This window comes from Anabrus simplex, chromosome 1, assembly GCF_040414725.1.
Source record: "Anabrus simplex isolate iqAnaSimp1 chromosome 1, ASM4041472v1, whole genome shotgun sequence".
NCBI lineage: Eukaryota > Metazoa > Arthropoda > Insecta > Orthoptera > Tettigoniidae > Anabrus > Anabrus simplex.
In genome coordinates this window covers 158,002,274-158,110,454 of record NC_090265.1, presented here as the reverse complement: position 1 = coordinate 158,110,454, position 108,181 = coordinate 158,002,274, and the positions used below count along the sequence as shown (strand labels likewise).

The 108,181-nt window shown below is 39.0% G+C and overlaps 1 protein-coding gene across 2 annotated transcripts; it reads left to right on the top strand.

Moving 5' to 3' along the window:
* Positions 1-34,751: 34,751 nt before the first annotated feature.
* Positions 34,752-102,722, top strand: LOC136863338 (uncharacterized). 2 transcript variants are annotated; one of them, XM_067139728.2, is made up of 2 exons: positions 34,752-34,829; positions 100,920-102,722. In XM_067139728.2, exon 2 carries the CDS (start codon positions 100,940-100,942, stop codon positions 102,164-102,166), a length of 1,227 nt encoding a protein of 408 aa, XP_066995829.2. In that variant the 5' UTR covers positions 34,752-34,829; positions 100,920-100,939; the 3' UTR covers positions 102,167-102,722. The 2 variants fall into 2 exon arrangements, 1 of the variants encoding a protein (XP_066995829.2); XR_011019043.1 differs by lacking the exon at positions 100,920-102,722 and adding an exon at positions 52,641-52,774 and having other exon boundaries at positions 34,754-34,829.
* The last annotated feature ends 5,459 nt before the right edge of the window (positions 102,723-108,181 follow it).

The window sequence follows — 108,181 nt, the reverse complement described above, 5'->3', positions numbered from 1 at the left end:
AGCAACCAGGTGGGCGGAAATGCAGAGACCTTGAAGAGTCAGCACAACACAGAGAAGGAGGAAGCAAGTAATGTGCCACAACTGGTGAGGAGTGCAGTGAAAATTGTGAATGAAGGTAACAGTAGACAGGGTAAGGTTGCATCCTCTCCGAGTAAAAGGAACACAGAAAATAAAATGAAAAAAAGGCAGGCGCTAAATAAGGAAAGATCATTAAGTTTGAAAGATTTATGGGGAAAGAAAAAAGGCGCAGGTATGGAGAAGGGGAAGGAAGACGGGAGAAAAGAGGATGAGGAGGAATCTGGAGAGGACGCACAGGGAAGAGTGACAAGGAGTAGAGGTGGAAGTGGAGGAGCACAGATGCAGAGAGTGGGTGGGAATAAATAACTAGATGTGGCGATAGGGTTGTGGAATACTGAGGGGTTGATGGGGAAGATAGGGAATAAAGAATTGGAGAAAATAGTAAAGGAGTATGAGATTATTGCCCTAGTAGAGACGTGGTTAGGGAAAGGGATAGAAATTGAATGGAATGGGTATAGAGTAGTCAACGTGATAAATAAAAAAAAGGGGGAGAATGGGAAGAAACCCGGGCGGGATAACAGTTTTAATAAAAAATGAGATAGTAGAGAGAGTAGAGAGAATACAGAACGAGGTAGAAGAGGTGGTGTGGTTGAGAATTAAAATGGGAAATGATGCGAAGGAGGCAACTTGCCTGGCTCTATTATACAACCATCCTAAAGACTCAACTTATGAGAATAAAACATTTTTTTTAAACTGATTGAAGAAATAAACAAAATTAAAGGATTGTATGTGGAAGATGGAATGATATTGTTAGGGGATTGGAATGCAAGAGTGAGTAATAGGGTACCTGATTATGGGAGAGAGGATAATGAAGTGAGAGAGTACAGAAGAAATAGTAAAGACAAAGATATAAATAGATATGGTGTAAGGCTATTAGAGTTATGTGCTATAGAAAAATTATATATTTTAAATGGATGGATGAAGGGAGATAGTAATGGGGAACTGACATTCATCACATCGAAGGGTGGGAGTGTAGTAGATATAGGAGTAAGCACGGAAATAGCTCTAAAGAAAATAATAAGTTTTGAGGTGAGTCTGATGGAGTGAAGAGAAGGGTAGGAAAAAGAGACAGATATAAGGAGAGTTGGAAGTACATTTGGAATGATACTACGATTGAGAGATTGAGAACAGAGTTAAAAGTGAATGAAGAAAGTATAAGGGTTGAAAGTGAAAGGATGTTGGAAGGAGGGGATGTGGATGAAGTTTTAAAACTAATAGAACGCCCAGTATGTAAGGTGGGTAAGAAAGTGAGGATAAGAGAAGAGAAAGACAGGAACATAGGCACGGGGTGGTTTGATGAAGAGTGTAAGAGGAAACGAGAGGTTGTAATGTCAGCTCTAGCGGACTTTAAGAAAGGAGGGGAACAAGGGAAAAGAGAGGAATATTGTAAATTAAGAAGAGATTACAAGAAGTTACTAAATGAGAAAAAATGTTGGAAAGAGGCGGAAGCTGAGAGAATGAACAGATATTGTAAAGAGAAAAGATTTGATAGGGTTTGGGAAACTATAAATAAGATAAAGAGAACTAGATCGACAGGGGGAGGAACAATGATAGCAGAAAATGAGTGGATAGGATGTTTTGCAGAGCTTTTGCGTGGGAGGGGAGAAGGACAGGGGGTATGGGAAAGACTTATATTGTAAAAGAAGTACAAATAGGAGTACAGTTACTAGATGAGGAGATAACAAGTCAGGAAATAGTCAGGGTGTTAAGTAAAATAAAAACCAAAACAGCGGGTGGGGCAAATGGTATTACTAACAGGATATGGAAGGAAGTAGGAGCAAATGAAGTAATGCTGAAAGTGATGGTGAAATTTTTTAACAAGATATGGGAAACGAATAAATTCCCTAGCGAGTGGAGAAAAGGAGTACTTTGTCCTATATACAAGAATAAAGGAAGTCGAAGTGATCCAAACAACTATAGAGGAATAACACTTCTGGACTCGCTCTCGAAGGTATATACAGGAATTCTAGCTAATAGGATTATAAATTGGGCAGAGAAATATGGAAGGATTTCGGACTATCAAAATGGGTTTCGGAAAGAGAAAGATACTGTGGATAATGTATGGATTCTGGATACTTTAATTACGAAGTATGTGAAAATAGCAGGAAGGAGATTATATGTAGCAGCAATAGATTTAGAGAAAGCCTTCGATGCAGTGAATAGGGAGGCGTTATTTACTAGATTAAGCGAGGTTGGGTTATCGAAGAAAATGAGACTGGCAATGGAAGGAATATATGAGAAAGTATTGGTGATGATTAAACTACAAGGGGGTGGGTTGAGTAAGTTTATGGAATCGAAGAGGGGTGTGAGGCAGGGTTGTAAGCTGTCACCGATATTATTTCTATTGTTTATAAATAATATATTAGATAGACATGGAGGCGAGAGATGGCAATGCCCTTGGATTGGGAAGAGGGAGATACCGGGGCTGCTATTTGCAGACGATTTATTGATCTTGGCATTAACAACAAAGGGATTGCAAGAAGGGCTAAATGAGGTAATGGAATAAACTAGAACATGGGCGCTCAAAATAAATGTACGGAAGACGCAGATAATGATATGTAGGAAGTAGTGATGGGACATTCGATTGATTTTACTGAATCGATTCATTTGATTCCGTTCACGTTACTAAATCGATACAGTGATCCGATTCATGGCTCATTAGTCACCGCTCCTACTTCATCTGTGTAGTATGTGCTGGTAAGACAGCAGCAACAGCATTCAGTGCTCGCAGCTGTCATCTGGTCTTCATACTATGAACTCCTTTCTTAGAAAAAATGCTAGTTACTCTAATACATCGAAGGTTTCCGGCGACGAAGGGTGGGAAAGGATAGGATTAGGAAGGTAGCAGCCATGGCCTGAATTAAGGTACAGTCCCAGCATTTCCTGGTGTGAAAATGGGGAAACTACGGAAAACCATCTTAACGGCTGCCGACGGTGGGATTCGAACCCACCATCCCCCGAATGCAAGCGCATATCCACGCGACATTAACCGCACGACAACTCGCTCAGACATTTTTGAAAATATGTATTTTTCTATCAGCTGAGGATTTTTTTAAATCGTCATATTTTGTATAGGCTACCCGAGATGTACAGTAGCCCGCTGGTTTTCTGATTCAACATACTGTTATTGCGTCTGTCCACATATGCTTGAAGTCATGTGCAACGATATGACATATGAACTGAGGGAATACTGAGCCGTTCTTCCCAATATAAAACAGATACTTTTGAGTGGTCATGAGCATGACTCATAGTCATAGAGCAGGCTAGAGTCGAGTTTAATTGTCAAAAGTCAACTAAGTTATAATACTAAGATTCATTAAACTAATAAATAGTATAACCTAATAGCCTACCTACTTACTAGCTACTTCAGAATTATGTTGTGACTACCCTTTTAACACTGCAAATAAATCCATCTATTATTTAAACCTCCCTGTAAGAGGAGGACAGTAAATGCAAATGGGTATTATTTTCAAATGAGCTGAGCTCGAGAGTCCATTATAGCATACGATTCTTTCAGTGTAGCATGTCTCGCTGCAGTGAGCCGATAAGGAGCCGTGCGTATCTTGTGTCTCACTGAGCTGGCTCGTTCACGATTCTTTCGGTGTGCTATGGCTCACTGTATGTCTCGCTGCAGCGGAAGCACGGCTCTCCGCGTGTCCAGTGAGCCGATAAGGAGCCGTGTGTATCATGTGTCTCACTGAGCCGCGCTCGTTCACGATTCTTTCGATGTGCCATGATTCACTGTCTCGCTGCAGCGGAAGCTCGGCTCTCCGCGTGTCCAGTGAGCCGATAAGGAGCCGTGTGTATCATGAGTCTCACTGGGTCGCGCTCGTTCACGATTCTTTCGATGTGCCATGATTCACTGTCTCGCTGCAGCGGAAGCTCGGCTCCCCGTCAATGTCCAGTGAGTGCGCCACTCAGCACTGTCCGCTGGGAGTAAGCTGAATCGTGTGCCGTGAGCTCGCCTTTCCTGTGAATCGATTCACTCGGACACTTGAATGAATCGATACACTGCTTCGAATCATACATTCAGTAGCCAACACTAGTAGGAAGAGGAAACCCAAAAGAGAAAAGAAATTCTGGACAGTCGAGCAGCAAGAAATCAGACCAGAAAAAATGGAGTTTTTAGGAGTTATAATTAGTAGTAACGGTTCGTGGGAAAATCAGTGCAGAATAGCCAAATATGAAGGGAGGGGAGCACTGGTAGTAGTGGGGATATTAGAAAATAAATTCCCGGATATAAAGTACAAAATACAGAGATTGGTGTTCCAATCAATGGTTAAAGGAAAAATGTTATATGGGATAGAAATATGGGGATTGGAGGAAAGTAGAAAAGAACTAAATCAAGTGGTGGCAAAATTTAGTAAGATTATTATGGGGGTCCCAAACTGTACTGCAAATGTGGGGGCTAGATTAGTATGTAAAGAATCGATAGACATTACTATAGCCAAGAGGGTGATGAAGTATTGGATGAGATTGGAAGAAGAGAAAGGAGGGAATTTACTTCAAGAGACGTATAGGTTCCAGAAAAATATGGAGAACAACAGGTATTGGTTGAATAAGTGCAAAAATAAATTACGAAAACTAGGGTTAGGAGATATAGGATATGAGAGATGGAGTGAGAAGAAAGAATGGGTATGGAGAAGGGTTATAAGGAGAGTTGCCGATATAGAGAGACAGAGTTTAATAATGGAATGTAGAGAAAGAGCCTCACTATCAGTATTAAACAAATTGTTAGAAACCATGAACCCGAAAATCGAAGTTGAGGACAGGAAGGGCAAAAGAGGTCTATACTTGTGGATTTTTGGAATTCCAAGAAATAGAGGGTGGATAGGTAGAGAAAATGCGGGTAGATGTATTCTGTGTGGAGAAAGTGGTCGGACCTACATATATTTATCGAATGTAGGGAGTCAGAGGAGTTGAAAAAGAAAGTCTTGAGTGGTAGGCTTGCTTACTCCTATGACCGGAGTATCGTATTGAAACCCTGTCCGTAAATATTTTTGTGCTAGCTGCATTGCTGTTGAAATTCGGGTCTATGGCATTATTTGTCAAAGAGTTATTTATTATGTGATTCTTAGTCACATGTTACTATAATTTTCTCTACTTACGTGAATGAACTTCTGTTGGTATGAAAGTTTGATATGCCGCAGTCTGTTGTGTATGTCAAGCGAGAGCCCGGTCCTGTATAGTGCTGCATACTGGTGCCATCTGTGTAAACTAGCTCCCCTCTAGCCCCTCTCATCCACCGGGCCACTCAGCGCACGAGAACATTGAGACTGTGGTCACGCTTGATTCGGCATCGTGAACTCGTTCATTAGTGTTTTTGTGGGCGATAATGGAGGAAGGACGTGATACATATCTGCTCCACGGAATGGCTTGTGTGTTTCCCATGGAACCCGGATGAAGTTATTTGGTTTGAGGGGCTTCCGCTCTCAAAGATTTTTAATGTTTTATAAAAAAAATTACCATCCTCTTTTGGAATTTCTTCATGTGATTTGAGTGCCTTGTGACGACTGCTTATATTGTAAGTAAGGATATGCTAATCAAACATTTACGCTTTCTACAAGACGCTACAAATTTAATTGTTTTCTAGGCTACTTGGTTATTAATTTTACGTGTTTGAACTGAAAGTTTCAAAACATGAATTGCGTGTGCTGGATACGTCGGTTTGAAATTGCAGCAACTAATTTCCATTTTTAATCTGGGGTGTTAAAACCTTTATCGGGTGGTAAAAGAAGAATTATGTAAAGCCCATTGTAATAAAAGAAAATGACTTGCGTTTACTGTAAACCTAAATAACTTATTTCTATTCTTTGATATTATAATTTTACTACACGATTTTTGGTAAAGGCTTCTTGCCCTACTAAGTATGTATTAAAGCAGTTTTGGCAGGGTTACTAACCAAGCGATTTACTACAAGGGCTTAGAAATTACGGTCTTGTCCTACTATTATTTTACCTTCATTTTCTTCTTCTAAAATTGTTTTTAATTTTCGTGGTCTTTCTACTCCTTGATGTTCTTTTGTTCTTTAAAATGTAAATGTCTATTGTTGTTTGGTGGCCCATGATTGGCCCTTTCTTAATGAGTTTGGGATGTGTTCGTTGCCACACAAATCCAGATGTTGATGTGGAGAATGGATAATTGTTACAGTATGTTTATGGAAATGAATTTGATTTTTGGTGGTTGTAATACACCTTTGATTCTCGTAATTATTATTTGGCGTGATATTTCTCACTTCTCATGAATAATTTTTACCTTCCCTGTCACCTTCATTTAACTGCATTCAAAACTTTATCTTGGAAACGTGATTCACACTTTCTTCCCTCCCTTCAGGGAAGTCCTTTCAATGATATTTACCCCCCAAAAGGTATTGAAGAAAGTCGAACTTTATGTTATATTCATCAGAAGTTTGAAAAAGGTATGTAACTGAAAGATGAAAATTTCAAGGTGTTTGAAGTTAATAGAATAAGGTATCTCAGATCTGAAAAGATAATTTTGAATTGTAGGAAAGTTTGTAACCTTATATGTATTCTTTATTAAATTTTTGACGGCCGATCGCATTTCAACTCCATTTACTGTTTCGTCCCTTCCAACGAGGATGCCCCTTTCTTTAATAGCTGTAATTAATTTAGTTTACTTAATTAAAACCCTCTTTGATTCCTAATGAAAGGATGTTGGTTTTCTTGATTAATGGTAAAAAATTCTATGCAGTGACAAGGATTTTATTTTATCCACCCTTCTGGAGTCACCTGGTTTATTTATGGTGAGTACCGGTACTTGGTTTCTTTTCCTTGTTGTTATTATTGGACTCATGCTTCCACGTCTCTGATATGTACTACCTATTTTCTGTATGGTCAGAGCAATTGTGCTTGCACTTGATGTGATTGTGAGATTTAATTACGTTGGGTGTACAGTGACTGTTAGCAGAGCTGTGGTTTATTCAGTTGTTTTCCCGGTGCTCGGAGCTAACTGTATGTTACATCCGCCTCCCTTTCTTTAAACCTGTTCCCTGTTCTGTTAATGCTAAGTACCCGAAGGTTGATTGGATTTCCCCTTCGAAAACCTGGTCGTTGTGTGATTTTGAATTGTTTAGGGATTAAAAGAGAGGAATCAATTGTAAAAAATATCCCTGTGAGAGATACGCATTTATTTGGGTTAATATTTTAATTTACTGTTTTATGCACTACAACTATATCGCGGGCAGTGCTGTTCCCGTATCAACTGAGAAATTACGGAGTTAGTCTACGAACTAACTATCCCGGGTATCAAACCTGCTGGTACGGTCGCGGAGTGCGCTGCTTTACTGTCCTTCCACTTCCAGATTCCTATTAATCTTGATTTGGTCAAACCTAACAAATTTGGTTAATCTTTCTATTTTATTACCGACGCCTTAACAAGTTTAGAAATAATGAGGGGAGAGTTCACGGAACAACCTCCCACAAAAGGGAAAATTAACAGGCGTAAGTCTAGAGTTTGGCATTATCTAGGTTGCGTGCAAGATTTAATAACTATGAGTCTCGAACCTAGTTTTATTTCAGAATGTACGAAACTGTTAGCCAATGCTTCTAGAATTTCTGCGGAACTAGACATAATGTTGGCCAATCAATACTGATCTGCATTTAGGGCAGTCGCTCAGGTGGCAGATTCCCTATCTGTTGCTTTCCTAGCCCTTTCCGAAATGATTTCAAAGAAATTGGAAATTTATTGAACATCTCCCTTGGTAAGTTATTCCAATCCCTAACTCCCCTTCCTATAAATTAATATTTGCCCCAGTTTGTCCTCTTGAATTCCAACTTTATCTTCATATTGTGATCTTTCCTACTTTTATAGACGCCATTCAAACCTATTCGTCTACTAATGCCATTCCACGCCATCTCTCCGCTGACAGCTCGGAACATACCACTTAGTCGAGCAGCTCTTCTTCTTTCTCTCAATTCTTCCCAACCCAAACATTGCAACATTTTTGTAACGCTACTCTTTTGTCGGAAATCACCCAGAACAAATCGAGCTGCTTTTCTTTATGGATTTTTTCCAGTTCTTGAATCAGGTAATCCTGGTGAGGGTCCCATACACTGGAACCATACTCTAGTTGGGGTCTTACCAGAGACTTATATGCACTCTCCTTTACATCCTTACTACAATCCCTAAACACCCTCATAACTATGTGCAGAGATCGGTACCCTTTATTTACAATCCCATTTATGTGATTACCCCAGTGAAGAACTTTCCTTATATTAACACCTAGATACTTACAATGATCCCCAAAAGGAACTTTCACCCCATCAACGCAGTAATTAAAACTGAGAGGACTTTTCCTATTTGTGAAACTCACAACCTGACTTTTAACCCCGTTTATCAACATACCATTTCCTGCTGTCCATCTCACAATATTTTCGAGGCCACGTTGCAGTTGCTCACAATTTTGTAACTTATTTATCACTCTATAGAGAATAACATCATCCGCAAAAAGCCTTACCTCCGATTCCACTCCTTTACTCATATCATTTATATATATATAAGAAAACATAAGGTCCGATAACACTGCCCTGAGGAACTCCCCTCTCAACTATTACAGGGTCAGACAAAGCTTCACCTACTCTAACTCTCTGAGATCTATTTTCTAGAAATATAGCAACCCATTCAGTCACTCTTTTGTCTAGTCCAATTGCACTCATTTTTGCCAGTAGTCTCCCATGATCCACCCTATCAAATGCTTTAGACATGGCAATCGCGATACAGTGCATTTGACCTCCAGAATCCAAGATATCTGCTATATCTTGCTGGAATCCTACAAGTTGAGCTTCAGTGGAATAACCTTTCCTAAAACCGAATTGCCTTCTATCGAACCAGTTATTAATTTCACAAACATGTCTAATATAATGAGAAAGAATGCCTTCCCAAAGCTTACATACAATGCATGTCAAACTTACTGGCCTGTAATTTTCAGCTTTATGTCTATCACCCTTTCCTTTATACACAGGGGCTACTATAGCAACTCTCCATTCATCTGGTATAGCTCCTTCGGCCAAACAATAATCAAATAAGTACTTCAGATATGGTACTATATCCCAACCCATTGTCTTTAGTATATCCCCAGAAATCTGATCAATTCCAGCCGCTTTTCTAGTTTTCAACTTTTGCATCTTATTGTAAATGTCATTGTTATCATATGTAAATTTTATTACTTCTTTGGCCTTAGTCTCTTCCTCTATCTCGACATTATCCTTGTAACCAACAATCTTTACATACTGCTGACTGAATACTTCTGCCTTTTGAAGATCCTCACATACACACTCCCCTTGTTCATTAATTATTCCTGGAATGTCCTTCTTGGAACCTGTTTCTGCCTTAAAATACCTATACATACCCTTCCATTTTTCACTAAAATTTGTATGACTGCCAATTATGCTTGCCATCATGTTATCCTTAGCTGCCTTCTTTGCTAGATTCAATTTTCTAGTAAGTTCCTTCAATTTCTCCTTACTTCCACAGCCATTTCTAACTCTATTTCTTTCCAGTCTGCACCTCCTTCTTAGTCTCTTTATTTCTCTATTATAATAAGGTGGGTCTTTACCATTCCTTACCACCCTCAAAGGTACAAACCTGTTTTTGCATTCCTCAACAATTTCTTTAAACCCATCCCAGAGTCTGTTTACATTTTTATTTACCGTTTTCCACCGATCATAGTTACTTTTTAGAAACTGCCTCATACCTGCTTTATCAGCCATATGGTACTGCCTAACAGTCCTACTTTTAAGACCTTCCTTTCTATCACATTTATTTTTAACTACCACAAAAACAGCTTCATGGTCACTAATACCATCTATTACTTCAGTTTCCCTATAGAGCTCATCTGGTTTTATCAGCACCACATCCAAAATATTTTTCCCTCTGGTTGGTTCCATCACTTTCTGAATCAGCTGTCCTTCCCATATTAACTTATTTGCCATTTGTTGGTCATGCTTCCTGTCGTTCGCATTTCCTTCCCAATTGACATCTGGCAAATTCAGATCTCCCGCTACAATCACATTTCTTTCCATGTCGTTTCCCACATAGCTGACTATCCTATCAAATAATTCCGAATCCGCGTCAGTGCTACCCTTTCCCGATCTGTACACTCCAAATATATCAAGTTGTCTATTATCTTTAGAAATGAGCCTTACACCTAGAATTTCATGTGTCTCATCTTTAACTTTTTCGTAGCTTACAAATTCTTCTTTCACCAGAATGAAAACTCCCCCTCCCACCTTACCTATCCTATCTCTACGATACACACTCCAGTGCCGTGAGAAAATTTCTGCATCCATTATATCATTTCTCAGCCATGATTCAACTCCTATTACAATATCTGGTAAATATATATCTATTAAATTACTTAATTCTACTCCTTTCTTTACAATACTTCTACAGTTCAACACTAACAATTTTATGTCATCCCTACTTGATTTCCAGTTCCCTGTTCCCTTATCACCGCTCCCTAGGCCATCCCGTTTTCCTGAATGTACCTCCCTATTACCCTTCCAAACAAATTTCCTAACTTATACGTACCACTGCGGTTTAAATGAAGGCCATCCGAGCGCAGATCCCTATCTCCTACCCACCCATTAGGATCTAGAAAATTCACTCCCAGTTTCCCACATACCCACTCCATAGTCTCATTTAAATCCCCAATCACCCTCCAGTCAGTATCCCTCCTACACAGTATTCCACTAATAACAATCTCCGCTTTCTTAAACTTCACCCGTGCTGCATTTACCAGATCCCACACATCTCCAACTATGTTGGTACTTATATCAGCTTGCCTTACGTTGTTGGTACCAACGTGAAACACTACCACCTTCTCCTTCCCCTCCTCCCTCTCTTCTACTTTCCTCAACATCTGCCTCAACCTAATTCCTGGATAACATTCTACCCTGGTTCTCTTTCCTCCACACACTTTCCCCACGTGTCTAACGATGGAATCCCCCATGACCAGAGCCTCAACCCTATCCACCTCATTTGATCCCCTCCCCTCCTGGTCAGCCCTATCTTTCCTGATAGCTGCAGAAGCTACTTCCTCCTCCCTTTTCTCCTTCCCATGACCCTGTTCCACCTGTCTTTTCCTATCCTCTACTCTACATTTCCCTTTCCTACCTTTTCCCTTCCTCCTACTTCCACGCATCTCAGCAACAGTTCCCTGTCCCTCATCTTCCCTCTGTTGTTCTACCTGGAGTGACTCGTACCGATTTCGCACAGACACCTGTCCTGAATTCTGATCCTGAATAGAGCCCTTAGCCTGCAATCTCCTTCCCCTTAGAACATTAGACTACCTGTCTTCTACAACTCCTCCCTTTCCTTCCCCTCCCTCTTGTACACCTTCTGTAACCTGTACATTGTTTGAGGGAGTCCTATCTTCCTTCCCGTCTTCTGTGAGAATCCTAATTATCTCCCTCAAACTTTCCAACTCATCCCTCATACCCCTCAATGCCTCACCACACCCACAATAAGTACACTGGCGCTCCTTAGCCATTCTTTACGGGGAGAAATTTTTAAATTAAAAAATAAAATAACTTATTTGCAAAAAAATAAATGAACGGAGGGATATATTGTCTGGGATAGTACACAACAATAAGGTAATTAATATACGACTACACTACAATACTACTTAGTCGTGCTCTATTATTATTATTATTATTATTATTATTATTATTATTATTATTATTATTTATCCTACAACCCCTAACAGGATAAAAGCTGCTGTTAATTATTGAATATCGAAAGTAATACACAAGAACTACACAATTCCAAAATGCAATTAAGCCTATCCTAATTTCAACAATATTTTAGTAAGAGTTTCTACGGATACCTCTACCACACCAGTACTACACAAATATTTTACAATAATAAAATAAGCACACTAAATTCTAATAGGATATTACTCGTATACTACTGTACAGTACACTACAGTAATTTTTAGACTACTTTCAGACGTATCCTAATTACGATACCGGTACCGTACCGTATGTCACTACTAAGCACAACAGAAATGAAATTTGCAAGAACTTCTGTACTCAAAGTTTACCAACGAAGCTAAATGCTTAGACAAATTATTATTAGTATTACGGTCTAATAGATATACACGAAAGATAACACACGAATATAGCACGCAAGATACGGCACTATCTAAATGTACTGTATCTATACTACAATGTATCTACACTACACTACACTGCGTTTGGTTAAATGCTTAGGTATAAAAAGGATTGCCGTACACGAAGAAAAACGCGAATATAACTGGCAAGATACTATCTAATATATTATACCTTATCTTCACTACAATTCTACTGAAATGTGGTTATGTGATTATTACAGCTGGTGGATTACTATTATTTTCCCTACTCCACGGGACGGAGAAAAAAAAAGTGTCCTTAATTAGGCCTACTGAAAAATACGAGGTTGTCTACAATAATTTTTCAAATATTTCTATCAAAACTACTACTACTACTACTACTACTACTCCAGGGACTTGAACTGCAATTACTGGGATATATGAACTTTATTATTATTAGCTAACCGCTCATAAATACTGAAAGATCGAGGGAGCGAAATATAAATTACGGATACTAACTACCTACTCAGAAGTACAAATGAATGGAGTACAAGGTCAGCTGATTTTTATTTATATTTACTTGATTACACTACAGCCTTTGTTCACGACTGTAGCCAACAATGCAATATTTGAATATGAGGAGCAACAATAATCAATAACAATACGACTGTTAACTATTACCGTGTAATCTCTTTAACTTCTTTTTTAAATGGAAGTTTACAGGCGTATCGTGTTTTTTAATGTAGCAAATTATTACCTTCGCGATAGTTTGAACGTATATCTATACGAAATACCGGAGAAGTTGCTGCAGAAGTTACGGTACTATTCCTTATGATAATCTGCCTTTGTAAGTACAACCAACGAATCTACAGATATTTACAAATAATTTTAAAGTTAATATTGTTACCTAAAGTATTACCTAAACCTAAATTCGAAACAAGGTGCACCTAGCTAGCCTACTTAACCTAGAAAACGTAATTTACTGAAGACCAACTGAATTACTTGTTACAAAATTTAAATAATTATTACTACTCCCAATTTCTACCAACAAGCACTAAACACCACTATATAAACAGCACTAAATGAATCAGATATACACAAAATTAAGCTATTTCAATAGGTGTTCAGTACTTTATCACTACAATAATGCAAGAGCTCTCTCAAAAGCCAACCGTTCTCAAGCGCATCCAACAATGACCACCCGCATCCAACAATGACCATGGCCAATAAGGATATGGAGATCCTGTCGATTGCTGAAAGAGGAAACTGCTCTTTTCCAACCTCTAGTAATTCTACAAATCATGTTGATTCCTCTCCCAATTATCAGGGCTCATGCTGTGCAGCTTCTCCGGTTTTAGAGATCCTGTTATCCCGATAGAATTTTACTCCTTCTCATAAGTCATTAAACGAGCTTTTCAACGGAGTTAAAAACTTCTCAGTGAACTCGATTGAAGAACGTACTCGGTTTTTGCGGTTCCTAGTTGAAATGACAGAATCAGGTAGTGTATACTCCATCGATAACTTGGGTATCTTCCGTGCTCTTTTCTCCCATTCTGAAGGAATCTTAAAACGTGAAATTTCAGAAGCTATTTCTAAGAATTTAAAGATTACGGAATTTCATGAGCTTGTACTGTCGAAATTTATCCCTTCATTGGCCCTACGAAGTTTAATTCCTCAATACTGCTTTGGGACTCAGCACCTAAATGAAGATATCTTAAACTATATCTTAGTCCTCAGACTTTATTGCGAAGTATTTCGAATTTCCATGCCAGAAAAAGAAATTGTAGCACGCATTCTGAAAGGAATATCTCCCTCCTACCGATCTTACGTTTCCTTGATGCAGAGTCGTATTAACTTTGTAGAATTAAGGCTGCTCGTACTTTTGCTGAGAACGTGAAGCATGGAGACGGGTCCACACCTATCTACCAGCCCCCTCCTATTAACCCTATGCGTCCTGTTTCTTCTCAATCGGGGAATGGTGTAAATATAAAAAAATATTTCAACTGTGGGTCACGAGACCATCTTCAAAATGTTTGTCCATCAGTAAAGCGTAGTACTGGCCCTTGCTGTTATTTGTGTGCGTCGAGGCAGCATCTTAAGAATAAATGCCACTTCCTACCACAATACACTCAAAGACTAAGCAATAATAGCAAAACATGTGAGTTTCTTGACCCTGAATTTTCTGAGAATTTTGAAAGTGTAATTTTCCCACGGGAATGTAATATAACTTCAGCTCTGGTTGTGTCCAATGGTACCTTCGTGAATGCAGAGGTGATTCACGAACCGATTTTTGCTTTAATTGACTCCGGTAGTGTTATAACCTTGATTTCAATGTTTGGTAACTCCTAAGCTATCTTGTAATATGATTTTAGGCACTGACCTCTTGTCAAGGACCGGATTAGTTTTGGATCTGCAAGCGAGAAAATTCACCTTTAAATTTTTCCCAAATTCAAAATTTAATTTTATTGATATTCCGTTGAGTGCCTGTAACGTTTCTTGTGTGGGTGGCTAGATACCGGAAGAAATTAGTGAAATTGATCAATTGGACTTTAATAATTTGAGTAATGAGGAGACTAATTAAGTCCGTGCTCTCTGTAATCAATTCTCTGAAGTGTTCACCAGTAAGTTAGGTCTAACTGATGTTTTAGAGTATGAAACTGAGTTGTCCGACAACCAACCCGTTGGATCTCCGCCTTACCGCCTTTTACCTCCCCCGCTTGCTTCAGCTCAAAAAAATAATTGATCAAATGTTGTAAGACAGAGTCACCAGACCTTCCACCTTTCCTTATGCCTCCCCTGTCTTTCTCATACCTAAACCCTGTGGAGGGTTCAGAGCAGTCGTAGATTACGTGCTCTGAATTGGAAAATCATTTTGCAATCCATCCCTTTATTCGACTTGCACACTTGTTTTTGGTGGTTCACGGGAGTGAAGTTCTTTACAGTAGTGGGCCTCAAGCAGGCCTACTATCAGGTGCTGTTGTCTAAGTCATCTATTACCCTTACAGCCTTCAGCACGGACTGGAACCTATATGAATTTTTAAGGTTGCCTTTTGGTCTATCGTGTGGTGCTGCTGTTCTTACCAGGTTGTTAAATTCCATCATTTCTGTGGACAATGGTAGGGAAGTTTTGGAACGTTTGAAGAAAGCTAGCCTTACTGTAAAATTACCAAAATTTGCATTCGTTAAACCATGTCTTTTCTCTGGCATAATGTTTCGTCCGATGGGGCCTCAGTAGACCATTCTAGTACCCAGGCCATCAGAGACCACCAACCCTCTAGGGACGTTAAGGGGATATAGAATCGGACTTTTGTTCAAATTTTCAAAAACATGTTTATTAACAATATTCCTTGAAGCCTCCTCTTTAAAGCTGTATATTGAACGTTGCTCTATCACAATTCTAACTATGTTAAATTATATATTTCTCAGAAGTGGCGTGGCATCTTTTTGTTCGCCATCTGTCATGGATGGCTGTCTTTCAAAATTTTATGTATGTTGACAATGCGTATGGCTTTTTGAATAATATTCCACTAGCCCTTGGCACTTTAACTACAAGCTGAAAAATGATACTTTTCAAAACACAAGTTAGATGTGATGCATGTACACAAACAGTAAGTTCAAAGAATAATAAGTACAGACAAGCAAGCATCGAATGCATACTGGCTAACAGGGAAACTTACAATATCTCTCTCACTACTACCAATGTGTCTCACACTGCATACATGTCACATTGGAAAGCGAAATGTTCAAAAACATACATACTATACTATCAACCACCACAGACACCGCAATAGTGGTTATTTCACTCCATATAGGGTTGGCGTCAGGAAGGACATCCGGTCATAAAACAAGGTCAAATCCACATGTGATAATGTTGACAACTACGTAGCTAAAACAGCAAGACAGACAATTAGGGGTGCCAAAAGAAGACTGCAAAATGCCTTTAGCTGTGGTGAAGATGGTGCAAACTATGGAGCAGGAATGTTTTAACTTTAAACCCAATTTCCTGAAAATTTACTTTTTTTGCATTCAGGGAACATTTTCTCAGTTTCTGCTCAACCAAAATTAGGAAAACTTTCAGGATATGTTTACTTAAATGTTTTACATACATGCAAATAATTTTATATAGATGTGTAGTTTCTTCAAAAAGTTATTGGTCATAATATATTGGAAAACGGTGATGAAAAAATTCTTAGGCAAGAAAAAATTCTATTTCCCTCAATATTCCTGTTTAAAACATATTATCGTTTCAGTATACATAGAATAGCTGTTTCCATACAGAGTAAAAATTTGGGTTATGTGCCTAACATGGTTCCCAAGAAAATGTTCCTATAAATTAACATAGTGAAGAGAGGCGTTTCCACATCCCCTTAAAAGTGTTGCCGCTTCATCGGTATGGTGGTTTTTCAGAAAATTTATCCCCAACTTCGCTCAAATATCGGCTCCTCTTAACTACCTTAGACGTAAAGGCGTCAAATTCTCCTGGGGTCGTCCCCAGCAAGAAGATTTTGAATCTTTGAAACTTGCTCTAATGATTGTCCCTTTATTGGCGATTCCAGATTTTAATAAGCGTTTCATCTTGCTAACAGATGCCTCAGGTAAAGCTTTAGGCGGTGTGCTCCTACAAGAGTATGAGGCTGGGCGTTGGGCTGTGGCCTATGTGTCAAAGATTCTCACCATTCTAGAAAGTAAATACCCTCTTTACGAGTTGGAATGTCTTGCTGTACTGTTTGCTCTTGAGAAGTTTAGGACCTTCATTTAACATGTAGATTTCGACCTCGAAACTGATAATCAAGCTCTCTCGTGGGTATTAAATCGGCTCAAAAAATTGGTAGGATCTCTAGATGAGCATCTCGAATTTCGTCTTTTAGTTTCAACGTTAGACATATCAGGGTTTCGCAAAATGTCATCGCTAACAGTTTGAGTAGAATGTTTGATGGTGATTATGGTGCTGACGTGAAATCTAATGTCAAATAACTTGTCGAAGTTAATGTTGTTGGCGTTAATGCCATACTTTCGGATCTTCCTTTATTGTACCACGAATTTGGGGATCATTGTGACCCAGAATTGAATGGGATCATTGACAAAATTAACCATGGAACCAAAGTAAAAACTTACTCTCTATCTAAGTGTGTTCTTTGTCGTAATGTTCGGAAAGACAATCATTTCAAAATTGTTTTCCCTAAGATCCCCGTGCCGGTCATATTTAAGTATTACTACTGTTCTCTTATGTATGGTCATTTGGGCACATCAAAACCAGGCAGAAAATCAGACAGATCTTCATCTGGAAGAAGATGGCCAGCGATATCATAACTCTGGTTAAATCTTGTAAATCTTGTGCAATTAGTAAACCTAACCTGAAAAACTTGTTGAATTGTTGTCATTTCGCAAGCCTCTCGCCCAATGGAAAGGCTATTCATTGACTACGTGGGCCATCTTGCTAGATCTTCTTTGGGAAACACTCTTAGTTTTGTTTGTATCGATGCGTTCTCTCGGTTTTTCTGAATCTCTTCCACTAGATCTACAAACTCTCGAACTTCTATCAACTGTTTGAATTCTATTTTTGCATCCCAAGTTTCTAGTTTCTGACAATGCCAGTGCCCTCATTAGCCATTCGTTTAAGAGGCATCTGTTGGAATTATGCATCTCGCACGTTTCAACCACTCCGTACTATCCAAACCCATCTGGCGTCGAGAGAGTGAATAGAAATCTGAAGTCTGGCGTGATAGCGTATCATCATAATAATCAGTCTAAGTGGGACTCTTGCCTACCCTCGTTAGCCCATGTATTCAACTCTGCTTCTCTTGAATCACATGGTATGACACCTATGTCACTCATGTTTTGTTATACCCCATATTTTCCAATATCCAACTTGCTTTGTATTAATGATTCTCGCCCGATCTGTCTAAACCTAATGATGTTCAAAAAATTTGGATTGAAGCATAAAGAATTTGTCCGTATCGCATGAGAAGGTCAGAAATAGGTAAACAAAGGTAGAAAACCGACTAGGTTGAAAGTTGGAGATCAAGTCTTTGCCAAGTGTTACCCCATCAGTAAGGCAATAAGTTTTCAGCTAAGTTTGCTCCTAGATGTCAAGGCTGTATTGCAGTTTCTGTCTCCAGTATCTGTGATGGTGAGTGATCCCGTCGCTAAGAGAATTAGGCGAGTTCATCTATCCCAGATTAAACTTGGTTAATGTGTAGTATACCACTATATTTTTCAAATGATGCAACTTTGTAAACCGTGTCCATGTTGGTTTGGACCTGTGGGCGGGAACTACTTTCAGTGAGCGAATTTGATTTGTTTCTCATTATATTGTTTAATGTAAGTATTCCTGTTGAGTATGAATTTCTTTTAGTACGTGTTACCGTGATGGTTGGACTTAGGTTTTGGAACATCGTGTAGTATTTTCTGTCTTGGAGTTTCTGTATCGGTTCCCGGATTTATGATTATTTTCGGTTCGAGCATTGTCTTCAGTTGTGTGCCAATAAATTACCATGCGGCTGGTTCCTTCGCTGATAATTTTTGCTGTGTCGATCTGGCATGTACACCTTAAGAATTCCTTAACCTGGTTTCTGGCATTTATATCCCATGTCAGTTTCGACATGACAGTGCTGTAGCACTGATGTTTTGGGTATTGCTAGACTGCCTACCACTATTTACTAACTGAGACCATTGTCTTTTAAATTTTGATGGTTCTATGTGGTTGGTGTGTGTTCTTTTACTTGCCCTGTGAGTGTCTATTTATTTGCAGTTACCAGCCTATTGGTTGATTAGTATTGTTTCCATACCAGTACTATTTCTTCTAAAATTATTTAAACTAATTGAGTATTACTGAAGTAGGACATGATTTAAATATGGCCGTTATGTTTTGGTAACCTTTGGCCAACTGCTATTTTTGAAGATTTGAAGCTTATTAATACTATAAAAATACTTTCTATCACGGTTTCATTTTTTACTCATTGAAGTGACATTTGTTTAAGGTGTCGTGCCTTATATCACCGTCTATATGATCATTTCTTGTGTTCTATAATCTATCATTGGTAATATGACACTCTTTCTGCTGTACGATTGCATGTCTGTGCTGGTTGTGTGGCAGTTGAGTGCACATTGCATAAACGACTTACCGTTTTAAAATTGTTTTCTTAATTAGTGCAGGCTTGTGAGTTGCTAGGCAGTAGTTGAGATATATATTCTATGTCAACTTCATTGGGCGGTTATTCGTTATTGTAGAGCACTGTCGATCGGTGTTGGAGTCGGTAGCCTCTTTGCCTCGTGCATGGACCTTACCTCTTTACTGTGTTCACTTTTCTCAGTGTTGATTGCATGTGCTTCTCTATTTCTAATATGCCTGGTACACTCTTCTTAATTATACCTTTCACCTGGTTGTGGAATGTCCATCTTGAGAGTGGTCTATCACTAGTCTTTCCTGCCTTGTAAATTTTCTGACGTGGAATCAATTAACCTAACCTATCTTTCTTGAAATTTTAATCTTGTTATCCACTTCAGGTATATATTGTTAATGGTGTTGTCCCTTATAACATTCATCGGTCTCATGTGGTATTTAATACTGTGCTCTTCTGTTAATTATTAGTTTTCCGGGATATTCGTTTCTAAATTGATAACCTATTCTTGTATTGTTATGCTTTATTTGAGTTGTGGGTTGCATGTGGTGAGAGGAGAGTCCTACCTTATGTACTTGTTGAGGTGTTGCATTGTATAAGAAGGATCGTTAACCTGAGGTGTGCATCTCCTTTTAAACAGTGGAGGTATGGTTCTGCTCCTATATTTGATGTTTTTACGGTAGCGTGGGTTTGTTTTGCGGTTGTTTTGTGGAGGCGTAATGGCTGCTTGGCATGTAGTTGAGGTTGGTGTGAACCTTTTGTCCTTTATGGGTTGACACGTGACTCTTGGGGTCATTATGGTTATTCTTGTTGTTGTATTGTATTCATTACGTGGTCGTGGCAATTTAGTAGATGTGTGTATTGCCTTTCAATCAACCAATACTGATCTGCATTTAGGGCAGTCGCCCAGGTGGCAGATTTCCTATCTGTTCTTTTCCTAGCCTTTTCGTAAATGATTTCAAAGAAACTGGAAATTTATAAACATCTCCCTTGGTAATATTTCCAATCCCATCCTATAAATGTACATTTACCCCAGTTTGTCCTCTTGTATTCCAACTTTATCTTCATATTGTGATCTTTCCTACCTTTAAAGATACCGCTCAATCTTGTTCGTCTACTAATGCCATTCCACGCCATCTCTCCACTGACAGCTTCAAACATACCACTTAATCGAGCAGCTCGTCTTCTCTCTCTCAGTTCTTCCCAGCCAAACTTTGCAATATCATTTAATGCTACTCTTTTGTCGGAAATCACTCAGAACAAATCAAGCTGCTTTTCTTTGGATTTTTCCAGTTCTTGAAGCAAGAAATCCTGGTGAGGGTCCTATACTCTGGAACCATACTCTTGTTGGGGTCTTGCCAGAGACTTGTATGCCCTCTCCTTTGCATCCTTACTACAACCCCTAAACACCCTCGTAACCATATGCTGAGATCTGTACCCTTTATTTACAATCCCGTTTATGTAATTAACCCAATGAAGATCTTTCCTTATATTAACACCTGGATGCTTACAATGATCCCCAAAAGGAACTTTCACCCCATCAACGCAGTAATTAAACCTGAGAGGAATTTTCCTATTTGTGAAACTCACAACCTGATCTTTAACCCCGTTTATCAACATACCATTGCCTGCTGTCCATCGCACAACATTATCGAGGTCACGTTGCAGTTGCTCACAATCTTGTAACTTATTTATTACTCTACACAGAATGACATCATCCGTAAAATCCCTTGACTCTGATTCCACTTGTTTACTCATATCATTTATATATATACAAGAAACATAAAGGTCCAATAATACTGCTTTGAGGAATTCCCCTCTTAATTATTACAGGGACAGATAAAGCTTCACCTACTCTAATTCTCTGAGATCTATTTTCTAGAAATATAGCAACCCATTCAGTCACTCTCTTGTCTAGTCCAATTGCACTCATTTTTGCCAGTAGTCTCCCATGATTAACCCTATCAAATGCTTTAGACATGTCAATCGCGATACAGCCCATTTGACCTCCTGCATCCAAAATATCTGCTATATTTTGCTGGAATCCTACAAGTTGAGCTTCAGTGGAATAACTTTTCCTAAATCCAAACGGCCTTCTATCGAATCAGTTATTAATTTCGCAAACATGTCTAATAAATTCAGAAAGAATGCCTTCCCAAAGCTTACATGCAACGCATGTCAAACTTACTGCCCTGTAATTTTCAGCTTTATGTCTATCTTCCTTTCTTTTATACACAGGGGCTACTAGAGCAACTCTCAATTCATTTGGTATAACTTGGAACCCAACAATAATCAAATAAGTACTTCAGATATGGTACTATATCCCAACCCATTGTCTTTAGTATATCCCCAGAAATCATATCATTTCCAGCCACTTTTCTAGTTTTCAACTTTTGTATCTTATATTGTAGTAAATATTATTGTTAAGATATGTAAATTTTAATACTTGTTTAGCATTAGTCTCCTCCTCTATCTGGACATTATCCTTGTAACCAACTATCTTTACATACTGCTGACTGAATACGTATACATCTGCCTTTTGATGATCCTCACATACACACTCCCCTTGTTCTTTAATTATTCCTGGAATGTCCTTCATGGAACCTGTTTCTGCCTTTCCCCATAACTTTTTCGTAGCTTACAAATTCTTCTTTCACCAGAATGAATACTCCCCCTCCTACCCTTCCATTTTTCACTAATATTTGTATGATTGCCTATTATGCTTGCCGTCATTTTATCCTTAGCTGCCTTCTTTGCTAAATTCAATTTCCTAGTAAGTCTCTTCAATTTCTCCTCACTTCCACAGCCATTTCTAACTATATTTCTTTCCAATCTGCACCTCCTTCTTAGTCTCTTTATCTCTCTATTATAATAAGGTGGGTCTTTACCATTCGTTGCCACCTTTAAAGGTACAAACCTGTTTTCACATTCCTCAACAATTGCTTTAAACCCATCCCAGAGTCTGTTTACATTTTTATTTACCGTTTTCCACCGATCATAGTTACTTTTCAAAAACTCCCTCATGCCTGTTTTATCAGCCATATGGTACTGCCTAATCGTCCTACTTTTAATACCTACCTTCCTTTCTTTCACATTTATTTTTAACTACCACGAAAAAAGCTTCGTGATCACTAATACCATCTATTACTTCGGTTTCTCTATAGAGCTCATCTGGTTTTACCGGCACCATATCCAGAATATTCTTACCTCTAGTTGTTTCCATCTCTTTCTGAAGCAGCTGTCCTTCCCATATTAATTTTTTTGCCATTTTTGGTCATGCTTCCTGTCATTCGCATTACCTTCCCAATTGACATTTGGTAAATTGAGATCGCCCGCTACAATCACATTCCTTTTCTTATCGTTTCCCACATAGTTGATTATCTTGTCAAATAATTCTGAATCAGCGTCTGCGCTACCCTTTCTCGGTCTGTACACTCCAAAGACATCATTTTTCCTATTATCTTTAGAGATGATCCTTACATCTAGAATTTCATGTTTGTCGTCTTTAACTTTTTCGTAGCTTACAAATTCTTCTTTTACCAGAATGAATACTCCCCCTCCTACCATTCCTATCTTATCTCTACGATACACGCTCCAGTTCCGTGAGAAAATTTCTGCATCCATTATATCATTTCTCGGCTATGATTCAACTCCTATTATATATCTGGTGAGTATATATCTATTAAATTACTTAATTCGATTCCTTTCTTTACAATACTTCTACAGTTGAGCACTAACATTTTTGTCATCCCTGCTTGTTTTCCATTTCGCTGTTCCCTTATCATCGCTCCCTAGGCCACCCCGTTTCCCTGCATGTACCTTCCTATAACCCTTCTCAACAAATTTCCTAACTTATATGTACCACTGCGATTTAAGTGAAGGCCATCTAGGCGCAGATCCCTATCTCCTACCCACTCATTAGTATCTAGAAATCTCACTCCAAGTTTCCTATATATCCACTCCATATTCTCATTTAAATCCCCAATCACCTTCCAGTCAGTATCCCTCCTACACAGTATTCCACTGATAATAATCTCCGCTTCCTTGAACTTCACCCATGCTACATTTACCAGGTCCCACACATCCCCAACTATGTTGGTACTTATACCTGCTTGTCTTACATTGTTAGCACCAACGTGAAGCATTACCACATTCTCCTTCCCCTCCTCCTTCTCTTCTACTTTCCTCAACATTTGCCTTAACCTAATTCCTGGATATCACTGTACCCTGGTGCCCTTTCCTCCACACACTTTCCCGACATGTCTAACAATGGAATCCCCCATGACCAGAGCCTCAACCCTACCCACCTCATTTAATTCCCTTCCCTCCTGGTCAGTCCTATCTTTCCTGACGGCTGCAGAAGCTACTTCCTCCTCCCTTTTCTCCATCGGGAGAGATGCGTGGATCTAGAAAAAATATAAGTTTCGTCAGAACAAGCACAGACGAATTAAAATGCATTCGTGGCGAATCTGGTGTGGCAGTGACAGACAAACTGAAACGTGTTCTTGACAAGAACTCCGTTTTTAATATTTTGTGCTCCATCTCTCGGATTTTGACTCGTGAAGATTTCAGCATTATTGGCATTGAAGAAGAACTTATATCCTGTGATTTAGTGCCCTTCATGCATGTTCCGATAGCATCCGTAGACGTTAAAGGAGCATTTCAAAGTACAAAAACGTGCTGGTCGACAATCGTCGTTCTTTTTCCTGTGAGAATCTACGAATGGCTATAGTCCTTTACTGTAACGCGGTGTGAGGTAAGCCTGTATAGCCTGTCATATTTTTTAAGTGCACTTTTTCTTATTACCTCTAATCCGATAAATAATTACAGTACCTAACGGCGAAATTTTCTCTTTTTTGTTCTTCAGATGTTGCAGCCTTAAAGTTCCACATGCCGCGAAGTAATATTTTCCGTGAAGAAAAGAACACATAACTTGGAATGCCAAACAGTAGACTGAAGTTGTAAACGGTATTTGCGTGCAAATAATAATTTATATTATGTGCCCATTAAAATTATTTCGTCATACAGTGACATAGACTGCATTTTTGTGTGATGAAATTATGCCAGTTTCATAAAAAATCGTCCTTTTTTTAAGTTTTCGGGTAATTTTATTGGATATTTGCAGTCATTTGATAGGTCATTTTTAAAACATTTCTATGTCGTCAAAATCCGGGCCCTGATGACCAAATTAACGCAAGAAATGGAATACGCATATACAAATATATGGAAGATATTTTGAAATGACAAAACTGAAAAGGAACTTAGTAATAATACACACAATAGTTTTCACTTACTATTATGATATCGAGGCTGTCAATCGACTGAAATCTACCTATAAATAATAAAAATAATTCATAACCCTAGCAATATGATTAAAATAATCAAGTATAAATAAAATATTTAATCGCCTAACGCTTGGGGGTCAATTGTAATCTAATTCAAAATATATGAATGAATAACTGAATAAATTACTAAAGCAAATTAAATTAATAAAAGAATAATATTTCGAAATTTCCGTAATATGAGCGCCAGAGTTCACCAGAATGGGTACTTGGAATTTTGATAGAACATGATAATTCCCTTTCTCCCAGGACGTGTACATAAAGCTGCGTACAGGTACATTTGCTTCAGGTCTTATCTAACCTTCTGAAAACGGCTAAATATGTAGAAATTGTACCTAGGTTCATCAATAACTCCACTAATTCTAAAATAACTAACTATATTCTAAATAACATCCGTGCATGAGTACCTCATCAACACACCAAAATGTACATAAAATACACTCCCAAAATACCGCTGGATGATTCCATATTTACAACAACAACAACAACAGAAAGAGTGGGATACCAAGAAGCAAGGACCAAGCTACCATTTGCAGTCAGTCTGTTGAAAACATGAAATGGCGTATGGCTTTTAGTGCCGGGAGTGTCCGAGAACATGTTCAGTTCGCCATGTGCAGGTATTTCGATTTGATACCCGTAGGCAACCTGGATATAATTTCGTGTGGCTATTTCTAGCCTATTGCAGCCCTTGTAAGGCAGACCCTCCGATGAGGGTGGGCGGCATCTGCCATGTGTAGGTGACTGCGTGTTATTGTGGTGGAGGATAGTGTTATGTGTGGTGTGTGAGTTGCAGGGATGTTGGGGACAGCACAAACACCCAGTCACCGGGCCATTGGAATTAAGTAATGAAGGTTAAAATCCCCGACCCGGCCGGGAATCGAACCCGGGACCTTTTTACCGAAGTTGGACGTCGTGATGATGAAGACGACACATACACCCAGCCCCTGTGCCGGAGAAATTAACCAATGATTGTTAAATTTCCCGACCCTGCCGGGAATCGAACACGGGACCCCGGTGACCAAAGGCCAGCACGCCAACCATTTAGCCACGGAGCCGGACGGTTAGTCCGTTGAAAGTTCATTACAAAGCATATACAGTGTGATTCAGCAGCCCTTTCCAATATCGTTTGCTGCAACCCAACTAGCCTGCACATGGTTATAGGGGTGCTATTCCCCTGCAGGCGTACGGTATGGTACTATTGTTCAGTGAGCACATTTCGCTCACGATTCTGAACCCTTGCGAAATGTTATATCATCCGTTCGCAAATCATGGCGCCTTGAACTCATGTAGCAACTTTCTTTTACCATGTACCTATGTTAATGTGTCGTGCCTCGTGACCAGGTGTAACGAAGAGGGAAATCAATTCGTAAGACTAGATAACAGTGCTGTAATTAATATCTTAAACACCGAACCGGATGGCGTATGTACACTGCTCTCATCGTACTACCAGGATATTATCAGAAGTGTAGCGTAGCGGATATGGTAAAGCGTGTGCCTAGCAACCGACGAAATGTGCTAGCGGTGGTTCGAATCCTGCATCGTTAAAGTTTTTTTTTTTTTTTTGCATCGGTATGATGTTTGAATACGTAAACACAGGCCCACCTTTGCCACATTCAAACTGTAGGATGACGCTGTTTTTCATCTTGTGCCCTGCGCATACTCCGATGGTTAGAGCCTTAATGTACTGTAATCTCTGCTGTCATTTGGCATGTTTTCCACAGAGGAATACGTTGACATAATCCTAATTTATGGGGAAGCAAGACAAAACGCGTGCGAAACACTACGTCTGTACCAGGAACTGTATCCCGACAGGAGACACCCGGCTGCTACGACATTCCGCCGTGTTGAAAGACGACTAAGGGCAACAGGCGTGATTTTCAACCTGCCACCAGTCCGCGATAGGCCCGTTACATCACGTGAAACAGAAGAGGCCGTTCTGGAGGCAGCTCGTAATAATCCAAACATCAGTACAAGAGCGGCTGCACGACAGGCGAACACCAGCCAGCTGTCCATCTGGCTAATACTGCATGAACATAAATTTCACCCTTACCATCTTGAGCTACACCAATGGCTGTATGGGTGGTATTTCGAAGCTCGAATGGAGTTTTGCCGTTGGCTATTAGGCAGGCTGGAGAATGATGCAGCATTGGTATCGCATATCTTGTTCTCGGACGAATTGTGCTTCAACAATAATGGGAACGTCAATCGCCACAACATGCACTCTTGGAGTCCGAACAATCCTCACTGGGTGCGATAGGCGGCCCATCAAGTACGATGGGGAGAGAATGTTGGCGTGAAATCTTGGGGGATCGCCTAATTGGATCTTATTTCTTTGAGTGCCATTGGACGGGCCCACGCTACCTGCACTTTCTGCGTCATGAACTCCCACTGCTGCTGGAGGATGTGCCCTTGCACGATCGTTTGACGATGTGGTTGCAACTGGATGGAGTTCCACAACATTCGACTTTGCCCGTTCGTAACCATCTGAGCGAGGAACTGCCAGGGAAATGGATGGGACGGGGAGGCCCTGTTTCTTGGCCCTCCAGATCACCGGATTTAACGCCGTTAGACTTCTTCCTGTGGGGACATTTGAAGAACGTCGTTTACACTCAAACACTGGAAAACCCCGACCAGCCCCATCACGGATGCCTACCGTGCTTCAGTGCACAAGACGATATATTGGACAACGGGCCCGAATTCGCATAAACCAAAACGGTCAATACATCGAGCATTTGCTGCGATAAAACATTGTCTGGGCAGTTGTGTTCTTATTATTTCCGGTTGTATGTGTCCGGCCTGCGAACTAAGCGGCCTTTCTTAGGGCCACAAACACATTCATTCACACACAATTTGCATGAAAGAGGGTATTGAACTTACATTGCGTGCGGTACGTATTAAACAAATATTTCAAAAATGTGCGATATTCGCCCTGGACTCGAACCTCCCAGCTGACATGCAAGCCCGCTACCGCCACGCCTTTACCACCTACACTGCAGTTCCGTAGGTTTATTGTGGTCACAATATCAATTTAGTGTTCCGCCGGCATGTCAGGTTCATATGATCTAGAAGGCACACGCATGTCTTCCAGTGTTTAATACAAGTAAAATATTACGGCGTCCTATCATGGTGAGGTGGTAAATACCAGGACATCCGGTTGCGTTGTCTGAGCATACCGGCATGATGGAATGCATATCAAATCAAATCAAATCAAAATCTCTTTATTTGCAAATGAGGTGTCTACCTCGGTGGCAAATGGTACACTAAAATACATTATTGTCAAGCACTAAATTTTAAATTAACAGGAGACGAAGAAAATTTTCCTAGAATACAATATTATACGATTTACGCTAATAATTTTTTCTATTAAACACACACATCATCCTTAATAAATTTATATTGTTTACAAAATTCTACTTATAATATCTTACAAACATAGTCAACTCATATACAGTACGGTATGTAAAATTACTTCTAATAATACTATACAACTGGTATAAGATTAAAATTAACACTGAATTTATTTACATATTTATATTTTACCCATTTTGGAACCTAAGTAGCATAACGACCTGCTGCGTCTTAACCAGAGCCCCTTTTGCCACCACTTTTCAGAGTTCCTGAAGGGCCTTCACAGCTACCGTAGCGGTCCCAGGGCCCTCGAAGTCCCCACTGTACTTCACCCCTACAGGCAGTCCCCTACTTGGGCTGTCCAAACTCCTTAGACCAGGGGATGGAATTAATTTAATCACACACATTTATTATTTACAATATCCTGCACTGGTCGAATGCCCTCTAACATTTAATTTATTATCTCTGTTGTTGTTTATTCTCTTCTTGAATATCTGTACAGATTTTGGAAAAGGATCAAACACTACCCCTGGTAAACTGTTCCACTCCTTCACGCCCTTCCCAATGAAAGAAAATTTACCCCAATCGCTTCTGCTAAAATTCCTTCTAATTTTGTACTTGTGGTCAGTTCTACCAATATAATTATTTTCCAACCGAAGCCTCTCACGGATATCTCCCCATGCTTCTTCTCCTGTATAGGCTCTATATAATCCTATAAGTCTAGTTTTCTCTCTTCTCTTTCTTACTTAGAGTCCCACCCAAGTTCCTTTAACATTTCTGATACACTACTCTTTCTCCTGAAATCCCCTGTTACAAATCTTGCTGCTTTCCTCTGCACACCATCTAGTTCTTTTATTAGGTATTCTTGGTGAGGATCCCAAACACTGTTTGCATATTCCAATAATGGACGAACCATACTTAAGTAACTTTTTTCTTTTAATTCTTTGTTGCATCCTTCAAGTAGTCTCATTATGACATGTAACGATCTGTATGCTTTCCCAACAATGTCATCAACATGACCCTTCCAGTGCAAATTACTTTCAAATCTCACACCTAAGTATTTGCATTTGCCATCTTTTGGGATAACTACCTCATCCAAAGTATATTCAAATTCAGTTTAAAAGCTCCTGTTTGTAAATGTTGTAACAGTTGATTTGCCTCCATTAATCTTCATATTATTTTCTTCAACCCATTCTTGGATACTGTCAAGGTCCCTTTGTAATTCTGAACAATCCTCAATGTTATTTATTTCCCTATAAACAATTATGTCATCTGCATACAATCTTATTTTCGATGTTATATTGTTCCCTAAATCATTTGCGTATATTAAGAAAAGTAACTGACCGATTATACTACCCTGTGCAATTCCCTTCCAGACTTTCTCTTCCTGTGATATATTATTTCCTACTTTGACTTTCTGAACCCTTGAATTTAGAAATGTTCTTATCCAACGTATAACCCTTACATCCAATCCTATTCCCTCCAATTTCTTTAATAATATTCCATGTTCCACTCTATCAAAGGCTTTGGAAAGATCTATGGCTATGCATAGAAATATGGGTTGCATACAACTACATTGGAACGGGCGGCTGAATCAGGCTTTTTATGTGAATGAATATCCTTCACTGTACATATGTATCAACACAATTTACATATGCTCATCAGTGGCACTTGTTTTATCGCATTGAAACTGTACCTGTCCGCCTCTGTGGTGTAGTGGTTAGTGTGATTAGCTGCCATCCCCGGAGCCCCGGTTCGATTCCCGGCTCTGCCACGAAAATTTGAAAAGTGGTACTGTACCGTTCCCGTCTAAAACAATATTCTACCGGCGCCTTCGGAGAGCTGCGTGTTCGGTTCGTAAAAATATGATCAGGGCAAAAATAAATTAAATATCTGAGGATAAATTATACCATGGGTATGTGAACGGGAAACAGTAACATAATTCCGAAATAAAATCCAAAATAGGGGGGTAAGATAGATTTATTATCTAAGAAAACATTATTGAAACTCGAAAATAAACAAATTAACATGAAAACGATTCGAAACATGGCTCAAATTAATGCCAGAAATTCCAATATGTACCGTGCACATAATTAGCACAAAATTTTACATGTCACAAAAAGACGGGCAATGTCCCTTTTTAAAATACAATATTTACAAAATAAAAACAACAACCTGGGGAAGAAATACACACTTCGCATCGAGTCAACGCAGCTAAGTTCATCTTATCGAATCCTGACGGATATCGTTCAATTTACGGATATAGGACATACCGCGACAGAATAAAATTATGCTAAATCCGATCCATAATTAAAAATTATATTTACAGCACTTATTAACAAATCAATGTTCCAGGGTTCCTAACTTATAGCTACACTGAGTTTATTAACAGACCGCTCTGTTACAAATTGGATGGCTTGAAAGCCTACTTCCCAGTAAAATGAGCTCCGGACTCATATTTACGAACAAGTCTTTATCAACGATGACAACGACATGATCAGCAATAAATACATGTAACACAATGCAATATAAAATAAACACTCCAAAGAAACCTGTAAAATTCATGCAAATAAAATAAACAAAACATCTGTGTATCCGTTATCTGAAATACAAGCAATAAGATGCTAAACTCCTTCATATTAAAAAGAACACGGAACTCCTGGCTCAGCTGTCCATGTGTTGGTCTTTCACTTAGCACGCTATATTATAAATCAAGTGACACTTCTAATGCTCCAGCTATGAAACATCCTGCCTCGCAAGAAAAGATACTAACTAATTGGATTGGTAATTCCTGCCTGAGAGTTTCTAGTATATCTGGGAACATAAATTAACGCTGCCATTCACTTCTCTGTTCATTAAACTAACACAAGGCCTCGAACTCAACTTAAGGCATCACAATACACATTCATATGACCTTAAGTACCTATTCCAATTTAACACGGCTATTATACGACATACGACACATCTGAACTAACACTTCGGAGTCCATGAGTTCGACTCTCATAGTATTAATAAACACTCAAGGCAAATCAAACCTCTCTCTCATCATGTAGCTGCACCATTATATTTCCCCTTTATTATATACCAGGCACCCACGTCCTGTATTAACACACATTGTAATCTCAGTATCAAGTTAATCTTGCCTTTTTCTCGTAAATTTATAACACTATACCAATTAGCTAGTTCTCTTTGCCGATCTAAAAGATACCAGTTCAACGGTGCACTTTCACGCTGGTCACAACTGCCATCCACTTCTGTAAACATGCTACATGCTTAAAAAATTTTCCCTACTGAAATGTATTCCTAAACAAGCTTTAGGCTGTGCAGCCTTCTTAATAAAAGAGTCTACATCTTATTACAAAAAAAATGAAATACACAGTTACCTCTTGACATACATATATCCTCATCTACACCTAATCATTTCCCTCTTTCCCATCTTATAAAAATGAAATAAAATAATATAAAAACATCAGGGTTCAAACATGCATCTTCCCTGAAACATGACATTAAACTATAAAAAGAAAAGATAGCTCAGCCACAAAAAGGACTGACATTTACAGTTAAACTACAATAGGATAGAATTAGCTTAATTTCTTCTATCTAAGCATGCCTACATTTTTTAAGATGAACTTATCTAGTGTTGTCTCAGCTTCTTCATGGTTCGGGGCCGCTGTTTCTGCAAAAATTACGCCATTATAGCAACAAACTGCATGGCGTTACCAAATACACTGCAGGTCCTTTCTTCTTCCATCATCTTTGAAATATGTTGCTTTGCACACACCATTAAATTATACCGAAACGATAACGACAATTCGCACACGTTCTTCGCGTTACCGGACGCGTACCGATCACAATATTTGCACTATATAAATGTAAATTACATATATGAGTTTGGAAATATCGATAGTAACTATCGTCTTAGTTATAGTCAATCCCGTGCCACAACCGCACTCTGGCATACTGCATCATCATACGTGATCTTATCTATATAGCAAAAGTAATTGCTTTGTTCCTGTACAATACACTTTCGTAATTTCATTATATCACTTGCATTTAGGTAATATATACTCATCAAATAACGTTTCAGCTTTCACAAAAATATGTATAGTTGTTTGATTAAAAATCGTCACTGTAAAAGTTACTTTCACATAACACTGGCTTCCCATATCCAGAAACTGCTGCGTTCACCAGACTTCCGGTATTAGTAATATCATCGGGGATTTCACTGATGTGATGACGCCATGGCTCAGCCGCTTGCTCGGCAAAACGCTGAATCAATAGAAATATATTAATTACATAATTAGTTCAGAATTAAGTACTGTAACTGTCTACAGGTAGTTTTTAAGGTCTTGCTTGCTTCTATTTCATATCAAAAACGTGGAGTATGACTTTATAACAGATTGCCTAATAAAATCAAGAGTAGTACAGCACTGTAAAACTCGAAGTTGGTAGGATTGGCTTCATTTGTTCTGTATATTCCTAACATTCCGCAACTTCGTTTCCAGGGCTGTGATTGGTCTCTTTTGAATCGTCCGATCTCAAACACTCTCGTAAATTCCCCGATTGAATCGTACGGAATACCCGTGCTGCTCGCTGTCACTATGAAGATAAGAAGTTGTTTCTGAAGCCACGCGCTGCCAAGATCTTGCATTACGCAACTTCTATATTGCAGCATGACTCCTTCTTGTATTAAACCATATTACCTAGTTACTATTTGGGGCATATATGATATGACACAGTACGAGGGCTGGAACGGGGTCCACTCAGCCTCGGGAGGACAACTGAGTAAAGGTGGGTTCGATTACCACCTCAGCCATCCTGGAAATGGTTTTCCGTGGTTTCCCACTTCTCCTCCAGGCAAATGCCGGGATGGTACCTAACTTAAGGCCACGGCCGCTTCCTTCCCTCTTCCTTGTCTATCCCTTCCAACCTTCCCATCCCCCACCTAGGCCCCTGTTCAGCATAGCAGGTGAGGCCGCCTGGCGAGGTACTGGTCATCTTCCCCAGTTGTATCCCCCGACCCAATGTCTCACGCTCCAGGACACTGCCCTTGAGTCGGTAGAGGTGGCATCCCTCGCTGAGTCCGAGGGAGAAACCAACCCTGGAGGGTAAACAGATTAAGAAAGAAACTGTACCTTATAATTATGTAGTTACTGATTCTGACACAAGTAAATGAAAGAAATACCAGGACTCAGCTAGGGACCCCATGGTCACCAACCTACGGTCACAAGTTACAGTAAGTGTTCCTCGGGTCCCTTTCAATCGCATATTACGACAGGCAGGGATACAGTGGTCCGCCTCTGTGGTGTAGTGGTTAGCATGATTAGCTGCCACACCCAGAAGTCCAGGTTCAATTCCCGGTTCTGCCACGAAATTTGAAAAGTGGCACGAGGGCTGGAACGGTGTCCACTCAGCCTCGGGAGGTCAACTGAGTAGAGGTAGGTTCGAATCCCACCTCAGCCATCCTGGAAGTTGTTTTCCGTGGTTTCTCACTTCTCCTCCAGGCAAATGCAGGGATGGTGCCTAACTTAAGGCCACGGCCGCTTCCTTCCCTCTTCCTTTGCTGTCCCATCCAATCTTCCCATCCCTCCACAAGGCCCCTGCTCAGCATAGCAGGTGAAGCCGCCTGGGCGAGGTACTGGTCGTCCTCCCCAGTTGTATCCTCCGTCCCCAATCCAGGACACTGCCCTTGAGGCGGTAGAGGTGGGAACCCTCGCTGAGTCCGAGGGAAAAACCGACCCTGGAGGGTAAACAGATTATGAATAATAATAATATTAAGAAGAAGGGATACCGTGGGTGGTATTCTACCACCCGCTTCCCCACCCAAAGAAGGTAATCATTTAAAGAACAGATAAACAACTGATAGGGAATCTGCCACCTTGGCGAGTGCGACTGCCCTAAATGCAGATCAGTGGTGATTGATTGATTGATTGATTGATTGATTGATTGATTGATTCATTGATTGATAGATAAATAAATAAATCCTATAACTACAAATCCCGGAATACGCAGCTCTAAAGATCCTACTTTTTCACAAATCATTACAAACACTACAATGATGTATTTTGCTCAAGAAGATGATGATTAAACCCACTCAACTCAACGTGTGTGTCAAAGCAGTATTGGCCTCAGTGTGATAGGCCCCGTGTGAAGTATCTGTCTGGTGAGAATTGAGTTCGAGTTACTTCACTGGTAAGGCTACGACGGTTAGTAATTCAATCAATCAATCAATCAATCAATCAATCAATCAATCAATCAATCAATCAATCAATCAATCAATCAATCAATCAATCAATCAATCAATCAATCCATCCATCAATCAATCAATCAATCAATCTATCTATCTATCTATCTATCTATCTATCTATCTATCTATCTATCTATCTATCTATCAATCAATATTGATCTGCATTTAGGGCAATCGCCCTGGTGACAGATTCCCTATCTGTTCTTTTCTGAGCCTTTTCTTAAATGATTGCAAGAAATTGGAAATTTATTGAACACCCTTGGTAAGTTATTCCAGTCCCCAGCTCCCCTTCTTATAGCCTCTAGAAGAAAATGAACACCACAAAGAAAAATATTTAACTGAACGCTGCATTGGACGTTGACCAACGTTATGTCACGATTGCGCAACGCACCAGCACACAATCGTCGAGTAGCTATGATTTCCAGCCATGCTGTAACACAGGAGGGGAGATGGTGGGGAAATAACGACTTGACTGCATCACGGTACCTATAAGTACTTTCAACTCAACGTGTGTGTCAAAGCAGTGTGGCCTCAGTGTGATAGGCCCCGTGTGAAGTATCTGGTGAGAATTGAGTTCGAGTTACTTCACTGGTAAGGGTACGAAGGTTAGTAATTCAATCAATCGATCGATCAATCAATCAATCAATCAATCAATCAATCAATCAATCAATCAATCAATCAATCAATCAATCAATCAATCAATCAATCAATCAATCAATCAATCAATCAATCAATCAATCAATCAATCACTATTGATCTGCATTTAGGGCAATCGCCCTGGTGGCAGATTCCCTATCTGTTCTTTTCCGAGCCTTTTCTTAAATGATTGCAAGAAATTGGAAATTTATTGAACACCCTTGGTAAGTTATTCCAATCCCCAACACCCCTTCCTATAAACGAATATTTGCCCCATTTGTCCTCTTGACTTCCAACTTTATCTTCATATTGTTATCTTTCCTACCTTTATAAACGCCATTCAAACTTATTCGTCTACTAATGTCATTCCACGCCATCTCTCCGCTGACAGCTCTGAACATACCACTTAGTCGAGCAACTTTTCTTCTTTCTCTCAATTCTTCCCAACCCAAACTGCAACATTTTTGTAACGCTACTCTTTTGTCGGAAATCACCCAGAACAAATCGAGTTGCTTTTCTTTGGATTTTTTCCAGTTCTTGAATCAGATAATCCTGATGGGGGTCCCATAACTGGAACCATACTCTAGTTGGGGTCTTACCAGAGACGTATATGGACTCTCCTTTACATCCTTACTACAACCCCTAAACACCCTCATAACCATGTGCAGAGATCTGCACCCTTTATTTACAATCCCATTTATGTGATTACCCCAATGAAGATCTTTCATTATATTAAGACCTAGGTACTTACATTGATCCCCAAAAGGAACTTTCACCCCATCAACGCAGTAATTAAATCTGAGAGGACTTTTCCTATTTGCGAAACTTACAACCTGACTTTTAACCCGTTTATCATCATGCCATTGCCTGCTGTCCATCTCACAACATTATCGAGGTCATTTTGCAGTTGCTCACAATCTTGTAACTTATTTATACTCTGTACAGAATGACATCATGTGCAAACAGCCTTATCTCTGATCCCACTTCTTTACATATGTCATTGATATATATATAAGAAAACATAAAGGTCCAATGATTCTGACTTGAGGAATTTCCCTCTTAATTATTACAGGGACAGATAAAGCTTCGCCTACTCTAATTTTTTCTTAATCTGCTTACCCTCCTCCAGGGTTGGCATTTCCTACGGACTCAGCGAGGGATCCCACCTCTACCGCCTCAAGGGCAGTGTCCTGGAGCGTGATACATTGGGTCGGGGATACAACTGGGGAGGATGACCAGTACCTCGCCTAGGCGGCCTCACCTGCTATGCTGAACAGGGGCCTTGCGGAAGGATGGGAGGATTGGAAGGGATAGACAAGGAAGAGGGGAGGAAGCGGCCGTGGCCTTAAGTTAGGTACTATCCCGGCATTTGCCTGGAGGAGAAGTGGGAAACCATGGAAAACCACTTCCAGGATGGCTGAGGTGGGAATGGAATCCACCTCCACTCAGTTGACCTCCCGAGGCTGAGTGGACCCCGTTCCAGCTCTCGTACCACTTTTCAAATTTTGTGGCAGAGCCGGGAATTGAACCGGGCCTCCGGGGGTGGCAGCTAATCACACTAACCACTACACCACAGAGGCGGACTACTCTAATTCTCTGAGTTCTATTTTATAGAAACATAGCCACCCATTCAGTCACTCTTTTCTTCAAGTCCAATAATACTAATTTTTGCCAGTATTCTCCCATGATCTACCCTATAAAATGCCTTAGACAGGTAAATCGCGATAGAGTCCAATTGACCTCCTGAATACAGGATATCTGCTATACCTTGCTGGAATCCTACAATTTGAGCTTCAGTGGAATAACCTTTCCTAAACCCAAACTGCCTTCTATCAAACCAGTTATTAATTTCGCAAACATGTCTAATATAATCAGAAAGAATGCTTTGCCAAAGCTTACATGTAATGCATGTCAAACTGACTGGCCTGTAATTTTCAGCTTTATATCTATCACCCTTTCCTTTATACACAGGGTCTACTATAGCAACTCTCCATTCATTTGGTATAGCTCCTTCATGCAAACAATAATCAAATAAGTACTTCAGATATGGTACTATATCCCAACCCATTGTCTTTAATATATCTAAAACTGAAACCTGGCAGGTTATCAGTTAGCGGCTGTTATGGTATTATACATACAATTTAAACCCATAGGTATACATTATTTTTAGTTAGAGTTTACTAAACGTTGTACCCATTTTTGACTTTTGTTTTTTGTACAATTGCAGAAAATATACCTTCATAATCTCTTCAGCAGCAAAGCCACCTAACGAAAAAGAACACACGCACTTCAGCTAATAACAGTCAATCGGTGTAATGCTAGTCTATTGGTGAACAGTTTTAGGGGCTTAGGACATTGTAGGTCATCGCTCCCGTGCACTCGACTCTGTTGATTGAATAATAATAATAATAATAATAATAATAATAATAATAATAATAATAATAATAATCATAATAATAATAATAATAATAATAATAATAATGCGTTTACTTTCCGCAAACCACTTTTACGGTTTTCGGAGACACCGAAATTTTGTCCCACATGAAACATACATGCCGGTAAACACGAGGCTGACGTAGGCCTACAGCAGTTGACCACCTTCAAATACCATAAGACTGAGCAGGGCTTAACCCGTCAACCTGAGAGCTCAGAAGACCAGCACTCTACTACCTGAGCTGCTCAGCTCATCTGTGTCGATAGATGTCTGAAGCAGGTGTTCCTGTAGTGAATACAGTATCGTGTGTGTGTGTGTGTGTGTGTGTGCTTTGGCGTACGCAAAACTTTGTCAAGGGGGAAGGGTCATTTTGAAGACTGGTAATCAAATGCAATTTACTGGTATTTTAATTATATTCTTTTGTTACCACCAACACCAGCAGCAGCAGCAGCAGCAGCAGCACTCTTCTTCTTCCTCTTCTTCTACAGCTTTTCCCACATCTGTGGGGTTGCGGGTGCGAACTGTGTCGCACATGTGGATTTGGCCCTGTTTTACGGCCGGATGCCCTTCTTGACGACAACCTTATATGGAGGAATGTAATCACTATTGCGTGTTTCTGGGGTGATTGGTGGTGGGGAGAGTTGTCGGAATTTGAAGAGGAAAGTGTTGAGACAAACACAAACGCCCAGTCCTCGGCTCAAAAGAATTAATCAGACGCGAATACAATCCCCGACTCGGCCGAGAATTGAACTCGGTATCCTCTGAACCGAAAGCCTCAACGCTGACCATTCATCCAAGGAGTCGGACCTGAAACACGTCAAGGAATATATTAAAATAATTAATAAAAGAATGAGACTCACTCAGGACAACTTAAAATGTTGAATACAGGCTCTACAAAGGTTTCTATAGTCTTTAGACTTTAGTCTAATATTGTGTTGAATTCAGGTGTTTACGACACATTCTGGTACTTAATGAAGTCTACATACATTCACATAATAATAATAATAATAATAATAATAATAATAATAATAATAATAATAATAATAATAATAATAATAATAATAATAATAATAATAATAATAATAATAATAATACACTTTTGACCATTAAATAGTTCGAGCTTAAAATAGACATGTTTAATAATGTAACTTTCTTATTTCTTTCTTTCTTAATCTGTTTACCCTCGAGGGCTAGTTTTCCCTCGGACTCAGCGAGGAATCCCACCTCTACCGCCTCAAGGGCAGTCTAAGAATGTAACTATTATATGAAAACAGCACATTCGTGAAAAAGACATTAAAAATAATTTTGTTAATGGAACATCTCGTACAGGCTAAGATATGTTCAAATGATCATACCGGTATTAATGTCATCTCCTCTTTCACACAACACAGTATAACACAACCTTGAAACTCATCATATCGTAGGCTATATTTTCTTTAATACAGATTATCCATTATCTTTATTGATAAGAGTAATATGAGCAATATGTGCAAAGAAATGGAATCGGAGATAAGGCTTTTTGTGTATGATGTTATTCTATACTAGCGAATGTACCCGTGCTTCGCTACGGTATTCTACATTGTATTCGAATATCGAAGTAAATAGTGTACATGCAGTAAATAAGATTGTTTTAAAATTGCATGTCTCTTAGCGTTATCCGAGAAAGAGCATGGGGAGGTCCCCGTACGTTGTTTCCAATGTAAAGTGTTTGTTACGGATTTGTGATATAACGGCAGGCTCACTTGCCTACTGGCATTCACAATCGAGTTGGGAAGTTTACATTATAATTGCAGGCCCCGTTGCCTACTACGCGCACAGAATCGATTTGGGGAATTTTCGTTAAAATGGCAGCCCCCTTTCCTACTTCCAGACAGATTACAGTTGAGGAGTTTCTATTATAATGGTAGGCAATTACCCTACTATCACTCGAAATTGAGTTGTGCAGTTATCATTATAATGCCAGGCCCTTTTTACTACTGCCAGCCAGCTTACTGCCAGTCACACCAAGTTGGTGAGTTTCCATCAAAATAGCAGGCCACTATGCCTAATGCCAGTCACATTTTAGATGAGGACATTTCTTTATAATGACGGGCACCCTTGCCTACTGCCAAACACAATCGGGTAGGGGAGTTTTAAACAAAACTGCATGCTCACTTGCCTTCTGCAAGTCAAATCAAGAAGGGAACTATTCATTACAATTGTAGGCCTTCCTTACTAATGACAGTTACACAGGAGTTGGAGAAGGAACCCTTTCCTACTGCCAGTCGAAGTCGGTGTGGGGAGTACTGATTACAATATCAGACCCACCCTTTCTCGATCGCTAAAAAATCGACATCAGTGAATATATATAGATCGACATACGAAAGTATATGCGTGTTTACAATATTGAAGACCTTCATTTACAGATTAACTGCTACTAAACGTACGACATATCGACAAAGGATTATACCATAAGACACGCCGGATTTAGTGGCCTAAATGGCTGGTCCTATGATATGACATCTATTCTTGGGTCAGATTGAGGTAGAAACGTGGAACAGGGTAAAGGTTTTGTAAGATTATCTCACATTACATTACTTTTCGGATAATTATGTGACAGCTACATACATAGCATTTGGCTCACATATGCCTACTGGGTGGGCCAATTTTCGTGAAGAATATGATGATTCTGTATTTCATATAAGTAATTGAAAGTATGAATTATGCATGTGAAAATTCCAAATTGACTTAACATCGATTAATAGAGAAAAATCATACGTAAAAGGGATACAGATACGGCAAAAAGTCATAAGACCAAGGTTGTAGATCATACCAAATTGAACGGAGATTGTGCAATCCGTTATGTGATAGGAATTTCCGAAGGTCTGCACCATCATTAAAATTGCCTGCATATTTCGATATTCTTCGGGGATAAAAAGTAAAAAATTTAATGATCTAGGATGTTTTCCGTTCGTTACAGGCTAAAACGTATAATTTTGTCAAAATTCAATTATCTTCTTTTTCTTCTGGGAGATTATGCCGCAATCTGGATTTTGGGCGAGGCGGAAAAATTAGGACTTTCAGGAAACTAAACTAAAAATTATGGAGATGGTCATTATTACCCCTTAAACGGAAAGCTGTACGAAAATTTCGCCAAAATAGTCGGTGTAGAGGCACACAGTCGTTACGATTTGATTTATATAGATAAGGAATCTGCTCCATGTAAAACACCTTTTGGGCTCTGTCCGCTGGACTTAGCCTGCAAAAGTGACCATTCATGATATCTCCCTTATTAATCCTCCTGACGAAAAAATGCACATGAAAAAAAGGTTTAGAGGTGGAATTCCATCACGTTTGGTCGATTTCCAGTCAGGTTGGTCTTGTTCTGTATATATTGTGGAATAGTAAAATCACCATTTGTGTTCCCTATAAACCGCCAGTCCATTCCGGAACATGAAATGTTATTTACGTTTAAAACCTACCTTTGGACAGGTGGATGCAAAATATCAATTTTGGTTCGAATGTCTTCAGTAGTTTTCAAGTTGTAAGGAATACGCTTTACACGAGTTAAGTTTTTGTAGTCGTTTTTGGATTTACTACAATGGTCACAAGTTCGACCGTCGGTTCGCAGTACTGACTGGTAGAAGAAGAAGTCACAAATTTTATCAATATTTTATTCTCAAGTCGAATATGACCTGGTGGTCTACACACTAAGACTTAATCTAAAGTTGTGAGCTCCGATACATTGTGGAGTCTGCTTTTATACTATGATATCCCTTACTTATCATTAAGGGGAAAACAACAAGTATGATACAATATCACATGAGCGGATGTTGGTCAGCAGTGCCGCTGGTGATAGGAGACAAACAGTCAATAAGAGGAAGTTGCCTCAAGCGATTAGTTGGCGGCAGCTTCCTTTGGAAACATGATAACAATGAGTAACTATTTACAATCTTAGAATTGGGACAAACACATTATCACATTGGTTGGCGACAGCCTTCTTAGGGACTTGGGACATGTTAGGACAGGATAACATTAATCAGCTATTTACAGTCTTAAAGGTCGGAACAAACACATTCCTTGTGCCTTGTGACACACTAATACTAATTATTTACTTCCGCTTAAAATTGATATCTGGTTTCCTCGAGCGGTTTTGAGTGAATATGACTTCCCGTCTCGGAAACTGTAGGCAGGGAATATAACTCCTCCCCCCTTAGATTATCGTTACTGACCTCAGTAACCCTTAACTTTCTTGTTTTACATTTTTCATACAATTTTTCACATATTTGATACAATCTTTTTCTACATACTAATATTACAATACATAGTACAATACAAATAATTATTCCATTAATTGGAGTAAATTCTTTTACAACATCATACTTCGGAGTAATTGGTTTTGTATCTAGTTTCAGTTCATTTGCATCGAGATGCGAATATATGAAGTTTACTTCATGTTTTATATAGAGTTCTTTTTGCACATACAAAAGAGGAAATTGCTTAAAGTAATTCGTTGGTTTAGGTTCCAACGTGATTCCCATAGTGGAAATTGAACATGAGTCATTTGAATACACAATATTTGGTCCTGTAACTCGTACAGTCTTTTGGTTATTAGCACACGTTTGTAACAGTGTCTCTTGCTTAGCACTAAAGAAAAGGAGACGCTCATTATTTAGCGCTTGAAATATTTGCACATTGTTTTTAACACTAGCAAATTCACATCCAGTAGTTTTAGTTAAATTACAAGGTGTTACCCTTATTGTATAATGGATACACACATAAGTTTGTGTTCCTTTAATACATGGTATAGTAGACCATTTTGATGTGGGTCCCTGTAAATAATATTTTTCAGAAGGAATAAATACAATATTATCAACAGTAGGTACAGGGTAAATCTGATACAATTTATAATTATTTTCATCTGTAATAGGTACAGAAAGGATTACAATTAACTCTGTATCCAACATTATTGTTTGGGTTTTGGTGAATTTTAAATTTTCATACAGGTGGTAAGGATCAGCATGTATTAGGGATTTTGTAGGATAAATAGAATACAAATGTTTTACAAATTTCGTACATCTTCTTGAGAAAACAGTTCTATATTGGTTATGTCGTTGAAGGAAAGGCTGATGGTGTCTTCCAATGTCTTGATGATTCTTCTTAATTTGTTCACACACATTAACACGTATTGATGATGTTCCAATGTGCTTATTTTGAAATCTGCCTTCTCTAGCTTATCTTTAATTATACCCAGATTGATGTTGACATGGTTCATTTCTTTATAAAATTTATTAGCAATAGAGTTACTAAATGATACAAGGCTATTAATGTGTTGAATTTCTTTAATATTGCGTTGCCTTAATGATTTAATTTGTTTTTGTAAATTATCTAAATCATCTTGATCTAAATTACCTGAGATAAATTTAATTACTTTACCTAGGCCGTTAATAAGTCCACGTTTATTTCTGTGTTTTATAGGTAGAAGTTTATTTAGCTCATCCTGCGTATCTTCTAGTGTATCAGTTAATTCTTGTGATAGATATGGGAAAGTGTTATTAGAATACGTTATAAGAGATGAAACTGCATTTTGAGTATTAATATACGATTGGAATAAATTAGTTAGGTTGAAATGAAACATGAATTTGTGATAGTTGTTGATTATTACCGCAGGTCCAAGTGAATCTGCGTAGAATCCCTGGGTTTTTATTTTTCTGACGTTAATTGAGCCATATCCTGAGAGGAATCTGGAAGAGAAGAGATTTTTCTCTTAGGTTTTATGTCTCTAAAATTTCTGACATGCACTTTGCCATTTTTCATTGTACAGTGTACTTTATTACCTTCTATTTTAGTTATGATACCTTCATTGTACAAATTCTTCGACTTTTTATTTCTAGTCAATGGATTTGCTACGTAAACAGTTTCTCCGATTTTGTAGGAGTGTTCAAAGGTAGGATTATTTGGTTTAGGATTCTTTTCATTTAGGATTCGAAATTGGTCACTTTGTCTTTGAACGTATTCATTGATTTTTGGCGTGGGAGAAAATACGTGATCTAATACATCGTAGTAGGGTCCATAGAGTATATTAAAAGGTGGTTTCTTGGTTGTCGAGTGTACTGAAGAGTTGTAGTTTATGATGATGTTCACTAATAGTTCGGATATAGGAGAGAACTTGTCATTGTCTCTTGAAATGCGTAGTTTTTCGAGCAGTGTAGAATTGAACCTCTCTACAGGAGAGTTAGATGAGGAGTTCAATGGAGTGGTTGCATGATACTCGATGTTTGAGGCTTTACAATATTCTTTTATAATATTGTTTTCAAATTCTCCGCCTTGATCGTGTGTGATCTTTTTAGGCAGGCCATGGTGTGAGAAATAAAGTTGTAACTTATTTAATACAGCTAGAGCTGTGCCATCTGACAATATATAGGCTTGTCCGTATTTGGAGAATACGTCTAGTATTGTCAAAATCCGTATTTGCTCAAAATGAAATGTATCTATGTGGACTTGAGCGAAAGGGTGGTCTGCTGTTATCGGACCTTGGTTCTCAACCCGGTTGGGATGTCTTTCATACTTATTTCGCTGACATAGATTACACTGATTGATCAAGTTTCGAACTTGTTCTCTTAAGTGAGGCCAATAGGTAGTACTTGGTTTGCAAGTGTTCTATGGTCTCTGAGGTTCCATTATGATTAATTGAATGATATTGCAAAATTAAATGCTTTTGTTTTTCGGAGTTTTCTACATCTTCCAACAATTTTGATGCTCTGATAATTATGAGTTCAGAGGTGAACAGTTTCTGGCAAGTTCTAATGAAGGGAATCTCTAAAGTTTTATCATCAAAGAAAACAGCATACTTGTTTGAAGTTATTATTACCTTTAGTAGGAGATCTTTCAAATCTTGGTAAAGGTTTGTTTTTGAGACTATCATGTAATGTCGTGTGTTCTTTCTGAATAGTGTCTGTTTAATTAATTTGGGAGAGTTTCCATATTTTACAATGATTTGATTGCGGTTTTGATTTAAGTTCCTTTCGGAAGCTTTTAGCGTGAAAATGGGATCTTCCTGGTTAGAGTGTATAGTTTGGTTATCAATGTCATCTTGATATCCGTCATTTTCAGCTATAGCTAATTTAGAGTCTGTTTCATCGTTTGCGTTTATCTCAATGCGAGACAAGGCATCCGCGACATAGTTTGTTTTTCCTTTTACATAATTGATATCGAAATCAAATTCTTCTAGTTTAATTTTCCAGCGATACAGTCTCGAACTCGGGTCTTTCAAAGTGAAGAGCCACCTTCCATATAAGTAGGGCTTGAAATGTTTGCAACTATCTACTATGGCGAGTAATTCTCTTTCGATAGTTGAATATTTTCGTTCGGTTGGGTTTAGTGTCCGTGAATAGTAAGCAATAAGATGTCCCTTTTGTGAGAGAACGCTTCCAATTGCGAAGTCTGAACTATCAGTTGTCAGAGTGAAAGATTCATTAAAATCTGGATAGCTTAGGACAGGGGCGTTTATTAGAAGGGTCTTGAGTGTTCTAAAACGCATTCTGATATTCAGAATCTTCTGTATCAATTTTAGCTCCTTTCTTTAAATACCGTGTTATAGGTTGTGCAATTTTCGCAAAGTTCTGAATAAATCTCCTATAAAAACCAGCCAATCCGAGAAATTGCTTAATCTCTTTGGTGGTCTTGGGGACGGGATATTCTTTGACTGCTTTAATTTTGTCTGGATTCGGTTTGATTCCAGTTTGTGTCACAACGTGACCCAAAAAGGCTACTTCCTTATGAAGGAATTCAGTCTTGTCCAGTTGTACCTTCAGGTTGACTTCTCTAAGTTTTTGAAATACTTGGGACAAGTGTTGCATATGCTCTTCTAGAGATTTGCTGAAAAGAATTATATCGTCCATATAAACGAAACAAAACTTGTATAAAAATGGTCGTAAAACGTTATCCATAACGCGTTGAAATGTGGCTGGGGCATTTTTAAGCCCGAAAGGCATTCTTTTGAACATTAGGTGCCTATTGTCGACCGAAAAGGCGGTCTTCTCTACTGATCTGGGGTCCATTTCTATTTGATGGAAACCCTGTGCCAGGTCTAAGGTGCTGAAATATTGGCAGCGCCCTAGATTGTCGAGAATCTCTTCGATTCTGGGAAGTGGGTATTTATCTTCGATAGTCTTTTTATTGAGCTGACGGAAGTCCGTGACCAGACGCCATTTTCTTTGCCCTGAAGCGTCTAGCTTTTTGGGAACAATCCAGACTGGGTTACAATAAGGCGACTCGCTAGGAACTACTATGCCTTGTTCTAAAAGCTTTTCTACTTCCTTGTTAATTATTTCTTTCAAATGAGGTGGATATCTATAGTTTCTTTGGTATACTGGTTCTTCGTCAGTAGTCCGTATGTAATGTTTTACTACATTGGTAAACGATAAATCGCAACCAGGGTAATAAAATATATCAGAGTATTCAGAACAGACTGTGGATAGCGTCTCTTTCTAGCTCATTTAAGTGTTGTGTTCTGAGATATTCCTTTATGTCTCTATCTGTTATGGAATTGATTTCTAGTGGCTGAATGTCCACGTTTTCAATTGGTTCGACCAATGGGTTCTTTGAAATTTGGTTTTTGATGAGTCTTACTTGGGTAAAGTACTTGGTAATCCTTCGCATTCAGGATTGCATCAGGAAAGTGAAGTCCATTATGCTCAAACTGGGGAAGATATACATCTCCCTGTTTAATGTTAATTGGAATTGAGATGAAGTGTGGTTCTTCTGCAGGCTGTATGAGTTTCTGCTCGGTAAGTGAGTGAAAATGAAGTGGTATTTCTTGTCCTGATAGAGTAAGTTTATTAGTACTGTAGTCTATCTTTGCGCCTAGTCTGGCGAAATCTGCGGTACCAATTAAAGCATCGAAATATTTATGCCATTTCATTACTCTAAATTTTACTGGAGAGTCAATATTGTATTCAGAAAAAATTGGAAATCTTACGTTATCATTGCCTATTGTTTGGGCATGAACTGACTGAATACAAAACGGTTCCTTAAATAAATGATCCGCAAAGCATGTGTATGCTACGCTTGGATTCATTATAGAATTACAAGCTCCACTATCAACTAGGATTTTAAGTCCGTGCAAACTAATAAATGGTAGTTGAGGTGCATTATAGATATTGTTTAGGTCTTCGACCGTGACGGCTGGGTAAAAATTGTGGTCTTCAGCTTCTGACTCTAATTGCTCTACTGACTCTAAATATGAGTCGTAGCTGTATTGGAAATCTTGTTCCAATCCTTCGGCATGTGGAATTTCAGACTGACAGTTTTCAAGTTCTGTCTGCTGAGGATTTTCTGCGTGAGAATTTAAATTACCTCTGATTGTTGAGACACCTGACATGGGTCTTGGAAGATTTCGATCTGACGGAGCGAAACGTCTTCCAATATTATTCGGAGTAGGGTAAGGACGATTTGTGGGCTGTGGTGGCCTCATGGGTATTGTGTTTCTTTGTTGCGTGATTTGTGGTGGTGTATTGGACGAGACAAAGTTGGTCCGATTGTTGGGTTGACTTTGTACGTTTTGTGTTACTGGATTATGCGTATTGTGCATAATTTGAGGAACTGACCTCGGTAAGAATCTCTGAGGTGTGAATGGATTGTGATTCGTGTTAGGCAAGTGTTTAGGAACAGGTTTATGGAGAAATTGTTTATGTCCTCCTCTTAACTGATCCATATAGCTCTCATGTGCTCTATCATTATCATAAGATCTGCAAATTCTAAGTGCATGACTTAAATCTGGGACATGAGCGTAACGTAAGAATGCTCGGTACGGTTCTAATATTCCGGCTTTAAATGTGCTCAGACCTAATTCTTCTATTTCTCTCAACTTCAAGTCTAGAACCTGATCTCTATAGTTGAGTTTACACAGGCTCTTATATCTAAGAATTAGTGCTTCTAATCGTTCGTGGTAATTGATGTAAGGTTCGTTATGCTTTTGGAAACAGTTAGAAATTTCTTGGAGCAGAAGTCGCTCGTTTCTAACATCTCCGTATTTTGAGACAAGCTTTTCTTTGAATCTGTCATAGTTAGTGTTAGCATCTAAGTCTAATATACTTCTCGCTTCTCCTTTGAGTTTTGATTTCACTACATTAAATAGGAAATCGTTAATTAAGTCCGCATGAGGGACTGTTGCTACTCTTCTGAAATTATTCAGAAATGAGTCGCACCTAGCAATAAAATAATCTAGGCTACAAGAAGAGGTGCCATCAAATTCTGGCAATAATTGTATGTGGGCATATTCAAATTTTGAGAGTAATTCTCCTTCCATTTCTTAAGTTAAAAAATTTGTTTTGCCGTAAATACAATTATTTAATTAATTAACTAATGTAATTGATTGTGAAGAGTAACGTATCTGTTTGATCTTACTAATTCACATTCAATTAGAAATAAATATATAAATTAAGTAGTTAGTAATTCATTGATTTAATTCAATTGATATTTGAAAAAGCAACGCATCTATTCGATCTCACTAATTCTCATTACAATTGAAAGGAAATATGCTTATTTATTCTTTTTAGTAAAGTTTAATTCAATTTGATATTGAAAAAGCAGCGCATCTATTCGATCCCACTAATTCTCCATCTAATTGAAGGGAAATATGCTTATTTAGTTGTTAGTAATGTTTTAATTCAATTTGATTTTGAAAAAGCAGCGCATTTATTCAATCCCACTAATTCGCCATCTAATTGAAAGGAAAATATGCTTATTTAATTATTCGTAATGTTTTAATTCAATTTGATATTGAAAAAGCAGCGCATTTATTCAATCCCACTAATTCGCCATCTAATTGAAAGGAAAATATGCTTATTTAGTGTTTGAATAATTTGTATTATTCTTTTTACTTAAACTAATTGAACTTAATTGAACTTTAAAAAAATGAACCAGGCTATTCTGAACTTGGGCTCACAGAATAATATTTCTAAAGTGAAGGCGGCAGTTTACCGTTGGCACGTAAAGTGAAGGCGGCTGTTTTACCGTTAGCACGTTTTTAGAAATAGCACATTGAAAAAAATTTGTTGATATTCACTTACAGGCTTGAAAAGATGAACAGCAATTTCAGCATCCTCGGTCTGCAGTGGATAGTTGGCGGCTTCCCCTCTGGTCGTCAGTTGCGGCAGTTTTGACGGATAGGCAGCTGGCAAATCGGCAGGCGGGCAGCAGCAAAGTCCAACTAGTGTGGTCAAAGCCGAAAGCCTCTCGTAGAAGTTGTCGCTCACCTCCAATCTGCTCTGTAGTCGATCTGGCTAGGATAGACGGCTTGCCTATCCCGGAGCGGGCCCCCAGTTAAGTTTCTGTAGTCGTTTTTGGATTTACTACAATGGTCACAAGTTCGACCGTCGGTTCGCAGTACTGACTGGTAGAGTAAGAAGTCACAAATTTTATCAATGTTTTATTCTCAAGTCGAATATGACCTGGTGGTCTACACACTAAGACTTAATCTAAAGTTGTGAGCTCCGATACATTGTGGAGTCTGCTTTTATACTATGATATCCCTTACTTATCATTAAGGGGAAAACAACAAGTATGATACAATATCACATGAGCGGATGTTGGTCAGCAGTGCCGCTGGTGATAGGAGACAAACAGTCAATAAAAGGAAGTTGCCTCAAGCGATTAGTTGGCGGCAGCTTCCTTTGGAAACATGATAACAATGAGTAACTATTTACAATCTTAGAATTGGGACAAACACATTATCACATTGGTTGGCGACAGCCTTCTTAGGGACTTGGGACATGTTAGGACAGGATAACATTAATCAGCTATTTACAGTCTTAAAGGTCGGAACAAACACATTCCTTGTGCCTTGTGACACACTAATACTAGTTATTTACTTCCGCTTAAAATTGATATCTGGTTTCCTCGAGCGGTTTTGAGTGAATATGACTTCCCGTCTCGGAAACTGTAGGCAGGGAATATAACTCACGCACCCGCTCGTGAGTCAAGTCCGATGGGACTTGTACAGAAAAACGGTCCGTTAATGATATCTCCCTTATTAATCCTCGTATTGAAATGATGCACATGAGAAAAAAGGTTTAGAAATTAATTTCTACCAAGGTAGGTAGATTTCCATTAAGTTTGGTTGTGTATATTTTGTGGAAGTGCAAAATCACTGTTTCGTTTTCGTATAAACCCCCAGTCAGTTCAGGGATTTAGAAACAATATTTGCCCTAAAACCTATCAAGGACAGGTGTATTCTAAATACGAGTCTTGGTGGAAATACATCCAGTAGTTTGTAGCACTCGCGTACATACGGTGTAATTAAGGAAGAAGATAATACAGTTAAGAAAGTTGAAAGTAATAGAAAATGGATTATAACTGAGGACAGCCGGATAACGACAAATATGTAAATGCCTAGTGAATGTATTGGAAAATCAAATGCCCCTCAATAAATTATGCTACTGTGAGTTATGGATATAATAAAGCGGTAACAGAGGAGAAATTTAGGTCCAGTGATTCTTAGGTAAACAAATAATAAGAAGATGACTAATGGTGTTATTACTTAATCTATTCGAGGGCGGTTATAACATCCAACGATATTCCGCCAATATCCCGCAGATAGGCCGATTGACGCCTCCCTTGTCTTCTACCCAAGGAACAACCACGAATTTAAAAGCATGATGAGGAAAATGGCAATACGTTACATCCCTGCTGGCATGCAGTCAGAGACGTTGCCATGGTAACCTGTAGGTTCGTTGTCGGTCTGTCGGTCACTCAATGCAGAGCATGATACCAGCGGAAAATTGTAAATTTCTCCGTCATGTGAAGAGTAAGGTAAATTATGAACATAACGAAAGTTTTTTTTATAATGAACAGATGTTTCACGTACGGTAAACGAAGTTTACAGAAAAACAAAAGTATAAGAGAAAATGGAGGAAAACCATTCTGGTTTTCCTATAAACCCCCCGTCTATTCAAAGATTTTAAAATCATATGTATATCGGAACCTTCCCCGGGATGAGTATACTCTAAATATGAAGTTTGGTTGCGATCTATCCAGCTGTTTCGACGTGATGGTGGAAAAACCATTCAGGTTTTCCTATAAACCCCCCGTCTGCTCAAAGATTTTTAAATGATATGCATATCGAAACCTTCCCCGGGATGAGTATACTCTAAATATGAAGTTTGGTTGAGATCTATCCAGCCGTTTCGACGTGATGGTGGAACAGACAAACAGACAGACAAACAGACAAACAAACAGACACGAAACGTAAAAACCACCGATTCGGTCTTGATTTGACCTAAAACGGATAAATATCTGAAAAATTGGCAAAACAAAAGAAATTACAGACAGCGGACACCCTACAATTTTATTTATATAGATAGAGTAATCTATATATTAAAAAAGTTTGCTAAAAATAGCTTTGGCAAATCTGTCCGTCCATTCTTCTGGACCGTTTTCCTTCATTTCTGGTTTATTCTCTCCGTATTTACTTGCCGGCGAATCATGAGGCAATGATAGGTCTCTAAGTTCAGCGAACTTTGAGTAATCAACATCTTTAAATGATCGCTCCAATAATTGCATACGTAGGCTTACCATAACCCGCAATACATTCTGTACTCAGCAGGTTGCTAAGCGACTAACACTTTCATTAATATTCTGATATATGTGATTTTCATCCTTAGTAATGTCATTTCATGCAGCCATGTTTGATTATACCTGTCAAGTCAGAGAGTATACGTTTCCTCTGATGATGGAAGAATACTATCCTCTGCTAGATACTTTTTGATCCTCTGACCTTACCCAGCTTCTGAATATACTCAACAGATGGCAGACCGTTCCTGATAACTTGCATGCTGCCAAGAACGTACAGACGTACGTACAGACGAGAAGGAATCAAGTCGACTAGCCTTCTGTAGCGCAGGGACAAACTCTTGAAAAAGTTTACTTACCCGAACCAGTATTCAGCCACGACCAATTGTATGTTGCACTATACCGGGCGAGATCGTTTGAAAATGTTAAGATCCAGATACGCCCGAATGGAAAGAAGTGTTATAAACTAAATTACGAATGGATCAGTTATTATGTCATCATCATCATCATCATCATCATCATCATCTGTTTACCCTCCAGGGTCGGCTTTTCCCTCGGACACAGCGAGGGATCCCACCTCTACCGCCTCAAGGGCAGTGTCCTGGAGCTTCAGACACTTGGTCGGGGATACAACTGGGGAGAATGACCAGTACCTCGCCCAGGCGGCCTCACCTACTGTGCTGAACAGGGGCCTTGTGGAGGGATGGGAAGATTGGAAGGGATAGGCAAGGAAGAGGGAAGGAAGCGCCCGTGGCCTTATGTTAGGTACCATCCCGGCATTCGCCTGGAGGGGAAGTGGGAAACCACGGAAAACCACTCCCAGGATGGCTGAGGTGGGAATCGAACCCACCTCTACTCAGTTGACCTCCCGAGGCTGAGTGGACCCCGTTCCAGCCCTCATACCACTTTTCAAATTTCGTGGCAGAGCCGGGAATCGAACCCGGGCCTCCGGGAGTGGCAGCTAATCACGCTAACCACTACACCACAGAGGCGGACATCAGTTATTATGTACCGGTATTAAATGTTCATAAAACTATTGAAAAGGGCAAGCAAAGCAATATGACTGCGACAGGCATATCAAGACGAGTTATCTGACAAGTTCATAAGGAATGCCGCGGAGCAGCACGGATCCACTTGTAATAAGTAAATAAGTTACAAGATTGTGAGATTGTGAGACCTTGACAATGCTGTGAGATGGACAGCAGGCAATGGTATGTTGATAAACGGGGTTAAAAATCAGGTTGTGAGTTTCATTAATAGGAAATGTCCTCTCAGTTTTAATTATTGTGTTGATAGGGTGAAAGTTCTTTATGGGGATCACTCAGGGGCGTAAACGTTAGGGCCTGCAATATAGGCGGGCCCGGGTCTTTTTAAGAGTCCCCGCAGACTCCTCGCAAAAAATAAAAATAATATGCGCTAACCTAATGTCATTCTGCACAGAAATGATCTGGGCGGTTTCGTAGAATCAGTCGAAATATGGTAGATTTATTTTACAATTTGTACGTAGGGGAATTCCCATTTGGTTGTACCTAGCAACTCTTTATTGTGTTGAGTGTAACACAGTTCACCTGTAAAAAACACTTGCCCTTGCCGTCTATCGCAAGACGTTCCTCAGAAAGGTCATGCACCGAATTATATAAAAATAATTACAGCAAAAAATACATACTGAAATATCATATATTAGTTTGGAAATAACACTTTCGTGATGCGTATTGTACCTGAGATAGTTTTATGCACAAATTTTGCAGAACATTTTACTTTCGTAGCAAAAAATGAAATGACGTATGACTTTTAGTGCCGGGAGTGTCCGAGGACAAGATCGGCTCGCCAGATGCAGGTCTTTCGAATTGACTCCCGTAGACGACCTGCGCGTCGGGATGAGGATGAAATGATGATGCAAACAGCACATACACACAGCCCCTGTGCCAGCTAAATTAACAATTATGGTTAAAATTTCCGACCCTGCCGGGAATCGAACCCGGGACCCCTGTGACCTAAGGCCAGCACGCTAACCATTTAGCCATGGAGCCGGACACTTTAGTCGCAGATTTATTCGAAAACAGTGTACAGTGCCAATAAAAAGTTGTGGTAACAATCACTCAGCTCAGTTTCGAACTAGCTCTCTTTGCGCGAAGTTAATAATAGGTTGATTAGTTGTGTGGTTTGAATTTTCAAACATTTTTGAGCAGTTTTTGATTTAATTTTGTTCGTTATTTTTCTGTGTTCTGTCCGCCTCTGTGGTGTAGTGGTTAGCGTGATTAGCTGCCACCCCCGGAGGTCCGGGTTCGATTCCCGGCTCTGCCACGAAATTTGAAAAGTGGTACGAGGGCTGGAACGGGGTCCACTTAGCCTCGGGAGGTCAACTGAGTAGAGGTGGGTTCGATTCCCACCTCAGCCATCCTGGAAGTGGTTTTCCGTGGTTTCCCACTTCTCCTCCAGGCGAATGCCGGGATGGTACCTAACTTAAGGCCACGGCCGCTTCCTTCCCTCTTCCTTGCCTATCCTTTCCAATCTTCCCATCCCTCCACAAGGACCCTGTTCAGCATAGCAGGTGAGGCCGCCTGGGCGAGGTACTGGTCATACTCCCCAGTTGTATCCCCCGACCAAGAGTCTGAAGCTCCAGGACACTGCCCTTGAGGCGGTAGAGGTGGGATCCCTCGCTAAGTCCGAGGGAAAAACCGAACCTGGAGGGTAAACAGATGATGATGATGATGATGATGATGATTTTTCTGTGTTCTAATAGAATACATTATTTTATAACCGGGACTTCGGTATCGGCTACAGAGTATAGTTCTGCACTTGATGATAAATGAAACCAATTAAAGTTAAGTATGAACATCTAAGTGGTGCATGGTTGGCAGTTGAGCAGTTTAGCCATCAAACCACGGAGGCAGTCGTTGCCTTTTAAACATTATTTTTAATAATCTTATAACAACGAAGAATCCTTTTATATATATAACACTCATTGCTCCTACCTGATGTAATTTAAATTATATTAAGTAATTCAGAGGTTTTACATTATATTTGAGGGGGCCCGAATTTTTATTTTGGCGCGTGGGCCCGTGTCTCATTCGTTACGTCCCTAGCATCTCTCTGAGTACTTACAGTATGTGTTAATATAAGGAAAGATCTTAACTGGGTTAATCACATAAATAAAGTGTACAGATCTCTGCACATGGTTATGGCGGCATTTAGTGGTTCTAGTAAGGATGTAAAGGAGAAGGTATATAATATTATAAAATTCAAAGTATTCCCAAACAGAATACGTTACACCGTATATTTCGATATTCTGTTTTCATATTCTTAAATTGTATTAAGAGGATCGTAAAACACGGTGCTACTTTTTAGTGTGGGATTAATATAAACAGAGATATAATAACATGGAATGTAGAAGGCCTGAGGGGAGTCTTGAGCCTGCTCTCGAGAAATATCATGGCTGATTATGTATGACATTGGAGTACTCACAGAGACAATGGTAAAAGAGGACACAGAACTGAACATCCCAGAATTCTACAATTTTCATGCCTATGCGATACAGTGTATGAGAAGAAAAAGACCAGCGAGCGGTGTGCTATGCATCATTAAACCACAACTGGCCCCCTTCAAACTACTATTAAGAGAAGAAAACATGCTGGTTGTCAGGACAAGATTTGGAGTTATAGTAGCACTCTACTTTAATCCAGATCACACCGCGACAGACATAATAGATAAACTAGGGATGGCCTTGGATCACAGTAGAAGTATGGATAAGATAATCATTGCGGGAGATCTGAATTGTGCAATAAATAGGCAAGATAGAAAATGCAAAGAAGTAATGGAATATCTAACAAACGAAGGCTTTACAATACACAACAGACAGGAGGACTGGACATACATAGGGCATAACGGGGCTAGCACAATAGACCTAATAATCACAAAGGGTTTTAGATCAAAACACCTTGCCACCACAGTGAAAAAAGGAAGCAGCAGTCATCCGTAAACACATTCCAGTACAATTAAATATAGAAAACGGTAGAAGTAGCAAATTAGATGAAAGACGAAATATAACATTTGGCAAGATCCTGGACATGGAAAAAATTAAAGGGAAAATGAAAGAAAAAGATAACATTGAAGGAGCAATAAGAGCAGGAAATATTGATGAGGCCGCTACATGGCTGAAATCTACTATAATAAGCCACCACACAAGATTCAAATAGGAAGGCGAGGCCGTGGTTCCACAGAGAATGTTATGAACAAAGAACACTGACACTGAAAACACTACATAAAACTAGAGGACAAATGGCAAGCGCAACCACCGAAGAATACCAACGAGAACGAAATAAATACAAGGACCTAATAAAAAAGAAGAAAAAGCAACACCTGGAAGAAGAAAATAAGAAAATGGTAGAGGAGGCAGAAGAAGACCCCTACCGAGCTCTGAGGCCAAAAGGGCAGAAAATACAGCCCATCATACCTATGGAAACATGGATAGATCATATAAGAATAGTAATTTGCTCAAAAGAAACAAGACCCATGATTAAGACACCTATGACTCCACAAGCTGATGAGATCTTCACCACGGATGAAATTGCGAAAGCGATACAGAAAATGAGGAATAACAGAGTACCAGGAGTAGATGGAATAAGAAGTGAACACTTAAAGCAGACAGCACAAGAATACCTACCGATATGGACCTCCCTTCTAATAAATGTTTAGAATTAGGAAGTATACCAGACGAATGGAGAAAGTCAACAACAATCAAGCTATTATACAAGGGAAAAGGAGACACAGAGAACCCAAACGCGTACAGAGGAATAGCGTTGGAATCTACATTACTGAAACTCCTAACAGGAATCCTCGCCAAAAGGCTGGCAGAGAAGCTAGAACCCCTTCTACCAGAGGAACAGTTTGGTTTTAGAAAGGGAAGGTCCACGACTCTGGCAGTAGAAAACCTGTTGGAACAAATAAAACAGACGACAGACAGACCAAAAGGAAAACTATATGTGGTTTTTGTTGACTACTCAAAAGCCTTCGATATGGTCAACAGAAAGGTATTAATAGATAAACTGGAGGAACTAATTGGAAGAACGAGCACAACGACCCTGATATCGAACATACTGGCAGAAAACTACACACAGATAGATGATGGAATAGACATATCTGACTGGCTGTCACGGACGAACGGTGTCCTCTAAGGAGATCCACGCAGCCCTATCCTGTTTAATGTTCTCACGAACGATGTCACCAAAGGAATGGCAGGAACAAGCACATACGTATACGCTGATGGCATGGCCATCGCAGCGACAGATATAAACTGCAAGTATCGCTAAACACACTATGTGAATGGGCGGAGAGAAACGACATCCAAATAAACGAAGAGGAAACGGAATTGGTAGTATTTAGGAAAGGAGGAAGACTCACTGAAGCAGAGAATATCAAATGCAATGGCAAACTACTCAAGAGGGCTAACAATTTTACATATGTAGGTATCACAATTCAAACAACGGGAAAGAGTTTCAGTTTACATATAAGATCTAGAGCAGTGGCGGCCACTAGAGCTATGAATGAAATCAGAAACATCACACAACTATCGATTAGCACAGCTATGGACCTGTTTAGGTTAAAGATACTACCTGTTCTGACGTAATGCATAGAATTAGTGGGAGAATACCTCACGTACAAACAGCTGGAAGAATTGGAGCGAGTAAAGGCTAGATACCTGAAGAGAATTTTAGGAGTCCCGCAGAATGCAAGATCGAGGCTAGTGTATGAGCTTACCAGGGAGACCTTCCTAATAGAGGATCTGAGATGCGAGCTCATACTTCCAGCTAGTGCCAGCTTCAAACAGCTTATACAAGATCTGCATGAGAAGAAAAACAACATACCGGAGGACTTCTATGCAACATCTGCTATGCAAGACAGGACCTGGATGGAAGCTAATCATGATATGCGACACGTGACGACGAGGTTGGCGATCCATGGTTTCCACCACAAGGTGTGCTGTAACAAATTATTTCACGAACCAAATAACGAATGTGTGTGTGAGTTGTGCTTGGAATTCTGTGATAGATACCATATTGTAAAATGCAGGAATAGACAGAAATCCATCGTAGCTTATAGCAAAGAAAAGTGATGTGTATGTAATGTAAATGTAATGTAATGGTATTCTGCACGGCATGTGCGCCTTTCCAATAATAATAATAATAATAATAATAATAATAATAATAATAATAATAATATAAACAGAGATATCGACAAAAACTTCGTTTTTTTTCAAAACGGAGCTATAGTAATTTCTGCAACTAACAGAAACAATCAAAATATTACGAATCGAGACATGCAGTTTTTTCATATATTGGACAATTACGTTCTGATACTTCAATTTGCGATTCTAGTGGCTGAGAATGGGCGCTGGTCTTGCCGTTCGGTGGCAGAAGGACGTGATAACATTTCAGCTGTTTCTCATTGTGATCCCAGCCCACAACTGGTACTGTATGTATTTTACAGGCAGGACTGTATATATACTGTACATGTGTCCGCCTCTGTGGTGTAGTGGTTAGTGTGATTAGATGCCACCTCTGGAGGCCCGAGTTCGATTCCCGCCTCTGCTACGAAATTTGAAAAGTGGTACGAGGACTGGAACAGGATCCACTCAGTCTCGGTAGATCAACTGAGTAGAGGGGGGTTCGATTCCCACCTCAGCTATCCTCGAAGTGGTTTTCCGTGGTTTCCCACTTCTCCACAAGGTAAATGCCAGGATGGTACCTAACTTAAGGCCACGGCCGCTTCCTTTCAGTCTTACCATACCCCACAAGGCCCCTGTTCTGTATATCAGGTCAAGCCGCCTGGGCGATGTACTGGATCTCCTCACCAGTTGTATTCCCGACCCAAAGTCTCATGTTCCAGGACACCGCCCTTGTGGTGGTAGATGTGGTATCCCTCGCTGAGTTCGAGGGAAAAATCAACCCTGGAGGGTAAACGGATTAAGAAAGAAGAAAGAAAGGAAGATGTCGGGGATCTTAGAACGGAAAGAAATGAAATAGTGTTGGTTACAAAGGAACGTAACTAAAGCTGTATATATTTTCGATGTGACGTGGGAATACATGAAAACGTCCAAATTAATATTCAGCACCATACTGTATTACCTCCAGCCGGTCTGAGTGGCTTCGACAGTTGAGGCGCTGGCCTTCTGAGCCCAACTTCGCAGGTTCGGTAATAGCTCAGTCCGGTGGTATCTGAAGATGCTCATATAAGACAGCCTCGGGTAGGTAGATTTTCTGGCACGTTAAAAACTCCTGCGGGACTAAATTCCGGCACCTCAGTATCTCCGAAAACAGTAAAAGTAATTAGCGGGCGTAAAGCCAATAACATTATTATCTATTACCTACCAACATTCGTCCAGCGTTAACTTTTCATAATCATGAACAATCCAAACGCAACAAAAAGGTTTTCGTTAAATTTTATTGTTCCATCGTTTCTCAGTTTACTCGCACTGTATTCTCAAACCGGAGAAAATAAAGCTGTGTAATCAATAGTATTATTTTGTTTCTTTTAAAAGCATGCACCTCCATTTGCCATATTCAGCTCACCTGTCATAAATACGTAGTAAACCCAAGGGATACATCAGATTGTATTCACGAGACATGTTTGAACATACAGCACCAGTTATGTGGCTGGGATTACAAGGAAACAGCTTGCTTATCAATACAACCTTGCACCAGTGAAAGCAAAAAGCAATAGGCGCACAGTTCCAAAATCCGCCTTATCCATTTTAACAAATTTTTCAGGAGACGAAAAAAAAAAAATACGTTTCTTGCTCATCTTCAGTAGAATAAAAGTGTTTATTCATGTTTATTATATCAACGTACTTACATGTATTGATATAATTGAAGAGCTACATACATTTCGTGACGTAGAAGGAAGATATTTACTCAACATTGAATAAGGAGAGTTTTGGAACTGTCGTCGTGATAAGGATGGGGTTTGCAAACGTAGCTAAAATTTTATAATGAAAATTTTGGTTATTAATTGACATTATAATCGACATTCTTTTATTATTTATGCTCTTTGGAATCATAAAAATATTTTAATCGTATTATATAAAAATATAGAAGGATATGAATGTCGGTGATTTAACTCAATATCAATCATAGTGTGATTAAAAAAAACCATGGCGCAACAGCCCCGAAGGGCCATGGCCTACCTAGCGACCGCTTCTCAGCCTACAGATTACGAGGTGTCGTGTGATCGGCTGTTATTTTTGGCTTTCTAGACCGGGCCCGCCATCTCACCGTCAGATAGCTCCACAATTTTAATCACGTAGGCTGAGTGGACCTCAAACCAGCCCTCAGATGCAGGTAAAATCCCTGACCTGGCCGGGAATAGAACCCGGGGCCTCCGGGTAAGAGGCAGGCACGCTACCCCTACATCGCGGCCGGCCATAGTGTGATAAACTGGCGCGGAATTACCGGGAATAGTATTGCCAACAGTTTCAAAAAACACATCGTGAATCTGGAACTTCATAAACATCGTACTAATGCTTACTTCATAGAGTATTATTTGAGATACATTCCAGTTACGGTGCCCCATGTTTGGATAAGTCGGATTTTGGAAACAACATCTTAGGATAAGGCGGGTTTTGGAAACGTCACCTGAATTTGTGTTAAATTTTCACGGGGACAAAGCGGGTTTTGGAACAGTTCTTTTGTTGAAAAAGCTGCTAAATCATATGAGTTATAGAGATAAGCTAAGAACTCAGTTTTCATAAAAAAAATGGATAAGGCGGATTTTGGAACCGTGCGCCGCTGAATTTATTACATGTCTAAATTTGTAATATTTCGAACTTTTCTGCTGGAGGCAGAAATTACTGTAGTTCCATATAACGAAATTAAGTTTGTTTCGATATCTCTTTTATTAATAATCCCACGGGAAAATGTATCACAATGTTTCACGAAGTGCTTAATACCATTTAAGAATATGAATTAGAAGTTATTTCAGTGTAACATCTTAGGTGAATAACCCTGTACATGCACAGCTAGCCGTACACACACTTTCGTCTCTAAACACAAGGAATCACAGAACAACGTTAAAAGGCGGTCTTTTTATCACTAATTGTCCGACACATCTTCCGAATATGGAATTCCTATGCATGTTTACTTAAGCTGCATTAAAAAAATTGAAATCCACTCATTCAGTTCTTTTTTTTTTTCCAGTAGCAGTTTCTATAGGCGTTGCTATAGGACAATAGTAAACTGTTGCATTAATGAATTATGGGAGTGCCGTTCTTCAGCCAATGGCAGAGCCCATTCGTGCCACCGCCAGCCATGATTAATAATATCAATAACAAGGAGAAAATAACCTTTTTAATGTTCCAGCGCTAGCCATACAGTAATTTTGAATCTCGTCACTGTAAAACATAGATTGCGCTGATGTCACTCCTGTAATTGATCGACAAAAATTATAGAAATAGGATTTTGAAGAGGAGTTAACCTTTGTAAATGGTCCAGGCGAACTGTTACGTTTCGTCCGGAGGAAATGAAGCGTGTTAATTCTAAAACTGGACACAGTGTTGTGTAGATTGCGCTGATGTCAAGAGGTCTAAAAAAACCGCTTTGCGGCCCTAACCTGGGTGCTTACTCCCCCAGACCTCCTTTGCTTGGTCACAGTCCAATGGGTTTGCCACTAGGCGGTCCTAACCAATCCAGACCAATGGTTTTGTCACTAGCCTGACCTAACCTATGCAGACCAATGGTTTTCTGACCTAATCTATGTAGACCAATGGTTTTGTCACTAGCCGGACCTAACCTATCCAGTCGAATGATTTTGTCATTATCCGGATGAAAGTGCTGCACTAACTGAACTGTCGCCCGATAAATAATAATAACAATATTTAGAAATGGTCCAGGGCTAGCCATAATGTTTCGTCCAGGGGAATTCCCTAGGGGAATAGACAATAAATCATCACGATTTATTGTCTAATTCGACCACTGTAAAGTGTAAATTGCGGTGATGTCAGTCTTAAAATAAATAAAGGAGAAATGAAAACATCTGTGATTGTTCCATAGCTAGCCATATTTTTCTAAAAAGTAATACTAATGACCCAGGGTAGACAAATACTGAAAAATCACTTCATACACACACATAAACAAAGTATAACGTACCGTACATAGGAAGAAGAAAGATTCGTACCAAAATTTAGCATAGGCCTACCTTATTCTAGAGCACCTAAAGAATAATTCGTTCCCTCGCCGTGCACTGAGTTTGGTGCTATGCCCACATTTCTCACAATTCCTTTCCCTAGTTATCAAGCCGTGGTTAACATAAAACAAATTTTCAAACTTACTCTTGAAATAATTAAAATAAGTGATTTTGACATAGCAACCTCCGCACTGAACAACATCCATGTTTAAAAATAGCTCGTTGATTACCATAGCAACGAATAATTTATTTATGACCGTAGCAACTAACCACGAATAAATTAAACAGCGCGACCAATGTTGATACTAGGAACTAAGTTAAGTTGGTACCAGGAACTAATTACATCACATCAGTTGGTACCAGTCGCCAAGAACCTACTTATGTCCCCAGTGACAAGTGAACATTAAACAGCGGTTCCTGCGCTGGTGATTGTTTCGGGAAGATTTGTTATTTCTGGTATAATCGCAGTATACTCGTACTTCGGGGGTACGAAAGTAAAACAATTGGATTTTTGGGGTACGCCAAACGAAAGTTTGAATACCACTGGCGTAATCAATCCATTAAACTTCCCAATCCCGCGAAATACAGGACCCCTGGCACCGGCATGTGTCACCCTTGCCTCCCCTTTTAGGTGGCCATTTTAAAGGAATTAGAAATTTTCCTTCATAACCTATCTGCAATTATTATTAAAATTCAAGCTTAATCGATCAATTTTATAAGGCAATTCTTTCTTTTTAGGTCACTTCTCGTTCTTCAGAATGCCTCTGGAAATCAAGGATCAAGTACTAACGTCTCCATCTTGGTTGAATAAAGACTTCATCCAGAGGGCTCTGCGTGCAGGAGATGAAGATTCTAACATACTTTCCTACCACGTCTCCATGGCCAACGCAGTAGGAGATGGCATGGGTAGTGATATGTACCGAGTTGCAGTCAAACTACAGAACTCAGAGGAACTGCGTCTGATCGTCAAGTGTCAACCCGAAGATGGGGCACGGGAAGCATTTATTAGGAAGACGAACGCGTTTGATAAGGAAACTAATTTTTTTACGGTTACTCTACCAGCAATGAGCAAACTTCTAGAAGTAGCTGAATCAAGTGAATATCGACCATTGGCTGCCAAATGTTTGTACCACGGTAAAAACTCAGTTCAGTTTCTAGTGTTAGAAGACTTACGTCAGTCGGGGTTCACTCTGGTTAATAGTCTGGAAGATATGGACCTAGCGCATTGTACACTTGCCGCCAAAGCCCTTGCTAGATTCCATGCTTCGTCCCTTGCACTTCTCGAGCAAAATCCCAATGCTTTCCAGAGTTATATGGAGCCTCTATACAGTGAAGACATTCGGGAAGATATGACACCATTTTTTCAAAGCACTCTTCTTTCGCTTGAGCACGTTGTGGCAAAGTGGCCAGGATACGAAAAATTCTCGGAGAAAATTAAACACATTCGGGAAAATATATACGATATTTTTTTACAATCAATGACTGCGAAAAGTGGTGAGCTGAAAACTCTTATTCATGCCGATGTCTGGTATAGAAACCTGATGTTCAAGTATTCTGACACTTGCGTCACAGACATAAAGCTGGTAGACTTCCAATTGTGTTTCTATTCCTCTCCAACAATCGACCTTCATCACTTTCTAAGCGTGTGTCCAAATGCGGAAGTTCGTGATAACAGTATAGATTTCTTGGTACAGGTATATCACAGCACACTGTTAGAAACTTTGGACATATTGCATTGTTCTAAATATAAAATTACTTTGCAGAATCTAAAGAAAGATTTTGAAAATCATTTGCTCTATGGTTTCATTGTAACTGCTCTCTATCTTCCTTTGACGATGGTCGATCCATCACAAAAGAATCTAAATGATCTTCTTGACCAAAACTCTTCAGTGAACAATTCCTGCGAGGATGTTATGAAAAGTAGTTTCTATGAAAGAATTATGAAGAAACTCTTGTTGAAATGTGAGAAGTTAGGAGTAATTTGACACAGTACAACGTCTCTAGATCATGCCAGGCGAGTTATTTGAAGTCAAACTCATATCAGGCCCGAACGCGCTGACATTCTTAGTGTGAGCAAGAGTGCCGATATCGTAGGATATTGATATATTATTCATTCTAAGGCAGTGTAATAGTGTGCGGCGTCTAGCACACCTGGTACAGCCCGGTATCTCAACTAGTAACTAACTGACTTTGTATTCTCTACCGGGTTGTGCTCTGCAAGAATTACTTGGGTTTCTGGGTTGTTCTAAAAGCTTGCCTAACTTTCATAGTACGATGTGTTTGTACGGGAAACATGTCGCTGATCTTACATATTTTTATTACTACACAGTGCTGAGTTAGTGCAAGCAGAAAATTGAGACATAATATAAGTTATGATTCATATGTATTTAAGGTCAATTCTGTGTAACTTGATTTTTGTCCTGCAACTCTATAAATTATACAATCCTTAGGTAATGTTACGCGAATCCCTAATGTTAGGAACAACTTAAATACATATTGTAATCATTAGAGTTCGGAAGTTTATGACCTAAAGGAGTACAGAATATGCAAGCAAACATGCCCTAAAAATGAGGTAAAAATGACTTGAAAAAAGGTAATATATGACTTAAGCATTTTAGGGATAGGTAGCAAGTATTAGAGTTTTACTGGGATTATACGTGTCAAAAAGTGATGAGCGATACCATAATACAGCAGACACATTTAGTCATGCAAAGTGACGGAGCTACAGTAGGTAAATTAACACTTTATACATTCATTCAGTCCTGAGTCGCAGTTCCCATTCTGTTTTCCTACAAATTAACCAAAAATGAAGTATTCATTTGTAATTTACTTCATAACTAGGGTTCGGAAGTTATGACCTAAAGAAATACAAGTATGCAACCAAATATGCCCTAAACATTTTGGTATCTGTTTCAGGAAAAGAAAGAAACATTCCGGACATCTATCGCAGTATTTTTAAGTCCTTTCTTTGAAAATCGACGCAGATAATATGTTCGTTATTAAAAAGGAACACCCCCCCACGGCACTTAAAGCCCTTGAAAGGGCCTTGGCTTGCCCAGCGACCGCTGATCAGCCCGAAGGCCTGCAGATTACGAAGGGTTGTGTGGTCAGCAAGACGCACCCTCTCGGCCGTTATTCTGGGCTTTCGAGACCGGAGCCGCCATCTCACCGTCAGATAGCTCCTCAATTCTATACCGAAAAGGAGGCTTCATCTTTAAAAAAGCTCAAAATATAACCTTATATCATAAAAAATGAGCAAAATATGATCAAAATAAAAAATGGCCGAAATATGCATTTATATGCAACATAAAATTGCTTTAAAGGGGGTAAGGGACCCATCATTCAGTTATTTTTCAGATTTTGGGTAAAATGACCTCGGGAATGAAATATAACTTTTCTTTAACATCCGAACTTTAGTAATCATGAACTATATAAAAGAGTTACTACGTCTGTACTGTGTTAGTCATTGTGCAAATAATATACTTCCAACAACCCTGCAGTACAGATTACGATACAAATAAAAACTTAAGTTCAGTATTCAATCAGCTCAGTGTTGCTAGCGGGCTACGCTTACACTGGAAGCATGTTTCACTGCACATTAGAAATTATAAATATTGTGAATAGTGTGTGTGTGTGTGGGTGTGTGTGTGTGCAATGGATCTTTGTATTGACACCTGATTACCTCCATATGTTACATGTTCTAGATTTCAGACAATTTGGTACACGCATGCACAGAAATGGTGTCACGACATAAAACAAAGTATGGCGTTCCCCAACTTCCTCGCTTAACGCATTACTACAGGCAGACAGTCCGCTACAAGGCTGTTGTAATTGAAATGGACACAGTGATGGATGTATAGCAATGCACACACACACTGTGCCTTCAGCACTACCCGTTCACTATCTCCCCCCCCCCCTTTCAGTACTGGAGTGGGGCAGTGTTGATAGTTTATGTCGGGACACCATTTCTGTGCTTGAGTGTACGTGGTGGTCATGCACAGCGCAGCAATATCTACTTACAGCTTTATATCATGTGAAATAATAGCAAGAGACGAGCACATAATATAGAGTACTATACATAGTTCGTAAATGAATATATGTTATTTTCATATTTCAAACTAAAAGCGGTGGTTACAGCTATCACATTCAAGCTTCGCTACTGGTGTAGAGGGCTTTGATGAAAAAACTGTGGACGAGAGCGGTGCACTAGTTTGTATGGATGTTAGAGATGCCAGGAGATGTGAATATGAATATTTATTTAATTAATAGATTATATACATAAGTAGTTTTACAGTCAGTGAATAATATCAACAAGATGTACAGGATAGTTACAGTGCATGTTGCAGTGAAGATATGTAAAACTATAATATCAGTTAAGATGTATTGAACAATAAACAACCTTTCAAGTCTCCATTTGTGATTGTTAATCTGCATAAAATTATAGCTGACCACAAGGATCCAATATACTACAAAAATAAATGTACAGCAGTTCGAATAAAAGGAATGATATATATACAACTTTTTTTTTTTTTTTTTGTAAAAGAGGAGGTGTTTTGCGCTACATTGAACACATTCATTTAGGATGGAATGTAAATAGTGTTTCAGCATGCTGATGGATCCCTTCAGCGTTATCTGAGCAACGGCGTGGATAATATATTTTCTGAATCTCTTGCAGAAGTCGACAGAGACGTAATACAAGTCGTGGTTTTTAATGTATAGTAAGTATTGGCATTGTTTTAAAAGGAAACGCATTATTTTGAGAACCCTTTTTTTGATTCTGCACACCTTAATCTAATTCTCCGAATAGTCACCACCATTATCAAGGCACTTGTCATTACGGGCCGCCAATTTGTGTATGTCTTCGTCACAGAACAACGCCGCCTGTGATGAAAAAACAAAATCAAAAACAAAGTAGAGAAAGTGACAAAATTGTGTATCGTCTGTCCTCACGAACGTTTGATTCAACCACACGCACCAAATCATCTGTGAAGAAAGACATCCTTCATTGAACATTTGAACCCATTTCCTCAGTATTCCGTCCGTCATTGCATTTTCACAAACACCCCACATTGGCGATGAATGTCAGCTGGTTTAATGTTTCGTGTATCCAAGAAATGAATCACAGACCGTATATCACAGTCGGCGGGTTGATCTCTTGTCTTGAACATTACACTAACTACAATATGGCCACACTATGTGGGTATCTCCAACGTTGCATGTGGCGTGTCAACAGATGAAGGAAGCCATTGCGTATCCTTAAAATAAATAAATAAATAAATCAATCAATCAATCAATCAATCAATCAATCAATCAATCAATCAATCAATCAATCAATCAATCAATCAATCAATCAATCAATTAATCAATCAATCAATATTGATCTGCATTTAGGGCAATCGCCCAGGTGGCAGATTCCCTATCTGTTCTTTTCCGAGCCTTTTCTTATATGATTGCAAAGAACATCACCCTTGGTAAGTTATTCCAATCCCCAACACCCCTTCCTATAAACGAATATTTGCCCCATTTGTCCTCTTGACTTCCAACTTTATCTTCATATTGTTATCTTTCCTACCTTTATAAACGCCCTTCAAACTTATTCGTCTACCAATGTCATTCCACGCCATCTCTCCGCTGACAGCTCTGAACATACCACTTAGTCGAGCAGCTCTTCTTTTTTCTCTCAATTCTTCCCAACCCAAACATTGCAACATTTTTGTAACGCTACTCTTTTGTCGGAAATCACCCAGAACAAATCGAGCTGCTTTTCTTTGGATTTTTTCCAGTTCTTGAATCAGGTAATCCTGGTGAGGGTCCCATACACTGGAACCATACTCTAGTTGGGGTCTTACCAGAGACTTATATTGACTTTCCTTTACATCCTTACTACAACCCCTAAACGCCCTCATAACCATGTGCAGAGATCTGTACCCTTTATTTACAATCCCATTTATGTGATTACCCCAATGAAGATCTTTCATTATATTAAGACCTAGGTACTTACATTGATCCCCAAAAGGAACTTTCACCCCATCAACGCAGTAATTAAATCTGAGAGGACTTTTCCTATTTGCGAAACTCACAACCTGACTTTTAACCCGTTTATCATCATGCCATTGCCTGCTGTCCATCTCACAACATTATCGAGGTCATTTTGCAGTTGCTCACAATGTTGTAACTTATTTATACTCTGTACAGAATATCATGTGCAAACAGCCTTATCTCTGATCCCACTTCTTTACATATGTCATTGATATATATATAAGAAAACATAAAGGTCCAATGATTCTGCCTTGAGGAATTTCCCTCTTAATTATTACAGAGACAGATAAAGCTTCGCCTACTCTAATTTTTTCTTAATCTGCTTACCCCCCTCCAGGGTTGGCTTTTCCCTCGGACTCAGCGAGCGATCCCACCTCTACCGCCTCAAGGGCAGTGTCCTGGAGCGTGAGACATTGGGTCGGGGATACAACTGGGGAGGATGACCAGTACCTCGCCCAGGCGGCCTCACCTGCTATGCTGAACAGGGGCCTTGCGGAAGGATGGGAAGATTGGAAGGGATAGACAAGGAAGAGGGGAGGAAGCGGCCGTGGCCTTAAGTTAGGTACTATCCTGGCATTTGCCTGGAGGAGAAGTGGGAAACCACGGAAAACCACTTCCAGGATGGCTGAGGTGGGAATGGAACCCACCTCCACTCAGTTGACCTCCCGAGGCTGAGTGGACCCCGTTCCAGCTCTCGTACCACTTTTCAAATTGTGTGGCAGAGCCGGGAATTGAACCGGGCCTCCGGGGGTGGCAGCTAATCACACTAACCACTACACCACAGAGGCGGACTACTCTAATTCTCTGAGTTCTATTTTCTAGAAACATAGCCACCCATTCAGTCACTCTTTTCTTCAAGTCCAATAGTACTAATTTTTGCCAGTAGTCTCCCATGATCTACCCTATAAAATGCCTTAGACAGGTAAAACGCGATAGAGTCCAATTGACCTCCTGAATACAGGATATCTGATATACCTTGCTGGAATCCTACAAATTGAGCTTCAGTGGAATAACCTTTCCTAAACCCAAACTGCCTTCTATCAAACCAGTTATTAATTTCGCAAACATGTCTAATATAATCAGAAAGAATGCTTTGCCAAAGCTTACATGTAATGCATGTCAAACTGACTGGCCTGTAATTTTCAGCTTTATATCTATCACCCTTTCCTTTATACACAGGGTCTACTATAGCAACTCTCCATTCATTTGGTATAGCTCCTTCATGCAAACAATAATCAAATAAGTACTTCAGATATGGTACTATATCCCAACCCATTGCCTTTAATATATCTACAACTGAAACCTGGCAGGTTAACAGTTAGCGGCTGTTATGGTATTATACATACAATTTAAACCCATAGGTATACATTATTTTTAGTTAGAGTTTACTAAACGCTGTACCCATCTTTGACTTATGTTTTTTATACAATTGCAGAAAATATACCTTCATAATCTCTTCAGCAGCAAAGCCACCTAACGAAAAAAAAACACACACACTTCAGCTAATAACAGTCAATCGGTGTAATGCTAGTCTATTGGTGAACAGTTTTAGGGGCTTAGGACATTGTAGGTCATCGCTCCCGTGCACTCGACTCTGTTGATTGAATAATAATAATAATAATAATAATAATAATAATAATAATAATAATAATAATAATAATAATAATAATAATAATAATAATAATAATAATAATGCGTTTACTTTCCGCAAACCACTTTTACGGTTTTCGGAGACACCGAAATTTTGTCCCACATGAAACATACATGCCGGTAAACACGAGGCTGACGTAGGCCTACAGCAGTTGACCACCTTCAAATACCATAAGACTGAGCAGGGCTTAACCCGTCAACCTGAGAGCTCAGAAGACCAGCACTCTACTACCTGAGCTGCTCAGCTCATCTGTGTCGATAGATGTCTGAAGCAGGTGTTACTGTAGTGAATACAGTATCGTGGGTGTGTGTGTGTGTGCTTTGGCGTACGCAAATCTTTGTCAAGGGTGAAGGGTCATTTTGAAGACTGGTAATCAAATGCAATTTACTGGTATTTTAATTATATTCTTTTATTACCACCAGCAGCAGCACTCTTCTTCTTCCTCTTCTTCTACAGCTTTTCCCACATCTGTGGGGTTGCGGGTGCGAACTGTGTCGCACATGGGGATTTGGCCCTGTTTTACGGCCGGATGCCCTTCTTGACGACAACCTTATATGGAGGAATGTAATCACTATTGCGTGTTTCTGGAGTGATTGGTGGTGTAGAGTGTTGTCGGAATTTGAAGAGGAAAGTGTTGGGACAAACACAAACGCCCAGTCCTCGGCTCAAAAGAATTAATCAGACGCGAATACAATCCCCGACTCGGCCGAGAATTGAACTCGGGATCCTCTGAACCGAAAGCCTCAACGCTGACCATTCATCCAAGGAGTCGGACCTGAAACACGTCAAGGAATATATTAAAATAATTAATAAAAGAATGAGACTCACTCAGGACAACTTAAAATGTTGAATACAGGCTCTACAAAGGTTTCTTTAGTCTTTAGACTTTAGTCTAATATTGTGCTGAATTCAGGTGTTTACGACACATTCTGGTACTTAATGAAGTCTACATACATTCACATAATAATAATAATAATAATAATAATAATAATAATAATAATAATAATAATAATAATAATAATAATAATAATAATAATAATAATAATAATAATAATAATAATAATAATAATAATACACTTTTGACCATTAAATAGTTCGAGCTTAAAATAGACATGTTTAATAATGTAACTTTCTTATTTCTTTCTTTCTTAATCTGTTTACCCTCGAGGGCTAGTTTTCCCTCGGACTCAGCGAGAAATCCCTCCTCTACCGCCTCAAGGGCAGTCTAAGAATGTAACTATTATATGAAAACAGCACATTCGTGAAAAAGACATTAAAAATAATTTTGTTAATGGAACATCTCGTACAGGCTAAGATATGTTCAAATGATCATACCGGTATTAATGTCATCTCCTCTTTCACACAACACAGTATAACACAACCTTGAAACTCATCATATCGTAGGCTATATTTTCTTTAATACAGATTATCCATTATCTTTATTGATAAGAGTAATATGAGCAATATGTGCAAAGAAATGGAATCGGAGATAAGGCTTTTTGTGTATGATGTTATTCTATACTAGCGAATGTACCCGTGCTTCGCTACGGTATTCTACATTGTATTCGAATATCGAAGTAAATAGTGTACATGCAGTAAATAAGATTGTTTTAAAATTGCATGTCTCTTAGCGTTATCCGAGAAAGAGCATGGGGAGGTCCCCGTACGTTGTTTCCAATGTAAAGTGTTTGTTACGGATTTGTGATATAACGGCAGGCTCACTTGCCTACTGGCATTCACAATCGAGTTGGGAAGTTTACATTATAATTGCAGGCCCCGTTGCCTACTACGCGCACAGAATCGATTTGGGGAATTTTCATTAAAATGGCAGCCCCCTTTCCTACTTCCAGACAGATTACAGTTGAGGAGTTTCTATTATAATGGTAGGCAATTACCCTACTATCACTCGAAATTGAGTTGTGCAGTTATCATTATAATGCCAGGCCCTTTTTACTACTGCCAGCCAGCTTACTGCCAGTCACACCAAGTTGGTGAGTTTCCATCAAAATAGCAGGCCACTATGCCTAATGCCAGTCACATTTTAGATGAGGACATTTCTTTATAATGACGGGCACCCTTGCCTACTGCCAAACACAATCGGGTAGGGGAGTTTTAAACAAAACTGCATGCTCACTTGCCTTCTGCAAGTCAAATCAAGAAGGGAACTATTCATTACAATTGTAGGCCTTCCTTACTAATGACAGTTACACAGGAGTTGGAGAAGGAACCCTTTCCTACTGCCAGTCGAAGTCGGTGTGGGGAGTACTGATTACAATATCAGACCCACCCTTTCTCGATCGCTAAAAAATCGACATCAGTGAATATATATAGATCGACATACGAAAGTATATGCGTGTTTACAATATTGAAGACCTTCATTTACAGATTAACTGCTACTAAACGTACGACATATCGACAAAGGATTATACCATAAGACACGCCGGATTTAGTGGCCTAAATGGCTGGTCCTATGATATGACATCTATTCTTGGGTCAGATTGAGGTAGAAACGTGGAACAGAGTAAAGGTTTTGTAAGATTATCTCACATTACATTACTTTTCGGATAATTATGTGACAGCTACATACATAGCATTTGGCTCACATATGCCTACTGGGTGGGCCAATTTTCGTGAAGAATATGATGATTCTGTATTTCATATAAGTAATTGAAAGTATGAATTATGCATGTGAAAATTCCAAATTGACTTAACATCGATTAATAGAGAAAAATCATACGTAAAAGGGATACAGATACGGCAAAAAGTCATGACCAAGGTTGTAGATCATACCAAATTGAACGGAGATTGTGCAATCCGTTATGTGATAGGAATTTCCGAAGGTCTGCACCATCATTAAAATTGCCTGCATATTTCGATATTCTTCGGGGATAAAAAGTAAAAAATTTAATGATCTAGGATGTTTTCCGTTCGTTACAGGCTAAAACGTATAATTTTGTCAAAATTCAATTATCTTCTTTTTCTTCTGGGAGATTATGCCGCAATCTGGATTTTGGGCGAGGCGGAAAAATTAGGACTTTCAGGAAACTAAACCAAAAATTATGGAGATGGTCATTATTACCCCTTAAACGGAAAGCTGTACGAAAATTTCGCCAAAATAGTCGGTGTAGAGGCACACAGTCGTTACGATTTGATTTATATAGATAAGGAATCTGCTCCATGTAAAACACCTTTTGGGCTCTGTCCGCTGGACTTAGCCTGCAAAAGTGACCATTCATGATATCTCCCTTATTAATCCTCCTGACGAAAAAATGCACATGAAAAAAAGGTTTAGAGGTGGAATTCCATCACGTTTGGTCGATTTCCAGTCAGGTTGGTCTTGTTCTGATTATATTGTGGAAGAGTAAAATCACCATTTGTGTTCCCTATAAACCGCCAGTCCATTCCGGAACATGAAATGTTATTTACGTTTAAAACCTACCTTTGGACAGGTGGATGCAAAATATCAATTTTGGTTCGAATGTCTTCAGTAGTTTTCAAGTTGTAAGGAATACGCTTTACACGAGTTAAGTTTTTGTAGTCGTTTTTGGATTTACTACAATGGTCACAAGTTCGACCGTAGGTTCGCAGTACTGACTGGTAGAAGAAGAAGTCACAAATTTTATCAATGTTTTATTCTCAAGTCGAATATGACCTGGTGGTCTACACACTAAGACTTAATCTAAAGTTGTGAGCTCCGATACATTGTGGAGTCTGCTTTTATACTATGATATCCCTTACTTATCATTAAGGGGAAAACAACAAGTATGATACAATATCACATGAGCGGATGTTGGTCAGCAGTGCCGCTGGTGATAGGAGACAAACAGTCAATAAGAGGAAGTTGCCTCAAGCGATTAGTTGGCGGCAGCTTCCTTTGGAAACATGATAACAATGAGTAACTATTTACAATCTTAGAATTGGGACAAACACATTATCACATTGGTTGGCGACAGCCTTCTTAGGGACTTGGGACATGTTAGGACAGGATAACATTAATCAGCTATTTACAGTCTTAAAGGTCGGAACAAACACATTCCTTGTGCCTTGTGACACACTAATACTAATTATTTACTTCCGCTTAAAATTGATATCTGGTTTCCTCGAGCGGTTTTGAGTGAATATGACTTCCCGTCTCGGAAACTGTAGGCAGGGAATATAACTCCTCCCCCCTTAGATTATCGTTACTGACCTCAGTAACCCTTAACTTTCTTGTTTTACATTTTTCATACAATTTTTCACATATTTGATACAATCTTTTTCTACATACTAATATTACAATACATAGTACAATACAAATAATATTATTCCATTAATTGGAGTAAATTCTTTTACAACATCATACTTCGGAGTAATTGGTTTTGTATCTAGTTTCAGTTCATTTGCATCGAGATGCGAATATATGAAGTTTACTTCATGTTTTATATAGAGTTCTTTTTGCACATACAAAAGAGGAAATTGCTTAAAGTAATTCGTTGGTTTAGGTTCCAACGTGATTCCCATAGTGGAAATTGAACATGAGTCATTTGAATACACAATATTTGGTCCTGTAACTCGTACAGTCTTTTGGTTATTAGCACACGTTTGTAACAGTGTCTCTTGCTTAGCACTAAAGAAAAGGAGACGCTCATTATTTAGCGCTTGAAATATTTGCACATTGTTTTTAACACTAGCAAATTCACATCCAGTAGTTTTAGTTAAATTACAAGGTGTTACCCTTATTGTATAATGGATACACACATAAGTTTGTGTTCCTTTAATACATGGTATAGTAGACCATTTTGATGTGGGTCCCTGTAAATAATATTTTTCAGAAGGAATAAATACAATATTATCAACAGTAGGTACAGGGTAAATCTGATACAATTTATAATTATTTTCATCTGTAATAGGTACAGAAAGGATTACAATTAACTCTGTATCCAACATTATTGTTTGGGTTTTGGTGAATTTTAAATTTTCATACAGGTGGTAAGGATCAGCATGTATTAGGGATTTTGTAGGATAAATAGAATACAAATGTTTTACAATATTTCGTACATCTTCTTGAGAAAACAGTTCTATATTGGTTATGTCCTTGAAGGAAAGGCTGATGGTGTCTTCCAATGTCTTGATGATTCTTCTTAATTTGTTCACACACATTAACACGTATTGATGATGTTCCAATGTGCTTATTTTGAAATCTGCCTTCTCTAGCTTATCTTTAATTATACCCAGATTGATGTTGACATGGTTCATTTCTTTATAAAATTTATTAGCAATAGAGTTACTAAATGATACAAGGCTATTAATGTGTTGAATTTCTTTAATATTGCGTTGCCTTAATGATTTAATTTGTTTTTGTAAATTATCTAAATCATCTTGATCTAAATTACCTGAGATAAATTTAATTACTTTACCTAGGCCGTTAATAAGTCCACGTTTATTTCTGTGTTTTATAGGTAGAAGTTTATTTAGCTCATCCTGCGTATCTTCTAGTGTATCAGTTAATTCTTGTGATAGATATGGGAAAGTGTTATTAGAATACGTTATAAGAGATGAAACTGCATTTTGAGTATTAATATACGATTGGAATAAATTAGTTAGGTTGAAATGAAACATGAATTTGTGATAGTTGCTGATTATTACCGCAGGTCCAAGTGAATCTGCGTAGAATCCCTGGGTTTTTATTTTTCTGACGTTAATTGAGCCATATCCTGAGAGGAATCTGGAAGAGAAGAGATTTTTCTCTTAGGTTTTATGTCTCTAAAATTTCTGACATGCACTTTGCCATTTTTCATTGTACAGTGTACTTTATTACCTTCTATTTTAGTTATGATACCTTCATTGTACAAATTCTTCGACTTTTTATTTCTAGTCAATGGATTTGCTACGTAAACAGTTTCTCCGATTTTGTAGGAGTGTTCAAAGGTAGGATTATTTGGTTTAGGATTCTTTTCATTTAGGATTCGAAATTGGTCACTTTGTCTTTGAACGTATTCATTGATTTTTGGCGTGGGAGGAAATACGTGATCTAATACATCGTAGTAGGGTCCATAGAGTATATTAAAAGGTGGTTTCTTGGTTGTCGAGTGTACTGAAGAGTTGTAGTTTATGATGATGTTCACTAATAGTTCGGATATAGGAGAGAACTTGTCATTGTCTCTTGAAATGCGTAGTTTTTCGAGCAGTGTAGAATTGAACCTCTCTACAGGAGAGTTAGATGAGGAGTTCAATGGAGTGGTTGCATGATACTCGATGTTTGAGGCTTTACAATATTCTTTTATAATATTGTTTTCAAATTCTCCGCCTTGATCGTGTGTGATCTTTTTAGGCAGGCCATGGTGTGAGAAATAAAGTTGTAACTTATTTAATACAGCTAGAGCTGTGCCATCTGACAATATATAGGCTTGTCCGTATTTGGAGAATACGTCTAGTATTGTCAAAATCCGTATTTGCTCAAAATGAAATGTATCTATGTGGACTTGAGCGAAAGGGTGGTCTGCTGTTATCGGACCTTGGTTCTCAACCCGGTTGGGATGTCTTTCATACTTATTTCGCTGACATAGATTACACTGATTGATCAAGTTTCGAACTTGTTCTCTTAAGTGAGGCCAATAGGTAGTACTTGGTTTGCAAGTGTTCTATGGTCTCTGAGGTTCCATTATGATTAATTGAATGATATTGCAAAATTAAATGCTTTTGTTTTTCTGAGTTTTCTACATCTTCCAACAATTTTGATGCTCTGATAATTATGAGTTCAGAGGTGAACAGTTTCTGGCAAGTTCTAATGAAGGGAATCTCTAAAGTTTTATCATCAAAGAAAACAGCATACTTGTTTGAAGTTATTATTACCTTTAGTAGGAGATCTTTCAAATCTTGGTAAAGGTTTGTTTTTGTGACTATCATGTAATGTCGTGTGTTCTTTCTGAATAGTGTCTGTTTAATTAATTTGGGAGAGTTTCCATATTTTACAATGATTTGATTGCGGTTTTGATTTAAGTTCCTTTCGGAAGCTTTTAGCGTGAAAATGGGATCTTCCTGGTTAGAGTGTATAGTTTGGTTATCAATGTCATCTTGATATCCGTCATTTTCAGCTATAGCTAATTTAGAGTCTGTTTCATCGTTTGCGTTTATCTCAATGCGAGACAAGGCATCCGCGACATAGTTTGTTTTTCCTTTTACATAATTGATATCGAAATCAAATTCTTCTAGTTTAATTTTCCAGCGATACAGTCTCGAACTCGGGTCTTTCAAAGTGAAGAGCCACCTTCCATATAAGTAGGGCTTGAAATGTTTGCAACTATCTACTATGGCGAGTAATTCTCTTTCGATAGTTGAATATTTTCGTTCGGTTGGGTTTAGTGTCCGTGAATAGTAAGCAATAAGATGTCCCTTTTGTGAGAGAACGCTTCCAATTGCGAAGTCTGAACTATCAGTTGTCAGAGTGAAAGATTCATTAAAATCTGGATAGCTTAGGACAGGGGCGTTTATTAGAAGGGTCTTGAGTGTTCTAAAACGCATTCTGATATTCAGAATCTTCTGTATCAATTTTAGCTCCTTTCTTTAAATACCGTGTTATAGGTTGTGCAATTTTCGCAAAGTTCTGAATAAATCTCCTATAAAAACCAGCCAATCCGAGAAATTGCTTAATCTCTTTGGTGGTCTTGGGGACGGGATATTCTTTGACTGCTTTAATTTTGTCTGGATTCGGTTTGATTCCAGTTTGTGTCACAACGTGACCCAAAAAGGCTACTTCCTTATGAAGGAATTCAGTCTTGTCCAGTTGTACCTTCAGGTTGACTTCTCTAAGTTTTTGAAATACTTGGGACAAGTGTTGCATATGCTCTTCTAGAGATTTGCTGAAAAGAATTATATCGTCCATATAAACGAAACAAAACTTGTATAAAAATGGTCGTAAAACGTTATCCATAACGCGTTGAAATGTGGCTGGGGCATTTTTAAGCCCGAAAGGCATTCTTTTGAACATTAGGTGCCTATTGTCGACCGAAAAGGCGGTCTTCTCTACTGATCTGGGGTCCATTTCTATTTGATGGAAACCCTGTGCCAGGTCTAAGGTGCTGAAATATTGGCAGCGCCCTAGATTGTCGAGAATCTCTTCGATTCTGGGAAGTGGGTATTTATCTTCGATAGTCTTTTTATTGAGCTGACGGAAGTCCGTGACCAGACGCCATTTTCTTTGCCCTGAAGCGTCTAGCTTTTTGGGAACAATCCAGACTGGGTTACAATAAGGCGACTCGCTAGGAACTACTATGCCTTGTTCTAAAAGCTTTTCTACTTCCTTGTTAATTATTTCTTTCAAATGAGGTGGATATCTATAGTTTCTTTGGTATACTGGTTCTTCGTCAGTAGTCCGTATGTAATGTTTTACTACATTGGTAAACGATAAATCGCAACCAGGGTAATAAAATATATCAGAGTATTCAGAACAGAGACTGTGGATAGCGTCTCTTTCTAGCTCATTTATGTGTTGTGTTCTGAGATATTCCTTTATGTCTCTATCTGTTATGGAATTGATTTCTAGTGGCTGAATGTCCACGTTTTCAATTGGTTCGACCAATATGGGTTCTTTGAAATTTGGTTTTTGATGAGTCTTACTTGGGTAAAGTACTTGGTAATCCTTCGCATTCAGGATTGCATCAGGAAAGTGAAGTCCATTATGCTCAAACTGGGGAAGATATACATCTCCCTGTTTAATGTTAATTGGAATTGAGATGAAGTGTGGTTCTTCTGCAGGCTGTATGAGTTTCTGCTCGGTAAGTGAGTGAAAATGAAGTGGTATTTCTTGTCCTGATAGAGTAAGTTTATTAGTACTGTAGTCTATCTTTGCGCCTAGTCTGGCGAAATCTGCGGTACCAATTAAAGCATCGAAATATTTATGCCATTTCATTACTCTAAATTTTACTGGAGAGTCAATATTGTATTCAGAAAAAATTGGAAATCTTACGTTATCATTGCCTATTGTTTGGGCATGAACTGACTGAATACAAAACGGTTCCTTAAATAAATGATCCGCAAAGCATGTGTATGCTACGCTTGGATTCATTATAGAATTACAAGCTCCACTATCAACTAGGATTTTAAGTCCGTGCAAACTAATAAATGGTAGTTGAGGTGCATTATAGATATTGTTTAGGTCTTCGACCGTGACGTCTGGGTAAAAATTGTGGTCTTCAGCTTCTGACTCTAATTGCTCTACTGACTCTAAATATGAGTCGTAGCTGTATTGGAAATCTTGTTCCAATCCTTCGGCATGTGGAATTTCAGACTGACAGTTTTCAAGTTCTGTCTGCTGAGGATTTTCTGCGTGAGAATTTAAATTACCTCTGATTGTTGAGACACCTGACATGGGTCTTGGAAGATTTCGATCTGACGGAGCGAAACGTCTTCCAATATTATTCGGAGTAGGGTAAGGACGATTTGTGGGCTGTGGTGGCCTCATGGGTATTGTGTTTCTTTGTTGCGTGATTTGTGGTGGTGTATTGGACGAGACAAAGTTGGTCCGATTGTTGGGTTGACTTTGTACGTTTTGTGGTACTGGATTATGCGTATTGTGCATAATTTGAGGAACTGACCTCGGTAAGAAACTCTGAGGTGTGAATGGATTGTGATTCGTGTTAGGCAAGTGTTTAGGAACAGGTTTATGGAGAAATTGTTTATGTCCTCCTCTTAACTGATCCATATAGCTCTCATGTGCTCTATCATTATCATAAGATCTGCAAATTCTAAGTGCATGACTTAAATCTGGGACATGAGCGTAACGTAAGAATGCTCGGTACGGTTCTAATATTCCGGCTTTAAATGTGCTCAGACCTAATTCTTCTATTTCTCTCAACTTCAAGTCTAGAACCTGATCTCTATAGTTGAGTTTACACAGGCTCTTATATCTAAGAATTAGTGCTTCTAATCGTTCGTGGTAATTGGTGTAAGGTTCGTTATGCTTTTGGAAACAGTTAGAAATTTCTTGGAGCAGAAGTCGCTCGTTTCTAACATCTCCGTATTTTGAGACAAGCTTTTCTTTGAATCTGTCATAGTTAGTGTTAGCATCTAAGTCTAATATACTTCTCGCTTCTCCTTTGAGTTTTGATTTCACTACATTAAATAGGAAATCGTTAATTAAGTCCGCATGAGGGACTGTTGCTACTCTTCTGAAATTATTCAGAAATGAGTCACACCTAGCAATAAAATAATCTAGGCTACAAGAAGAGGTGCCATCAAATTCTGGCAATAATTGTATGTGGGCATATTCAAATTTTGAGAGTAATTCTCCTTCCATTTCTTAAGTTAAAAAATTTGTTTTGCCGTAAATACAATTATTTAATTAATTAACTAATGTAATTGATTGTGAAGAGTAACGTATCTGTTTGATCTTACTAATTCACATTCAATTAGAAATAAATATATAAATTAAGTAGTTAGTAATTCATTGATTTAATTCAATTGATATTTGAAAAAGCAACGCATCTATTCGATCTCACTAATTCTCATTACAATTGAAAGGAAATATGCTTATTTATTCTTTTTAGTAAAGTTTAATTCAATTTGATATTGAAAAAGCAGCGCATCTATTCGATCCCACTAATTCTCCATCTAATTGAAGGGAAATATGCTTATTTAGTTGTTAGTAATGTTTTAATTCAATTTGATTTTGAAAAAGCAGCGCATTTATTCAATCCCACTAATTCGCCATCTAATTGAAAGGAAAATATGCTTATTTAATTATTCGTAATGTTTTAATTCAATTTGATATTGAAAAAGCAGCGCATTTATTCAATCCCACTAATTCGCCATCTAATTGAAAGGAAAATATGCTTATTTAGTGTTTGAATAATTTGTATTATTCTTTTTACTTAAACTAATTGAACTTAATTGAACTTAAAAAAATGAACCAGGCTATTCTGAACTTGGGCTCACAGAATAATATTTCTAAAGTGAAGGCGGCAGTTTACCGTTGGCACGTAAAGTGAAGGCGGCTGTTTTACCGTTAGCACGTTTTTAGAAATAGCACATTGAAAAAAATTTGTTGATATTCACTTACAGGCTTGAAAAGATGAACAGCAATTTCAGCATCCTCGGTCTGCAGTGGATAGTCGGCGGCTTCCCCTCTGGTCGTCAGTTCCGGCAGTTTTGACGGATAGGCAGCTGGCAAATCGGCAGGCGGGCAGCAGCAAAGTCCAACTAGTGTGGTCAAAGCCGAAAGCCTCTCGTAGAAGTTGTCGCTCACCTCCAATCTGCTCTGTAGTCGATCTGGCTAGGATAGACGGCTTGCCTATCCCGGAGCGGGCCCCCAGTTAAGTTTTTGTAGTCGTTTTTGGATTTACTACAATGGTCACAAGTTCGACCGTCGGTTCGCAGTACTGACTGGTAGAAGAAGAAGTCACAAATTTTATCAATGTTTTATTCTCAAGTCGAATATGACCTGGTGGTCTACACACTAAGACTTAATCTAAAGTTGTGAGCTCCGATACATTGTGGAGTCTGCTTTTATACTATGATATCCCTTACTTATCATTAAGGGGAAAACAACAAGTATGATACAATATCACATGAGCGGATGTTGGTCAGCAGTGCCGCTGGTGATAGGAGACAAACAGTCAATAAGAGGAAGTTGCCTCAAGCGATTAGTTGGCGGCAGCTTCCTTTGGAAACATGATAACAATGAGTAACTATTTACAATCTTAGAATTGGGACAAACACATTATCACATTGGTTGGCGACAGCCTTCTTAGGGACTTGGGACATGTTAGGACAGGATAACATTAATCAGCTATTTACAGTCTTAAAGGTCGGAACAAACACATTCCTTGTGCCTTGTGACACACTAATACTAATTATTTACTTCCGCTTAAAATTGATATCTGGTTTCCTCGAGCGGTTTTGAGTGAATATGACTTCCCGTCTCGGAAACTGTAGGCAGGGAATATAACTCACGCACCCGCTCGTGAGTCAAGTCCAATGGGACTTGTACAGAAAAACGGTCCGTTAATGATATCTCCCTTATTAATCCTCGTATTGAAATGATGCACATGAGAAAAAAGGTTTAGAAATTAATTTCTACCAAGGTAGGTAGATTTCCATTAAGTTTGGTTGTGTATATTTTGTGGAAGTGCAAAATCACTGTTTCGTTTTCGTATAAACCCCCAGTCAGTTCAGGGATTTAGAAACAATATTTGCCCTAAAACCTATCAAGGACAGGTGTATTCTAAATACGAGTCTTGGTGGAAATACATCCAGTAGTTTGTAGCACTCGCGTACATACGGTGTAATTAAGGAAGAAGATAATACAGTTAAGAAAGTTGAAAGTAATAGAAAATGGATTATAACTGAGGACAGCCGGATAACGACAAATATGTAAATGCCTAGTGAATGTATTGGAAAATCAAATGCCCCTCAATAAATTATGCTACTGTGAGTTATGGATATAATAAAGCGGTAACAGAGGAGAAATTTAGGTCCAGTGATTCTTAGGTAAACAAATAATAAGAAGATGACTAATGGTGTTATTACTTAATCTATTCGAGGGCGGTTATAACATCCAACGATATTCCGCCAATATCCCGCAGATAGGCCGATTGACGCCTCCCTTGCCTTCTACCCAAGGAACAACCACGAATTTAAAAGCATGATGAGGAAAATGGCAATACGTTACATCCCTGCTGGCATGCAGTCAGAGACGTTGCCATGGTAACCTGTAGGTTCGTTGTCGGTCTGTCGGTCACTCAATGCAGAGCATGATACCAGCGGAAAATTGTAAATTTCTCCGTCATGTGAAGAGTAAGGTAAATTATGAACATAACGAAAGTTTTTTTATAATGAACAGACGTTTCACGTACGGTAAACGAAGTTTACAGAAAAACAAAAGTATAAGAGAAAATGGAGGAAAACCATTATGGTTTTCCTATAAACCCCCCGTCTATTCAAAGATTTTAAAATCATATGTATATCGGAACCTTCCCCGGGATGAGTATACTCTAAATATGAAGTTTGGTTGCGATCTATCCAGCTGTTTCGACGTGATGGTGGAAAAACCATTCAGGTTTTCCTATAAACCCCCCGTCTGCTCAAAGATTTTTAAATGATATGCATATCGAAACCTTCCCTGGGATGAGTATACTCTAAATATGAAGTTTGGTTGAGATCTATCCAGCCGTTTCGACGTGATGGTGGAACAGACAAACAGACAGACAAACAGACAAACAGACAAACAAACAGACACGAAACGTAAAAACCACCGATTCGGTCTTGAGTTGACCTAAAACGGATAAATATCTGAAAAATTGGCAAAACAAAAGAAATTACAGACAGCGGACACCCTACAATTTTATTTATATAGATAGAGTAATCTATATATTAAAAAAGTTTGCTAAAAATAGCTTTGGCAAATCTGTCCGTCCATTCTTCTGGACCGTTTTCCTTCATTTCTGGTTTATTCTCTCCGTATTTACTTGCCGGCGAATCATGAGGCAATGATAGGTCTCTAAGTTCAGCGAACTTTGAGTAATCAACATCTTTAAATGATCACTCCAATAATTGCATACGTAGGCTTACCATAACCCGCAATACATTCTGTACTCAGCAGGTTGCTAAGCGACTAACACTTTCATTAATATTCTGATATATGTGATTTTCATCCTTAGTAATGTCATTTCATGCAGCCATGTTTGATTATACCTGTCAAGTCAGAGAGTATACGTTTCCTCTGATGATGGAATAATACTATCCTCTGCTAGATACTTTTTGATCCTCTGACCTTACCCAGCTTCTGAATATACTCAACAGATGGCAGACCGTTCCTGATAACTTGCATGCTGCCAAGAACGTACAGACGAGAAGGAATCAAGTCGACTAGCCTTCTGTATCGCAGGGACAAACTCTTGAAAAAGTTTACTTACCCGAACCAGTATTCAGCCACGACCAATTGTATGTTGCACTATACCGGGCGAGATCGTTTGAAAATGTTAAGATCCAGATACGCCCGAATGGAAAGAAGTGTTATAAACTAAATTACGAATGGATCAGTTATTATGTCATCATCATCATCATCATCATCATCATCTGTTTACCCTCCAGGGTCGGCTTTTCCCTCGGACACAGCGAGGGATCCCACCTCTACCGCCTCAAGGGCAGTGTCCTGGAGCTTCAGACACTTGGTCGGGGATACAACTGGGGAGAATGACCAGTACCTCGCCCAGGCGGCCTCACCTACTGTGCTGAACAAGGGTCTTGTGGAGGGATGGGAAGATTGGAAGGGATAGGCAAGGAAGAGGGAAGGAAGCGGCCGTGGCCTTATGTTAGGTACCATCCCGGCATTCGCCTGGAGGAGAAGTGGGAAACCACGGAAAACCACTTCCAGGATGGCTGAGGTGGGAATCGAACCCACCTCTACTCAGTTGACCTCCCGAGGCTGAGTGGACCCCGTTCCAGCCCTCATACCACTTTTCATTCAAATTTCGTGGCAGAGCCGGGAATCGAACCCGGGCCTCCGGGGGTGGCAGCTAATCACGCTAACCACTACACCACAGAGGCGGACATCAGTTATTATGTACCGGTATTAAATGTTCATAAAACTATTGAAAAGGGCAAGCAAAGCAATATGACTGCGACAGGCATATCAAGACGAGTTATCTGACAAGTTCATAAGGAATGCCGCGGAGCAGCACGGATCCACTTGTAATAAGTAAATAAGTTACAAGATTGTGAGATTGTGAGACCTTGACAATGCTGTGAGATGGACAGCAGGCAATGGTATGTTGATAAACGGGGTTAAAAATCAGGTTGTGAGTTTCATTAATAGGAAATGTCCTCTCAGTTTTAATTATTGTGTTGATAGGGTGAAAGTTCTTTATGGGGATCACTCAGGGGCGTAAACGTTAGGGCCTGCAATATAGGCGGGTCCGGGTCTTTTTAAGAGGCCCCGCAGACTCCTCGCAAAAAACAAAAATAATATGCGCTAACCTAATGTCATTCTGCACAGAAATGGTCTGGGCGGTTTCGTAGAATCAGTCGAAATATGGTAGATTTCTTTTACAATTTGTACGTAGGGGAATTCCCACTTGGTTGTACCTAACAACTCTTTATTGTGTTGAGTGTAACACAGTTCACCTGTAAAAAAACACTTGCCCTTGCCGTCTATCGCAAGACGTTCCTCAGAAAGGTCATGCACCAAATTATATAAAAATAAGTACAGCAAAAAAAAAAAAAAATACATACTAAAATATCATATGTTAGTTTGGAAATTACACTTTTTTGATGCGTATTGTACCTGAGAGAGTTTTATGCACAAATTTTGCAGAACATTTTACTTTCGTCGCGAAAAAAAAATGAAATTGCATCCGGGAGATAGGGGGTTCGAATCCCACTGTCGGCAGCCCTGAAGATGGTTTTCCGTGGTTTCCCATTTTCACACCAGGCAAATGCTGGGGCTGTACCTTAATTAAGGCCACGGCCGCTTCCTTCCAACTCCTAGGCCATTCCTATCCCATCGTCGCCATAAGACCTATCTGTGTCGGTGCGACGTAAAGCCCCTAGCAAAAAAAAAAAAAAAATGAAATGACGTATGGCTTTTAGTGCCGGGAGTGTCCGAGGACAAGATCGGCTCGCCAGATGCAGGTCTTTCGAATTGACTCCCGTAGACGACCTGCGCGTCGGGATGAGGATGAAATGATGATGAAGACAGCACATACACACAGCCCCTGTGCCAGCTAAATTAACAATTATGGTTAAAATTTCCGACCCTGCCGGGAATCGAACCCGGGACCCCTGTGACCTAAGGCCAGCACGCTAACCATTTAACCATGGAGCCGGACACTTTAGTCGCAGATTTATTCGAAAACAGTGTACAGTGCCAATAAAAAGTTGTGGTAACAATCACTCAGCTCAGTTTCGAACTAGCTCTCTTTGCGCGAAGTTAATAATAGGTTGATTAGTTGTGTGGTTTGAATTTTCAAACATTTTTGAGCAGTTTTTGATTTAATTTTGTTCGTTATTTTTCTGTGTTCTGTCCGCCTCTGTGGTGTAGTGGTTAGCGTGATTAGCTGCCACCCCCGGAGGTCCGGGTTCGATTCCCGGCTCTGCCACGAAATTTGAAAAGTGGTATGAGGGCTGGAACGGGGTCCACTCAGCCTCGGGAGGTCAACTGAGTAGAGGTGGGTTCGATTCCCACCTCAGCCATCCTGGAAGTGGTTTTCCGTGGTTTCTCACTTCTCCTCCAGGCGAATGCCGGGATGGTACCTAACATAAGGCCACGGCCGCTTCCTTCCCTCTTCCTTGCCTATCCCTTCCAATCTACCCATCCCTCCACAAGGCCCCTGTTCAGCATAGCAGGTGAGGCCGCCTGGGCGAGGTACTGGTCATTCTCCCCAGTTGTATCCCCGACCAAGAGTCTGAAGCTCCAGGACACTGCCCTTGAGGCGGTAGAGGTGGGATCCCTCGCTGTGTCCGAGGGAAAAGCCTACCCTGGAGGGTAAACAGATGATGATGATGATGATTTTTCTGTGTTCTAATAGAATACATTATTTTTTAACCGGGACTTCGGTATTGGCTACAGAGTATAGTTCTGCACTTGATGATAAATGAAACCAATTAAAGTTAAGTATGAACATCTAAGTGGTGCATGGTTGGCAGTTGAGCAGTTTAGCCATCAAACCACGGAGGCAGTCGTTGCCTTTTAAACATTTTTTAATAATCTTATTACAACGAAGAATCCTTTTTTTTTAAAATATATAACACTCATTGCCCCTACCTGATGTAATTTAAATTATATTAAGTAATTCAGAGGTTTTACATTATATTTGAGGGGGCCCGAATTTTTATTTTGGCGGGTGGGCCCGTATCTCATTCGATACGTCCCTAGCATCTCTGTAAGTACTTACAGTATGTGTTAATATAAGGAAAGATCTTACCTGGGTTAATCACATAAATAAAGTGTACAGATCTCTGCACATGGTTATGGCGGCATTTAGTGGTTCTAGTAAGGATGTAAAGGAGAAGGTATATAAGTCTCCGGTAAGATTCCAAATAGAGTATGATTCCAGTGTATGGGACCCTCGCCAGGATTACTTGATTCGAGAACTGGAGAAACGCACCCCGATTTGTTCTGGGTGATTTCCGACAAAATAGTAGCGTTACGAAAATGTTGCAAAGTTTGGGCTGGGAAGACTTGGGAGAAATGAGACGAGCTGCTCGACTAAGTGGTATGTTCCGAGCTGTCAGTGGAGAGATGGCGTGAAATGATTTTACTAGACGAATACGTTTGAATTGCGTTTTTAAATGTAGGAAAGATCACAACATGAAGATAAAGTTGGAATTCAGAAGGATAAATTGGGACAAATATTCGTTCATAGTAATAGGAGTTAGGGAGTGGAATAATTTACCAAGGAAGATGTTCAATAAATTTCCAAATTCTTTGCAATTGTTTAAGAAAAGTCTAGGAAAACAACTGATAGGGAATCTGGCACCTGGGCGACTGCTCCAAATGCAGATCAGTGGTGATTGATTAATTGATTGACTGAACTAAATTTACTCACATATTAATTTTATACAACAATATTATCAAATTCAAAGTATTCCCAAACAGAATACGTTACACCGTATATTTCGATATTCTGTTTTCATATTCTTAAATTGTATTAAGAGGATCGTAAAACACGGTGCTACTTTTTAGTGTGGGATTAATATAAACAGAGATATAATAACATGGAATGTAGAAGGCCTGAGGGGAGTCTTGAGCCTGCTCCCGAGAAATATCATGGCTGATTATGACATTGGAGTACTCACAGAGACAATGGTAAAAGAGGACACAGAACTGAACATCCCAGAATTCTACAATTTTCATGCCTATGCGATACAGTGTATGAGAAGAGTAAGACCAGCGGGCGGTGTGCTATGCATCATCAAACCACAACTGACCCGCTTCAAACTAGTGGTGGGCACTATCGAATACTTTTAACAATCGAATACTATTCGCTTCTACAAGAAAACTATCGAATATTCATTCGATTGTTTTCATTCGGTTCTTCGCTAGCCTTGCATTCGGTTTCTGTAAGTTGTTTACGGCTTTAAGGAGCATTGCATTCGATAGTTTCCAGTTACTTTTCCTGTTATTTTCATTCGCTTTACTTATTCGTGAGTCCAGAAGAAAATGGCTAACGTGATCGCGTAAACAATGAAATAAACCCATTGAACACATAATATTTCAGTGAAGCTTCAAATATATACCTATAATATACCGCGAAATAGTAATATATTCACAAATGACACTTAAGAATTAGGTTTAAACATAGGACATTTTCTGTAATAATAAATTAAAAGTAGCCCATTTTAGCTGTATTATTACATTTAATTTGTGATATTCCATAACCTAAAATTCTTACAAGAAGGTTGCGAGTAGTAACTGTTAGGTTAGGACAAAATCCTCTGCATTGTAAATTTTTAAGATGGATCATAAATTAAATAGGTTATTATCGCGGATAAAACCACGAATTCTGTGGACATCGAATGGTTAACAAATCATGTCGTACAACACACATTATCATGCAGCTTATAAGTTTGTCATATGGAAAATGGAAAAGTACAAAATAATTTTACAACTGTACCAAACACCTATACCCTTGATCCTTACATTCCACACAGTAATTATATAGGCCTATATTTGGAAGTAATACCTATATTTTAAGTGTACCGAACAGTATGATATAGATAGTGATTCCCATAGGGAACCTGAAATATTTGTCCCGAATGAGTACATTTTCCAGGTAACTCATTCCTGGTTGCCAACGTTTCGCCCCAGTGTGCTAAGTTGTGCTCATCAGTTGGTAAATAGCACACCAACCAAGACGCATGGCTAGAGCATACTGTGGAGGCCACTGCGTAGGCTACTTGGAGCCACCGGCAGTGCCAATGCACTATGAGAGACTGTCTCATTACGAAAAATTGATGCCTGCCTGGCCATATGGCTACGCACTGGCCTCCATGGTATGCACTAGCAATGCGTCTTGGTGGGTGTGCTATTTACCAACTGATGAGCCCAACGTAGCACACTGGGGCGAAATGCTGGCAACCAGGAATGAGTTAGCTGGAAAATTTATAATGTCCAATAACAGACCATTTATATTGGTATTATAAATTTACTCATTCAGGACAAATATTCCAGGTTCCCTATGGGAATCAACATCTATTTATTTTATTTTTTTTATTTTATTTCATTTCAATATAGGCACCTGAGCCAAGGCTCTTCTTGGTGCAATACAAATAAATGACAATGGCAGCTATATTCACAATCTGATTACAAAAATGATAATTTACATAACCATCTGATAATAAAGTAGAAAATAAGTACCTGGGCATTGTACACAGTTATTACATATATCTGGAAAATATTACATTTTTAAGTGTACCTACCTATCAGTACTGGTAGCAACTTTTAAGTACAATATTAACTTACTGCTCTATTTTCCATATGCCTACTTTATCAAAACTCACATGACCAACTGAAAATAAAATATAAAATCAAATACCTTTATTTTATTTTTTTTTTTTATTTTTTTTTTTTTATATCATCTGATGGCCAGGCAGACATCAATTTTTGGTAATGAGACAGTCTCTCATAGTGCACTGGTAATGCCAGTGGCTCCAAGTAGCCTACGCAGTGGCCTCCACGGTATGCACTGGCCATGCGTCTTGGTGGGTGTGCTATTTACTGACTGATGAGCCCAACTTAGCACACTGAGGTGAAACACTGGCAACCAGGAATGAGTTAGCTGGAAAAGTTATCATGTCCAATAACGGACCATTTATATTGGTATTAATTAACAGTAGCCACTTTGAAATGTCATTGCACTATTTTCTGTAGGCTTGCTTCATCACAGTTCACATAAACAACTGAAAATAAAGTATAAAATCAAGTACCTTTACATTATACACAGTAATTGCATATATTTGGAGGTAATATTTAAAGGTAACAGTGGACACTTTAAAGTACAATGATATTGCTGCACTTCCTGTAGGCCCACTTTATGATAATTTACATAACCATCTGATAATAAAGTAGAAAATAAGTACCTGGGCATTGTACACAGTTATTACATATATCTGGAAAAAATTACATTTTTAAGTGTACCTACCTATCAGTACTGGTAGCAACTTTTAAGTACAATATTAACTTATTGCTCTATTTTCCATATGCCTACTTTATCAAAACTCACATGACCAACTGAAAATAAAATATAAAATCAAATACCTTTACATTGTGCACAGTAATAACATATATTTGGAAGTAATATTTACACCAACTTCGATGGAGAAATAGAAGCCATTTGTCTTGACCTACAACATCTAATTTATAGAGTCAATTAATTTGAAAAAGCAGTCCTACTCGCAGATTCTCTAGCTGCCATACAAGCAGTATCCTCAAATATCAAAACCCATTCATCAAGAATTCATGACATTAAATACCTACTAACAAAATTAAAAACTTTAAAGTGAAACATCACTTTACAATGGATCCCCACACATGTAGAAGTAGAAGGCAATGAAGTGACAGATAAACTAGCAAGAAAAGGCACTAGTACCTAGATGAAAACAAACCTCTGGTAGCTAACTCAATCAAGATGATAATCACAAATAAAAACCTTGAAAATTGGAAGAAAGAAACTACCCAACTTACTGCAATGAAGAAATGGAAAAAAATAAATGACCTCTCGGACAAAAATAAAAGCAAGCTGAGGAAAGAAGCAGTGGCGATCTTCAGATTGGAAGCAGGACGTGACTGCTTAGCTGCCCATCTAGCTAGAATCAAAATTTACCCGACAGAAAAGTGTACCATCTGCAAAATTACTGGGTCAATGATAGACTCGAAACACCTACTGCAGAACACAGGACTCAACCCAACCCAGCCCTATACTGGTTGGCCAAGAACAAGATGAAACAACAGTCTGTTTCCTAATACATCTGTACATTATTAATGTTATTTGTATATTACTGTTGTTTAGAGATATCAGTTTTGTATTGGAATTACTTCCCAATAAAACCATAGATTACAACAACAACAACAACATTTACATGTTTAAAGGTAACAGCGGACACTTTGAAGTACAATGATATTGCTGCACTTTTTGTACGTCTACTTTATGAGAATTTACTAGACCATCTCTAAATAAAGTAGAAAATTAGGTACATGTGCATTGTAAACAGTTATTACATATATTTGGAAAAATAATGCCTATATTTTTAAGTGTACCTAACAGTAGCCACTTTTAAGTACAATGTTAAGTTACTGCTCTATTTTCTGTAGGCCTATTTTATCACAATTCACATGGCCAACTGAAAATAAAATATAAAATCAAGTACCCGTACCTGTACATTATATACAGTAATTACATTTGGGAGTAATATCTACATTTTTAAGTGTACCTAACAGTAGCCTCTTTAAAGTACAATGTCAACTAATTGCTGTATTTTTTGTAGGCCTACTTTATCACAATTCACACAACCAAACTAGAAAATAAAGTATATCTATGGATATTACGAAGACACAAATATACCTAAGAAGTCATGTTTATATCTAGATACATTGAGAAATATCAAAAATCAATCAATCACCAATGATTTGAATTTAGGGTTTTCTTTCAGGGGGCAGATTTCCAGTTAGTTGTTAGCCTCGTCTATCTTAAATTTAAATTATTTGGAAATTTATTGAACATCTCCCTTGGTAAATTATTCCAATACTTAATTATTCTTCCTATTAAGAAATATTACATATTTGCACCAACCTAAATTAGAAAATGTCTTTGACTGATCAAGCAACATGTATGAAAGTACAAACATTGCAACAGTATCAATAAAGCAAAATTTATGTACTGGTAAGTGTGAAAGAACAAATACTGCAGCAATACCAATAAACCAAAAGATTTGTAAGTATTGCAAATGCACCAGAATACATATGTAGTAATTTACTGTATACATTTTTAAACAGTTTGCACTGCCAATTAATGCTCTACTTATGGTCATTCATATTCTAAAAGAATTGCACCAAAATGTACACAATCATCTACACATCAATGAATTAATAAAAATGAAAAGGGATCATCACTGGATAGCTACCCTTGAAAAGAAAGAATATTAATTACTGCTATACATTACAGCAAACATATAATATTAAAAGTATAACATTAATTTTACTAATGTTTTGTCTTCAGATTAATTGACAGGCTGAATGTTTTTGGTTTCCTTTATAAAGGACAGCTGCCTACCTCTTGAGGGTGTCTCTCTTTGTCACATTTACAAATTCATGTTTAGAAATAGCAACATATCCAGATTCTTCCCTTTTAGCCTGTTCCTCTTCTCACTCATGATCTGGCCTGCTTTTGAAAATACCCTTTCAGATGGGACAGAAGTTGCAGGAATACACAAATACTTCTCAGCTAATCTGCTGAGTTCTTCCATCACCAACTTCTTACTCTTCCAGAAAGCAAGTGGGGATTTTCTTCTGTCCTCATATGGTTGGTCAAGATACTGCCTAAACATGATAATGGCATTACTCACTGGATTCTCATTTTTCATATGATCTGCTACTTTAGCATCCAAATAACCAAGGAGACATTCATTGTCATCAGGATACACATCTGTTGCAACATTATCTTGAATATCTTGGTCGGTAGGGCACTGGGTATTCATTCTCATTCTTGATTGGAAGAGAGCAGCTAAATCATCTGTTATAAATTTTTTTGCATTTTCTGCGTTACTGTCTACTCCAAATCCTGCTTTCTTGAAACGGGGATCTAATATTGTGGCAGCAGACGGTAGATCCATTTTCTCAACTTTCCCCAACCTTTTATTTATTTCAAACAGTAATGTTTCTTGTAGGGATCTGCCGATAGCCGTACTTGCAGTTTTTCCTGTAATGCTTATTTGGAGCCCTCTTACTAAAGGGATGATCGAGGATAGGGTTGGGTACTTTTGGCCAGACAATTCTGTAGTCATAAGTTCCATAGGTTTCAATAGCAAGACACAGTCTTCAATTACTTTCCACTGATCTGTTGTTAATGCCATTGGACTACCTGGCAATGATACCAATGCTGCAGGTAAAGCCTCTTTGATCTGAAGCATGTAATAGACAGAGTTCCACCTTGTTATTACATCCTTCTTTACTTTCAAATCAGTCTGTCCCATTTGAAGTTGAACTGATTTGAGTTTGTCAGAAGCAAGAACACTAGATTTAAAATAAGATACTATTGCCCTGCTTGCTTGAAGGACACTATCTAGTTCCTGAGTATCTGTCAATGCATGCTGGATAACTAAATTAAGCAGATGCGCTACACAAGGTAGATGAGACAGTCCTAGAATGCTGACAGCGGATTTGATATTGGCTCCACCATCAGTTACCACTGCCACCAACTTAGACATTATATTCCACTGCTCAAATATAGCTCTAAGAACAGCTGCTAAGTAAGTGCCAGTATGGTTGTTGTGAGCTGTACTGTAGACAAAACATAACATTTCAGCTCATATTCATTATTAATAAAATGAGCTGTTACTGTCATGTGTGAAGTGTTACTTGAAGACGTCCAGATATCAGTTGTTGCAGACAGATAACGTGCTGTATTAAGTTCATCTTGAACAGACTGTTGGATGTTCTGGTAGAGGTCTGGAAGTAGTGAACAACTCAAAACTCTACGACTTGGAAGTTAATATCTGGGTTCCAATTCCTTAATTAATTTCTTAAACCCTTTGTTGTCGACTACAGATAATGGTTGCAAATCTGTTGCAATCATTTCAGACAATGCCACATTAATTCTATTTAGTTTTTCTTCAGACAGTTCTCTTGACTGAACACTTCCAGCAAGTGTTAATTGAAGAGCAGGAACTCTTCTAATCATGCCTGTTAATCCTGCTGATGAAGATGGAATTACTGGAGCACAGGGAACATGTTCTATCCTTGTACTGTGACTAGGAGTTGCACTGAGTTGATCATCTGCATCTCTTGCTCCTTCTCGTTCACTTCTGAATACACTTACATGTTTGCGCTTCAGATGATCTCTCAAGTTTGAAGTGTTATTTTTATACTTAAATTCACTTTTACACAGTAAACATAATGCTGTGCCCGGAGTTCTTTTCTCAAAATGGTCCCACACTAAAGATCTATTTTTTCTGTTCATGTTGTATTTTTATTTTAGCACTTAAGACTATGTAAAAAAAAACGAAGAAAAACTATAAAGCTAAGAAAAAACTATAAAACTGAGTATAAAGTAAGAAAACGAAGAAAAACTATAAAACTAAGAAAAAACTATAAAACTGAGTATAAAGTAAGAAAACGAAGAAAAACTATAAAACTAAGAAAAAAACTATAAAATTGAGTATAAAGTAAGAAAACTAGAAAACGAAGTACGTAAAAACTATTTATTTTAAAGTGCACTCTTATTAATAATCAATATTTTGCAAAGACCTATTCACTGAAACGGCGCAAGACATTCATTTGCAACTATGAATAAGGGGTATAATCAGGATGTGCGCATTGTTTTGAGTAATAATACATTTCAATTGGTTAATGTGCAGTGTTATGATTAGAAGGCATTTCAATTGGTTCTTAAATCCCGCCGTTTCCTCACAGATATCATGTGTTTGGGTGTTAGAAAGAGAGAGAGAGAATTCTTCCGATATCATACGAACTGAATCGGCTGCCAATCGGTAGAAGTCGTAAATTCATTCGCTTTTCGAGTGAAGGGGTGTGGGAGGGAACAGCTGCATTCGCTTTTCGAAAAGCGAATGAATCATTCGAATACCGTTTAAAACAATCGAATATTTCGATAGTATGAAACTATCGAATATTTCGATAGTGCACATTCGATAGTGCCCATCACTACTTCAAACTACTATTAAGAGAAGAAAACATGCTGGTTGTCAGGACAAGAATTGGAGTTATAGTAGCAGTCTACTTTAATCCAGATCACACCGCGACAGACATAATAGATAAACTAGGGATGACCTTGGATCACAGTAGAAGTGTGGATAAGATAATCATTGCGGGAGATCTGAATTGTGCAATAAATAGGCAAGATAGAAAATGCAAAGAAGTAATGGAATATCTAACAAACGAAGGCTTTACAATACACAACAGACAGGAGGACTGGACATACATAGGGCATAACGGGGCTAGCACAATAGACCTAATAATCACAAAGGGTTTTAGATCAAAACACCTTGCCACCACAGTGAAAAAAGAAGCAGCAGTCATCCGTAAACACATTCCAGTACAATTAAATATAGAAAACGGTAGAAGTAGCAAATTAGATGAAAGACGAAATATAACATTTGGCAAGATCCTGGACATGGAAAAAATTAAAGGGAAAATGAAAGAAAAAGATAAGATTGAAGGAGCAATAAGAGCAGGAAATATTGATGAGGCCGCTACATGGCTGAAATCAACTATAATAAGTGGGACCACCACACAAGATTCAAATAGGAAGGCGAGGCCGTGGTTCGACAGAGAATGTTATGAACAAAGAAAACTGACACTGAAAACACTACATAAAACTAGAGGACAAATGGCAAGCGCAACCACCGAAGAATACCAACGAGAACGAAAGAAATACAAGGACCTAATAAAAAAGAAGAAAAAGCAACACCTGGAAGAAGAAAATAAGAAAATGGTAGAGGAGGCAGAAGAAGACCCCTACCGAGCTCTGAGGCCAAAAGGGCAGAAAATACAGCCCAACATACCTATGGAAACATGGATAGATCATATAAGAATAGTAATTTGCTCAAAAGAAACAAGACCCATGATTAAGACACCTATGACTCCACAAGCTGATGAGATCTTCACCACGGATGAAATTGCGAAAGCGATACAGAAAATGAGGAATAACAGAGTACCAGGAGTAGATGGAATAAGAAGTGAACACTTAAAGCAGACAGCACAAGAATACCTACCGATATGGACCTTCCTTCTAATAAATGTTTAGAATTAGGAAGTATACCAGACGAATGGAGAAAGTCAACAACAATCAAGCTATTATACAAGGGAAAAGGAGACACAGAGAACCCAAACGCGTATAGAGGAATAGCGTTGGAATCTACATTACTGAAACTCCTAACAGGAATCCTCGCCAAAAGGCTGGCAGAGAAGCTAGAACCTCTTCTACCAGAGGAACAGTTTGGTTTTAGAAAGTGAAGGTCCACGACTCGGGCAGTAGAAAACCTGTTGGAACAAATAAAACAGACGACAGACAGACCAAAAGGAAAACTATATGTGGTTTTTGTTGACTACTCAAAAGCCTTCGATATGGTCAACAAAAAGGTATTAATAGATAAACTGGAGGAACTAATTGGAAGAACGAGCACAACGACCCTGATATCGAACATACTGGCAGAAAACTACACACAGATAGATGATGGAATAGACATATCTGACTGGCTGTCACAGACGAACGGTGTCCTCCAAGGAGATCCACTCAGCCCTATCCTGTTTAATGTTCTCACGAACGATGTCACCAAAGGAATGGCAGGAACAAGCACATACGTATACGCTGATGACATGGCCATCGCAGCGACAGATATAGATAAACTGCAAGTATCGCTGAACACATTATGTGAATGGGCGGAGAGAAACGACATCCAAATAAACGAAGAGGAAACGGAATTGGTAGTATTTAGGAAAGGAGGAAGACTCACTGAAGCAGAGAATATCAAATGCAATGGCAAACCACTCAAGAGGGCTAACAATTTTACATATCTAGGTATCACAATTCAAACAACGGGAAAGAGTTTCAGTTTACATATAAGATCTAGAGCAGTGGCGGCCACTAGAGCTATGAATGAAATCAGAAACATCACACAACTATCGATTAGCACAGCTATGGACCTGTTTAGGTTAAAGATACTACCTGTTCTGACGTATGGCATAGAATTAGTGGGAGAATACCTCACGTACAAACAGCTGGAAGAATTGGAGCGAGTAAAGGCTAGATACCTGAAGAGAATTTTAGGAGTCCCGCAGAATGCAAGATCGAGGCTAGTGTATGAGCTTACCAGGGAGACCTTCCTAATAGAGGATCTGAGATGCGAGCTCATACTTCCAGCTAGTGCCAGCTTCAAACAGCTTATACAAGATCTGCATGAGAAGAAAAACAACATACCGGAGGACTTCTATGCAACATCTGCTATGCAAGACAGGACCTGGATGGAAGCTAATCATGATATGCGACACGTGACGACGAGGTTGGCGATCCATGGTTTCCACCACAAGGTGTGCTGTAACAAATTATTTCACGAACCAAATAACGAATGTGTGTGTGAGTTGTGCTTGGAATTCTGTGATAGATACCATATTGTAAAATGCAGGAATAGACAGAAATCCATCGTAGCTTATAGCAAAGAAAAGTGATGTGTATGTAATGTAAATGTAATGTAATGGTATTCTGCACGGCATGTGCGCCTTTCCAATAATAATAATAATAATAATAATAATAATAATAATAATAATAATAATAATAATATAAACAGAGATATCGACAAAAACTTCGTTTTTTTTCAAAACGGAGCTATAGTAATTTCTGCAACTAACAGAAACAATCAAAATATTACGAATCGAGACATGCAGTTTTTTCATATATTGGACAATTACGTTCTGATACTTCAATTTGCGATTCTAGTGGCTGAGAGTGGGCGCTGGTCTTGCCGTTCGGTGGCAGAAGGACGTGATAACATTTCAGCTGTTTCTCATTGTGATCCCAGCCCACAACTGGTACTGTATGTATTTTACAGGCAGGACTGTGTATACTGTACATGTGTCCGCCTCTGTGGTGTAGTGGTTAGTGTGATTAGATGCCACCTCTGGAGGCCCGAGTTCGATTCCCGCCTCTGCTACGAAATTTGAAAAGTGGTACGAGGACTGGAACAGGATCCACTCAGTCTCGGTAGATCAACTGAGTAGAGGGGGGTTCGATTCCCACCTCAGCTATCCTCGAAGTGGTTTTCCGTGGTTTCCCACTTATCCACAAGGTAAATGCCAGGATGGTACCTAACTTAAGGCCACGGCAGCTTCCTTTCAGTCTTACCATACCCCACAAGGCCCCTGTTCTGTATAGCAGGTCAAGCCGCCTGGGCGATGTACTGGATCTCCTCACCAGTTGTATTCCCGACCCAAAGTCCCATGTTCCAGGACACCGCCCTTGTGGTGGTAGATGTGGGATCCCTCGCTGAGTTCGAGGGAAAAATCAACCCTGGAGGGTAAACGGATTAAGAAAGAAGAAAGAAAGGAAGATGTCGGGGATCTTAGAACGGAAAGAAATGAAATAGTGTTGGTTACAAAGGAACATAACTAAAGCTGTATATATTTTCGATGTGACGTAGGAATACCTGAAAACGTCCAAATTAATATTTAGCACCATACTGTATTACCTCCAGCCGGTCTGAGTGGCTTCGACAGTTGAGGCGCTGGCCTTCTGAGCCCAACTTCGCAGGTTCGGTAATAGCTCAGTCCGGTGGTATCTGAAGATGCTCATATAAGACAGCCTCGGGTAGGTAGATTTTCTGGCACGTTAAAAACTCCTGCGGGACTAAATTCCGGCACCTCAGTATCTCCGAAAACAGTAAAAGTAATTAGCGGGCGTAAAGCCAATAACATTATTATCTATTACCTACCAACATTCGTCCAGCGTTAACTTTTCATAATCATGAAAAATCCAAACGCAACAAAAAGGTTTTCGTTAAATTTTATTGTTCCATCGTTTCTCAGTTTACTCGCACTGTATTCTCAAACCGGAGAAAATAAAGCTGTGTAATCAATAGTATTATTTTGTTTCTTTTAAAAGCATGCACCTCCATTTGCCATATTCAGCTCACCTGTCATAAATACGTAGTAAACCCAAGGGATACATCAGATTGTATTCACGAGACATGTTTGAGCATACAGCACCAGTTATGTGGCTGGGATTACAAGGAAACAGCTTGCTTATCAATACAACCTTGCACCAGTGAAAGCAAAAAGCAATAGGCGCACAGTTCCAAAATCCGCCTTATCCATTTTAACAAATTTTTCAGGAGACGAAAAAAAAAAAATACGTTTCTTGCTCATCTTCAGTAGAATAAAAGTGTTTATTCATGTTTATTATATCAACGTACTTACATGTATTGATATAATTGAAGAGCTACATACATTTCGTGACGTAGAAGGAAGATATTTACTCAACATTGAATAAGGAGAGTTTTGGAACTGTCGTCGTGATAAGGATGGGGTTTGCAAACGTAGCTAAAATTTTATAATGAAAATTTTGGTTATTAATTGACATTATAATCGACATTCTTTTATTATTTATGCTCTTTGGAATCATAAAAATATTTTAATCGTATTACATAAAAATATAGAAGGATATGAATGTCGGTGATTTAACTCAATATCAATCATAGTGTGATTAAAAAAAACCATGGCGCAACAGCCCCGAAGGGCCATGGCCTACCTAGCGACCGCTTCTCAGCCTACAGATTACGAGGTGTCGTGTGATCAGCACGACGGATCCTCTCGGCTGTTATTTTTGGCTTTCTAGACCGGGCCCGCCATCTCACCGTCAGATAGCTCCACAATTTTAATCACGTAGGCTGAGTGGACCTCAAACCAGCCCTCAGATGCAGGTAAAAATCCCTGACCTGGCCGGGAATAGAACCCGGGGCCTCCGGGTAAGAGGCAGGCACGCTACCCCTACATCGCGGCCGGCCATAGTGTGATAAACTGGCGCGAAATTATCGGGAATAGTATTGCCAACAGTTTCAAAAAACACATCGTGAATCTGGAACTTCATAAACATCGTACTAATGCTTACTTCATAGAGTATTATTTGAGATACATTCCAGTTACGGTGCCCCATGTTTGGATAAGTCGGATTTTGGAAACAACATCTTAGGATAAGGCGGGTTTTGGAAACGTCACCTGAATTTGTGTTACATTTTCACGGGGACAAAGCGGGTTTTGGAACAGTTCCTTTGTTGAAAAAGCTGCTAAATCATGAGTTATAGAGATAAGCTAAGAACTCAGTTTTCATAAAAAAAATGGATAAGGCGGATTTTGGAACCGTGTGCCGCTGAATTTATTACATGTCTAAATTTGTAATATTTCGAACTTTTCTGCTGGAGGCAGAAATTACTGTAGTTCCATATAACGAAATTAAGTTTGTATCGATATCTCTTTTATTAATAATCCCACGGGAAAATGTATCACAATGTTTCACGAAGTGCTTAATACCATTTAAGAATATGAATTAGAAGTTATTTCAGTGTAACATCTTAGGTGAATAACCCTGTACATGCACAGCTAGCCGTACACACACTTTCGTCTCTAAACACAAGGAATCACAGAACAACGTTAAAAGGCGGTCTTTTTATCACTAATTGTCCGACACATCTTCCGAATATGGAATTCCTATGCATGTTTACTTAAGCTGCATTAAAAAAAATTGAAATCCACTCATTCAGTTCTTTTTTTTTTCAGTAGCAGTTTCTATAGGCGTTGCTATAGGACAATAGTAAACTGTTGCATTAATGAATTATGGGAGTGCCGTTTCATTGGGCAAATCTTCAGCCAATGGCAAAGCCCATTCGTGCCACCGCCAGCCATGATTAATAATATCAATAACAAGGAGAAAATAACCTTTTTAATGTTCCAGCGCTAGCCATACAGTAATTTTGAATCTCGTCACTGTAAAACATAGATTGCGCTGATGTCACTCCTGTAATTGATCGACAAAAATTATAGAAATAGGATTTTGAAGAGGAGTTAACCTTTGTAAATGGTCCAGGCGAACTGTTACGTTTCGTCCGGAGGAAATGAAGCGTGTTAATTCTAAAACTGGACACAGTGTTGTGTAGATTGCGCTGATGTCAAGAGGTCTAAAAAAACCGCTTTGCGGCCCTAACCTGGGTGCTTACTCCCCCAGACCTCCTTTGCTTGATCACAGTCCAATGGTTTTGCCACTAGGCGGTCCTAACCAATCCAGACCAATGGTTTTGTCACTAGCCTGACCTAACCTATGCAGACCAATGGTTTTCTGACCTAATCTATGTAGACCAATGGTTTTGTCACTAGCCGGACCTAACCTATCCAGTCGAATGATTTTGTCATTATCCGGATGAAAGTGCTGCACTAACTGAACTGTCGCCCGATAAATAATAATAACAATATTTAGAAATGGTCCAGGGCTAGCCATAATGTTTCGTCCAGGGGAATTCCCTAGGGGAATAGACAATAAATCATCACGATTTATTGTCTAATTCGACCACTGTAAAGTGTAAATTGCGGTGATGTCAGTCTTAAAATAAATAAAGGAGAAATGAAAACATCTGTGATTGTTCCATAGCTAGCCATATTTTTCTAAAAAGTAATACTAATGGCCCAGGGTAGACGAATACTGAAAAATCACTTCATACACACACATAAACAAAGTATAACGTACCGTACATAGGAAGAAGAAAGATTCGTACCAAAATTTAGCATAGGCCTACCTTATTCTAGAGCACCTAAAGAATAATTCGTTCCCTCGCCGTGCACTGAGTTTGGTGCTATGCCCACATTTCTCACAATTCCTTTCCCTAGTTATCAAGCCGTGGTTAACATAAAATAAATTTTCAAACTTACTCTTGAAATAATTAAAATAAGTGATTTTGACATAGCAACCTCCGCACGGAACAACATCCATGTTTAAAAATAGCTCGTTGATTACCATAGCAACGAATAATTTATTTATGACCGTAGCAACTAACCACGAATAAATTAAACAGCGCGACCAATGTTGATACTAGGAACTAAGTTAAGTTGGTACCAGGAACTAATTACATCACATCAGTTGGTACCAGTCGCCAAGAACCTACTTATGTCCCCAGTGACAAGTGAACATTAAACAGCGGTTCCTGCGCTGGTGATTGTTTCGGGAAGATTTGTTATTTCTGGTATAATCGCAGTATACTCGTACTTCGGGAGTATGAAAGTAAAACAATTGGATTTTTGGGGTACGCCAAACGAAAGTTTGAATACCACTGGCCTAATCAATCCATTAAACTTCCCAATCCCGTGAAATACAGGACCCCTGGCACCGGCATGTGTCACCCTTGCCTCCCCTTTTAGGTGGCCATTTTAAAGGAATTAGAAATTTTCCTTCATAACCTATCTGCAATTATTATTAAAATTCAAGCTTAATCGATCAATTTTATAAGGCAATTCTTTCTTTTTAGGTCACTTCTCGTTCTTCAGAATGCCTCTGGAAATCAAGGATCAAGTACTAACGTCTCCATCTTGGTTGGATAAAGACTTCATTCAGAGGGCTCTGCGTGCAGGAGATGAAGATTCTAACATACTTTCCTACCACGTCTCCATGGCCAACGCAGTAGGAGATGGCATGGGTAGTGATATGTACCGAGTTGCAGTCAAACTACAGAACTCAGAGGAACTGCGTCTGATCGTCAAGTGTCAACCCGAAGATGGGGCACGGGAAGCATTTATTAGGAAGACGAACGCGTTTGATAAGGAAACTAATTTTTTTACGGTTACTCTACCAGCAATGAGCAAACTTCTAGAAGTAGCTGAATCAAGTGAATATCGACCATTGGCTGCCAAATGTTTGTACCACGGTAAAAACTCAGTTCAGTTTCTGGTGTTAGAAGACTTACGTCAGTCGGGGTTCACTCTGGTTAATAGTCTGGAAGATATGGACCTAGCGCATTGTACACTTGCCGCCAAAGCCCTTGCTAGATTCCATGCTTCGTCCCTTGCACTTCTCGAGCAAAATCCCAATGCTTTCCAGAGTTATATGGAGCCTCTATACAGTGAAGACATTCGGGAAGATATGACACCATTTTTTCAAAGCACTCTTCATTCGCTTGAGCACGTTGTGGCAAAGTGGCCAGGATACGAAAAATTCTCGGAGAAAATTAAACACATTCGGGAAAATATATACGATATTTTTTTACAATCAATGACTGCGAAAAGTGGTGAGCTGAAAACTCTTATTCATGCCGATGTCTGGTATAGAAACCTGATGTTCAAGTATTCTGACACTTGCGTCACAGACATAAAGCTGGTAGACTTCCAATTGTGTTTCTATTCCTCTCCAACAATCGACCTTCATCACTTTCTAAGCGTGTGTCCAAATGCGGAAGTTCGTGATAACAGTATAGATTTCTTGGTACAGGTATATCACAGCACACTGTTAGAAACTTTGGACATATTGCATTGTTCTAAATATAAAATTACTTTGCAGAATCTGAAGAAAGATTTTGAAAATCATTTGCTCTATGGTTTCATTGTAACTGCTCTCTATCTTCCTTTGACGATGGTCGATCCATCACAAAAGAATCTAAATGATCTTCTTGACCAAAACTCTTCAGTGAACAATTCCTGCGAGGATGTTATGAAAAGTAGTTTCTATGAAAGAATTATGAAGAAACTCTTGTTGAAATGTGAGAAGTTAGGAGTAATTTGACACAGTACAACGTCTCTAGATCATGCCAGGCGAGTTATTTGAAGTCAAACTCATTTTTTTTTGCTAGGGGCTTTACGTCGCGCCGACACAGAAAGGTCTTATGGCGACTATGGGATAGGAAAGGCCTAGGAGTTGGAAGGAAGCGGCCGTGGCCTTAATTAAGGTACAGCCCCAGCATTTGCCTGGTGTGAAAATGGGAAACCACGGAAAACCATTTTCAGGGCTGCCGATAGGGGGATTCGAACCTACTATCTCCCGGATGCAAGCTCACAGCCGCGCGCCTCTACGCGCACGGCCAACTCGCCCGGTCAAACTCATATCAGGCCCGAACGCGCTGACATTCTTAGTGTGAGCAAGAGTGCCGATATCGTAGGATATTGATATATTATTCATTCTAAGGCAGTGTAATAGTGTGCGGCGTCTAGCACACCTGGTACAGCCCGGTATCTCAACTAGTAACTAACTGACTTTGTATTCTCTACCGGGTTGTGCTCTGCAAGAATTACTTAGGTTTCTGGGTTGTTCTAAAAGCTTGCCTAACTTTCATAGTACGATGTGTTTGTACGGGAAACATGTCGCTGATCTTACATATTTTTATTACTACACAGTGCTGAGTTAGTGCAAGCAGAAAATTGCGACATAATATAAGTTATGATTCAAATGTATTTAAGGTCAATTCTGTGTAACTTGATTTTTGTCCTGCAACTCTATAAATTATACAATCCTTAGGTAATGTTACGCGAATCCCTAATGTTAGGAACAACTTAAATACATATTGTAATCATTAGAGTTCGGAAGTTTATGACCTAAAGGAGTACAGAATATGCAAGCAAACATGCCCTAAAAATGAGGTAAAAATGACTTGAAAAAAGGTAATATATGACTTAAGCATTTTAGGGATAGGTAGCAAGTATTAGAGTTTTACTGGGATTATACGTGTCAAAAAGTGATGGAGTGGATGTATAGGTAAATTAACACTTTATACATTCATTCAGTCCTGAGTCGCAGTTCCCATTCTGTTTTCCTAAAAATTAACCAACAATGAAGTATTCATTTGTAATTTACTTCATAACTAGGGTTCGGAAGTTATGACCTAAAGAAATACAAATTATGCAACCAAATATGCCCTAAACATTTTGGTATCTGTTTCAGGAAAAGAAAGAAACATTCCGGACATCTATCGCAGTATTTTAAAGTCCTTTGTTTGAAAATCGACGCAGATAATATGTTCTTTATTAAAAAGGACTGCTGCTCAGCCCGAAGGCCTGCAGATTACGAGGGGTCGTGTGGTCAGCACGACGCACCCTCTCGGCCGTTATTCTGGGCTTTCGAGACCGGGGCCGCCATCTAACCGTCAGATAGCTCCTCAATTCTATATTGAAAAGGACGCTTCATCTTAAAAAACAGCTCAAAATATAACCGAATATGACCTTATATCATAAAAAATGAGCAAAATATGACAAAAATAAAAAATGGGCGAAATATGCATTTATATGAAACATAAAATTGCTTTAAAGGGGGTAAGAGACCATCATTCAGTTATTTTTCAGATTTTGGGTAAAATGACCTCGGGAATGAAATACAGTATAACTTTTCTTTAACATCCGAACTTTAGTAATCATGAACTATATAAAAGAGTTACTACGTCTGTACTGTGTCAGTCATTGTGAAAATACTATACTTCTAACAATCCTGCAGTACAGATTACGATACAAATAAAAACTTAAGTTCAGTATTCAATCAGCTCAGTGTTGCTAGCGGGCTACGCTTACACTGGAAGCATGTTTCACTGCACATTAGAAATTATAAATATTGTGAATAGTGAGTGTGTGTGTGTGCGCGCGCGCAATGGATCTTTGTATTGACACCTGATTACCTCCATATGTTACACGTTCTAGATTTCAGACAATTTGGTACACGCATGCACAGAAATGGTGTCACGACATAAAACGAAATATTGCGTTCTCCAACTTCCTCGCTTAACGCATTACTACAGGCAGACAGTCCGCTACAAGGCTGTTGTAATTGAAATGGACACAGTGGTGGATGTATAGCAATGCACACACACTGTGCCTTCAGCACTACCCGTTCACTATCTTCCCCCCCCCCCCACCCTTTCAGTACTGGAGTGGGGCACCATTTCTGTGCTTGAGTGTACGTGGTGGTCATGCACAGCGCAGCATTATCTACTTACAGCTTTATATCATGTAAAATAATAGCAAGAGACGAGCACATAATATAGAGTACTATATATAGTTCGTAAATGAATATATGTTATTTTCATATTTCAAACTAAAAGCGGTGGTTACAGCTATCACATTCAAGCTTCGCTACTTGTGTAGAGGGCTTTGATGAAAAAACTGTGGACGAGACCGGTGCACTAGTTTGTATGGATGTTAGAGATGCCAGGAGATGTGAATATGAATATTTATTTAATTAATAGATTATATACATAAGTAGTTTTACAGTCAGTGAATAATATCAACAAGATGTACAGGATAGTTACAGTGCATGTTGCAGTGAAGATATGTAAAACTATAATATCATTTAAGATGTATTGACTTAAAAGGTTGTTTAAGTCTCCATTTGTGATTGTGAATCTGCATAAATTTATAGGTGACCACAAGGATCCAAATAAAAAATAAATGTACAGCAGTTCGAATAAAAGGAATGATATATATATATATATACAACTTTTTTTTGTAAAAGAGGAGGTGTTTTGCGCTACATTGAACACATTCATTTAGGATGGAATGTAAATAGTGTTTCAGCATGCTGATGGATCCCTTCAGCGTTATCTGAGCAACGGCGTGGATAATATATTTTCTGAATCTCTTGCAGAAGTCGACAGAGACGTAATACAAGTCGTGGTTTTTAATGTATAGTAAGTATTGGCATTGTTTTAAAAGGAAACGCATTATTTTGAGAACATCTTTTTTTTGATTCTGCACACCTTAATCTAATTCTCCGAATAGTCACCACCATTATCAAGGCACTTGTCATTATGGGCCGCCAATTTGTGTATGTCTTCGTCACAGAACAACGCCGCCTGTGATGAAAAAACAAAATCAAAAACAAAGCAGAGAGAGTGACAAAATTGTGTATCGTCTGTCCTCACGAACGTTTGATTCAACCACACGCACCAAATCATCTGTGAAGAAAGACATCCTTCATTGAACATTTGAACCCATTTCCTCAGTATTCCGTCCGTCATTGCATTTTCACAAACACCCCACATCGGCGATGAATGTCAGCTGGTTTAATGTTTCGTGTATCCAAGAAATGAATCACAGACCGTATATCACAGTCGGCGGGTTGATCTATTGTCTTGAATATTACACTAACTACAAGATGGCCACACTATGTGGGTATCTCCAACGTTGCATGTGGCGTGTCAACAGATGAAGGAAGCCATTGCGTATCCTTAAAATCAATCAATCAATCAATCAATCAATCAATCAATCAATCAATCAATCAATCAATCAATCAATCAATCAATCAATCAATCAATCAATCAATCAATCAATCAATCAATCAATCAATCAATCAATCAATCATCTGCATTTAGGGCTGTCACCCAGATGGCAGATTCCTTATCAATTGTTTACTAGTCTTTTCTTAAATGCTTTCGAAAGATGCTGGAAATTTATCAAACATTTCTCTTGTTAAATTATTCCAATCACTTATTCCTCGTCCCGTACATGAATATTTGCCCAAATTTGTGCCCTTCAATTCTAGTTTCATCTTCATATTACCTGTATGGTCTCTTCTTCTTCTTTATCTGTTTACCCTCCAGGGTCGGTTTTTCCCTCGGACTCAGCGAGGGATCCCACCTCTACCGCCTCAAGGGCAGTGTCCTGGAGCTTCAGACACTTGGTCGGGGATACAACTGGGGAGTATGACCAGTACCTCGCCCAGGCGGTCTCACCTGCTATGCTGAACAGGGGCCTTGTGGGGGGGATGGGAAGATTTGAAGGGATAGACAAGGAAGAGGGAAGGAAGCGGCCGTGGCCTTAAATTAGGTACCATCCCGGCATTTGCCTGGAGGAGAAGTGGGAAACCACGAAAAATCACTTCCAGGATGGCTGAGGTGGGAATCGAACCCACCTCTACTCATTTGACCTCCCGAGGCTGAGTGGACCCGGTTCCAGCCCTCGTACCACTTTTCAAATTTCGTGGCAGAGCCGGGAATCGAACCCGGACCTCCGGGGGTGGCAGCTAATCACAATAACCACTGCACCACAGAGGCGGACATATTATGGTCTCTCCTACTTTTGAAAGCTCCGCTCAAGCTTATTCGTCTACTAATGCCATTCCACGCCAGTTCTTTTCTGACAGCTCGGAACATACAGGTTAGTCGAGCAGTTTGTTTCCTCAAGTCCTCCCAGCCCAAGTTTTGCAATATTTGGGGTCTTACCAGAGAATTATAAGCCCTCTCCTTTAAATCCTTACAAGAACCCTTATGTACCCCCATAACCATCTGAAGAGATCGGTATCCTTTCTTTACAACCTCGTCAATGTGATTACCCCAGTGAAGATAATTAATTTTATTAACACCTAGGTACTTACAGTGATACCGTGAGGTACTAACATCCCATCAACGCAGTAATTGATACAGACGAACATCGCAACTACATTGTTGCACCGTAATTATGCGGAAACGGGTACTTAGTAAAAAGAGAACCCCTTGTAGTATCTCTGACTCCGACCCTAACACCCATGACTTCAAGGTTCTTAACCCTCTACTGCATGAATTATTTTTCGTTTTCGTTTGGTGAAGAAAATTCTTAACTGGGGCTAATTAGCTTAACACTCATATGTGATGTGGATTGCCATAGTTGAATATATATACGATTTTTCACGATTTTACGCTAAGCTTTTAACATTCAAAGACCGAACATTACTACCTACTGGCCATGGGTACGTACTGCAAGGCGCAAGTACAACTTGCAGAACTGTAGGTCGGTAATGTCTTTGACGTTGAGCCAGAGGTACTCCTGAAGCGTGTGGTGATGTGATGGGGAGGGCCCACGTAAAATAACCGGTGGTTGGTTCGCGTGGATGTTGACGGGGTGGAAGGAGTACCTTTGGTTGTAGGGCTGTTTTGACTTATGTTATGTAAAAAAAACAAGGCATCACTGGGATATGTGTTTAATTGATTGTACAGTTGAAGGTGTGCCGTAAAACTACCTCTGTCTACAATATTTGTCCATTTATACAGGTGAAAAGTTATTTGTTGCCTAACGGCAACAGTATGCAGTAGAGGGTTAAGGGTAATATTTATTAAAACTGTAGGGGTTTAATCTATAATTCTCATTATTGACTTCTACTGGTTGTGTCATATGGTTTTCGTCTCTGACGGTTCTATCGATTATACAGTGTTATTCGTCTGAGATGACCACCTCAAATATCTCTGAACCGCAGAGCTGAGCAGCACAGGCGGTAAAGCGCTGGTCTTTTGAGCTCAAGTTAACAGGTTCGATTCTGACTCAGTCCTGTGGTATTTGAAAGTATTCCAATACGTCAAATACGTGTTGGTAGATTTACCGGCACATTAATGACCTCCTGGAGTACAAAATTCCGCCATCTCGGCGTCTTTCTTTTTCTTTCATTTTTGGTTCTTATTCATATTTATTCTCCTTTCTCTGCCAATTTAAATAATAATAAGAAATTGCACACAAATGTGCGTTACATTTTAGAGTAATCCAATAAGGAAATTGTTCTTTTATTGCATTCACTAAAATGGTATCGATCACATCGTTTGTTGTTAATTAACACACACACGCACTGCACAGATGGGTCACGAAAACCAGGTCGTAAGCACAGTTTGTGATTTAAACCATGTATGGCCAGTCTGGTCAGAGCACTCCTCAGTTCATTGTTCGGCCCAGTCCAGCTTCGATTAATCATTGCGACCGTCCTGTAGAATTCCAAGTCAATTTCCGCTCGTTTTCTTAGTCTAATTTGAAGTAGTTCCGGTTTTTGTCGTGTGGAGGGTAAATGTAGTCTCATTCT

Bases quoted from the DNA above. Each gene is read 5' to 3' on its own strand.
- LOC136863338 (XM_067139728.2), top strand. From the start codon at position 100,940: ATGCCTCTGGAAATCAAGGATCAAGTACTAACGTCTCCATCTTGGTTG.